This window comes from Pholis gunnellus (assembly GCF_910591455.1).
Source record: "Pholis gunnellus genome assembly, chromosome: 19".
In the NCBI taxonomy this organism is placed as follows: domain Eukaryota; kingdom Metazoa; phylum Chordata; class Actinopteri; order Perciformes; family Pholidae; genus Pholis; species Pholis gunnellus.
In genome coordinates, this window is record NC_136546.1 from 7,599,179 (window position 1) to 7,743,357 (window position 144,179).

Sequence of the window (144,179 nt, forward strand, 5' to 3'; positions counted from 1 at the left end):
CGTAATGTTTAGGTGTCCACATACTTCTACATATGGTGCATTTAACTCATTTACATACTATTTATGCATTATTTTCTTGCATTTTTGTGATACAACCACACTGGTGATGTTGTTTTCTAACAGAGGACATCGTGAAATAAGCTGAATTTGCATTTGTGTATTTAGTGTCTGAGATTTCCTTTTGGCTCTGTCGTCAGTGTCAGTGGTGTATTTCATCACCCCCCCATCACTCTTTCAGTGAGGTGGATTTACGTTTGTGCTGAGTGAGCGCTTCCCCGTCCACGCCCCACAAAATCAAATGTCACACCATCTCCTGGGGTATTAATCAAACTCAGACACACACACACAAACACACACACACACACACACACACACATTCAGGCTCAGCGGCCATCAGAAAAGGAGAGGAAAGGTCACTTGATGGGTTTGTTTTTCTGGAAAAAATATAATTGTGAACATGCACTCAAGCTCTTACTCACACAGCCGGTTTAAGTCTTCATATATGTTGTGACTTGCCCTTTACAGAGTACCTGTGTGTGTGAGAGAGTCTTGAGTGCACGTTTGCAATTATATACAAATGAAGCTCAAGCAGCAAGTTCAGTCAGGAAGACACTCACTCATAATCTCTATCTCTCCTCTCCTTGTAATTACTATATCAGCTGATTGGGGGGCGTGCACTTTTAAGTAACCAACCAGATTCTGCACACAGTTTCCTTAAGCCAATCATATCGTTGCTGTCAAACTTTAAAGAGTGTTCCCCTCTCTGCTGCTGTCAGTTGTCATTTCAGCGTTAAGCAGATGCGACCCTCCTCCACCCCAGTCACCTCCAGTCAGCATCACAGTCAGGCTCCTGATTCATCATCAGATTGCAGCAACTCCCTTCACCACCACCACCAGTGTCTGGACTCCAGGGGGGATTAGGCCTGTAGCGTATCCCTCCGAATGATGGTTTGACACTTAACTGATGATTGTGTAATTTATTGATTAATCAAACAAACAACAAACAACAAACAACCAACAACGTAAGAGCTTGTGCCTCTTCGGGGGGGTACTCATCCCGTACCGTTAATATCCATTTCCAACCGTCTTTCTCTCCGTCCGTTACTCTCTGTCCCACCGTCTTTCTCTCCGTCCGTTACTCTCCGTCCGTTACTCTCTCTCCAACCGTCTTTCTCTCCGTCCGTTACTCTCTGTCCGTTACTCTCTCTCCCACCGTCTTTCTCTCCGTCCGTTACTCTCTGTCCGTTACTCTCTCTCCTACCGTCTTTCTCTCCGTCCGTTATTCTCTGTCCGTTACTCTCTCTCCTACCGTCTTTCTCTCCGTCCGTTATTCTCTGTCCGTTACTCTCTCTCCCACCGTCTTTCTCTCCGTCCGTTACTCTCTGAGGTGCTTTCAAAATAAAAGCATTTCGTTTTAACAACAATAAAGACATAAACTCAGAAAAACAGGCAAAACATGCAACGAAAAACAACAGATTGCTTGCCACACATGAATTTGGTTATTTACAAGGCCTATTGGACCTCAGTACCCCTACCCTCGGTGATAGTACTTCAGGATGGAGTCCAATCGCCAAAGATTTTGCACTTTTCATATTTGATGCATGTATAATAAATCATTGTTAAATTATAAAACAAGTCTCTCCTGATTGAAATCATATAATTGTCTTTTTTCTTTGTTTCTCACTGATTCACCACCAACATCGAATTTGGGGTAAATGTGTGTAAAATGGTTTTCCGAATGATTCAGAACATTTCCAGTTGATCGGCTGGTGCAGCACTAAGTAACCTGGATTCTGGGGTTTTAGTATTTTGTTCAGTGTAGACATCATACAGCTTCAATCACGAGCTGAACAAGCTGTTCATAAGCAGTATAGGATGAAGACACTAGGGAACAACCTATAAGCTACTTAAGATTAACGTTTTGCTTTCATTAGCTCGTAAATAGTGATGAGTGACAGGAAGATCTCAGAGCTGGGTGTAAACCTGGTCACATGAATGCCTCACAATATCTTGAAATACCAATCTCTTCCACTTTGTTTTCTTAAAACTGGTGTAGCTAAAGTGTCACTGTGTAATAAGGAGTGCACCTTTTTGAATGATGCCACAAAGTTTGATTACATTTTTGAATTGTGCTTTTCATTACTACAACTGCTGTCTTTGGAGTCAATATGAGTAATATGTTTTCTTTTTTTATTATTATGACCTTTTAATTTTAATGGTCCTAGATCTTTCACAGCGGTCTCTGAGGCTTCTTCAGTAAAAAAATAAATGTTGCAGTGGAACACTGCATGTGTATGAGAGGCATGATGCTGGAACTGTAAAAGCAGAAAGATGACACAAGTGAGAGGATTGAGTTGCCAAAGCAGCACTTTTATTTCCACCAACCATGCTGTAGCATTGCCATGAAAATATGTTTCAGTAATAGACAACCTTTTACTGTATGTGATGCAAATGTGGAGGGGAGTTGATGCCTAGAATACACATTAAAAGGAGGCCAACATAACAAATAAACGAAATGGGGCAATATATAAAATGAAAGTTGCAGGACCACTTGTATTTAAGACATTCACAAGTTACAGTTGTTAGCCGCAGCCAGTTAAAACAGGATTAATCACATTAACCAGTATATGTATCAAAAACAAAACCGCATCAAAATCCAGAGAAATTAGAGGATTTTCTGTAACTCTGTTCAATATTCACTTTAGATAAACAATGCATTGTTTATGGTTTTCAGTCAGAAATACAAGGACAGATATTTCAAAGAGAGATTAAACCAAAAGCAAGATTTTACAATGACTTTCAGTCAGCTTACGTGTGTGACCGAGAAGTTGGACGTTTGTATTCGACACATAGAAATGCTTAAATGGAAATACAGCTATTCAGTTTTCCTATTAACAAGTGTAATCACTTAGTAGAGCGCCCTGTAGTAGACACATGATCTACTATATTTACAACCTTGTTTATTATTGATTATTACATATTTTCAGTTGATTTGATTTTATTAGACAAATTATCACATGTCCACAATTAATAAAGTTTTTCATGAGGTTTGACTTGGTTTAATTGGCAAGTGTCATCCATATACATAACTCACACTTCATTAATCAACCTGATATTTTGTTAATTAAGTGCTATTTTTAAAATGCTACAAGGGAACTTATGGGTTCCAGCAATAGATATTTTTTTCCTATTTTTCTTTATTAAATAAATCATGTTGAGAGTCTACCATGCTAGCAGCTCCTGGTGACTATACTTAGGCACCAGTGGCGCTTTGAGCTTAAGGCTACCGCTATCATGAAAACATGCTCACAATGAAAAAGTTAACAAGCTGACGTTTAGCGATTATAATGTTTTACCATATTCAGTACCTTGTCTGGTGTGTTAGCATGCTAACATGTGCTAATAGGCCCTTTTCACTGCAGCCGTTTTGTCACGTCATAGCAGGGTAAACACAGGTGTTATTGATGAAGCTAATTATGGTCCCGTTATATTTAGTGTGTCACAGTCATCCTGTGAGCCAGAATGCAAAATAACAGGGTCCTTACCTAAATGGAACAGGGCCTTAATTAAAGTTATTAATACACATACGTTTACCCTGCAATTACATGTCAAAACGACTGAAAAGGGTCTATTAGCACTTAACAGCACTGACGTGCAGCTGAGGCTGTGCTTAGTTTTGGAGGTATTTGGTCATAGAAAGCGTCGGACAAATTACATTTTTGACTTGATGGTGCTAGATGAAAAATCTACGTCTGTATCAAATTTCATGGCCATCAATAGTTGTTGAAACACTTCACTCAAACCCGCTAATGTCAACCTCATGGTGGTGCTAGAGAAAAAGTAGGTGGATCAACAAATTCAGCAGGATTCATCCTCTAGCGATCATGATTGTCTGTTCAAAGTTCCATTACAATACATCCTGTAACCGTTGGGATACTTCGGTCTTGGCCAAAGTAGTTTAACCAACGTAATTAAAAATATTTCATGATACACTGACTGAGTGCAAACGCACTATAGAGAAAGATAGAAGGAGACTAATAGACAGCAGGGCTCAGAAAAAGACGCTCAGACAAAAACGAATCTCATCCATCTGCACAGCTCAGATTTCACACAGGAAATGGGTTTCTTTCTCTCTTCATTGATTCTTCTTTCTCTTTCACCTTCTCTTGTTATTTCCATCACTCCCACCTTTCTCCCTCCTTCACATGGACAAATCAATGGATGGGAAATGAAAAAGGAAGCCGCATTTCATTTCCAGCTATGAAGGAAAACACTCTGCAGAGTAGCAAAGAGTACAAATAAAATATTTGTTAGCAGCTGTTTTTTTTCTCGTTGGACTGAAAAATGCTGGTGACATCAGATATGTTTATAAAATGCCAGAGTTTGATTGAAAATAAAACGTATAGTTTCGACTGTGAGCGGAAAAAATCATTAATATCCTGCTTGATTTCCTGTGAATTCCCGTGCATATTACCTGGTGGTCCACATCACCACCACTAAAGGAAAACCGACAATAACAATCTACTATTTCACTAGTTTGGCGCACGGCTACACCCTGAAGATAGAGTCATTTGGCATTCTCACCAGAGCAGATGTCATTGAGTTCATTGATTTCTTCTTGAACTCTGAGTAGGAGGAGGTCCTGCCAGATTTCCTGCTGCTGCTCCTCAGCCTCCAACCCGAGCAGCTCCAGGTGATGATCCTTTAATCTCAGCAATGCGCGGCCTCGGGAGAGAGGGGTGTGCATGAGTGTGAATATTTTACAAATTCTAAATCTAAAAAGGTTGATTTGAGTTGAATTTGATGCGTGAGTTGTACCTGATATGGCGTGCTTAATTATGGCTTTCTGGAGCATGCCCATGTAGGTTGGGTGCTGGTCCTGCACCCACTCCAACACTTCTTCCACCGACCACGACGACACTCGCTTGGACAGTCCCATCGCTCTGCAACCACATCAGCCGCTACACACTGAGAAGACAAAAGCAGGAAAGTTACACATAATATATTTTAGAAGCAGTTAATCAGTCGATTGATTTTTTCAGTTGATCGAAAACGTATCTGAAAAAAAAAGCGGGAAAAAAAAACCCCATCTGAATTAAAAAAAACAAGGTGTAGTCTGCTTGTTTTCACCCGGCAACAGTTCAGAATCCAAATATATTCAATTTACATGATATAACATATAGCAAAGCAGGAAAGCTTAAACAATTATTTGTTTATCAAAGTTATTTTGCGATTTTCTGTCAAGATTTGCCAGAAGAAAAAACCTGAATTTCAAAACCTTATTTCACTGATGATTATGAACGGGAAAAGTGTTGCCGTGACCATTAATGTTCACCCGAGCAGGATCTGAGCAGAGTATTTCAGCCGCCATCACTGTGAACATGCGCGCCTCCCTCCCTCAGGACAACGTTGTCTGTGGAAGACCCCCAAATATGAGGAAATGTCATTTTCTCTTGATATTTGGCGCTTAGGATTAAATTTCCTTCTCATATGCCCTGTCACCTATACTTGCTCAGAATAAGCCTGTTTTCCAGTGATTCATTCAACAACCCCCGGAACATGATGACAAATAGCTGGTTAACAGCAAGGTGAAAACTCCAACACCTTTAAGGTCAAAAAAAGTTCTGCTGTTCTCAAAAGAAAAAGTTTCTCCTTCGCCTCGGGTTCTTTTGGCTTCCCTCCCAGCCATATATCCTCCTGGGCTGCACTGCCATAGGGCGAAAACTGCTAAACTGTTGTTGTGACCTTTTCAGCGGGCCGGTCTAGTTATTGGGGTATAAATATAGGAATGTAATTTCCTGTGTTAATTAAAGGGGGCGCGCGATTGGCCGGGGCAGTAACGAGGTCCCATCGGAGTAATTGACATACAGAGAGTTAAGACCTTTGCACTGGAAGAGTGGAAAAATCTCACTGCTGTCTATAACGTTGGTTTTATGACTATAAGACTCCAGAACTGAGCTCCGAAGGGTCTATATCTGCAGGGGAATAAAGTGACCGTATATCCAGCTTGTCTTATTTGCTCTGAACCATTGCATTCACGTCCACACTGCCCACTTACAACTGAACCAGGATTTGTGAAAAAAAAGCAATTTACAGCAACAGGCAGGGTGGGAAATTGCCTTTTCTGTACCAACTGAAACCGACAAACTATATATATTATTACATATATAGAAATGTTTAAGCACATTCAAGAGCTGGACCGAAGTGCTTCAGCTGGTATTAATCACATTCTCACTTCACGTACTATCTGTTTCGGCCTCTATAGTCTGACAGTTTTATTAAGCTTCAGGGTAGCCAAAGTTGATGTGAATGTGTGGGCAGTTATGTTGGTTTTACTTGGCAACTTGATTTAATATACAACAGCGGGAACTGTGTTGTAAGTGCAACGCAGAGGAGTGGTCACAGAACGAAAGAAACAAGAGATGTGTGCCTGAACAGAAAGCAGTGCATCATTATCACTGTGGGAGCTACAAAAAGGCTTCCCCCCCTCTGTGCGTGAATGTTTTATATCCCACCTGGGGACAAAGGGGGAATCATAGCCTTCATCGTGGCATTCCCCTTCATTTCTCTTGTGCAGAAATGAAGGGTACTGATAGCAAAAAGAGTACCTTCTCTGATACCTTGGGTGAGGAATTCAAACGTTTGTCTCTACCTGTCCATCAAAAAGAAAGATGCCAAACTTCTCCAATGTTACCTGTTGTCGAATCACAAGCCGCCACGCAACGTAGCTGACATAAAACAAAGAAATTAAGATTAAACTTCTGAACAGAGACAAAGTGAAGGACCACCAGAGTTCATGTGAGATTATTCTCACGCGGTGCAATGAACAAAACAAGACCAAATCTTCTAATAGGACACATATTCAAGTAGCAGGTTGAGGTCATCCTTCTTACACACCAAGGTGTGATCCTACCATCTTGTGGTGCCTTGCAGAATTACTTCATCTCTTGAACTATAGCCTGAGAATTGTCCAGAAGGAGCTGTTAAATGGTCCAACTTTCGCAAGACCTGGTTTCAGCTCTCTAATCTACAGCCTTTTTCCACTTGTCATGATGCAATCTGGCCTCGATGCGTTCTTTCTGCAGTGGTAGGAGGCTTAGATACATTTTCTGTTCGTCAATCTTATGCCTTTAGCAAATGGCAAAACGTGCCTTACAGTCACACTCTGCAATACCGTGTTAATTAAACTGTGATGTAAAAACTCAGCCAGAAACTAAGTGGTTATAAATGTTGAGATTTAGACTAAATAAGGCATGTTTTTCTAAGCAGAAGTGCCGAATTGAAGCCGCGCCTCTCAAACGTCTTTTCTGCAGGTATGTACCAGTTCCGGTATATTAACCATATTAACAATATCAAAAATATGAATGGAATTTGGTGTACAACAGCTGCTTGTAAATAACACCAAACATCCATAACAGACTTTAGGTCAGACAAAACACTGACTTATTACCAATGTATGACAGTTTTTGGTGAGTATAAGTTATATTTACCTACGGTCCTGTACCTGTTGAGAAATGTTACACGTACCATTTCCTGGCCCCGCCCACGGGCGCGCGCTCGACACCTCCTTCTTCTGCACTCACATGCAAAGTTACTCGTGATCCCTTCAAGTGCTGTCAGAAATATCGCAATCTGTATGATATGTACTTATTAGCTTAACAGATTGAATCAATTGATTCACGAGATAATTGTTGGTCATTCTTATCATGTAATCATAGGACAAAAAACGACATATAGTTTTGCAAGAGAGCTATGCTACACGTTTTATCTTTAGGTCATGAGCACCTTTACGACTGTTACTCACTACTGTAATATATTTAAATTGTCCTATTTTTTTGTCATTTGTTTTTGGCCTGTATACCGGAAAAGCAGTATTGATACTGAGTGGATTGTATTGTCATATGCACAACAATTGCATTGAAAATCTTGAATGAATGCTCAAACTTATTTTCAAAAAGAAAAAACGCAAGTAAAAATGTGAACCTCAGACATTAGATAGTGCAGAAGTTAAAATCAAGCGATTCAATATAAGATTTGTAAAATATAAAATGAAAAAAGAAAAAAGAAAAACAAATTAAATATGGTAGACAGGTGTACAGTAATTGCAAAGTGCATGATTTGTATGTATATAAATGTGTGCGCGTGTTTGTGTGGGTGTGTGTGTGTGTGTGTGCGTGCGTGTTTGTGTCTGAAATATGGACTTATTTATAACGTCTTGACTGAGTGGATGAGCTAATGAGGGTTTCATGACGGCATCATCAAATTAAGTGTACAGTATAAGTATGTACACTTTTTTCTTTGTTTATTTTGAATCAAAATCAATCCTATCGCTTTTCTCTGTTTCTGAGTCAGTGGCTTTAAAACACTATCAGATGTTTCAGTCCCGTAATGTACCATCCACGGCCAACAGAGGGAGCGCGCGTACAGCAGGGCGCGCAACCTTTCTTCACCTCTCTCCTCTCCACCAGCTGCTCGGCACGCAGAGCAAACTTCAGCTGGAGTTTTGTGATGGTCACATGACGATGTTGTGTGTATATTACTCCAAATGTCTCCGCTTGTTCGCGTCTATAGAGCTCTGCGGCACTGACAGAGACTGAGTGAGTGGTGCGTTTCATTCCGTTTATTTAATGCCATCCTAAGGACTCTCTGACAGCTGAGAAAAAGCCTGGAGTTACAGCGTCAGGAAGCAACTTCTTCAGGGGAATTATGAGAAACGTGGAGCTGTGATTTTTTTATTTCCAATTGACAGCTGAAAAGGTGAGATAAAAGCCTGTTTGCTACTTACTTTATCTCCGTTTGGTGTTTTAATGTCTTGCAGATTTAACATAATCTGACACACTTTTTTAGCCTATGCATGAACCCTACGGTGACTGCACCTGTTTGAAACTCCAGCTGACTGTGTGTCACCTGTCATTCCTTTTTTTTTTTTAAGATATTGTGTAAAATGTGCTCAATTAACATGTTACACAGGAACTTGCCCTTTTATGTTGAGTTGACAGGTTTGTTCAGCACAAAGGCGATAACCTAACATCACCACATGATCTCTTGCGCTTTGACCTTTTTTAAGTTGGCAAACTGGTTGACATCTGTTAAATATTCATTGCAACAGTTAAAAGGCTGATTTACATGTAATCTATTCGAGTGGTATGCCGCAAGGACAGGAAATGCACGTTTAATGGAACTCATCCGCAGAAAGTTGTTGCTTTGTGTTTCAGCGGTCATGGGTGAAGTATCTCTGCCTTTAATTAACCGAGAGAAATGGGTTAATGTTGCACATGGATGACTGAGCAATGATATGGCAGGGTTGCATATGTACAAGTGGGAGTTTGTGCTCCAACTCAGCTCCCCACTTCTAATAGATTAAGTCATAAAAATCAACTTGCTAGTGGGAAATAATTACATAATTAAATGTGGTATGATCATTTGTAGCAAACACAACCGCATCAGAAATGCACTGACTTTGAAAATTGTTTTTAAATTCAGTAAACTATGTTCTAGCTACTTGCTCCGTTAAATCATTATAATGTCCAGATAAGTTTGCAATAGCTGTTCTGCCTGAGACCACATGCTGGCCTCTGATATATAGTTATTTATATATATGTGTGTGTTTATGTGTATGTGTGTGTGTGTGTGTGTGTGTGTGTGTGTGTGTGTGTGTGTGTGTGTGTGTGTGTGTGTGTGTGTGTGTGTGTGTGTGTGTGTGTGTGTGTGTGTGTGTATCAGAGCTTTGTTTTTTCTCCCTTCCTCTCAGATTACTACTCTCAGGACCTCTCAGATTTATCTGATGTCCCTTCCCGGGGGCCTGACCCCTTGGTTGGGAACCGCTGGACTGAACTATCTACCTGTATATAAAGATGTTAAACCTAGCTCCTCTTCACCTTGACTTGATACAACAATAAGATGCAACTCAAACAGGATGCATCATTATAAACAACCCAATGTTGTAATTTTACTGCGGAACAATCCTCAACAAAGTGAAAATGCTGATCTCTTCCAGGACACACAAGTGGACAAATTAATACTAACGCCTGTCAATATCTGAGCGTCATACTGTTAATCAGATGCGAAGGGCCCACCGCCATTTCGTGCAGCATTGCTCCTTCTCCTTCTTGGCTAGTTATCGTGCTGCATCTTGAACAGCTTGTTGGGATTGGATGGAGCTCCAAGAAGGAAAGCCTCCAGTCATTTGAGGGATGAATAAAGTGAATATCCACGTCTTCAGCCACATGAAATCACCAGATTTCCCTCAGCACTTCAACACGGTGATGAACAGCTCATATTGAGCATTAAAGGCTCTTGGTGTCTAATCAGACGCAAACCTGGAAGGAGGAAAAAGACTGAAACAGTCGTCACTGTCAAAAGTGTTCCCTTCGTACACCAAGTTGTGCATGTGAATGTTTCTGGCTTGGATTTACTGTAAGCAGTACAGTAAATCTCTAAGTTATGGCCAGTGTTGCTGCTCCAGAAGGATGCTCTGGAACTGTGCAGGTATAGAGTTCACATGTTTTGGGCGGTGTGGCCCTTCCAATCTGACACATAGTTTGCATATTCAGCCGTGTAACAAACGTTCTTGAATTGAATGGGTCGTTTCTGTTATTTTGTCCACAGTTGCACAGATAGAGATGACTTTGCTTTCCCACCATCGTCTGTTGGCACTGACTAACAGAGACCAACTGAGTGTCTGATAAACTGTTTTATCCCACTAAACTCAATGTAATTAGAAGATAACTCACACACACACACACACACAAACACGTATGCAGGGGTACGGAGAGTTTAGTGGGATCTCCTAGCAGCCCTAATGGTTCCTGCCCAGCTTCAATCTAAATGTCAACCTGACCCCTCCATCCCGTCTGTAATGAGAAAGTCCAGACTGAGCGCTTTTTAACGACTTTGTCAAACACTCACAGATCTGCCGTCGGGGGCTTGTGGGAGTTTAACACCCAGCGAGTCCAGACTGCAGCAGATTTAATTTTACTCCTCAGAGATGTCTATGTCTGAAGCAACCTTTTATCTATTTGCTCTGTGGTCCCTTTCACGTTATTCATATGCCCGCCGTATTTGGTTTGCATCATGTGTAGCGTGGGAAACTCTACCCAAACCAGAAGAGCAAATGTGCTCAGCTCAGAGCAAATAGTCCGGTGTATGGCTGCGACTGATTGCGATTCATCATCAGTTAAAGTCTTTGACAAATAAAATGTGAAATTCAATGTGCTTTAAATTAAAAATAGAGTTATACCACCATAGAGTGTGTGCCAGAAACTGTAGCTCATCAATGACTGCACCTGCTGGATGTAACTGTCAACTGTGTGTTAAAGATGGAATTACTTGTTATGGTGATAAGTGTCTTCTGAGACACGTTCCTCTCCCGATGTTTTCATTAGGTTTTTCATATTGTTTTAGGTTTTGAAAGGAGGACGTGTTGGAATTCTGCCACAACCATATCTGTCAAAGCCGTCTTAATTGTTCACCTCTTCTAATTCATATGGGGTTAAATACTTGAGAGAGTTATGGCTCTGGAGCTACTTTTTTGTTTTTAAGTCAATTGTAAGCGTAAGGTGACTTAACCCAAATCCAATGGATATAGTGTTATATTGTCAATGCACAGTATTTTTAACCCTGACCAACTCAATTACACAACTGTCTTGAGTTGTTTGACAATGTCACAATCACAAGTTGTGCTATCTATCAGCTCTATAGTTCTTGAGTAACCAATTCCATTCAAACACACAACAAAGAAATGGCAGAGCAGTTGCAATCAGAAATTGTCCCTTTAACATTGTTTGACTGAGCTAGTAACAAAGGGTTCTTGCCCCCGTGACCAACCTTTCCACAATGTTTTTTGCGCATTTATTCACAGTCGTCTTTTTAAATATCCTGCTAAAAGGCAAACGGACATAAAAGAAACAACCGCTGTCCACGGAAAGACCAACCAAGGAGGAAACAAATCATACAGCGCTGCTCTAGAGTCAGCCACAATCCTCACACCACAAGCATTTCCCTCTGTTTGTGTAGCGCTGTGTGTGTGTCTGTTTGTTTGTCTATATTGTAGCTTGAAAAGCTAAAAAGACGGTCAAAGCTCTCTCAATGGTTCACCTGATTCGCAGCACTAGAGGACGCCAATAGGAAACAAACAAACACATTTGAACTTCTACACCTGTAAGGACCCTCACTTATAACCTTAACCCAAAACCTCAATACATTGCCGACCAAAATCCATAGCTTGGCCCGGATGAGACTATTCCCATCATGTTTTATTACAGGATTAAGGTGAGAATTTTTTTGACATTGCATGTCATCATTAGGATGAATGTTGGTTCGTTTCTGAAGCAAAAAGATGTTTCATGAATACGTTTCATATCAGCCTTGCATCACACTTGCAGAAACGCACAATGTCACTGGGTTAACACTGTGAAACGATTGATTAGGTTTAGGCAACAAAACTACTTGCTTGAGGTTAGAAAAAAGATCATGGTTTTGGTTAAAATGGTAACGTAACAATGCAACGTAACATAATAATAATGTCACTTAACAACTGTAACAACATAGCAAGCCTAAATGAATAGCAATCACTCTTTGTAAGTGTAACAGCATTACCTAAAAAGCGCAGAGTCAATGTTTACTTTTAGTTTTACACTGGACACTGAACAGCGGTCTTCTGTGTGAAAGTCCTGTGTCACTTGTTATACTCGTTATTATACCACGTTATTTTTCAATAACGGTCACTCAATATACCACGTCACACGCTCTGACCCAACGTAAAAACGTTCACATTCAACATTTCCGTGGTTTGCAGAAACAACATGTTTTCCTGCAAAGAATTGTCTTCAACCGGTTTCTCCACTTATTTCTTTTGTCTTTTTCTTTTGTCATCTGTACCTTTTGTGAAGGCAAGCTATAAAAGGTTTGGGTTGGTTGAGGAGAGATGTCAGTTTTTTGTAACGTAGAACGATTTCAGTGGATCATACTGTGTGTATCTTCTCTCTTCAGTCAGGAGGAGATGGAGAACAAGGCCATGTATCTGAGCACATATGAAGAGAGAGAGAGCGGCTCCATGTATGAAGAGGCCTACGATGGACAAAACCTGTCCAAACTTAACCTGTGTGATGAAGGTAAGGAGGGCAGTTGACACCAAAAACATAGGAGCAGATTAGTTTAAACTGATTTTCACATCTGCATGGATTGAAAATACTGTACGTCCTTCTGCAGGGAAACTCCACGGTAGTTAAAGGTTTAATAGAAACAGAGAAAAACTACAAAAAGGAAGCGCTGATTCGTAAAGATAACAAACGTTCAACTACAGATTTGCTGCAATCAAATTCTACATTTCTCAAACTGATTGATTTGTTTTCATTTAACCTTTATCAATTCTTTAAATCCCCAGATTATTCAATATATATATATATATATATATATAAAAAATGTGAACTTTATGTATGTGTTGTGTGTGTGTGTGTAGGCACAGAAGCCTGATATAACAAATTATTTAATTGATTTTCAGAAAGGGACTTTCTACACAGTAATACACACACACACACACGCACACACACACACACACACGCACACACACACACACACACACACACACACACACTAATAAAAAATGCAGACACACAAGACTTGATGCTGTCATCGCATGGCATCCACTCTACTCTCACTATGGTCATCTGTGAAAAATGTTGGTGTGTGTGTGTGTGTAGAGATGCAGCTGTAACAAATCCACAGTTGACGTTGTGTTCTCAGGTTTCGACCCAAAGCTCTGCGAGTTTGGTGGGAAAGTCTTAGTGAACGTTAACTGGAGAATTTGTTGACATTTTGATGGAAAGCGGTCAATGGGCGCACACATCAGGAAGACTGTCCTCAAGCAACTTCTCAAATCATAGAACATTTTCACACCTCGTTCAGAAGGTATTCCCAACCAAGGGGCAGTTGGTTTCATTGGGGTGATGTGGAAAAGAACAAAACAAGAGTGCCATTCACACACATTATGAGGTAAATGTATTGTGAATTATGGGTAAAAAACAAGGGGCAAATGTGGTCTAAATGTTGTGAACTCCGGTATGAGGAGTTATCGAGTGACTCCATCATGGTGCACATTACAATTAATTTGACAATGATATGTTAACACCTGAATTAGCGTATTTAAAGCATGTTCTGCTTTTGTTTAAGAAACATCTGTGCTCCCACACGTCATGTCACCATCACCGGCCAATTACAGAGACAGGGCCTGACTATTGTGGAATCTGTGGCACTTGCTAAGCACCAACTGTATTTGATTTGGAAAGTAAAAGAAACAAAGCCCTGTCCTTGTTCATGTACTTCACCAAAAACAGTCAAACACACAGACGGTGCCAGAAACTGACTCACAATGGCCTTGCTGGAATTAAAAGGTTTATAAACAGACGTGTCAGAAATTGGTTAAAATGTATTGTCGCATCTCCAAGTTTACGAGTAAAATTAGTCTCCAAATTTGCTAATCCCTGCCTAATCTGTTTATTAAATTCCTTTCTCTTTGTCTAAACAGTAAAGTATGTTGACAACACCATCACCAGACAGAGGGAACGTTCAGCAGTGCAGTTATGTCATTTCTGAACTTGTTTACAATTGATGAAGGAAAGAATATTGAGTCTTCTGTCAATTGGAAAAGCTGCACTGAGCATTTTTACAGTGTACATTTTCAGTAATGCTAAAAAACAAAATTGTTCAAGGAATTGTCAAATTCTAGGAATTGTCAAAAAATAAGCATATTCACTTTCTTTCCAACAGTTATATGAGAACAATGATACCACTTTCCTGTCTGCACATTTAGTATGAAGCTGGAGCTTAGCATTAAGACTGGAAGCAGGGGAAACAGCTGGCATGGCATAAGTGTCCTGTCATCCAATCCACGCTGACTCCTTCCGTAAACGTCTCTGCCCGTCTGTCAGCAGCAGCTCGTGAGAAGCTGAGTGGACATCGGCACGCTAACCGGCCTTCACCAGGCGGACTAACAGCAGATATTTACTGAACCGAAATTGTTTTCATGTTGGTTCCATGGGAAGAAATGAACAGTGTTTTTATGCATTGATTCATTGGTTTTATATCCCCACCTACTGTAGCAAGTTAGCGGAATCCGCCTTTAGTGAAACAGGCGAGCTCACGGACAGACTGGAAGCCTTCATCAGTCAATGTAGATTGAGATTACACTTAACCAAACGTGACAAAAATAGCGTAAAGAAACTCCGATCAGATCAAAAATCCTTCTAAAAATGCTTCCGTTGGAGATTGGCCATTACAAGTCACAATGTTCGCTTCAAGTGATAAACATGCTAAGCTAATCACTTGGCCCTAGCTCTATATTTAAAGGACCAGACATTAGAGTGGCATCAAAACAATCTTCTTATCCAACTCTTGAAACAACATCAAACAAGAGAATTTAAAGTCATAAAGCCTTGCGTCTTCGTGGCTGGAGAAAGAAACATCAGAAGACGGTAGCATGCGATAATTTCGCCCTTCAAGGCCAGACTGGTTTAATTTTGCCTGTTTTTCTTATGAAGGTGTTTGTGTGATGTGTAGTTGTTTTTTTCTCAGTTCAGCATGAGTTTAACGCCAGAGGCAGACTAGCCTTGAGTGCAATTTCTGTTCCTATACATTCCAGCCATGTGACACATCTGAGCCAGCTGTGTTTGTCTTATGCTTGAGGAGCTTGTGGTCTTCATCATAGAGGGGAAGTGTCTCTGTGTCTCTGTGTGTGTGTGTGTGTGTGTGTGTGTGTGTGTGTGTGTGTGTGTGTGTGTGTGTGTGTGTGTGTGTGTGTGTGTGTGTGTGTGGGTGTGTGTGTGTGTGTGTATGTGTGTGTGTGTGTGTGCGTGTGGTTGTGCGTCAGCAACAATCCACCAGTGTCCACTGACAGATTGTCATGGTCCAAATGAAAGCATGCTGTTGGGAGGCCATGCTGCAAAATCAATGTTTATATTCAAAACTCAGACTCAAGCCTACATCATGGCTGTTCACAAGAATATAGAATCTCATTATAACCTCATAATATCCCAGCGGGTGAAATATTTTTCTTAATGTACATGTCACATGGCCACAGTGATTTCCCAGAGGCAACTGTTCACGTCGTTTCCTGGGCTGGTTCTTAATTTAAGATGTTTAATTTTACTCCAGTTTTCTTCTCCATCCAGGTCATCTCAACGCAAACAGTCTTGAGTAGTAGCTAAAATCCTTAAATGTGTACATTTAAGGATTGCTACATCAAACCATTGACGTTAACTAAACCCCTCCCACAATTCAGTTTTACTGTAGTTTACCAACTGTAACTAGGTATTAGGCATCTGTCAAGCTTTGAATTCCTCTCAACATACAGCAGAGGTTAGCATTAGCAAATATCTGCTTACCAAAGAGTTTTGAAGGTAATGTCTTTTTTCACCTATTCTGAACCAAAAACACAAGCCTAAAGTGTGTTTGTCTGTGTAGTGTAACGTTAACGTTAAGATAAGCACACTTCAGGACTCTCACATCCAGTGCACGGCAGCTAATCTCAAATGCTAACCTTATGTAGCACTGTAGCCGCTTGGTCCTGTTATTTAATGGATTTAATGGACATTTACCCTTAATACATTTGCTAAACTCCTTAGTTAGTACTCATCCTCAAACGTATAGGCTTTGTTAAAGTGGACATATTATTTGAACATGCTAAGAATATAACGTCAGCATGAATCTCACTTGTATGTGCACATGCTATCTTGTAATAGCTATATGATAACAATGCTGCTTTATATCTCTGTATTATACATGCGTCATGGTTAGCATATATATGTAGCCATTATAAACATATATGTAAGTCCCTTTTGCAGGGCTCTTTTCAGGCCAACCAGCTGTAAACATTAACACGTTTACAGAGAGTGTACAACTTATTTCTTGAAATTAATCGTGATTTGCTAGCTAGCAGCAGCTGATAAAATCTGCCAAAACACAGCCTTCAAAACTGCCTAAAACTGAGATGCCTGCCTTTTTCTGCTTCTATCTAAACTCAAGGACTTCTTGTTCCACAAACTGTGACGAAATACACGTTCATTTCTTTAACAATGTTGATGGTATTTACTCACAAACACAATATGCTCATGCGCCGAAAACATTTAACAACGAATACCGCATTCCTCTTCCAATGACGATGGATAATGGATGTGAATCCAGAAAAACAACCTTTAAAAATCTCTTCATCCTCTTGACCTCAAGGGAATGTTCCCTCAACATCAACAGCCTGATCCCTGCCTCCTGCCAAGCTAACACACACACACACACACCACATGGAAAAAACACTTCCATCACAGTGCTGTGTCAGTTTTATCAAGAGTAATCCTCTAACATCTGTTTGACCCTGAGGGGAGTGTTAAGTGGCGACATGAATTGCTGTAACAGCTCCTTGTTGAGTTTGTGTATTTTTGTGTATTCTGTTATCCGAATGTATTTGTGCAATCGTGCAATTAAGACTATTTAAAACCAATAAACCGAGAATGTGTTTGATATTGCTGCTTGCTTATTTGTCATTAAGTGTACGTCCTCTTCAGTATACTATGACTTAAAAACAACAACAACAACTTGATTGTGTGCACCGCAGTCATTAAGTGCTTGGTGATCTCACTTCATGAACACACAGTACGTCATCCTTCCAGTAAATGTCACGCTTTTATTTAAAAGGCATTGGAATGATTTGCTTTAGCTTCGACCACCAGTCCAGTCATGGACTTCTAATATGTTTGCATCAAGACTTAGGCAGCAACCGGAAAACATTAGCGTTGTTGTTGTAAACACCCTCTTTTCTTACAGTGTGCCAGCCACTAATTAACAAGCTACCAGAGAAATGTCTTCGTTTAGCAAACAAATCTAAAAAATGTTTATTCTAAAAGCCAATTCACTTTTGCTGTTTTATTCATTAGAGAAGCTGGCATATTACATTATTATTCTATTTGGACTTTTGTATTGTTTCGGATCATCATTTTGTGTTGTCCTGGTCAGGTTCTGGTAAGCGTCGCAGGAAGCAGGATCAGTGCTGCGCTCACATGAACTCCCTCTCAGCCATCAAGTACGCCATCGTCTCCCTCTACATCCTGGTTTTTCTCACCATCTTCGGACTCTGCCTGGCAGGTAGGGCGTAACTTTATCTTCCATTAGCTGTATGTCTCTGACATGTGTGCAATACTTTTATGATTTTGGTAGTTGGGGAGCAAATTCATTTATTACTTTTGGATGCTTTTAGGGGCCAAAACAACATTTTAACAATGGACAGCTGTTTATACGTTAGCCCACAAACAGTGTAAATTAGGCTCAGAACTTAAGATACAAGTTAAGATACATTTATTTTGTTTATAGCTGCTACATTTTGAAATCTCAAATCATTTTCCGTTTATTTTAAAACACCAAAAGCCAGTATTAGATCATTTGGAAATTCTGCAGTCATATTGGTTGATGATGATCTTGACCTTCCACATATTGCTCTCTGTCCAATGCTTGCTGATAGTGAAGATTATGAAAAGTATAAATGACAGTCTACTATGTACTTGTGTACAAAATAACAACATAATATTATACTGAGACAAAGAAAAAATAATGAAAATATACTTCATAAAATGATATGAGGAGATATCGGAAAGACAATAAATAAGAGTGACAGAATATATATACAAAGCAGTGTTTCCCGCACACAGACTTTATATGGGTGGGCCACCCAGGTATATTAACTGTCTCCAAAGTATATTTGGCAAAGCATTTTAGTATTTCTTTCTTATATCCGTCCAAGGGAATGATGCTATCAGCGATCAACTAACGATTGGAAGACCTCCCCTTGGGGAGAAGACTTGAATAGAGTCAACTTAAATCTCATAAGTTAGTCTTTCTATTTTCTTGAGACCCAACTCTTCAAAAAAGTTATTTGCAACCATGTAAGAAGCCTAGTTGCTAAGTTTAGCTATACATTTTTATTTGAATACAGCTGGGTTGTATGGACCCCATAGACTATGACTCCCTGGCGCTGTATTCAAGCTCTTTCAGCTCTTCCACATTACTTTCCTTCATCACTAGTTTGTCCAGCCTCATTCAGAGAGAAAAAGCAAGAAGGAGTAAAATAAAGAAATACAGAAAGGTGGAGAGAGAGGAGAGACAAGTACTATACACATTTAGAAGGAGAGCACATTGTCCATGTTTTGTTCTCAGAGCTCAATTATGCAGATGACATCAGCCATTCCTCAAGGTTGAATTGTGATTAAGGACACACACATGCACATATACACACATGACCCACAAAACCCCACTTATTTAGTCTAAGGTAACACTGTGGGGACGTGGTCTGAAACCTTACCCCTCTCTTAAACCGTCTGTTCTAGTTTAGCATTGAGAACACACACACACACACACACACACACAATATATATAAACAATCATTTGAAGCATAACCTAAACCTTGGTCATGTAAAAGTGATTTTATTGACTTTATTCACTTGAGAATTGAACTGCCATAGCTGTTGAAAGTTTGTAATAAATTTAAATGCCAGAAGTAGCACAGTCTAATGCAGCTTCACTTTGTCCTTGGAGGTTTTTCTAATGAGTTTTCCAAGTGTGTTGTGCAACTGACCTGAGTGTTTTCTGCTGCTAACGCATAGCTCTGTGCATGGCTGACCGGTTTGAACTTGATTCCCACATGTGATGTCACGTATGTCACAACATTTTTGAAGCAAGGCAAGGTTGACTTTTTAGACCACAACAGAGAAGAGATAAAGCATGATGGTGTCTGATTCCTTTGTCCTGCGTGGTTTCTATTCCCCCCTTGTGCACGGCTGTGGGAGTACCAGGTTTCGATCTGCGTGGGGGGTCCACTATAGAGGCTGCTTTCCAGGAGGGCTTCCCGGGGTGACGGCAAAAACAGCATCACCTTTAGCCTGATTTATGGGTTGGCATCGCAATTGTGAGCCGGTCGCAGGGCTCTGTGCCGCCATCTACTGTAATGTTGGGGTTCCGGTGTAGCAAGCGGACATCAGGATAACAGATATCCAGGCAATTGTTATTGTTATTGTCAACAGTCCGATTAGCAACTTGAGATACGAGAATGGAGTTGCAGTACAGACATGGCGTGCACGACCGGATTGTTTAACAAGTAGCCAGTTTACAGCTTATTTTAAAACAGTAAAAAATGAAATCATCAAAGATAGGCGGTGGCTTCCCAGATTGCATTTCGGCCAATGCATCCCACCTCTTTTGCTCTCCACTCAGACTGTTTACCTGCATTCAACCAAAGCCTGCTCAAACACCATTACTTAATATTACTCGGACAACAAAGAGAAACCAGAACGCACTCAAGGCCAAATTGTGTCCCATTGCCTACAGATTCTACATTCATATGCATCTGTTTATAGCAATTGAAGGTCCAGTGCTTTGCTCAGAGACCCTCACTTCTCTAGCTATAAAAAAATAATAATGTATTTCAAACACCAAATGTCTTTGTGATTGGCAAAAAAATAAGTGAAACTGTAATGTGGAAATTTGGACTTGTGACTTGGAAACAACTAGCATTAGCTGTTATTTCATATCAGGCAGTGGTTAAAACAGTGCTGTAATGAATTCCAGCATCTTCAGAGCCTACACCGATGCAGTGCCTCCTCCTGCTCCTGGCCAATCCACTCGTGTGTGTGTGTGTGTGTGTGTGTGTGTGTGTGTGTGTGTGTGTGTGTGTGAACAAGATCAGCTTTGAAAGTGTGTCCAGGTTTAAGTCTGTTACCTTCTGCAGACCCGGCTGTGGCCTCCTTGTAAAATGCCAGCTCTTTTATTAGAGTAGAGGAAGACAAAGAGCGGCTGATAGAGATAGAGAGAGAAGGAAAGAAGTTGAAAGAGTAGAACAATTAAGGAGGATGGAATTAGAAAGATAAGTGACAGACCCAGGAACAGGTTTAAGAGCTGCCTGGCTTCAGACCAGCAGGGTCCTGGAGGAATTGACTGCTCTAATCCTAATTTCATTTCAAGACTCTCCTCCCCCCGAGCCATCCACTCACAGTGTAACCACACGGCTGATGCCAGTGTTCCCAGGCACAGAGATGTAGTCAAGAGTTTGGAACGGCTTCAATGTCGTCACAGAGGTATTTGGTTATTTAAGGCCTTGAGATGAGGTTGTTTTAGAAAAGCAATCAAACCGGGCTTTTCAACCGGCCTCTCTTAAATTAAATGCCGGCCATCCAAAAGCTAAGTGGCTCCAGCATAACTGCACGGGAGGCCCATTCGCCACACACACACACACACACTCGCAGCGGCTGCCAGTTTTCCGACGTGCACACGGATTCAACTCTGTGTTATCCACATTTGCTTTTTTGTTTGAATTCTCACTTGACTTTGACTTTTTTTTCTTTTCCAGCCCTTACGTTGCCTCCTTTGGCTTTTCTCCCAACTTCATGGCTCGGCCAGCGTCTCCCGTGAATTCAAACACATCCATATGTCATAGCTATCAGGATCACGTCTCATCTCGGGTTGAAAACATCTGTAGTCATGGCCAGATTATGTACAATATAGTATTTTCTGTGTCAGCACATCTGATCCTAAATCTTAGTTTTGGACAAGTGAAGTGGGGAGAGTGATGAATATAATATAAAGAGAGACCAAAATGACAGAGGATGAAAAAGCCAGAGGAGTTCTGCTCCATTAATCATGAGGTTAAGAGCTGCCTTATCAGCCCATTATTCCTACACGGTTATCTCCATGCAGATAGGACGGGGCTTTAACAGCTCTGATCAAGAGGCTCCGTGGCAGCAGAGAGATTGGTCCACAGTTGAAAGGTCACATGTTCAACTCCCATGATAGCCAGAACCCAGACTTTTATCATCTCAGAGGCGCCTGCTGGAGAGGCTTTTGTCTTTGTAGTCACTTGTTTTGGCTGACACAGCTCAAGAGGGGGACCATTACTTAATAGACATGTTTGGTCTCTTCAGCATTAAAGCTGCACTAGACAACTGTGCATGCTGGCTGGTCCAAAAGGTTGGCATGATGTAACTCTTAAAGACTTAACGTCCCAGAAACCCAGTGGTCTGAGAACCTGAGGGAACCTGAGGGAGAACAGTTTTACTCCTTTCTCCTTGTTTACACGTACAGACTCAGAGCAGCAGACTTTCCCATGACCTGTCACAAGCCTGAAGCTTGCGTCGAGCACACGGTTTACACGCTGAGGCCTGAGTGTTACTACTGCTGTCGATGCATAGTGTGTTTTTATGCATCGTTTTCCTTCTTCAAGACCTGTTAGCTTGTTAGAGTTCCATCAAATTGAATGGTAAAGCTGTTGACTGCGATTCGTTTTAGTTTTATATTTTTTTTAACTTTTTTTTTGTTTTAAGTTGAGCATTTCATCTTGGGACACTGGGCGATTTAAGCGTCTTGAATCGCTATTTAGAGGTTCAAAGCACAGTAAAAGTCAGGTTAGGTTCAAATTGAAATAAAAAAAGAATAGCACCCAGAATATATGAGTAAGGAAAAATTATGTTTGACCATTTTTGGCCTGTATAAACTACAAATCTTCACACTCCTCCTTGCTTGCAAAGGGGAACAACATCCGTTTTCACATCTTTTCAATGTTAATGCTCTATCACTGTTAACAGTCTCTGAAGCCAAAAAGCTGAGACAGAAACTTGTCTTGTAATTGTTGTAATTCTAGTTGCTTAGGTTCTAGGATTAAAAGTAGGAAGCTGATGTCATTGTCTCTCAGCGCGTTCAATCTTTAATGCTCAAATTATCTTTATTCTACTGTATCTGGAAACCTCTTCTTGGTTGCAATTGATTGGTCCAAATCACACGTAATTTTTAAGAGATTAACCTTTCTCAACTTTTTAAAAAAGAAACCAGATGCAAAGTTTTGTCTAAAACTGCCGCTTTTCTGTTGTCTCTCCAGTAACACAAATGTCAAAAGAATCAGCGGCAGAATACAGTCCAAACTCCTTTTTAGAAAGGTCCTAAGCGCTTTCAGATGTTTGTTTCTTTCTGTGAGTACATCCAAAGTATTACAATAGATCAGTTTGCAGATAAGACACTGTAACCCACTACTGCATATAAAAAGGAGTAGCTGCAAAAGATGTTGGACTGAACTATGTTATATAAATAATAAGTGTTTACACATGTGGATATATGTGTTAAAATTAAGTAACAATCCAGAGAATGTTTTGTTGTATTGATTAAATTGTGCAGTACATCAGTAATGTTAGTCCTGCACCCACATATGCAAAGGTAAATCCACTTCAAATAATCCAGCAGGTTTAATAAAAAGTAGAGTACATGCTTGCTGCAGTGACAATTCATTACCACAATTGTATACACAATTACAAAATTTGATTCATGCAAAAGGTGCATTCCCTCTATAAACAAAACAGTTTGTTGGTTCTTTTCTCTTTTAGCAGAGCAAAAACAGTTCTGTAGCATTGTGCTTATATGGTGCATTCAAAGATAACTCTAGAGTCTAGAACTCTCTTCTCTCTGCGAAGGGCTGGGATTTTCTTCAGTTTTTTGGCCAGAGATTGCTACAAATACCTTGTGCTGCTTCTGGAGCCAGTTCTTAGAATAACAGGTTGTGTAAAACACCCAACAAACACATCGAATAGCCAGTGATTGGCCCATATATGGCCTTGCAGACAGAGCTTGGGCTGATAACTGTTTCCATATTCAGGAAGGTGGGTTAACCAGGATTTACACATTTTATATCTGTGTTGATGAGCTCGATAAAGATCTAGTGGTCTATTACTACCTTTAATCATATTGTAGGCCGGGTCACGTCAAATATGGAGCAATGGAATCATTTTGTTCTTGTGTGTGAAATTATTTCAGTGATCTACGTACATCTTCCATGTAAGGATTCAAGGATCATTTATTGTCATTTTGCAACACAGGGTTGCACAACAAAATGCAGTTGTAGGCCATTTGCTACACAAAAAGCACGGCAAACAAAACAAAAGAGGAACGTAAACAGCAGCAACAAAACACTTCTATGGAAAGTTGATATGGCCGGCATCTTAAAATTAAGAATTCGACATCAGGGAAATTGTCTGTTAACTTTAACTATGTTTGAGCACCGAGCATCGTTGATGTAAACACGGAGTCCACCTCCTCTCATCCCACTTGATTCCTACGCTCTCCTGCGATCCGCCCGTCAAGTGCAGCTTGATCCGGGATTCCACGATGGAACCAGATCTCTGTGACTGCAGTGGAATAGCTTAATTAAAGTCCTAGCTGGGTTAGCTTAGCATCCATCCCGGCTCTCCTCCGTCTCCTCTTTGGGCAGTCAACTCTGATTTTGGTGGCGTTTGGTCTGGCTGGGCTGTGATCCTCTCAAGGTCCGCTCCCCATAAATTAATCCGATCCCCACTCTTCCTTCTCTGATGATGATGAGTGTATCTCTGTCATATGCCATTAGCGCTCCAGTAATAGAGACAGAAAGACAACAAATTAAGACAAAAATGTAGTGAAATTCATACATGTTGCCATAATCCACAAAATAAAGTCTCGATTTTTACAGTGACGGTTGAGGAAATTGGCCAGTTATATGTTTACATGGTTATTTTCCTCTTACATGCTGCAGGTCTTGAAGCGCTGCCTACATGCCTCCCTTCAACTCATACTGTACTGTAGGTGCAACTGAGTCATGTTTTCCAGCAAACATGCTGTTCACAGGTTTGGCACGGTTGTGTTTTTTTCCTCAGCCAGTTAACTGCTGGAAAACATGATGGGTGGGTTTGTTATGATTCTTTAAAGCCATGAAATCTATGAGCTTGAGTTTGTGTTTTTTAATGATAGGCAACAGAAATGTTATTGCCAAGCAGAAATAGGCAGTTGGCACTGGGCCCTGAAACAACTTGGGGTTATTTTGGTCTCAGGCCTTTGTAGTAACTGGGTAGCTGCATGTGTTAGCGTAATTACGTTTATGTTTTACATCAATTTTTCCTACTACAATGCTCTGTCCCTAGCCGTTGGTTTAAGTTAAATATTCAGTTTCTACAGCAAGTGTTCCATGGAGAGCTGTAGTCATGAGGTCACGTCCCAGCTAGCCTCTGTTCCACTAGCCCTCGTGACAATCGGAGGAAAAATCTGGTCTGGGACCCTGGTCGTTACCGTTGTTCGGCCTAGTTTATCTGTTAATGTGCTTTTACAAATCCAGACTCATTAGGGCCGCTCTGATTAATTAAGAATATTCCACATTTAGGAGTTAAAATCTGGATGATTACTTCAGTACCTTCCGCGTGGGATCACAATAGAGTGGTGCAGGGATGTTGTGTTTCTTTAGGCCGACCCAGGAAGTTAGCATTGCAATGGTTCCTTCAACAAAAATCCAATTTTGGATAATTGCAGATACCTGTTTATGATACTACATATCTTATTCCGCAAAATAATCTTCACACATGAACACGCCTTCATTTTTGAAGCGTCAATGCAATCGTCATGAAGTAAAAAGCCACGGTAGACAATAAACCAACTACACCACGGTTGCATGAGCAAGCCTCTACATAACGAGGCTGTAAAGGTGGACTAGTCGGCGTAATGACGTTTTGTAGTCTCATTTAGCCACTTGTTTGCAAACTACATTTGAAGACATGTAAAAGCCTTACAATTCACTAGAAAGTTGTTTACATATGTATTTTATATTGTTGAACAAAATGTTAAAATCGTTTACGCTTGTGTTAACCACAGAACTCAATGTAGGCACCTTATCAAAGAAACATTCAAAAAAACAATTGAGTTTCTGGGTTTTAGAACTCATTCCTAAACCGCTCTATAGCAATGAGAGAGATAAGTCAGGGCAGCTGACGGTGTTGCCATGCAATGGCAAACACCCTAGCCCTTGAGGCTAACGTTAGCTAGCTACTGTTGACAGATAAAAACTGACCCAGCTCTCACTTCCAGTTTTTGCTAAGAATAGCAACCCGTGTGGACCGCCTCTCCCCAACCATTTCTCATCCACACTCGTTTAACCTTTAGCGTTTTGTTTTTTTCTTTCAGGGACGTGCTGTCTTTAACCTTTTTCATTGAATTCTGTTTACATATTTTTGGTACAGCCCTGGAAGATATTTTTTGCTGAAGGGGATACTTACTCTGCCATTAAAAAAACTTCCACTATATTGGGGTCTGTGGGTCACTGGCGGGGCAGAGGACATCGACATACTTGACCATCAGAAAAACATTGCAGGCTAATTTTACCAAAACCACAACCTTTAGATTACTTTGAGGTTACTCAAGAAAGCGCACACACTCTTTCACAACACGTCTTTAATGTACACCAGATGTGTTTTGGCTAAGTTTGTCCTTCGGAGGGTAAATCTGACACCACGAAGTGCCACTCCTATCGGCTTTAAAGAGGAACTTTAAAGGTCTTAAACCACACCTCTGTGAAAATGATGAACGTTTTTGCCGCTGAAGACGAGGTGTTTCTGATCTCGGCCTGTTCGTGTTCGTCACGGGTGAGAAATTCCTCCCAAACTTTGCCTGCAAGAGAGTAAATCCTCCATCACAGACCGAGAGCATGTGCCAGAAGAGACGCCTATACTTTTTCATGTCTATATACATGCAGAGACACATAAACCCCCATACATGTGTTGAGAAGTGCAAGCATGAGCGCACATAAAAACACACATGCACACAAAAAGCATAAAAACACAAACACACAATGATTTGTGCATAAAACACAAAACATTTGATTATACCCACAATCGTCGAAAACCTGGACACGAACAGTCTATCTGCATACTGACACGATCACAACACAAAAAACATAAAAAGACACACACAAGAGCACATGCACTTTTATATATTCACACAGACGCACAAATACTCAGAGATGTGCACAACCACATACCACATTCATCAGTGGCACAGCACACACACACACACACACACACACACACACACGTACTGTACCGTCCCAGGGCCCCTAAATTGACTCTAAGAACATAAAGCCTTTTCTAATGAGTTTCTGTACTGTGGTCGTCATCCTTTCTGGAGAAAAGAGTCTGGAGAGGATCCAGCATTCCCAGTAGGTGTCCCATCATAAGAGGAATGCACACACACACACACACATGCACACAGAAACATACAGAGAAGTCAGTCCTTCATTGTTCAACAAGAGGGTTCCTAAAAAGTCAGGGGACAGCCTCATTGAAGCAGTCAAAGTCAAGCGCATGCCATTAGCCTGTCAAGACTAATTGGACCTCTCTCTCTCTCTCTCTCTCTCTCTCTCTCTCTCTCTCTCTCTCTCTCTCTCTCTCTCTCTCTCTTTCTGGTGCCTGTCTCTGTGTCTTCTCAGTGCAGGGAAGTGCTAGCATAGCATTAGACTCCTACTCATGTTATACACTGTAGATGTAATACTATATCATATAAATGTATAAGATATAGTATGTTTAAGTCTATGTATTTTGCTTAAATATATGTTTTGTTTGATTGCCTGTATGTTTGGGTGCTTTAGTCATTCCTTGGGTACGCAGCACTTTAAAGAGGTTGTTATTGTAAACCCTGAGATTTGGCATCCAGCCTCATTTACTATAAGAAGCTCCAGTCCTGCTTATGTAAACTGAATTTCTAAAAATAAAAAGGAACAAAGACTTTTTGAACTGACATGCTGATATGGGTCACAGGTAATGTTGGTACTTAGTTCTACTTGATTTTCATATGTATCCCCATAGCTTGATTTCTTGCAGTTTGCACTTGACCACTGTTCTCCTTTGTAATAAAGATCTACTCTAATGCAACACCTTATCATACCCAGCTGACACCCTTGCTTTGAAAAGTTGTAAACATGCAGAACACACATTCAGCTCAGCTTCAAGCCAAATAAGTTCATGAGGTGAATAAAGTGGAACACTGCAGTGTGTAAATAACTCAAATAAAAGCAGCAAGCCTCAGTGATGCAGCTCTCCATTAAAAAGCTACAGTGATTTCTTTTTAATCTGGTGGAGAGGGGGGTTTTAAGCTTCAGGGATTTCAAGAGCATGATAGCAGGCGCCTAAATTATTATTTTTTTTTTTACCAGACTAATAAATTAACAACAGATTCCAAAGACTGAGCTCACGTCTGTTAAACACACACGTCTAGTGCTGTCCAACTGTGTTTGGTGGGGCGACAACTTGAAACAGAGGAATTGAACAGTTGATAGAAATGCGAGGAAAACAATGACGATTCAATGTTTGTATAGTCATAACCTGCTACGTTTCATGCTGTTCAGTGTAGCCGATACAGTATGACGAAATAGTGATCACGGTACCTTTTTAAATGTAAAATTAAAAATCTTGTTTTTAGTTACTGTTGATTTTTAACTACCTATACATTTGTATTTTGCATGTTAAGACGAGAGTATTTTAACCGTTTCTTGTGTCACCATGTCAAATAAACCCTCAACTGCTTTGTTTGCATACATGTTACAGTTATATGCACTTTGTGGTGGCTGTAAAGCAGTTTAGTTAGGTGATAAGATTCTGCCGCAGACGATCTAGTGCTTCTCTGAGTAGGAAAGTAAACAAGTCAGGGAGGGAGACCATAAGTAAAGCATTCTGTAAGTCAGAAGACCTAAACTTTAATTGCAGGTATTTTCTCATACAGTTTATTATTTGGGGATATTTACGGTTAGGTAAGCATCTTGTGTTTACTAAGATTACTGATGTCAACAAATCTCTCACAGCATAGATAACCTTAATAACTTAATATGTATTACTTGCAGTGTCTGTACAGGTTTTGAAAGACCATCGAGTCAATCAATTAAGGAAGCTGGTTCAAATCCTGGGTTTTCATTTCTGGTGTCGGATCTTTGTTTTAGTAAATTGTACTTTGAAATCAATCGGTATAAAAAATAAAATTAAGAGATTATCTTGATAAAATGCAGTAGATAGTATGCGTTTATAGCATGTATTAATCTAAATGCAGGTAAGAGGGACTTAGAACTTTGGTTTGAAAGATGAAAGTCATTTGACCCATTCATTTAAATCCCTGCAACCTCACTCCAGGAAACACACAGACACCCCAAAAGAGGCAGAAAACAGGTTCTATTGTATACACACACACGCACACGCACACACACACACACACACACACACACACACACACACACACACACACACACACACTTCATTCAGCCTCTCACAGCAAGAGCCTCACTTTGATGTCTGCCACATCAGACAGAGTCCACGCTTAGAAATCAAACAAAAGCCCCACCGCCGCCACCGCTGTCACTTCATTTGGACATTCCTGCAGCTGAGTTACACACACATCCTCTCCCAGAGATACTCTTCAAGGTGACTGCAGTAGTGTAGAGACGTTATTGTTTAACCCTCCATAAAATGACTAAATAAACAAAAAGATTACACTTCTTCCTCCACAACATCTGCCTCATTGAATTTGCAGTTTAAACATTTCAGCCAGTTTTTACAAACTCAAATTCAACAGCTCTGTTTGGAAATCCTATTTATATTACATCTATTGTATTTCTGTGGTTCAACGGTGATGTTTACTGTATGCAGCCACGGCTGCAGAACCGGGCGATGTCTAAGCATTAACCCATGACAGCAGTTATGGGTTGCATGCAGCGGTGTGAGCCTGGCTTCATGAACCCTGTGCCAAACATGTGGTCTGTGTGATAATGGCACCAGTCCCAGAGAATCACAACGAAATGGCTTTAATCAGTTTTCTTCAGATGGAGCCATATTGCAGAGAATAACTTCAAACATAAATGCATCACTGTCAAATGAACTGTAATACGTGTTTATATTAGCTGAAAAACCAAAGAGATCATATTCGCAATGACAGATTGTATGCGACACCAGTGGTTTAGCATGGCCACATTTCCCATAAAACCTGTCTTCGCCCTCCTCCTCTTCGGTGCCTTCTTCTTGACTGAAGAGGTTAGCAAGTTACTTTTTCACTGGGCTTCTGCTTATTCCACCATCTACAGAACCGATAGCTCAAACTCAAAAGGTCAGGAGAGTGCAGGTTAGACAAAATATTTAGCTTTTCCCTTATTAATAAATGTAGAATAGCAGCAAATATCTGGTGCATATAGTGGAGCTTTTATCAGCCAATAAGCGAGATGTTTTTCTTTAGAAGTTGGTGGGTACCAGAGCAAACAGAGCTAAAAGAGGGAGAATATTATTTACATTCATCAGAAAAGAAACACAACTCCAATGCTAATATTGCTCCATGTCTGGCAGATGTCAAAATTGGAATCTGTTTTATAACATGATCACCGTATCTACTTAAATATGTCAGTGTTGACTTTACAACCCCTAGGTGGCCGAACAAATTTTGTATCACTTACAATGTTTTGTATGCAAATGATGTGCAATAACGTCACGCATGCAAATCAGCCGATGACGTTAACGATCCACTTAATAACAACTATTCCAGCAGCCTTAATTTTCATTGAAAATAATATATATAATAACCAACACTGGTTATCCTGCATCGACTTTTAGTGGAATCATGATGATTCATGATTCCTAGCTAAATGTAATTAAAAACTAACTAAATTAGTCATTTAGGTTTTTGTGATCGATTTGAGCCATAGACCCCATTCTTTATTTTTCTTATTTCTGTTCTTTCTTTGCTGTATCACAGTCTTATTTACTGCAGTGTTAATCCAATTCAATCCTCATCTCACACACATTTGGTCTTTAGACCAGTTGATGGAAATTGAGCTGAACTCGGGATATGAATCTAGCCGTTTGCAGCCATCCATTTGAAATGGCATAATAGCTGCATGCCTTTTGATGTGATCTCAAGGAAAGCAGGTTGTTGCCTGTCTGATTTCAAAGACCCTGTAATGTCATTCTCATTCACTGCTGGAGGACTTTCAGGTCTGCAGTTCACAAAAAGACTCTTTCTTCTTTATTTCCTTCCCTCCTTGCCGCTGGCATCCCCTCAAAGTGAAGTGGGATGTTGGTCGGATTCTGTCTGGTTGAAGGTGACGGATATCGCTGTGTGTCACTCACTTACACATGAAAACACATGAAAACACTGACAGATGTGGTGTCCATGTCTGACTTTCTTATTTATTATCATTATTAGAGGGGTATTAAACATGGTATTGGTAGCAGACACATATGGTAAATTGGCTATTTTTAACTGAGTACCAGCTGTTTTAATATTTCTCCAGGTTGCTATTTTTCTCATCCTCCTTCCAGGTAAGATCACATTCAGCTCTGGCTGGTTCGTTATGAAACCTGCACTAAATTGGATTTGTATTTTAGAGTTACATCACATAGTCTGCGAATGTTGAAGTCATTTCAGCTATTTTACAGCGACAAGTAAAGTTGTTCAAGCCCAGGTGTAACATTCATGGACGAATATGCAATCCACAACACCTGTTCTGTGCCAACGAACAAGTCGTTTATGCAGCAAAGCTAAAAGTAGGGGTGTAACCTTGCTGCGCCCAACTCATGTCCACGCTAGCAATAACATGTGACATGTCCAAATTGCATTTCAGATACAACCGAGCACAATTTGCCAGCCCCTAAGCTCCTAACTTCCTGCTTTGTTCAGAAGGGTCATTCCAGGTACTAGAATGTTTGCTCTGGCTTTTTCAATGTTTCTGTGTTTGGATTGGATAACTGGAAGATCACGGTATGTTTGCAGAAGCTTTATTCCAGCAAGATGTTCTGGTTAAGGTCAAGTCAAAAACTCTATTTATCTTGCTTATCCTTTAAGATAAATGTCTGTCTGGAGGTCAATAGCAAAGGAAGAGGAGGCCGGTAGAGGCTCTGAAGGTGTCTCACAAATCTATTAGCCAAGTCTGACTCTTTCATGGAGGTCCACTGATGAAAGACCTGTGTGTAAGTAATGGGTTTTGCTCATTTATGCTTCTCCAATGTGGTGTTTTCAGGGGTTTAACCACAAATTGTACAGCGTAGGGGTTAATTTATAGTTGAGCTTTCTAGATGATGGATAAACGGACACATATAATCAAAGTAATCATGTGTACGTTCTTTCATTCATTTTGTGAGCCACAGCTGTGGTGAGGTCAAGGTTTGCACTGAAAACATTTCTAGATCACAAAATACAAAAGAAGAAGAATAGCAATTTTTCAAACATGTCATCTTCTCTTCTATGTTGTCAAACACTACCACACGAAGACGCTCTAACTGAACAGTCAAAGTTAGTGTGGTCTCTAAAAAGCACTGACATTTTTCAGGAGGTCCTCGAAAAGTCTGATTTGTGTCCGATTCCACAATGCAACAATCGAGCCCCACGTGTTTTGTCATTCAAGAGATTTCTTCTTTCCTAACGGTACAATGAACTCTGAAACAAAGAAACAACATTTACATACTTGGCCATGCTGCTTGTGCAGAGTATGCATTGACAGCCTGTTTGAGGAGGGTGCAAACATGAGTAGAGACAATTCAGTCTGTTTTTAATGGTCATTTTCAGCCAGAAAGAAAATGGGCTCTGTATACTGAAACTTAATAAAACAAAGTTATGCAAATAAAAGTAATCGTTCAATTTACAAATCTATTTTTTTTTTTTGTTCTGTTCAAAAAAATGTTTTTACAGTCATAATATTACATGGACATGTTCCAGACATGTGCAGTCCTAGACCCTCACAGACATGAGTAGATGCTTCAGTTTAAGTCATCCAAACGCAGCCCTTGCAGCTATTTGAACTGTACCCCTCCAGTTTTCTGTGGAGGGATTCTTCTTGTAGTTTGGGATATATTTGCAATCATTGCTGATTGTTGCGTCTCAACTGTCATGTTACAGTCTATGATATCAGTCTAGACAAAAAAAACCTGACTTGACACTTCTGTTTGTAATGGCCAGCTCCCTTTTAAAGCCAAATGATGCCGCTTTCTGTACTTGGCAACACACACGCAGGTAAACACATGCTTCTATTAGGTAGCTTTATTAAAAAGCCTGTGAGAGCTGAAAAGGGAGATTAGTAACCATGGGTGCAGGGCCTGGCGGCAGAGAACTGTAGGACATTTGACTTGTACAACATTTTTTAAATGACACAGGGATCACGAAAGACTTGTAATTTAAAGGGACAGACCGGGTTAAGAGTGTAGTCATTTACACACACACAAACAATCCTTACACATCTCCTGTTCTTCCTGAAACTAATAAGGAACCAGTGAGAATGTGTGTAAATTGAAACATGTACAGATCCCAACAACATTCATACCGATGATGAATGACCTGGTAATCATACTAGCTTAGAAGAAACCTTGATGATCCCATCAAAGAAACACAGGATGAATATAAAGCATATGGAGTTTATGAGGCATAACACAATAGGAAATTAACACAAGAGAATGTCAACTTAAAGACATACCGTCAACAAAGAAATATGAGCTTGTAAAGTAACAAAGGCATTGCTTAATGTTAGCGCACCAGACTTGCAGGAAAATTGTCCTTGCCTTTCTTTTAGAGAACTTTAAAGTGAACATAGATGTATTGTATGATATGTGTGTGTATTGTGTTTGACATCAAAGAAATGTAGATTCCGGGGAGAGGAAATATTTCATGGATAGTCTTTTATCTGCTGCCTGATAAATGAAGGCACCATGTTGTCTTTGGCTATGCCCACAGAGGAATGCAGCTCTGATAGACTTCCCTCTGTCTACTCTGTCTGCCCTTACCATGACACTGTCCAGCCTTTTCTGTTTGAGTGTGTGTGTGTGTGTGTGTGTGTGTGTGTGTGTGTGTGTGTGTGTGTGTGTGTGGGCATGTTTTACATATGTTGTGGGGACATTGATCTGTTTACACCAGGGGTGTCAAACATACGGCCCGCGGGCCGGATCCGGCCCGCCACGTCATTTTATGTGGCCCGCGAATCCGCCAGCAAAAAAAAAAAATGTAAAAGTCGGACAATTTACAAATATCCATTGTATCGCGCACGGCGGAGCTCCTCCCCGATCCGCACGCGCCGCGCACACCTCCACCAGCGTATGTGGCAGCAGCAGCAGCAGCAGCCCCCCTCCCCGCCGACGAAGAAGGAGCAGCACCCCCCCGACAACCGGCCCTTTGGGGGCAACCATGATGCTGATGTGGCCCCAGAGCGACAATGAGTTTGACACCCCTGGTTTACACAGTCACATTGCGCGGGCTCGCCTTCCTTATGGGGACAAAATGCACATTCCCCTAGTTTAACAAGTATTACATTTTAGGATGAAGACTTGGTTTAAGGTGAGGGCAAGATTAGGTTCAAGTTAAGGTTGGATTAAGGGTTAAGATTAGGCTGGTAACAGTTATGGTTAGAGTGAGTCGCCAAGAAATGAATGTATGTCAATGTAATGTCCCGAAAAGTCATCAAAAACATGATCGTGTGTGTGTGTGACTTTGCAGGGACCATGACTCGGAATTATGTTGTGGGGACCAAAATGTGCCAGAATCTTAGTTATTTGTTTGGGGGTTAGACTTGTAAATGCACTATAAAGAAGAACTAAGTCTAGGGAAAGTCCTCACGAGTATAGCAAGATAAGTGTTATGTATGTGTGAAAGAAAGAGCTACAGAGAGAACATCCAACAGAAAGAGTCTTTGTGCAATAAATAGACAGCCATCCAGATCCCATCTTTCTAAGGTTGCATGAACTGCACATGAAAATATAAACAAGAAACAGAGCAACATTTACGCCATGATCTTTTGTCTAACTTTAACCAAGTCATTTTTTTGCCTAAACATAACTTATTGTTTCACAATCTGGAAGTGTGATAAAGATATTTATGAAACGTATTTTCGTGACTGTATCATTATGAGAATGTGAAAGAGTCGATTAAACGTCCTCACTAGAACACTAAACCTCCTCCAGCTTAGTGGAGGAGACGTGAAGTCACGTATTTTCGGTTCAGAATCCGCAGCACTCAACACTTCTCGTGGTTTGCAGAAAAGTTCAATGCCAACATTTTGCTCACAGTTTGGCATTTACGTACTTTAGTATGAGTTCACTGCAGTATAGCGGTCATTTAAAATGATTCATAGCTATCAAGTAAGTGATTACCCTTTTGGCCATCTTTTGCACTTTAGGTAATGTTTTGATTGTTTACTGAAAGTGCTAATCATGTTGAATGCAGATAAAACTCTGCAAATAATATGAATCCACTGCTAGCATAGAAGACCATGTGAGGACTGAACAAACAGTTCTGAATTCATTTCAATACACACTGAAGTCCAGCTGTCGTGCTGGACCGCTCTCCGAACATTTGATTCATGAATGTCCTCGACTCCACAGACGAATCCAAAGACCATGAAGCTGTGAATTTGGAACTAATCTGTTTTGAGTATTGCTGCCATCCACACCCACCCGTGTGTGTGTGAAATAAAGAGGAAAGAATAGGAGGTCAATGGAAAAAACAATGACTTGAGATGACTTTCCCATCCTACAGAGCTGAGCTGAGAGGTTTGAAATGGATTTGTCAGACATGTATATCTTTAAGTCAATTTCTCACCATCTTCGCCTGAAGTAACACCCGCTCATCTCTCCTGTTGTAACTCAATAGCAGTCTGGCATTATGAGAGTTGATGACTGATAGAGAAGTACAATTACAGCTATCTGGGTTATATGTCTTTTCCCTACAGTTCTTTTATATATAAATTCATGTACGTTTGTTTTTACTAGTGATTTCAAGAGGTATTCTGGATAAAACGATACATTTTAACCCACTGCAGTTTGATTTACAGTTCAAGACACTTGCCTGCTTCTCTAAACATTTATATTTAATAAATGTCCACTTTGATCATTTAAACTTTGTTGAATGGCTAAAAATATCCTTACATGACAATTGCTCCGTATCATTATTACTGCTTTAGGAATAATAGTGTGAATAGAAAAGCCTTAAATCTCCATTCTGTTCCCTGACAGTGACCTCTGTGGTCTGGTTGATTGTATATGCAGAGCTCTCCATGTTAACAAAGCTGCAGTTCAACAGACATCAATTAGTGGAGAGTGATTTCTAATGCTGATTGATAATTCCTTTAGGCGGTGTAACCAGGGGAAACAAAATGAGACATGCGGAGGAAAATCTGTTCAAATGCGTTCTGGCAACCAAGTATGATAATAAGTTTACATGTCTTCACTCTAATACCCCACAGTTGTCCTGAACTGTGAGAACCCACAACCCCCAAGCTGTTAAGAAATGTAATTCTGCACCTTCAATTAGAAAAACCACATTGTTCAGTTCCCCTGACAGATTTCAGCAAATTTGGAAACCATTCTTGGATTACGTTAACACTAAGCTCTGTGCCGCTGCTCCACCTGTAACTTTTAAAGTATCCTAACAAGATTATCAAACGGAAATGTATCCACGTATGTTTTGTCGCTTTTCGGGAAAATTGTTTTCCAAAGTGTCAACATTTCATAAACTAGGTTAAAAAAAAACGGATTTTATGCTGACCACGGTAGATGTTTTATACATTAAGAAAGAGTTTCAGAAACCCAAAAAGATGCTGTCGCCATCATCTTCTCCTCATCCTCGTCCTTCTCGTTTTCATCCTTCTTCTTCTTTCTGACCTTCTCATGCCGGGCTCAAACAACACAATATTCGGTCACAGTGTCAGATTAGACGATTGGAGAATCAGAAATTCTTGGTGTGACTCGGAAAGACATGACAACGTTTAGGAAGTGCAAGAAACTGACTTCTAGGAACAAGAATTAAACATCAATTGCAGTGCGTATGATGCTGGCTGTCTACTGTTCAGAAAAAAAGAAAAGAAAAGATATTTCCTCTAGCAAATTCCTCCTCACAGCATCAACAACATAATTCCCTTTTGGCTCCGCCATGTTTGCGATTGTACCAGGAAGAGCGCTCTGTGCTCCTATTGGTCAAAGTCGTGGACATGAGGGAACACTTCGCAAAAAAAGGAACATGCTGGTCTTTCTGTCGGGACATTTTGTGGTGTCCCAGGTGTACAGTGTACTACACGGGAAACACACAATCGAATGTCGTCATGATGCCCATTGTTGTACCTGATCCGGTTGAGACACCCTATGTCTGCAGGTTGGGCTATACAATTGTGCTGATACACACTTGCAGTAATTGTGAGTAGTCAAGTGCCTGCTTGTACGATGTATTTTAGGTAACTGCCGCAGTGCCCAAGTGAACCTTTAGGACTGCAAGCATGAGTAGGTTTATTGTGCTTGGTTAACGAGGCCCTGCAAATATATAACGTAATCAAGCTCAGATGGTTTGACAGTTTTACTCAATTTCCACAAAAGGAACGAAAAAGTAGAATCAACCATAGAGCTCTACGTTCTCAATCAAGTGACTGTTAAACATGTACATTCAGTAGCTGAGAGGAGTGAAACAATAAAATAAGCATTTAAAAAGTTATTTAGACTGAGATTGGTCTACTATATGTTCTTCTTTTCGTCTTCATTCTGAAGCACCAGTACTGCTGAGAAACTCCATACCAGGTTCTGGTTCATCTATAATTTGTGTGTGTTCACCAATGCTGACAGACCATAATTTAGCAATTAAGCGCTCTGTGTAGTGGAGAGATTTGGGCTTGTTTAGTTTTTCAGGTCATTAGGAATAGAACTAACACACGTAATGAGCGGGAATTTAGATGGTTTGTTTGCAGCACTGTGGCTTTGCAGCAATTGTCTTTGCTCTGAGGTCATGCACACGTTTCTTGGTCTTGATGCTAGCGCATAAAGCCACACACAAACACGTTCGGAGACTTTGTGATATGGGACTGTTCGGGGCATAACCGTGTCGAAGAGCATGTAGCATGTGTGAAGGGAATTCTCTGCTTCCCCTCATTTCCCAAGTTATTCCCTTTTTTCACCGTTGGAGGAATTTTGCACATATTGGTCCCTGCTATCCCGCAGAGAGAATGTCGTCATGGCGTAACGCTAAGGATCTGGTTTCAAAATATCTCCCAGCTCTATCGAGCAGTTACCATGCAACTTGCTCTCAACATAACATGAAACCGAGGAGCTTTTTCTCATTAGGCACGGTGGAGAACAGAGGAAAAACAAAAGAAGAAGTGGCCTTTATGCAACAGCCAAAAACAAGACAAGAAAGCTTCATCAGTTATATGTTGACTGTTGGCAAATGTGATGTAACAGCTAAACACACACGTGTGTAATTCAGATGATGTTGTCCCCAAACTGTTGTCCCTCTTGCTTCACAATTCTGTTTCTTTCAGATTTGTGTGTTTATAATTTGTTGTCAAAAAGTTCCTCTAATTGAATGTATATTTATGGTTAAATTATGTTATTACACGTTATAACAAATAGATGATGAGACAAAAAACAAAATGCAATTTGTTGTCATTTTAGTGGATAGGCAGGCTCAACAAAGGCATTAGTACTCAGACCCTTTACTTAAGTAAAAGTAGCAGCACTACAATGTAAAACTACTCCAGTACAAGTAAAAGTTTGTATTGGTTGGGCCTCCTCCGAAGGGGTCAAAAGATACATTTTTTATGCTTTAATCCTCACTTTTTTAAAATAATAAACAATATTTAATCTTCAACAATGTGTTGTATTTAACAAGCTCATCATATCTTGTCTAAAGCGACTGGCTGAGTGGAGAGCAGGGCCGTCTTTCAATCAGAGGGTTGGTGGTTCAAACTGGCTCTGGCGCCGGCACCACTAGTTGCAAGTCGATGTGTCCTTGAGCAAGACACTTAACCCCGAAAATTGCTCCCGTAGCTGTGCCTACGGTATGATAGCATCTGAAATGTAAGTCGCTTTGGATAAAAGCGTCAGCTAAATGACTGTAAAGTAACTAGGAAGTATAGTTGTCAGTAGAGTAAAATGTACAATATTTCCCTATGGAGTAGGTATGAACTGATGTAAAAGTACCTCAAAATTGTACTTAAGTAGTTCTCGAGTAAAATGCGCTTATCGTAGTTACTTTCCATCATTAGGAATCTATACGTCATATCTTTAAAAAACACTCTGGGCTAATGCTCTCCCTCCTGCAAGTATTGGACGAACATTAACATGAAGAGGCCAACTTAAACATCAGTCAAAATGAAGACAGAATTTCCACAATATGCCGTTAGTAAACACAGAGAACCTCACAGTGAGCCAAGTCTGGAAACTACTTTTGAAGTCATCAAATTATTGAGGCCATAATTTAACAAAACAATACATTTAGCAAGAATAGACAATCAAAATTAGAGCAAGCGACTTAGTCAACATCTGCTCTGCATTTAAGTGCTGGCTGGGTCTGAGCTGACAGTAGTGATTAATAGTAAATGATACTCGATTTTGGGACTGAGGGATCATTGAATCAACACCAAAAACAAATCTCTCACTCTCTTTTCTTTCTCTTTCTCTCCCCAGTCTCTCGTTCCCAGGTGTCTTCTAAGCGGCAGGAGGTGCTGATGGAGAACGTGACCCGGATGTCTGAGCGCTCTCGGCTCCTCCAGCCGACCCTGGGCGAGGCGTCCACTCAGGCCGACCTGCTGGAGAACATCTGGAAACTGGAGAATCTCTTCCAGAACCACAGTGACTGGCTGCAGAGGCTGGAGATCCTCATCAAGGTACGACAGAAGACTGGAAAAAAGCAAAACAAGAGCTTCTACAAAGCAGGGTTTTAGACCTGGGAAGTGTTCCGGGACATGAATATAGTTTGTTGATGACTATGATGAGTATTCAGTGACAGTAAAGGAGATACGTATAGAGTTTTAGATTAATACTCAACAATCAGTGTTTTTCACTGGGATTTCCAAGTGCTTATAAGAGACACTTTTGATGAATTACTTTAGTTTAATAGTTTTAAGTTATTTCACCCACAGAGCCTGGAGGTGGAGCTGAGGAGCAGCCAGGCTCACTCCCTTGAGTCAGAGGGCTACCTGGTGCAGCTGGACGACAGGTTGTCCTCCCTAAGCAGCTCCACCGGCAGGAACCTGACGGGCTTGAGTGCGGAGGTGTCCCGAGCCTCCACCTGGCTCCAGGACCAGGACCTCCTGTTCAGGTACACATTTATTGTACAGTCTTAATCCTCATTTTCAAAGCATGGAAGTGTAATTCCATCACAGAGACTGATATAATAAATTTAATTAGAGGAATAAAGTTCTTTTGCTGTTTTATCTGTCAGGGAAACCTCAGGACAGGTGAGCAGGCTGAGAGAGAAACTGGACGAAGTCAATTGGACGGTGGGAGCTGTCAATCACACCTTCAGCAACGACATCAGTATTCACCACCTGAAGATACAAGACTTGCAGGTTCATCACAGTTTTCTCAAAAATGTCCTATAAATTTAATGTGACGACATTTTGAAAGCTCAAAGTCAACGTTTATAAAATACATGACTGACATAATACGTATCTAACTAGGAAATCTGACTGCAGCAAAGTGTCGAACTACTGCAGCCGTTAACACTGTTAACACTCCCTCTGCCTGTACTCCTGCTGCTCAGATCCAGATCAGCAACATAACAGAGGACACCAGCAGTTTGTGGGTGACCCACGTCCACACGGAGGCTCAGCTGAGGAACGAGATGGAAATCCTCAACACAATCACAGAGGACCTCCGCCTGAAGGACTGGGAGCACTCCCTGACCCTGAAGAACCTCACCATATTTGAAGGTCAGCAAAGAAACATTTTCAGATTGCAAAAGAGCCCCTTTTTAAAACTTGTGTTGAACCAAGAAAGGGGACCAAAGGGGACAATTCAATTCTTCATTTTGGCCCAAGAGTGACACCAGAAAGGCACTTGAGAAGTCCAAGGGCCCCTGTCATTGGCCCAAATGTTCCCTCTAAGTGCATTTGTGGTTAGCTTTAGTACTCCTGTCCAGTAAGCTCTAATTATATGATGTGCAGGTCAAAAGGTGTCAAAATATCCAAGTTTGACCTGGGCTAAATTGATTTGAGAAAAGAAGTCTGATCATGACAAAAAAGAGACTTCATGGATAACATGCATGTGTGCAAAATACCAACATTAAGGACAAAGAATCTTTCTTTTAATTTAGTGAAATATACAAAACAAGACATCTACACAGTTTTGTTTGCAACCTTACAAGAGTAGGAATACATGAGAACTTGAGAATGTAAAACTCTTAGTGTTATGAATCCCTCTAGAACTTTGTGCTCCAAAAAGATCATTTACACCAGTGGGTCTGAGCCAATGGATGTTTGCATCCTGATTAGATGCAAATGACCGTAGCATGCTAACATGATTTTACACCGTGGGATTACCACCCCAGGGTATTGAGCAACTCTGAATGTTCTTCCTCAAATCTCTCCAGATGTGATTAGTCCCGACGTGGTACGACTCTAGCTGCCAGGGCACAAAATGACTTCCCCGGTTTGTTAAAATCAGAATACGTATGCTATGACGTAATGCTGGCAGGGGACGCGGCCCGAGCTGATTGATGGCAACTCAAACCGAACAAGACCCCTGAACTCGCGTCTGCTTCACATGTGGGTGGGATGCCGTTTCTCAACAAACAAGCCTGGAAACAATTGTGGGATAAATTTAGACTCGACTACGTCCAGATTGAAAACTCAACCACTCAGCTCTGTCATTAGTTTTAGCTCAGCAGCCCATTTGTTTGTTGTTAGCTTGCAGGTTCCTTAGCCAAGAAATGTTTTACATTTCAATGTTTATACTCCTCTGTTGTGTTATCGTGCCTCCTTTTCTCCGTCCTCTTCTCCCTTTTCTTCTTATTCAGTTCATCTGCCTTTAATTCCTCTGTAACTCACGCAGGGATGTTCTTGCCACACATGTTGTATTAATGATAAAGACACACGAGAAGCTGTTTTAAAATGTTGCCTGGAGTCTTTTACCTCTCCAGGTGGTAAATGATTGTACAACATGGTATTATTTACAGTAACATGCGCCCACTAAGAGAAAATGTATCAGGCGATTTTGATTACAACTTAAATATCGTATTGTATCATATTATATTGTATGAGGTTATCCTCAATTAGTGTCTTATCAGTGACTTAACATTTGGATTTTCAAAGGTCAATGCCAGTATTTGGGGGATTTGTGTATAGCTTAACGGTCAGACAGTCTTTACTTCTCAAAACAGGTTTTGGGAGATCTGTCAGAATATCAGGCAAACAATTCAGGCAAGGATGAGGCAAAAACGAAGTTAAGAAAAACTGGCAGAGATCACAAAAAAACAGGAACACGAACACAAGGAAATCGCTGGAACGCTTGCCACAGAGGACGATGACGGCACAGAGAAAGGGGAACACAGGGATTAAATACACTGGGGAGGCCTGCGTGGGTAATTAGAAGCAGGTGGATACAACCGGGGGCATATAAACATGGTTGTAAACAATGTTGCATTCAAACTACTTAAAAAGAAATTGCAACTGCATTTAACACATTTGTTAGACCTCAAGGGTACACACAGTACATCTTGATGAGTAACAATAAGAAAACCTCACGGGGTACCTTTTAAGGACAGCAAACTCGGCTGAGGGAGGTCGTGTGATATAGTTGAAAGCCCCAGAACAGTTACTGAATGCCAAGGTCAAGAATGGACTTTCCATTCTCAAGAAAGTCAGAAAAAAAAGAAGTTTTTACGTTTACATGGTCAAACTCTCTGCTGAGGTAAATCATGTGATATGATTGAAAGCTCCAGAAGTCCAACTAAATGGATCTTGTGTGAGATTGTTATGTCTGAGTCCATGTCTACACCAAGACTTGTGACCCTTAACATTAGCGACTGAAGCTGAGTACTGACTATTGTTCTTTGGCTCCAAAAAACATCATTTGAGTTTGATCTTGATTAATTGAAGAAAATGTTGAGAAATCCAATCATAGATTTGTTCATTGCACACTCAGTGCTTGAATGGAACCATAGTCCCAGGTTATATAAATCTGTGTCTCCTCTGCATAATAATAAGGATATTTTGTATAATATATATAATATAGGTGTTGGCCCGAGAATGGAGCCTTGGTGAACTCTGTGTTGTTTTTGTACCCTCAGACGTGTAATTACCAATAGACACAAAGTGGTCCCAGTCCTTCAAATAGGAGTTAAACCAGTCTAGCACTGGGCCAAAAAGTCCCACCTAGTTTTTCAGTGATATGTTGTGATTGACAGTGGCTCTTTCATTACTCTTTTTCGCCACTCTAAGCAGAGTGTTTAATTGGCATGAAGCAAACGCCTTCTACTTGGATTTCAGAACTATCTTTAAATTTGACAGCAGTATATATATATGTGTGTGTGTGTGTGTGTGTGTGTGTGTGTGTGTGTGTGTGTGTGTGTGTGTGTGTGTGTGTGTGTGTGTGTGCACGTGTGTGTGTTAGACAGAGAGTGGGAGACATTGTGTATTCACATGCATTTGAGTTCCGTCTATTTGTGTTTGGAGATATTTGCTGACGTTTATGAATAGGCCCACACGCTGTTATATAAAGGCACCAACAAGAAATAGGTCCTTTGTAAGTGCCTTTTTGATCTTTTGCTCCTATGGTGAGGATACAACTCTTGCATTGCCAACAGTAACTAAGAAAACACCATCTTTTGGACTACAGTGCGTTCGCTAGAGTTAATCAAAACAGTAAAAGACAGATAAACAAATGTGAATGAAACTTGCAATGAAGCTCAGTAAAACCGAGGGGAGCTCAATTCTCTGTAGGTTCGTTACTATAACGTATACGTTCCACATTGAAACTATAACAACACACTATTATAATGAAAAATATCTATTTAAGTTTATTGTTATGGTGACCTATATTTGAGACTACTCAGAGTTACGTAATTCCTGGATGGGTCTTTTCTCTCAAGCTAATTCACAGTTGTTTCTCCAAGTTTTGCCATAAGATGACACAACTTCATACATAAGTGTTATTGAAATCCAGATTACAATGCCACAGGGTTTTCCCACAGCAGTGGTGACATGTACACATTTGGATGGATGCTGAGTTAGTCATATGTTATGACTCGCTTCGAGTGGAGCTGAGGTCTGGAAACCATTATGACCATTAATGAACATTTTGAGTGGCACGCTTTCTTTACTAGTGAAGAGTTACTTCGCGCAGTTGAGGCTGGCCTGCACAAACTCACATTCAACTCACATTATTATTATTTATTTTTTTGTTGCTTTTTATTTGTAACAATTGTAATGTATGTTACCAAAAAACTGGGCAAAACCGCTTTAGTAGTTTGCAGTGAAGGTGATTAATTTCACATATTTTCTGGAAAAGGCTTTCCTTTATTCCTCGAGGCAATCTCAGTTTTCTAACACATACATACGTATATATATCTTACCATGTCCATCCATTGCACAGACTGGGAGGTTCCTTCTTCTACAGGTTTTTAGTATTTGGGTTTTATTTGAAGGCAACCAGGAGAAGTTCTAATCCAAGACACAATATCTTACTATCCTCGGAAAATCTGTACGGTCAATACAGTATCTGTAAAGCCAAGGCACTTTGTGGACTAAATCGCTCAGAACAAATCACTGTCAAACACAACCCAGTTCTCTCAGATTAGGGACATACATTGAACATTTTAGCCTCATTTTGATCACAGTTCTGTCCATCTGTTCTTTGTTAAAATGACTGTATCCTCAACGGAAACCCTAATAATGCCATGGGTCATTCGTCACCGTGAGGGATTTCTCAACACGCTCCTTATCTCCCCTTACATTTAACATACATATTGTCCCATCACAGCTTTTTGTGGTCTCTGCTGAGACCTTCTGTCTCCAACAAAGACAAGCTCACTGCTCTGTTGCTCTATCCTGCAATAGATGTATAGCACAGACTGGATGTTGGATGGAGGCGCCTGATCTCCACACTTGTGTTGTATTCTTGGACTCAGCGCTGTCAGATGTTTTCATGCTGATCCTGAAGGGGCCGCTGAGCTTGTTATTGTAGCAACACTGGCAACTGAACGAACACACTCTGAGAGCCAGGAGATTAATAATGTGAAGCTCTACTAAAACAAACTATTAACAAGGACATCATTTCCACACGACCACCAGGGTGAACTGTACCAAAGTTTAGGCATACAGACACAAACTTGAAAAAGCTCAGTGAGTTCAGCTTTATCTCTCTGCTGTTGAACAGAAACGTTAAGATTTGATCTATGTATTCCTGTGACAACAGATTATTTTGCAACAGTGTCCAGATACCCAACATCACAATAAAAACTCCTTAAATAGAGAAAAGGGAACATTTCAGTATCTTTATCAGTGGAAAAATGGAACCAGGCATCTTCATGGCCCCCCCAAAAATGTATAGCGGATGTCTGACCTGACCAGATCTCATTCAAACTCTCAACACTTATTGGATGGATTGCCATCACATTTTGTTCACAGCCCACAGAAGATGAATCCTACTGACTTTTGTGAACTCTTGACTCTTCATATAGCTGCCCCCGCAAGTTTATTATTATCCGTTATCCAGTGAAATATCTATTAGATGACTAAAACATCATTTTGTACAAATATTCACCTTCCCGTATGATGAAATCTGTGTATAGAATGGCCTATATAGTGAAATTCATTGGTGTTGGCTAAACCCAATAAAGATAATTAAATAAAAACAATAGCCAGAAAGGCTGACTCCTGCCCAAAATAATTACAAACACTCAGTACAAACACTCACACGATTAAGCCCTTTTCTACCCAGTCATTTGCTACATTTTGACCGACGCAACTGACTAAAACTGCAACATCTGTTGTTTGTGTTATATTGTTGACTGCTGACCATTCATGGGTCCGTGGGGTACTGTGAAAGTGAAGTCCAAGATCTGTAGCAGATTAAGTCTTCCCAAACCTGACAAGTTTTGGGAAGACTTGTCAGAAACTGCGAAGGTCAACTCAGGTCAGATCAGTTCTTCAGGTCAAATCTGCACAAAGGATTTCTATAGGAAGATGGTCCCTATAAGAAACTCTACAGAAGTGTTGTTAAAAAAAAAAAAAAGCAGAAACAATGGAAGGGGAATGTTTGCCTTTTTTTTTTTTAAATCAACTTTTTAAATCAACAATTAATCGAAATAGCCAATTGTTTTCTCTGTTGATACAGAATATCCATACAAGGATAGAAATGAGAGAACACACACATGCACATAGTATGTTTCTAGACACCCAGCGTCACCTCTTAATGTGACCTTTTAGCAGGCTCCTGACCTGCGGTCACCAGTTAAGTGTGTCCAGTTGTGAAGCTGCTCGAGGCAGCAGCAGGCAGATCTGTATCTCAAAACCGGTCAGCAGTTTATCGGCATCAGCAACTTGCAAATGAAGAACATTAGAGGCTCTGAAGGATCAGAACCCCTGGACAATAACAAGCCCTGAATGTTTAAGCATTCCCACAAGCTGTGTTGTGGTCCACATTGTTGAACATGTGGCTCCCATTGTGGCCAGGCCTCTCTCTCTCTCTCTCTCTCTCTCTCGCTCTCTCTCTCTCGCTCTCTCTATATATATATATATCTTTCTCTCTGTATGTGTGTATTTCTCTTGCCCTCTTCCAATCACTATTTGGCTTTTTTTTCACTCACTTTCTCCAAGTAAAACAACATTTTTGGATTGAATCCTTAAAACAGTTGTAAGACCCAGTTTGGACTTCATTTTGGCTGCTCTGTGTGTGTGTGTGTGTGTGTGTGTGTGTGTGTGTGCGTGTGCGATGAATGAGGAATAGGACTGAGGTTTCCTGACATTGATAAAATCATTATATGGACTCATGTTTTCCCTTTTCAAGTGACAATCTACACGATTCCTTCCTGCCTTGATTTTGGCAACACCTTTGATGATAAGCGATCCAACATGCAGTTCATAAGTGTTATTGAGAGTCTCTTGTATTTCTACCTTTTTTAACAACCCCTGTTGCAGCTTGTATTTCTCTTCAGGAGAAGTACAGTAAAGATATGTTTATGGACATGTTGTGAGCTATTAGTTCAAGTAAATTGATTAAAAACATATATGTTGTTCAAACCTAAATAAAACTGTTCACTGCTGTAGCTTAAACTTGACTTTCACTTAATCCTCGTTCACTTTAAAACTATCGATGACACATTTTGTGTTAGTATTTGCATTGTTTGCGTGGTATTACCAACTCATAGTGTAATCACTTGTGAGCATAATTGTGTTTCTTTTTGCAGGACCTCCGGGGCCGACGGGAGAGAAGGGTGATACTGGACCACTGGGGCCCCCTGGGGCTCCTGGGTTGACAGGTCTACGAGGTGGGTACAACCAGACAACCATTCCTCAGTTTTTTAATTGCATACAAATGGCCGAAGACCTATTCAAGGAATAGTTTGAGATTTTTGGAAATACTTTGTTTCTAGCAGAGTTAGATGAGACGATCGATACCACTCACATATTTATCCGTTAAATATGAAGACGGTGGGAGGTCCTGATGGCCCGAACAAATAAGGCACATACTACATAACGAAAGACCACATGACTACATGTCTCTCCCCTCGTTTCCTGTTTGCCTCAATACTAAATTGAAATACCATTGCTTCAAACTTCAATGCCAACCACTGCAAACATATCCTCAACCTGTGGGAAATGCTGTGGAATTGCGGTTTGGAAGTATTACACACATCTTTGTCATACCTGTAAGAAAGGAAAGATCAGGAATTGTGAATAGTGTGAAGCACAGTGTCAATAATGGACTGTCGTGGTTTTTAGATTACTTTTACAAGAACATAGGTCATACAATGCACTTGCCCTATACATTTCCAATGTAAACACCACATTTTGAGTTACAAGCCTTTTTTTAAACGTAAAAGGATTTAGCTGGAGTTATGACCTCTGCTTTTGTGATTAAACTCAGTTGTATTAATAATGCAGTGAGCACAGAGAATAAAAAAGGTCATATGAATCCCCTTAAGAAAACAAAGCCCCAGACTTTGGATGGGGATTTATTTTCAGACAGGGTGTGGACGCGGCCTGTGGGACGGGTCATCTATCTTCGTCTCGTAGGTAATTCCACCAAAAACCACAACATGAACCCTCATCCAGACAGAACTGGCACCTCAGACCTGTGGAATGGCTATTTTTCATAGATACTGTAAGATGAAAACAACAACAATGTGAATCCAGATGTTTTTGGGACCCTTTCCAGCTTGGTACCTCTTGAATCATCAACCCAGCTCCTCCCCTGTCATCATCTTATCCACATTTCCTGGCCGATGAACTGCAGCTCTCACGTTTCCAAGAAGCATTATCTTCCTGCTGAGAGCAAAACCCCCCACCACGGCCATATAGTTCCAGGAAATAGTGAAAAAAAAGAAATGCTAACTGTAGGGAAGGAGGAAATGGGCGAGAGCAGTCATCTTCTAGCGAAGGGGAGTTTTAATCAAAAGTCTCAATGGTGATGGCCCATCTCTGCAGGGTTCAGTAATTATGGGCTACAAGTAAACGCATTTTCTGGACATGGTCAGAGCTGTTTTTCTATGAATTTGTCCGATATTTGTAAAACTATTTTGGGGAAGCTTAAAAACAAAAACATATTTTTCTTCTGTGATAATTGTGATGCATGCGATCAGAACCGATGATGAGTCCTATCGGATTTCCTGGTATATTAGACCAGCCATTCTTTCTGGTTGCAAAAAATAAGTCCAATTATATAGTGGTGAATAAGAAAAAGAACCTACTTCTCATTTGATTTATTCCCTCAGTAAACATTGTAAACATTGTATTGTCCCAATTGCTAGTTTCAAGTCTTTATCAAAATAGCATGATGTTCATTTAGTAAATGGTGCCATTTAGAGTAAAATAGATAATAAAGCAGGGTATGCTTTAGGACGTGGCTACCCTGCGATGGTCAGGTCACTACCATGTTGTTGTCCGGTCTTGGAGTTCTCCAGGTTTTCATCCCACGACTTTAAACCTTTCACAGTGGGTTTTCAGTTTATGAAAGTAAATTGTAACATTTTGATCGCCTAAGATGTCTTACTCAGTGTTGTACTTAGCTCCACCACCATGGTTTCAGAAGAACAACATGGCGACGGCTAAAAATTCAAAACTCCAGGCTTCAAAACTCAAGTCCACCAAATAATGGGTGACGTCTCGGTGACAACCTCCACTTCTACTCCAGTCTTATAGACTACCTGACCCAATTAGACTTCATATAACATTGACGTGCCAGGGGGTTCTCTGGTATAATCAATCGAGTGGACCTTTTATATAATTACTTGTTGACCTTATCAATCAAACGGCAAATGATGCATCGTATTGGAACCGAACAACACTAACTAGTCAGTGTTATAATATACTATACAAGGCCAGTAAGGCTCCATATATTGTTCTCAGCCTGGACAAAGTTGCAGGTTAATTTTAGGTGGTAGTTTTATTGTTTATCCAAATATATTGCATTAAGAGCTAACAGGCGTACATAATCTGTATCTGCAGCCCTTCTGTTACTTGTTGAATGATCTTGTTGGACATTTCTGCAGAACACTTTGCACTCCTTCCAGAGAATGATGGATCGCATTTTCACAGTGGGTTTTTTGAGGAGGGAGACATGACCTCATCCATCATCAGTTTATTTTGTGTCTCTGTCTCTAATGCATTCAGTGTAATTATGTCATTCAGATTGCTGAGTAGTCACAACAATGTAATCAGAGCATATCGGGGTAGAGCGACAAGATTTAGCTTCATGCTTCAACGGTTCAATCAATAACTCATTACCACATTGATTTCCAGTCATTTCAGTGTGCTTACTGTCAACAGGAGTTCTCATTGTGTGCCACAGTTTAGGACTCTGCAGAAAATCTGAATTGGATTGTTTTATGCAACAAAAGAGCGTCGGCACGCATTCAGAGATTTGAGGCGTTGGCAGATGGTGGAAGAAGTGTCAGGGCAGGGAGGGGGGAAAGGAAGCAGTGAGGCTTATTGGAATTGTATCATAAAGTCCTAATGTTATTGCTATTTTTCAAATTGCCATGGTATACAGTGGGATTTGCAATGATTTGTACATAAAACTTAACTTGAATACGTTATTAATGAAGACAAAGTCCTTGCTAAAGTAATTTCTAATTTTGCACCACAGCAGCACCTTTAATTCATGGATTAGATTTGGTTGGATGCTTTCATCTTTAAATGCCAATTAGAAGGACTTGACGTTAACTTTGAACTTGAATTTCATAAATTCAAATCTGATCATCTCTGCACTAAACAAAAATGTATTAAATTCTCTTTACATGATTTACTTTAACGCAGGTAAAGGCCACGATAGTTAAGGAACTTTGAATCGTGTCATAGCTGATGTTGAGTCTGATGAAGGATGTTGCAGTATGTTATGTATATACACAGTTTTCCTATTTGATGATTATCAATCACCTGTTTGTGTTTCAGGGTTTACAGGAGAAAAAGGGATCCAGGGCAACCAGGGAATTAAAGGGTCTGTCGGGGTCAGCGGTTTACAGGGAGAAAAAGGAGACTTTGGACCTGCTGGTCCCAGAGGTATGTCTTTTATTTCTCATACTAATCAATACATGTTACACTCCTTAATTATAGCGTATACTCTATATAATACCAGTTGATTTTTGTTAATTTCTGTCTTGATACATTGAAGTCAAGGCCACGAATGTTCATCTAGAAAACATATTGAAGCACAAGAACATACAGCATAGATTAAACATTATAATACAATATAACAATCGCAATGCTGTGTGCTTTATGGGGTAACAGTAGTAGTCACATTAAAGTCACTCACTCACCCAACAGTTCGTCATCCACATGTCAGTAGAAAAAGCCTGTTGCACCCTGCAGTCTAGTACAGCAGCTTAATCTTGTCAACGCGTTCACGGCTCAAATCATTTTAGACTTTTCAGATGGCTGCTTGAGTTGACTTTTTTTCTGCCAGAGTAGAAAATTCCTCAGCAGGAAGTCTTTCACACATCGTCCATCACTAACAGGTGGCACTTTTTTTGTTTTGCCATGGAAGTTATAATAGCTGAACTATCCATATTTATTTATTCCACAGAAACAGGTGTCTGTGCATCAAATCAGCTGTTTCAAATGAGTCACTGCAAGGAAATATTTTAACATATAGAATTATTACAAAATCAACTTTAAAAAGGTTCATATATTTTTCTGAGCATCATAAACATTGAAAATGACTTATGGGGAGAAAAAAGGGATTTTAGCACGCTGATTGACTTAATTTGGCACAAATGTTTCAACACTAGTGTCTTCATCAAACATAATGTAAACACATACAGTATATAAATAGCTATATTGGAATTGATATGATACCTATAGACAAGTGTCAAGTAACAGGCCTTAAATTTGTTAAAATCACACCAAAGACTTATAAACCAGTTAGAAGATAAGGAGTCAAATGGAAAGTTCATTTTTATTTTCCTGACAGTTATTCAGGGACCCATATGGTTTTCTAGAAAGCCCACTGCCTCTTTAGGAGTTTAAGTAAGCCAATAATTCTTATATATGATACAAATTCCATAAGGAGCATTTAATAGCCGAGCAAAACAGCTGAATATACTATTATGCATTGTGAGAGAAAATCAGGAAATTATTCACCATTCTGTATATCCAGTAGTTTTCCATTGCATCCGATAAATATATATTTCTTTGACATGAGCGTTCAAATTTTCTAAGTAGACATGAGTACAAGATGCCAACTTTTGGAATTGGAAATATTTTGAACAGACCATAACTCAATGACCTCATGCTGCAATTTCTGTTTCTCTCTCTTCCCTTTTCTTCCATCCACTGATCCATCTATTTATCCACACCAGTCTATATCTACATAAACCCCCAGGGTGTCAATGTTTCCACTCCAGCATCACCAGCTGGACAGAGCCAACAATGACAAAAACACATTCGGAAACATACAGTGCTGTTGGGGAAAAAACAGCCATGACAAATATGATAAGGCACTGTAATCTTTTTTGTGTCATCATGGCATTGTGTATGTATGTATATATATGTATATACACACACATATATATATATATATATATATATATATATATATATATATATATATATATGTGGTTGTGTGTTTGCCAACAGCTGTTGCTGATCAGAGAGTTGGATTTGGCTGAAACGTCCAGTGTTTGAGTTCCACTCTCCCTATTCTGCCCAGCAGCACTCAAAACCTTGGACCAGGCTGATCTGTTGTCTTTTGTGTGAGCACGTGGCTCAACACTCTGCACCAGACTCACATGTGCCTTTGTTCTGCCCGTACTATGTGTGTAGGTGCACAGCTATGCAGTGGGCTTTCAATGAATGTTGAAGACAAGCACTTGGCCTTTAAATTCTTAACTGGAAGAAATTATGAAACAGCATTGGACATGCAGTGAAATGGAAACTGGATTCAATGAAATATAGACTAGCTGTCCCTTATGCAAGGAAAAAATAAAGTATGACAAAAAAAACATAATGGCTTCGTCACACAACCAGTGTTTATTTAGCTTTTTACTGGAAAAAAATGTATCATCATACAGATTTCATGTATACATCAGGGGCTTGTTTCAGCAAGTGATTGTCACTTGTGTATGGTGTTTGTGAAATGAAAAAAATAAGCAAGAAGAAATGTTCTTCTGTTGTAAATCATAGCTTGCATGTTTAAATTTGGTGTAACAGGCCTCTGATTTGTTTGGAGTGGAAAGATTAGCTCAGACTGCAAAAGCCACCATGGCTGAGCAAACATGAATAGAGTAGCACCCTTAGAAAGCTCTGGTGCTGGAGACATTGTTTGGTTGACAAGTCAATTATGTAAAGATTTGAAAACACCACACAAATTAGTATGTTTCAAGAATAATGGAGAGAAAATGAAGAAAACAAGGTTCTTTGGGGATGTTTGGACATCTACACTCTGGCAGTTTACAACAATGTCTGTCTGTGCTTCCACCCATCTGGGATCAGGTTGGGTTTAACAAACCAGCGAAGGGTGAAGAGTTTGTAGACTCTCTGGTGTGAACGGGGCCTCAGCGGAAGGCAGTTGCTCAGCTGTGGATACTGAAAGCTTGTTAAAGCAGCACTGGGAAGCTTCGTGGTTTCTTTTTTGTAGATGAATGGTGGATAGACTGAGCAGAGAGTGCATTAGGTGTTGGCTTTTTCTTTGGTTCAAAAGCACCACAGATCAGCTGAAGTGAACAAGTCTGCCAAACTATTGTCCGTCATTTCTTGACGTTTAAAGCTGGATTGATCATTCTTTTGGCCCGTGGGAAAGTAAAACTCCACACCGAGCTGGCAGACACACAGCCCAGAAATATTTGTATCAAGGTGTTTGGAGTTAACTCTGTTTTGGTCTCCACCAACTTCTCAGAAACAGTGAGATTATTGATCATTTTCACTGTAAACAGCGGCCTGCTACAGCTGAAAAGTGAATTTGTGTGCTGAGACTAAACAATAAAGTTATTTTGCCAGCTGCAAAACCAAAACAGTCTTTTTATTTATTGTTAATACAAACAAGACAAAGAGCCTACAGCCATGCTAGCACCAATGACAATACTAAAGTACTAATGTGTAGCTTGTTAACATGCCAGCATTTGCTAATTACAATGCATCCAATAGTTGTTGAGATAAATTGGTGAAACAGACTAACTTCTCCATCCATACAGCTGCTAATATGGCTAAAATTGTTATTTAGTGAGGCTTTAAGAGCTTAAACATCACACATTTACTCATAACTGCCATTTATTACCACCAGCATGCAACTTTACGACTGCAGTTTGAAGTCAAATGCCTCTGTTGTCTCTTTTGGCTTAGCAGTAGATTACCAGTGTGTTTGGTTTTTCCTGTTATTTAGTTGTTAAGGATGTGGTCAAGATGGAGGTGACACTAAAAGCTGAGGCCCGTTACAGGCAGGGTGTGGTGTAGATACACTACTCAGACATGGACACACACATACAGTAACACACGGGACAGAGCGCCACCTCGCCTGGCAGCTGCCCCTGTGGTCTGGGATGTGAAATAAAGATTCAATTTAAGGGTGGGATAAATGGTGGGATAAATGCCGACTTGAAGCTGATCCTCTTATAGCTTCATGGCAAAAACAGACTTGTGGTTTCAAACCTCATGGCTGAAAATTAGCAACGAATGGCACTGAAACAGACTCTCTCTCTCTCTCCTGCTTTGCAGGTTATTCCCCAAGTTTGAAATAGAATCATATTTTGAAACGAAAACAAATGAGAAACAGACGTATCCAAGATGATGATTGGAGGGAGGTGTCGTGCTTGAACATACTGTCATTTTGCAGAAACCACAAATGAGAGGATTTTCTCCTCACATTGATTGAGCTGTTTTTCAACATTCAAACATCTACACTGTAAAGACACTCCAAGAAGTGACCTTGAAACTGGTACCTTTATTTCAGTTCTACTTCTGTCCACTCTTTTTCTGCTTCCTCTATTTCGACCTCATTCACCTCACATAAAAACAACATGTAACCACAACTTTTAGAGGTAAATTAAGAACCGGACGCAGGGCTGGTGTCCTCTAATTTTTCACATTTTATGCCCATATCACAAGGCCAGATTACAGGGCAGAATTTCTTTTTGAGGCTTTTGCAAAAAAAATATACAAAGGAGAGGAAATGGGTATGAGGTGGAGGAAAGGTTTTTAAATCTAAACCTGTCGACGGTTAAGCTGTTTCTGTCTTATTTCACATCTCTGCCCCCATGTGTGCTATGTTGTGGTTGCCACTGTCTGCAGAAGGTACACATCATGGGTTTTGGTTATGAGTGTCGGGTTCAACAGATGAATAGGTCGACCATTGTTGGTATTCTTTCATGAAAGGTCCAATGTGTGAGATCTGGCCAGAATTTTTGTTTAAAACATAAAAAATGTACTAACATTATCAACAGAATTGTAGTCGTGATAGTGTTGACGTTACGTCATAGAAGTCTATGGATTTGTGTTTCAGAGAAATCTAATGAAATGAGCATGCTAACCAACTAGCCCTGGCACGTCCTGTCTTGTAAGACCATTTGTACCTGGAGAGGTGATAGTGAGTCACTGTGTGTGAGTTGTGTGTTGTACGATATAATATGTTTATTGGAATAAAGCCAAAGTGGCAGAAACTAGAAAACGGCTCACACCTTTCCCTTGTCCTCACTACCGCCCAGAAGCTGAATGCAGCAGCTCCTGGAGACGTACCCCCAGTTAGCAGTTAGCTCAAATTCAGCCAGTGTAAACCCCAGAACCGAGGTTCTGAACCTGGGGGACTGCCCCGACTCCACGCAGGACGAGCAAACTTTCTGTTGCTGCCGTTACACAGTGCCCCACCAGCCCACTGTGCCTCTATGCGCTGGGGTTTGTGCTGGGTGAATTTGAGTTGCTTCAGCTGCTGACTGGGTGTCTGTCTCCCAGAGCTTCTTAGTGCTCACCGCTCTCCTCTGGCGGGGTGGTCTCCTGATCGGGGGAAGGACTGTCACGGGACGAAGGTGCGGGTCGTTTTCTCGTTTCTGCCACTTGGAAATTAATCCAATAAACAAACTATCCAAGTACACACTGACCATACAGCCCCGGTTAGTGGCACAAACACACAGATGGCTAACGGAACGATACGCTGACGCTATACTTTAAGATTATAAAATAGCAGTGTTACTCTGACCTCTGACCAAACTCTGACCAGTTTGGTTGAATGTTGTATGTTCTTGCCCTGCTGTTAGTTAGTAGTCACTGATGTAGTCACTGATGAACTGATTGTAGAAGAGGTGAAATGCTGCCCCCTATTTCTTTGGAGCATGTAGCTATATACACATTAACCCTTTAAAAACGGGATATTATTAATAAAATCCCTAAAACTGTATTACTGCTATTACGTTTTTATAAGTGTGTTGTTAAGAGTGGTTATTTGATTTGATTTGTCATAAATAACCTAAATTTAACACAATTCATGATTCAAAATGAACAACACAACCAACAAAAAAAGACAGATTCAATGCAATATAGTCCCTGAACATACAACGACAGAAAAATATAGGATTAGGTCTAAATAAAACAAAAAACTTTAAATAAACCGCAAACAAGGTGTTATACATGAAACTAAAGCATGACACAAGAACATTTGCTCTCACTAGTCCAATTAGATTTGCTCTAGAAACAGTCGGCATCTACAAAGTAAAGGTCAAGTTTAACGTTTGTCTAAGATTGAGAGTTCTATTTTACCAGCTCAGATTTTATTCCTTGTCCTGTAAAGTGTGTATGATTTCCGGTTTGTTTTTCTGCTTGTCCTCAGGTGACAGAGGAGAAAGAGGTTCGAAGGGGGAGAAAGGGGATCGAGGAGCGAAAACGGGTAAGAGCTGATATGTGGGTTAACAGTGTAAAGGTGTGAAAAAAGAAGTGACAAACAGCTAATGGATGTTTTCTGTTCTTGTACCGATATCGGCAGGACAACATATTTGTCTGTGCCCTCCAAAATGTGTATGATGACTGCAGTTAAACCTATATATTAAGCAATTAATATAACTCTGCTTTGGTAATTGAATTTACTTGGTTTAAGAAACACTTTAAAGGAACAGTCGCCCATGTCCAAATCACAAGTTTTGCTGACCTAACCTCCTCCCGATGATGTTTTGCGACGATATAACGTCACGTCTCTTAACTTCCTGCCTTTTAGAGAGACAGTCTGAATTTGCACAGCCCGAGAGGTCCTTCTCAGGCAAACATAAGGTTGTTTTAACACATTTGAAGACTGGACCAATGCTGTTTGTTTTAGGGTGAAGACAGTGCTTGTTCCTCCCCAGTCTGTCCTGGTTAATAATATATTTCTTACATTAAATGGCAGCAGGATTCTGGCAATGTCATGAGATCATTGCGAGGTCAGGTTGAAATTATTCCACCTGTTTGAACAAATGAAATAGAGTAACTGCTCAAACTAATATATGAACATCACTTTTGAGTAACTTATCAACCATTCACCTGGGTTTGGGATCTTCCAGGGTCCCCAGCATAAATGAGAAATAGTTTGATACTTTGATACAATTCTAATCCAAGGTAAAACATGTTGTCATTGTAAAACACGGGGTTGCACAATCAAATGTTAGTTGTAGCTTCTTCATGCTACAAACACATAGAACGTATATACAAATATTTAAATTAGAATAGGAGGAAGTAAAAAGTTAATTTCGCTCTCACTACTGTTAGATTCAAAAGTGTGTTTACCTCTGTGACCACCAGCAGCCATCCTCAGTCTCCAGGTCTTTAGGTCGCAAGTGAAGCGCAGACAACAATGGGCTGAAGGAACCTTTTACTTCCTTGAGCTTTTTTTTATCCAGATGGTTAAAAGAGTCTTTGGTATATCTTGGTTTTCCCAAAACATTTTGACTAAGGATTTTATTGGAAAACTGGATGCTGAATCTCTTTGACTGAAATGTACAGTAGTGGCAATACATGAGAGGCACAAACATGAGAGAAGCTAGCTACATTTACAGACAATGTTAACTGACTGCATTTAAAATATGTTCATTTAACAAGAGATTCAAAATTTTAGGATGGAGATTTAAATATTTTTGAAACGATGATTTTACAAAAAATGTCTGGAAAAGATAAAACACAAGAATAATCAAATAAACACTGTTGATAAATGATATAAATATTCTACCCTTAACGGCCACGCAGTAATGAAACACTGCTGTAATACAAGCACATATATCAGTGCACATAATCCAAAATTGGCAAAAGAAGTTCAGAAATTTACGAGCTGATGACTTTATGGGCCTCATAGAGCTCTGCCACACCTGATATCCTTTGCGAAGAGCTGTGGGAAGTTTGAAGGATCTGCTTTTCTTTTCATCGTAATCTCACGGATTCCGACACTCGATGAAGAACCACATGCCTTAGTGTACATCAAAAGGACTTGAAAACCATTATACACATAAACGTACGTCCTGTGAGGGTAAGCTGAAACCTCTTACAAAACCACCAACCTGGTAGAAAGAAAAAAAACATTAATGACCCGCAAAACCATTTCTTTTTTTTTTGCCACATATGTTGTTCTACCTTCTACATCAGTATGTTTTTTTCTCCACGCGATGAGCGATGTGGTGGAGTTCCCGTCAAACGACCATCTGAATACACTTTTTCTGCCCGTTAAAGACACGTCAAAGATCAATTCTTTCCTCACTTCATTTACAAGACACCAGTCGTTGAGGTTTCAGAGAAAGAAAGGCAGACTGAGACCACATGCTTCTGGCTGTCAGAAATATCGAATCACAGCCTGTTCTTGTCACAAACCTCATGTGGCTGACTTAACGTTTGATGCATGACTCAGATCTTTTTACGCTTCAAAGCATGCGCACTGCATACGATCACTACAACGAGCACCAGAATGAGTGACCCAAAACCACTGAAGGTTCATCTGTGGGACAAAGGACGTTCATCCACACATGTTGGGTGTTGACACAATATGAACCTGCCCTAGAGGACGTTATGTCACCGAAAGGATCATAATCTTGTGAAAACCTCGACAGCAAGAAATGCAGTTTACAGTTTACATGACATACAAACTGTTATGTTACACATTGGTCTTCTAACCAGTAACAATTGATGGTGGTGTAAAAAGACGTGTTATACTGAACTCTCTGCATTCAACTCAAATCAACTCAAATCTTTTGAATTGTAACTGTCCTTGGTGTTTCACATTTTGAGAGTATGTGCTGGGTCTCAAGAAGCATGCGATAAATCTAGTGAAGAGCAGGACATTAGCGTAATAAAGTATCAACAAAGTGAGGAAACCTGTACCCCCTCAAACTAATATACCTACGGTGGCCTGGATGTACCACTGTAGGTGTAAGCTACTTAGCTGGACTTGCTAACGATGGTGGCTTATGTTAGTGCAGATATACACACTTGAATCCATTCGCAAAGTTGTGAATCTTTCAATGGTTCCCTGCAGAAAGGGATAAGAGTGTCATGAACTGTTCTGTCTCACTTAGTTTACATTTTTAGGGTATGGCATGAAATACGTCTGACATTAGTTGAGGCTAACGTCCAACAATTTCCCTATTATAATTCCTCAAAGACGTTTTCCTATGTGTATGTAACTTGTAACAGAACACCACATTTTTCATTTTTGGGGCATTTTGTGTAATTTTCTCTTGACAGTTGACGTATTACAAGAGTAGTTGGAAGTGATGCTTACACACACAACCACACACGCATACACAGCTCTTACCTTCAGCTTGCAGTTTGATCTCGAGGGTCCAACAGTTAACAGGCTGTTTTTACAATGGACCTGTGCAGCTACAGGGATCCAAATATAAATGGTTTCTGCTTGGGACACGGTGTTATTATTTTTATTTGAAGTCAAGCTAAAAGCTCTCCTTAGTGTCAACATCAGTACTGAGGACCATTATCAGAGATTAGTCAATACACATTTATCTTCTACTCTTCAGGTCTGCCGTATTATTATGTTGTTTTTATTTTCTGCATTCAATTATCTGTTTACGGGAACGGAACGACCCGGCTCCCCCACAGTGTAGTTTAATCCAATTTTATTAATTTCTCATTTGCAACCACAGGTAAGCAAACACACATGCAGAAATACTGATGCTGGGAACACTTTAAAACAGTGAGGTCAGTCTTTAATTTGTCATTTTTAATTGTATCTGCAGAATCAGATCCAGTTTGACCCTTTCATCTACGGCTGTGTTTAAAACATTCAAATCGATATTCATTTGAATGATCCAATGATCTTTAAACCTGTTGGTCCTGCTCGGTGAGCTTCTGGTTCTGGTTACTGCAGCGAGATCTGGCACTATCTGGCACTATAGCGAATAGTGCCAGATCTCCAGAATAGTGCACTATTATCGTTTCAATCTTTAAACCTGTTGGTCCTGCTCGGCGAGCTTCTGGTTCTGGTTACTGCAGCGAGATCTGGCACTATAGCGAACCTCAGTTGCTACAGTTGCTGCGGGAGTCACTGCCAAGCTTAAAGGCAAATGTCTGGTTGCAATTTATATTTAAAAAACTGTGAAGACAGAGAAGAGCTGGACAAAAGATGTGCCAAATTGAAGTGAAATATTGTGGAAATACCACAACTCAACAATAAAATAATCGTATTGTAACTGAAATACCCATAATTGAATCGATACTTAATAGAATTGGGAAATCTGTGGCGATACCCAGCCCCACTTTCATCGTCTTCTACATGATCTTAATTTTAGTGAGCTTTAGTAATGTTTTCAGGCTGCTTTTGTCACCATGGGATAGAGCCAGGCTAACTCTTAGTCTTTATGCTAAGCTAAGCTAACGGTTTCTGGCTGAAGCCTTATATTTACCAAACAGATTTGAGAGTGGTATCAATCTTTTCATCTAATTCTCAGCAAGAAGGTAAAGCATTTTTCTCAAATCGTCAAACCATTCCTTTAACCATCTCATTGACAAACACTATTATAGTCATCGCTTCTTTTAAAAGTCATGCTGCATCAAGTATCAGAAACTCAGAGATTTTGAAGTACTTTTAAATATATTATAACCTTTCACTTGGCTGAAAAGTAAAAAACGACAAACTAATACTTAGAATGTAAAACAAAGACCACATGAGAGGCACACACTGTTTTTTTAAAATGTGCGTGTATGGTACGCTAAATTGTTGATAGTGCAAGACTGGCCAAGAAAATCAAATTAGAAGCACACAAATGGTGCTAAACAGGAAGAGGAGTCAAAAGAAGGAAACATAAAAGACACTAGAAGAGCTGACATTGTGAAAGACAACAATGGGAAGGACATATTCTGAACAGCTGTAGCTGGTATGTTGTCCTGAAGCCATTCAGTCCTGCTCAGTGCAGACCCTTCCTGCCTGCCAGATAAACATTAGTATTAGGCGATCACTCCCTGTTCTGGCCTTCTTCAGGTATCGACAGTCTGGTGCCTCTGAGGCTTGAACCACTTGGACGACCCTCAACACTTGGAGCTGGCTGGTCTGATTTTCCCTGGTCTTTATATCTCATGCACAGGAACAACAGGCTTGTTGTCCAAATTAGTGAGTTTATGGTGAACCCCTTTGTTGGCTGTCTAAAGTGAACATGAGAGCTGTCAGACTTGCAGGGCAAGTTAGTCACCAGGGTTCTTGATTCTTTTTATGCATTAATACTTGAAGTATTTGTTTGGATTGCTACTTCACTCTCCCGCGCGTTATTGTGCACAAGCTCAGTAAAAGTCATTAACTACATAAACTTAAGGTCTTAGTTGTAAGTTAAAGTCTTATTATTTTAATCCAAAAATGTAATTTGTGGTTTTGACATGTTGATTTCTTTAATGATATTTAAAGACATCTTGGAAACAAGTTTGAATGACACCAGAAAATGTTTTCACCAAACAATGAGCTGCCCTTAGCTACTGATGCTAGGCCTGTTCAACTTTCTGCTCTTGTATAACCAATGTGTCTTAAAGTCATAAGACTTGCAACGTTTCTAGCCTGTCCCCGTTGATTCTACTGAATTCGCGACTGTTGCTGTCAGACTTCATTCGCTAAAGCTAGCTATAGCTAATCAAGGCAACGTTAGCTTCATGAGGTAGTTTGAAGTTTAGTTTTAACTCCGGTTGATGTTTTGATATTTCCAACTGATTCAGTTTAAAGATTCCTGCGCCAGTACTCACCGGTACACACAATTGGCACTTCTACATTTTGCTCTTTGGCGCACTGCGACTTTTTTTTGCACAAGGGCACATCTGACAAGATGCCGGCCCTCTCTATATCAGGTTCTCTTGGCCACATGGGTGCAGTTACCGATACAATGGTCACATCCTCTTTGTAAAATCATTAGAAACAATTATGGTTTGTATACATCCTATAATACAATGTAGAGTGATACTATAGACTACAAACAACACTTATTTTCCTTTTCAAGCACTGAGTATTATGCTAACAGCCTGAAGCTAAAATTGCATGTTGATCCATGTAAAGTAAAAATAAAGAAACAACATTGTTTTTGTGGAGCTACTTAGCTTTAGTATAGAGTTATAGCCCTGTATGATGAGGAAAACGTATGATTATGTGGTTTGAAAATCATCCTTGTTTGGGTGCATAGCTTACGCAAATATACCATACAAGCAAAAGAGGTTACATTTACACTTGATTGTAAAGAAGAAAAGGCTTTGAGGATGAAGGGTTAATCAGTTGTGTTTGGAAAACATAACTCTCTTGGTTAACAATGTGCTGTGTCCACTCAGAACCTTTCCTCTTGTTCCTCTTCCTCCTCATCTTCTTCCCAGACTCTCTCATTTGCACAGTTTACGGGGAGGAGGAATGAGAGAGCAAAAGATGAGTAGAGTAAGTCAGGGAAAATGGTATTGTTGATTTCTGATCTTTAAGAGACCCCCTACCTTCTAAAGAAATGTCAAAAATGTGCTGCAATCTAATCAAATCCAATATTAACACTAATTGTCTGTATCCCATTCCTCCTGAACCAAAAAAAGATAAAAGCAGCTAATTTAAGTTTGTTTCTCAGTGACTAGAAGACTAGAATTGAGGGTAAATCTACACCACCAAAGCTATAAATTACCGTTATCAAAGAAATATGCATCACATGTGTGGAAAAAGTGTTTTTTCTGTTGCCATTGGAGGAGATTTTGGTCTGGTGGTTGATTCAATGACATTTAAAAGTAAAGTATCCTGTTCAAAAGAGTAGTTAACCATCATAAAACGTATTAATAACTGTGACACTTCTTCATCTTCATCTTCATGCCAGTGAAGAGTCTTCCAGGTTTTACCCAACTTAATAGGAATTTATAAAAGAGGGACTGTTTTGTGTTTGACGAGTGAACAAATAGTTTCAACATCTGTTTCAGGTAATTGAGTACTCAATTACTCATTCTTTGTTGAAAACAAAGTATGTGATATTCTAGCACTCGTTGCTTTCCGCTCTTTCAGTCACTTTAGGTTTGTCGAGAAAAAAAGAGCAACAGGAGGTTGAAAGTACACCTAATTTCTGGTTTCAATTTGCTGGTTTTCTGCAAGAATGTGATACAAATATGCGCGGCAGATATGATTGTGTGATGTTATGGTAGGTATTACATTATGATGGGCTAGTGAGTGCAAACTACTTGACTGTCTAATCAGAGTTAAATGGTACACAGTTAGAATTTATGATGGTCTGATGAGACTAATATCCTGTCCAGATAATGTGTCTGGATTTATTCTCCAGCACTTTGTCAACAGTCTCGGTCAGCGAGCATGTCTTAACACAGAGGATAGTGTGTGTGTGTGTGTGTGTGTGTGTGTGTGTGTGTGTGTGTGTGTGTGTGTGTGTGTGTGTGTGTGTGTGTGTGTATGTTTACCTTTCTTTCTCATTTTCTCTCTGCGCTCTCAAAGGCGATAAATCAAGTCAATTATACGGCATAGTTTTAGGAATACGAGATGTACATTGGATCAATAAAGCCCCAGCTAACACAAACACACTCACTCACTCACTCGTACACACACACACACACACTTCAATGTGCTTATAATGTTATATGTTCCTCTATGCAAGTTGTTGAGCAAGGCACTCCAACCCTGAATCCAGCGAACTGGCTCTTTATTTGTTTTTTGAATACCCTGATATATATTGTGTTAAAAATCTGGTATTTGTAGAAGGTGTATGACATAACATTACAGTCATTTAGCAGACACTTTTATACAAAGCATCTTACAATCAAGATTCTATCTCATACACCGTAGGCACAGCTACGGGAGCAATTTTGGGGTTAAGAGTCTTGCTCAAGGACACATCGACATGCGACTAGCAGAGCCGGGGATCGAATCACCGATCCTCTGATTGAAGGACGGTCCTGCTCTCCACTCTGCCACAACTGATATTAGCAAAATGTTACCAGGTGTTGTAAATCAAACTGCTTTATGTCTCACAATGAAAACAGAGGAGCGAAACAAGGTTTTTACCTGTTTTTATTGATTCTGGAAATGTGGTGGCACTTTATAGATTAATTCACAAAGATCAAGTCGTCTTTCAGAGTTTATTTATTGCAATAAACAGGGTTCACATTTGCAAATTCGGATCTCCCAGCTTGCTAGGCTAGAAGGAGGTTGAGAAAGAAGTTCAGATGAAGGTGCTTGTGCATCTAGGCGTGTGTCACAAACATCCCTTATTCTCACTCTTAGCAGGTGTCTTTTAATAGACACGCAGTATTTCAACTGTACCTTCACAACCCTATGTCTAGATAGTCTCTTTCTGCCTCTGTCTGCTGTGAATCCATAATACATACCATAATACAAGAAATTAGCAAATGTCTTAACAGTGACTTGCGGCGCAATTTTAGTATTACATTTTTTATTAGCTTTACGTCCTTATACTTTCACTTTATTTCTGGTTATTTGTGTCTCAATACACACAATACTTGCTATTTGGTGTATATTGTACATTTCATGGTTTTTGACACGTTTTATAGTGTAGGCCTTTATATTGGATTTTCATAATGTATTTACTAATCTACTTATTTAGAGAAATAGTTCTACAATGTGGGAAATAAGCTTATTAATGTTCTTACAGAGAGTGAGATGAGAAGATTAATGTCACTCTTGTGTTTGCTTAGTAAATATGGAGCTACAGCTTCACCAAAAACATGTAATATCTTCTTTAAAACAAAAAGTGGAGAAAAAAAAAACAAGTTCTGCATCTACGACTATTTCGTAACTGGGACTAGTGACTTGCTGGAGTTTTGTTTACTTTGTTTGTTTCCAGATGAATGAAGTTTCAAAGATCGAACTTTTTTGCTAGTGATTATTGCCAGACTATAGATCATTATGTTCAGCTGATGGTCAGCAATCGCAGAAAAATTACTTTTGGGCGGAACGTCCAGTTTACAAGGGGGTTTACATAACAGGAAGAAAGCAAAAAGTGACTTCACATGGGAAACATTTTATTTATTTTACTTTGTGAATCAAAGACTATTTTTGTGGTTTCTGTTGCAGCATGTTGGAAACAACCTTCATCTCCGCTTGTTGTCATATTGGTTTGATTTACAAGGCTTCATTCAACTCATAAACACTCACAATGAAAATAATCTGCTCATTGTGAGTTCAAAGTCATGCCAACAAGTGCCGGCTAAAAGGAGTCATGTGCTCTTTGAATATAGTTGTGTTGGAATAAATAATGAAGACTTCATTTTCTGCACACTAAGGAGCATGATGCTGTTTGCTACAAAGCTTTTATCGCTTGGAGGATCCAACACACTGCCTGCACAAACACATTCGATTGTAGAAGCAAATGTGTATTTAAATGCCAGTTCATGTGTATTTGCATCCATATAGCAAAACTTCACATTTCATACAGATCCTCATGTTAATGTCGGCTTGTGTGTGTTGCAGTGGAGGAGATTCTGGTGCGGCTGGTGAACGGGTCAGGCCCTCACGAAGGACGTGTGGAGGTTTTCCATGAACGGCACTGGGGGACGGTGTGTGACGACGTCTGGGACAAAAAAGATGGGGACGTGGTGTGCTCGATGCTGGGATACCAAGGAGTCGCTGAGGTCCATAAGACCGGACGCTTCGGACAAGGTATGAGATGGCCGACACTCAAACATAAACAAGCTGTTGTTTTCCTGCCGTCGAGTGTATAATTGAACCACCTTAGAAAGGAATCTAGTTTATTCTATTCAACTAACTCACAAAGCTAACATTAGCTTAGTTAGCTGTCCAGCAACAGCTGATCACATCTGCAGTTGTCCAGTATACTGAATATAGTCTATTTACCATTCAGCCTCATCATCCAAGATGTGATTCATTCATGCAGAGTCCAAACTCAAACCCTCAAGATAAACAGTATGCAAGCACGGGCATTGAATAGACATAATGTAACGATATCAAACTGTATTTATATAGTATTTTTCATGCACAAAATGCAACTCAAAGTGAGGGTAGTGATTGTCTGCTCTTTCTTTTCGTTCGTTTTCAGTTTAAACAACATCACAATTATGTTAATTTTGTTAATTCTTTTAGTTAAAGGTAGCTGTTTGGTCTGTGTTTCTCAGTTGTGTAAATACGTTTTCCAAAAGTTACAAGTGGGAAAACAACTGCCCCTTCTCACATTTGCATTAAGGCATTACATGTCCGCATAGTCCATGAAGAGTCCATGAAACATACATTTTATACTGCTCATGTCTGCAAAGATGTCTGTGATGCACTGCCCAAACTTTATGACCTCAAGACTGTGCATGCCTACAAGAAAAAGATGTTATCTGTAAACATCTATCTCAGGGAAGGTTCTCTGGATGTTAAGTAATTAATCAAAAAACACAGATTTAGTGAACGCATCAGCTGTAAAAGTAAACACCAGTATTAACTACAGTAAAGTAAGAATAGAGGATATTTTGATTATTAGTTTGAAGGTACACTCCCTTTAAGCTCATTCTTTATGAGTCAGTCATCATTTTATCTCAATCAAGACAGGAAATAAGTCAAAATGAAATTGCCCACAGCACATATCCATGATGAAGTTTACTGATGGCAGTAGTTCTGGTTTTTCCGAACTCAGCATTTATTTTATTTTGCTGTTGCCTGGTTTTACCTGCAGTAACAATGCCCTAAAATGCTGCAGGGATTAATATTAAGGTTTTATGGGGAAAGTTTTGCGAGCCAGATGTCGTCAAGAAAGAGTCTCAGGGGTCATATCCATCTCTCTCGCTTTCTCTGTCTGTCTCTCTCTCTCTCCTTCTCCATTGGATTTCATTCACCAAGTCGGCCTTACATCATTCCGAGTCTCTGCTGAGTTGTTACCAATAAGTCTGGAAAATTGGGGCAACACATGCGTTTGATCCAGGGGACAACCTCCACAGCAGTGACTGACATCACGGCTGGATCCAATTTAAAACTATTTGCAATTCTTTCAATTTTCAAATGAGACAATCACCTTTAACTTTTTATAATCAGAGCATCTTTTACGGCTTTCACGTTATTTCTTAGACACAGATTGGCCTCTAACTGTTTATTTGTATATGCCATGGCTGCATTTGACAGACACATTGGTCAAAAGCAACTTTGGAAGCAATTTGGGGTTTAAGACACCAACATTGCTATTAATGGCAGAGCTGCTGTACAAACTGAGCTCCAGTCGCCCCATGAGGCAAATAAAAAGAATCAGGATTGCAATAATAAATACCCAAACTAAATAATAAAAACATTTCAAATTATTGCAATGAATATAAGATCCCTCACCAGTCCACCAGGACACCAGAGATGCAAGAGAGAGTGTATTTATAATCTCACTTATAGCCAAAAGAAACCAAAAAAGCACCAGAGCAGAAGCTTAAAAATGTTTTGCAAGCACAAACAAGCACACATTGTTCTTCTTGTGTTTTAAGTACTGCATTTGTGAGAAAGCCAAACCATATAACGATGCCTCAGATATCTGGTAATCCTGTCTGTGCTTTTTAATAATATATGAAGCATGACATTTAAACATACGGGATCATCTATGTGGAAAGTGGTCACTTTTAAAGGTCTGTTTAGTAGCTTCTTTGGAGCTTTTTGACTGTATCAGTCATGTGTATGTATTTGTTTATTTAATTAGCCACAGTATCACAAATCACAAATTTGCTTTATGGGGTTTTACGATCTGTAGTTTGCAACACCTCTGTCCTTTGACCCTTGATTAACGCAAGAAAACAAAACACACAAAAATGTTATCGTAAAAACGGAAAGAAATCAGAAACCAATACAAACCAATAGATTGTGTGTGTACAGAATAAACCAACATAGTACAATTACAACATACACAATCAAGATGACACAATGATGGATAGACTGTAAACATGTATGAAGAATAGTTGCTTTCTTTGCATATATAGGTGAACAGTGGTTTCTAGCTCCCATGACGAGAAACAGAAGATCAGTTGCTTGTTTGACCTTATAATCAGTGAGAAGACACAGACATCAGCAATCAAGCAGAGTGACTTACCGAGGTTAGAAAAAGTGCTCTGAAACAAAATCCAGGACTTCTCGGGTTGTTTTCTTTTTGTTAGCACATTTAGTCAAACAGCCTTTCCAATCATTGTAAAATTGAGTGGCTCTCTTATGAATCATGCCTGGGTGTTCCTTTAAAATCCCAAACAGATGGATGTTTTTGGAGGATTCAACACTTATTTGTGAGATGTGTCATAAGTTTGGTGCGAGTGGCCTGACCCCCCGGCCTGCAGACAGTGCAGTAAAAGTGTGTTGAGATCCAGAATAAACAGTTTAAAGGTCCGTGTCCATTAAAGCAAACCCTGAGAAGGCACAGCAGCTGAACAGCTGGGGCTCATGTTCTCCCCGGTGCGTACCTCATTTCCATCCTGTGCACGCCTGCATGGAGACACGTGCGCCTGCTGCTTCCTGGTGCTTTGAAGATGTCAAATCTGCAGCCAGCTTCTCTTCTGTTCTGTTTAGTTGTGAAGCAAAGCAGGAATGCTGGAGGAATATGGGTCGACTGAGATGTCGATTTCTGCTGTTTATTTGCAGATATGAGCCTTTAAATGCAACATTTTGATCAGATTTTACAGAAATTGTTTGTGTACAAAAGAAATAATGTACATCTCCTTGTCCTGGAAGAGCTTTTATACCCAACTGAAGTTTTATTTCATTTTTGTTTATTTTTTTCTTAATTAAATCGAGGGTCTAAGGATAGAGAGTGCCATGTGTTGTACATATTGTAAATCCCTTCAAAGCACATTTTAGATTGGGGATTTTGGTCTGTGTAAATAGAATTGACTCGATTCAACTTACATTCTGTTAGTCTTGGTTTCAGCAGGCAGATTATGTGTCCAAGTTTTCTTCTTTCTTTGAACTCTAATGTGGTTAAAAGCACAAACAGGACAAGTTAAAACTGGCAGAACTGGAAATATATCGGTTCCTTACTAGTTAGCATCTGTAGGGAACATATACAGTCAGTCTTTCAAACACAATAACACACATGTAATCAAGTATCAGCTCAATGTGGCACCAGAGCTGACAGTGTTTTTGCAACTAAGACTTTAGTGTAACAAAGACTTACTGTAACAACACAATTTAAGTGGAAGGACGAGCTGTCTCAACAGTCAAAACATTTCTCTTTGTGCATGAAACATCTCTGATATGTCTGCGTGGGGTCAATGTCATATGTGCTGCAGAAGGAAATACAGTTTGACTTATTAGTGCAGTGAATTATCTTTTGAACTATGTTATGAGTCTTTCACCACAGACACTCGAGCTTGTCGAGACAATTTTCGGATTGATTTATCTTCCAGGCTTTTCAAACAACATATGGAGCAGGGTTTTGTAGTGATATGATTTCCATTCATTTGAATTGCAGTGATACTGGCCATGTAATGAACAAAAACACATTTACACCTCAAAGTTAAAGCCAACAGAGATTTATTTTCTTTGCTAATGTGTTGATAGTTTATGTGTTGGATTTTATATTTTCATGTTCTTGATCTTTTCATGAGACCTGTACACAAGAATAAACACTGTATATAAATACAAACCTAAAAAACGCACAGTTTACACATGAAATAGGTATTAATTCTGCATTGAAGAAATAAAGAAATTGTTTGTTCACTTTTAATATGTGGTACAGCTTAACTTAAAGACATATTATGATTGCTATCAGCTAATGTAGATAAATGATGTACAGTGCAACTCCACCTTTGACATATAAAATACATGTATCACCTGTGGTACACAGTATGAGTGTACAGTTAACATGAGAAAGCAGAAACACTTAGTTTGGGGTTCTTTTGCCATCAGTATTAACTGATGAATTTTGCGACCTCTTGGTCTGTGTTTTGTTTTTCGCAGTTAAATAATAAAGTCAGACATAAGACAAAAGAATTTAGAAAATTGGCTCAGTTTACTGTTCCACATTAACAGTAATCATTTTTCAGCTGGCCCTTAATGGGTCATAATTCATATTACTCTTAAGTTGTCTTGATCTTGACAGTGCCTTGAACCTTTTGCCAGTTATAGGAGGCAATGATGGAAGTGGAAGACTAATAGGTTTGAATTATTCAAGTTCATGAACCAGATTGCCTGAAGCTGAACTAGTGCTTTTAATTATACTTATTTGTTATTATTCATTATGTGAATTTTGATTGTGTGCCTTTTATCTTCCTCGTCCGTGACTTAGCCAGCATCGTGTTTGTTAAATTGTTTGTTTCACTTCTCTATCTCGTTTTTTCTGAGTGCTACGATTTGTTTGAATCCCTCACTGAGAGCTCAGTACAGCCCGAGTGATAAACGCTTGTGACATAGAGCAGAGCAGCAGAGATGACGGTTACAAGACTCCAGATGTTGCTTTCAGGGCATTACTGATGAGTCGGCCTCTCTTCTCACCTACAGCACATATACAGTCATGTGTCCTCAAACTGCATTATCAGCACTCTTATTCCCTCACAGCTGAGCACCGTCTCCTCCGAGCCTCGAAAAACGTTTTGCAAAACTGAAGGGACTTTCCTTAAACCCTCCACTGAGTTCCAGTTTTACAAACAGGAACCAACATTTTATAGGGAAACAATACGGCCAAAAGCTCTGCTCACCAGCTGGAACTGTGTATTTTATTGCCGGATACAATATTATCTGATCAACAATTCTGTGAGGAGTACTTGCTGTCTCGATCCGAAGACCTGTATAAACACAATGATGACGACTGTTTCTGAGATATGTCTCTGCATCTAATAACACTTGCCTTTAAAACCTTTAAACTTCTTATAACCTCTTATAACCGTTAAACCTTTTGGCAAATAGCAGAGCAACAACTGAAGAATCATTTGTCTGTCTGAGAAATGACTGCACAAAGGTCACCAAACCCAAGAATCTACAACGAGCTCTTAAAATGTGAGAAGAGAAGAAGAACACGAGCTGAGTATAGATGCTAAAATGCAGCTTTTTTACTGTGGTAACAACGTGGGAAACTCCTGCTTTCTGCATACCACAACCAGAAATACACTGTCAGAACCATTCACTGGGTTCAGGGTGTGTTTATGTTGAGTTTAAATAGGATTTCTAACAGATAGAGTAGAGTAGATATGATTTCTTATGAACGAAACATTGTGTGGCACTCTCAATCGTCAGCTGTTGGCTGCTGGAGCTGCTTGTGATTAACCAGCAGCTCCAGCAGCCAACATGTTCCCTCTCCTTGGCTGCAGTTGCATCATATTTGCATGAATGAGCCATCGCAGACGTCACTGAACTTGGACCGCTGATGTCGAAGTCCAGATGCGATTTTTATGTTCCGGTATGTTTTCGGGTTGTCCGTGTGTCTTTTCCTGATACAATAAAAAGTATGTATTATATGTTAGCAAATGTGAATTTATGTTAACTTCTGCCAAGTAGATTTTCACATAGAAGGAAGGAAAGTGTCACGATTAGGCTTTGCCTCTGGGTTCTGTGTGTCTTTGTGTTTCTCCACTCTACCTGTCAGCCACTCCCTCAGCCTAATTCCCTTCACCTGCCTCTGATCATTAATCAAGCACTTCCCCCTCATCAGCACAACTCTTCTCACCTGTTCTTCCCTCTTCTATAAACTCCTGCCCCTCAGTCACTCCTTGCCAGATCCTTGTAATGTCTACCCGCCCGTTCGGCTTGTCCCGTTCCCGGTTTGCCAGTCTGCCTTCCCTGTCTCATTCCTGCTGGATTTTCCCCCCTCGTCTCTTGTCTGTTCTGTGGATCCCCTGCCGATTCCTGTATGGTCTGCTGTTGGATTATTGTTCATTAAATTACCTTCTTCACGCTACTCTGCCTGGTCTGCGTTTGAGTCCTCCATCATGCCCTGTGACAGAAAGAAGCTTAACGATTACAATAAACATAGTTGTAGATAAAAGAAAAAAACAAGTCCTGCAATAGCCAAGGTTAGATAATATGTAAATGTCTCTGCTATAAAATGAAAAGAGCTGTGCCGTGTTTAAAACGAAGATGAAGATACCAACATTGGTCAAGGTTGTTGGGGCTTCCTGAAAGGAAAACCCTGCAGACAACAGAGTTCTTCTCCGTTCTTTATCCCCCACATCTGAAACCCAAATTACACCCTTGGGATTTGTGGATGTTTTTAATATATATTTATTGGATTTTTTTTACTTTACAAAAGGCAGAGTTTGAACAAAGCAGGAAAGCCAGACAGGAAAAAACAAAGCAAATCAGATGGAAAGAAATCAAAAGAATAAACAAAAATAAGTCAAAAGGCTCAGCATAATCGAGTGAAGCCTCCAAACCCGTACGGGCAGTCAACATGAGCTGCACTGTTACATTCACATGAGATGTGCCGGATTCTATGCAGCACTACGAACACGCTTTTTCAATTTCTGTGGTTAATATAAGGTTAATGTGAGAAATGCCCCGCTCTCCTTGTCACCACCACCCACCCCAACATCCACCTTAAGTCTCTGCAACGTTTCACTGTGAGTTAAACAAATTGTCCATTTCGTGCACTACAATGTATAAATTCTTTCCTCCTTTCTGTGCAGGTACTGGTCTGATCTGGATGGATGACGTGGCGTGTGAGGGCACCGAAGACACCATCCACCAGTGTAAGTTTTCTGGCTGGGGCAAAACCAACTGTGGCCACGTGGAGGATGCTGGTGTGACGTGCGTCGTCTAAAACCCTCACGATCCCGACACCGCTGCAGCGGCCACGCGTCTCCTCAAACAGTGCCTTCAACTTTCAAGCAGCTACAAGGCGCACACCGTCCTCCCATCGGCATGGGTGTCACATTAGCAGTATGTTGTTTTTTACCTGCAAGAAAAGTGACACACTTCCGTGTTTGGGCATTAATCTGCAGCTTTCTTAGAAGTTCATGATTTAACATTTGATTGTTTTAGCTACAAAGACTGAATCATGGGAGCAAGGAAAATGTTAACATTTTTGAGCATCTTTGAGCGACCACATGATCTGGGGATGACGGCGCGACGGGACTCTTCATCAGACTGAATTACGGAGCTCACCTGTCTTCAGTGAAGGCCGAAGGTCAGCTTGCAAAGGCTCCATCTGCCCTCAGAGGCTCGTCTGGGTGCAGGTTTGCTGTTTTGACCTCCGGTGTGGATTAGAAGCTAATCCAACATCTTCACCCTCCCAGAGTCTTCGTTCGTCTTTCAAGTTTCTGAAACGGCACATAAAGAAACTGACTCAGACATTGACAAACTGATTCTTCATTTACAGGCAGCTGCCCTTCAGTATTATGTAGTATTGGCTTTTGAGTGATGATACACATACACAGTGTTGCCTTAATATACATCATATAGCATTACCTAGGAAGCAATCATTTGATGATTAGCAGGTCAAAAACTGGACTAAAATTGGGCTAAAACTTCACCTTTTTTAGCTACTTTTTAAGGTGGCCTGTGGAGTTTTATGTACACAAACAAAAGTTCTGTTTACATTCAGTGTTACTCACCCAAACACATTGTGTGTATCCTTGAGGTCTAACAAATGCGGAGTACATTTCCTTCCTTGTAAAACCTTTGCAAAGCCAATTTTTTTGTAATATTTTCAATCACGCATTGTTTACATCCATGTTTGCTAGCTAGCAGTCTTCTTCTTCCTTGGCTTTGTTGGCAACGTGCTTCGTTTCTATGTGCATTACTACCGTAGCGCCGTTTTTTTGGTTGTTTTTTTAAACTCTCCTCTAATCAGTATTTTTACATTTTATAACCAGAGAATTATTACTAACAGTAAATCTGTACAGAGTTCATTGCTTTGTTGTTTTCCAGCTCGCAAATTGCGCTCTCATCAGTCTTATCTCCAGCCACAACAGTCAGTCAGGTATTTTCCATCAAGAAAAGCTCTGACATATCTGCTTTATGTTTCCTGCATAGCAGCAAAGGACAGGCAGTAGTTGCTGGATACCAAAACAAACCTAAAGGGAGAGTGAATATCGGAGTTCAATCTATCAGGTGGACAGAAACACGACTCCAATGTTGTTCTGTGTCTGCTGGATGTGTAGATTGGCAAATATTTGCTCGCACAACAACAAGATAATATATTTCAGGGCTGCCACCAAGCAGTGTAAGAATCAATCATTGCAGGTCTTTAGCTCAATTTTGACCTCAAAATCAAGACATCTTTTAACCTGCAAATCATCAAATCAGTGTTTATTGTGTGCTGTATTTTTACAAAGTTTGAAAGTGTTGTCGGTGCAGTCGACAAATGAAGTGATTATGAAGAATAGAGAGCAGATGAGGATAAACAGATGTACTCTTGGACGCCTTTGTCAGTATTCACTGCCAAAGGTTGTGTTGTTTCAGCATTAATGCTTATATGTATGCATACACCAAACCAACCATAACAGACAAGCTTTTTCTTCACAGTGTGATGCCTCTCTCAGTGGGGTTTCATCTCTTTACAGCTGCTCTTGAATCCAAAAAGGGCGGTACCTCCCAAGTGTCCTAGCAGGAAACGTGTCTCTTTACCCAGTCATGTTTTATATTTAAAGAGGAGAAACATTTATTGGTCAACCTCAAAATTTGGCAAACTGTTGAATTCCCTCTGCTCCCATATTTTAGAGCAAAATGTGTCTCTGTAAGCTCTCCTACTTCAAACAAGTCAAGAATTGTCTGGCCCACTATATCTTTAAGAAAATGATTCAACGCACATGATGTTCATTCAACAGTTTGTGTCTATGTGAGGGAGGGAAAAGTGTTTTTTTTTAGCCAGAAATAATTGTCTCTACTTCATGTTCAAGTGCCTTGGTGTTTGTTGAGGGTTTCTGTTTTAAACCACAGAAGAAGACACATTAAAGAGGGAGATTGGGGGAAAGGCAGTCTGGGAAAAGGGAAATGAGGTGAGAAACCAGCTCAATAGACTGATGTGTCTCAGAAGACGCTACAGCAACTCAAAAGGGAATTGTGGACTTGTGTACTTAACAAAAAACAGGTATAATTTGTATGAAGTCTTTTGATGAAGTCACTTCCGGAACAGAAAGCTGTGACCATTGTCTACATCAGCATTACCACAAACCTTTCTTTGGCTCACCAAAGCTAGTTGGTTATCTTTTACATTTTCATTTGCTGAGAATTTTTCACTTTGTTCACAATGTTTGGAAACAGTTTTATAAAAGCACTAATACTGCTAAGTGTTTAATTCTGTGACTATTAGGACTAAATGACACCAACTCCCCAGTATGTGGCTAATATATCCCAGTTCATATAATTATTGTTATAAAGCACGTTAGAGACGATTTTATCAGTTAGCAGATCAATTTAGTCTCGTTGAGTAATTATTTGAGTATTTTTTTAAACAAAAACACGAAACATTCTCTGGCTTCTCAAATGTGAGTATTTGCTGGTTTTATGTTTTATGTCATTTTTAATTGAATATCTGATGTTGTTGTTTGGACAAAACAAGACATTTGCATGATGGACATTTTCAATATTTTTTGCACAATTTATAAACCAAATTAATCTATTAATCAAAAAATGTATGCATGTACTCAGCATATATCAAAGTATCTTATAATGGAGACACGGTCAGAGACGTTAATGTAAAAAATACATCTGCATGAATCCAAAAGTGTCACTTTAAAGCTGAAATGCAGCAGATTCCCCTCAGACATCAGGCAGGAGGAATTGTTTTTCCCACACAGGAAAGTGGGAAATACAGCAGCTGATGGTTACAGAACCTCTTCTGACATCACTTTGAAGGATTTCTGGGTAGTCAAGTCCTTCAAATTCCTAAAAAATGGTTAAACTATAGATGACAGATCCTTCACTGCAACGTGGGGCTGCCAAAGTATAGTGAGTGTGACAAACATCATCAAGGGACCTATCATACAATCCTACATAAAACAGTCAATATACATTTAATTTACAGTATTACATATTTAGAATGAATAGCTACACTTTTATGTCCAGTCGTTTATTTTGTCTGTACTCCACAAGGTGGTTTATACTGAAAAGGAGTGAATAGAACAAATGACATATGTGCTAGGTTATAGAGTTGAATACTTACCAACTAATGTTTGCATGATTGAGTGTCATACTGTAAAACACACTCACACACATACACACACACAGACACACAATAGCTGCTCTGTTTTTCTATGCTGCACCGAAGTGTAGCTGACAGTACGACTGAGTGGCAGCCAGGTCTTTATGTCTCGTCCTGATGAGGCGTCACAGTCAGCACTTTGGCCGTGGAGGAGTTATGACTTTAGAGCTCTGCCTTTATGAAGCAACTGCCAAAGATAACACCCAGAGCTCCTTCAGGTTATTTTCACGCATTGGCTTATTTGTCATCTCCTCTTTTAACCAGAGAAGCAAAAACAATGTCATTGGTTGAAAATATGTTTGAGTATGTTTTATTCCACAGTATTGATACCAGCAGGCTTTTGCTAATGTTAATGTTGAACAATGACGTATTTTTATGGAAGCAGGAACTATCATCTTTAGTAGTGGTTGCTCTCCTCGTCATGATAAGTGCCAGCAGATCGGACTTCCATAAACGCTCTTAGAGGCAGAGTCACAGTTATACCTCAGTGGGCGGAGTCAAGTATTTACAGCAAACTTTATTGACAAAATAGTATTAAGAAAGATTTATATATCAGGAGCTTTTCACATCCATGACCATGACATTTATGATTTTGAATAGTCAGCCTAACAACAACAGGATATGTACAACATATTATGGCTAGATTGAGCACTAAAAGTCAGTTTAGGCCATTTAGTTACAGATAAATTAGGAGATTATCAGTTGGAGATGGGTGCCATTTCCACTGACTCTGATTTTTTTTATTCTACGATCAAACACCTCTACGTATGTGTAACATTGCTGCTTTTGGAGGGAGGTGCAGTAACAGTGGATGCTGCATTTTGTATGCAGGGAATATTCATGTAGGATTAACTGTACAGTGGGTTATAGTTTATGTTTTAAAAAGTAAAAACACAGTTGCTTTGTCCAGTTTTTAGATTAAAATACGGAAGGAATATGTTTTCTTAAAGATAAATCTAATTCAAACTAACAATTTGCTGGTTGATATGGATTGTGAAGAATTCAACATGTGAAACTTTTGCAGAGCAATCACATATCAAAACCATATGGGCACAATTCAAACCAGAAACAATATGCAACCATGTCTCCTCCAGTTGACCCTCTTCTCACAGCTAAATGTATTTTGACTGGTGTTCCTTCCCGGTAAAGTTGCAGCCTATCAGATATCAACAGGATAACATTGTTGTGATGTGATTTCCTGATTAGTTACGGGCCCTGCTGACCTCAGATCAGTGCTTCGGTCTCATGCAGTCAAATAACCAGAATACTTTGATTGTATAGAAGAAAAGCAGCATAATGCCGTACCCTCTGAAAGTGAGAACACATTCCAAAGTGCACTTAACCACTTAAATGTGTCATTTTTTAAAATGTATACATGGTTGTACAAAGACCTTACTATGCTTTACTTTGGCATTATGGCTCTAAGCACATATGCGTATACACGTGTCTTTTTTTTTATTACATTGTGCTGGTCATAGCACATATAAGGGCTATGGAGTTAACAACAGGCACAAATAAATGCCTAAATCAAACACGATTATGTCAAGAAGATACCTGATACATAGCTTCACTTTACTTTAAAAAATACACTTTTTTACTTTGTGTTTGGTTGATTTGTACCACTAAATTGCTGAATATGCACTGCTGAAGTAATAAAATGTAGATGTGTTTAAACAGGTGAACTTTGTTTCTGTTTTGATTGTTTTTTTAATTGGAAAGAGGCACTTTCAAGAAGTCCACAGGTGAAGAGAGAGTGGGGACGTGATCAGTGGTAGAATGTAAGTAAATACATTTATTACTATAGCCTACTTAAAATACAAATTTGAAGTACTTTTACTTTCCCTGAGTATTTCTATTTTATGCAGCTTTATATTTCTACTCCACTACATCTCAGAGGAAATAATTTAGTTTTTACATTTTTGCACTTTTTACACTTAAAGCACATTTTTCTGTTAATACTTACTTCACTAAATTAAGGTTTGAATGCAGGACTTTTACTTGTAATGCAGTATTTTTACAGTGTGGAATTAGTATTTCTACTTCAGTAAATAATCGGAATACTCCGTCCATCACTTTGTGTGTTTAAGTTACACACATCCCAAGCGCTGAAGCACGTGGGTCTGGACACCATGTCTGTGCCTCGATTGACAGCTCTGAACAGTAATTACAAGTATGAATGTTTCCACATGTGAAGCGGATGTAGAAATGATTGGATGAAAAATCACCTGATGTCCGACACACATGGCCGACAGTCAGAGCAAAGACTGTGAAGCCGGTTTGACTCAGGTCAACGTGGTTTCACTTATTCTCCAGGAAGGTAAGACTTTATATTAGTTTTTATTTGATAAAGTAAAATATATGATGTAGGTTTGCAAGTGGAACCAATTTTACACATATGTAGATGGATGATTTAGATGGATAGATATACATAGATATATGGATAGATAGATAGATAGATAGATAGATAGATAGATAGATAGATAGATAGATAGATAGATAGATAGATAGATAGATAGATAGATAGATAGATAGATAGATAGATGCTTATTTAACTGATGCAGAGAAGCATTTGTAATGGAATAAAATGGGATGTCCATGTTTTGCTTGGTAAGTCCTCTCCTCATGTTCACCAGCTAGTCTTTGACTGTGTCTGTCTGTTGTTTGGTGTTGAGCAGGTAGTGTAGATTATGTTCAAACAGCTCATTATTATCTGTGCATTCGTTTCTACGAGCGACCCCTTTCACATAAACCTATTATTAACATAAACATATTCATTACAGCTGCTTTACAATTGTGATAAAATCTTTGAGTGTGTCCAAAATTCTTCTTTAGTTGCTCCTTAGTGCGCTATAAATTCCTTCTATCATTTTATTTGAGTGTGAATACAAAGTGTAACATTCATCACACTACTTTCAGGTAAGTATACGAGAAATGCACAATGCAAGAGTCCAATTTAATACTCACTATAGTGTAAGCTGTTGTGTATTTATTTTGTAATAAGTAGTTTAACACGGGCCCACCTGGGACACCCTCCAGAACCCTTGCGTGTCTTACAATAGCACTAATAGCAGCATCTGTATCCGCTCATGTGAGTATGTGTTGCTACACATTACTTATTTTTCCCGATTGTAAACGTGTTACACAATAAAATGTTTTCTACAGGCCCCGGAGAACAACATCCAGAGATGAGAGGCATGAAATTAGCCAAACCACTGGTCCGATTTCTACAATGACCGCAACAAAGAAAGAAGAGAAAGACAACAGATGGTGAAAATTCTCCTCAGCATCAGCTCCCTATGAGGGGGTCCGCCTTCCCTCCCTCCTCTTCATCCCATCGTTTGGCAATTAGAGTCGCTGGTTAGACTTTGGTGGCTTTTTCTGCTTTATATGACCGAAAAGAAAGACACATTCTCACCAGTATAAAACACAACCAGGGAGAGAAAGAAAAGAGTCTTGACACATGAATCCTGGGTGGTCCTTTACATGAAGTGTTGTTGTATCCATTATCTTAAAAAGTCTGAAATTTCTAGTCTAGTCTATTTTCCTGAATTTCATTAAGTTAAATTAAGTATTCGCAGAAGAGGCTGTTGTATCCACAACCCGAAAGTCATGACTCCTATGAGTTTTGTTTTTTTACATACAACTGTGATTAATAAATGTCCTTTTTATGTGTTTTTTTGTTTATACGGCCATTTTGAAGACATGTTCTGTCTCATATGTGAACAAAAAATCTGGTTGTGTCAGCATAAACTTTAGACAAGAGGCAGCATTCATTTAACAAAAACGTGTTTGCATCTAAATTAAGGGACACATATTGCTTAACTGCCAATTTAATTATGTTTTTTGTACTGTACATGTGCCGTTTCAGATATGTCACACTGGATGTTCCTTTTTTCTTTTTAATAAATTGGTCCCTTAATTGAAAACCTTTCTACTAAAAAAGATGTTAAACTGAGGATCAAAGTTCATTTTAGACATTGAAAACAGCAGTTGAGAAAACCACAAGGCCCATTTAGCTGTTCGTGGGGCTTTCAATCATCACCTGTTGAGATTGTTATCTCCATTTTATTTTTTTTAAATAAAATTTTTGCTTTCTTTAAACTGTAGTGATTCTGATTATTTGAGAGAAAGCACACGAGTTATTGAGTGCTGAGAGGAAAACATGTCGTATTTATACAATGTAAGCGTGTTATTTAACAATTTGCAAGCATACAGCATATGACACATAGAAGTCTTTTCCCAAAGTTTCCAAAAAAGTAAGTACAACATTCTAATAAATAGACATAATAAATAGACATACAATACAATTCACAGTGTCATAGTAAGAAGATTTAATATTCGGAAACCCAAATAGTTTTTGTGCATATTCGTGAAAGTCCTGGATTCCGTTCAGTTGAATATTTTACACGTGAATGTATTTCAAACCCATTCTGAAAATATAATGTTGAGTTTTGTTGTTGTTTATATCTGATTGTATCTTATCTGGTTGTATTATTGCAATTTCTTAATAGAGCATTAATCTTCTTCAAGTTGCGTGAATGATCCATGGAAATGAGAAAAGTTGACACACTCCTCTAATTTTGTATCTGAATCATTACATTAGGGTATGTAATTGTTCTTAATTGGATCGTGACATTAATTATCATCCTCTCTTTCTTTCTGACTGTTTCTCTGTGGTCTGACCAGAGAGGAACCCATCCTTATTCTATTAAATGCACCACAACATGTGGCAGCATGAGCCCACAAACATGAGCTCATGTCCCCTCAGGAGAACGAGAGATGGGGAGAAACAGAGAAAGAAAGCAATAGTTCCAGAGTTCCCATCCATGTCCAGTTGTCATCGGACCACATTCCTGCTGCTCTTGCTCATAATGAAACGGTTATCCCTCCATACAATGAGAGGACCGAGCTGGGAACATCTGCCGTGTATGTGAAGGAGATGAAACAATAACGGGATCATGAGAGTCGAGGTCAGGGTCAACTTCATCGTTTGAGTGAGTGAAAGTCTTTCAGACAAGTCCCTGACATTAAAGAGAGAACAGACACATGCTGTGATGAAGATCAAACAAATAAAGTACTGTCATATAGTTCTCGAGAACTCAAAAATCCCTAAATCCCTAAATAGTGAATCCCAAAACGTACCTGGCACACTTCATTTTCTTTAATAAAAGCAAAAAACAAGGAAACAACATCCTCTAAGTCAGGGAACAGTGTTGATATGTTGATTATTGAAATAGTGGATCTATCTATCTATCTATCTATCTATCTATCTATCTATCTATCTATCTATCTATCTATGTATGTATCTATGTATATATCTGGCTATCTATCTATGTGTACAATTGGTTCCACTTGCAAACCTACAATATATATTATAATATAAAGCCTATAAAATCGATCCATCTATTTTTTGCAGACTTGCAAACCAACTTGCAACCTCCCACCATAATATACCATCATTTTATAACGTCACTGACCTCAGCTGCTGAAATGCTGTATTACAACTGTAACTGATTGAAATGATGTTCAAATATAATAAACAATATTTCCTGTTTATAATCACAGTAGAACATGTGTACTCAGTACAGCCTTTCAAACAAATACACCAGGTGTGCAGTTTAGCTATACTCTGCTGTTTATCATTTCCAGCCGCAACCGACATTCGTTCAGTTTGTCCCTCTGCGGCCTCCACTCCGTACAGCCTGGTGAGACGGAAGTAACCTTTTGAACGGCGCGGTTTAATTTCAGAATTAGCAGTTTGGAAGTGACAGTGAAAGAAAACGCAGGTAACGTCAGATTTGTTGACTAAATTATTCAGTTATTTGACTCAAAACACTATGAAAACAACGTCAATCTGACTGTCGCCATTATATCATGTGTAACGCGTCAGAAGAATTAACATTACGTTATTTGTTTTCTTAGACAGAATGGCCTCCCCTGCCACATTCATCGACGAAGGCGCTTTCAAGACCCCTAAAAACGCCCGAGTGAAGAGCGTTGTAAGCAGCGGAGGAACCCCAGTCACCATCCCGGCCTCGCCGTTCATGAAGAAGCTGGGCTGTGGGACTGGAGTCAACGTTTACCTCATGAACAGGTTTGAGGTTTTCTCTATTTACAAAAATAATTAATAAATAGCTTTACTCCTCACCTACCATATATCTCCTCACCCTACACTTGCCTTATACAATATAACAATAAAGCTTTAGATATCTAAAACGATGGGTTGCAGTTTTATCGTGTTGATAATTGACCTTAAATGATTCATGTTCAAATGCATCTTCAGTATAAATTGAGAATAACATTGTTTAATTGTGCTGTTCCCCAAGCCGACTACATTGGGTCATTTTCACGTGTGTATATAAATAATATGTATGTACTGTTGATCAAATGAATCCTAGAATGGGAAAGTTGAATGGGTCTCCCTGGGCTGTCAAGAAGATCAACACCAAGTGTGCAACCAAACAGCTGGCGGTTTACCAGAAGCGCCTGAACGAGGAGGCGGAGGTCCTGAAGGGAATTGATCATCCAAACATTGTTGGTAAGACATGGCAGCCGTGCAGTACACCTACTGTGTTACAAGCGGACACATTCCTATACTATATCAGCTTTTTCATGGCTTGTTAGCTGAGTTTACATCTTTATTTTGTTCGGCCATATTGTGTTAGTTTCTCTGCTTTGTTCATTTTGTTTCCTTATCCCAACATCAAAGGGTTTCGTGCCTTCACCACGGCCAAAGATGGATCAAAGTGTCTGGCGATGGAGTACGGAGGAGAGCAGTCCCTCAACGACCTGATCGAGAAGAGGAAGGAGGACGGCCTGAAAGCTTTCCCTGCTGCCAACATAGAAAAAGTAGCGCTGCATGTTGCTCGTGGCCTTCAGGTAAATCACACATTGTCTTCTACCTGGCGTTACTTAACATGAATCATCTCTGGATTCACTTCACACCTGTGTCCCTGTATACTACAGCTACTACTGTAGCTGATACCTCCTCCTGCTTGTTAATATTCCTCCAGGATCCTTCTCCGGTTTCTTTGACAGAGAAAAGACTAAAAGGTGGATGCTATATGTAGAATATTTCACCACTTTACCTTGCCATCAGAGAGCAGGGAACTGAAGCCGTTATCTGTGCTCTCTTCAGAGCCACAGATCACGGAGGTTCCAAACTAACGTGGCGTGAACAGCAGTACATTGCTTGACTTCCGTGCAGCAGGTACTCCCGTCTGCTTCTCCAAACTGGGAGCATGCTGACCGAAATCTAAGTTACTGTGTAATATACTGACTGTAAGGATGCATATTTACTGTATATGTAGCATCGACATGCAGAAATCTACATCAGGTCACGTGGGTAAAACTTTTTAGCGACGCTTTGGAAAATATAATTTTGATACAAAACGTACACCAAAATGTGAATGTTCATATTAATTATTGATGCTTTAGTGCAGGGGTGGCCAACCCGCGGCTCGCGAGCCGCATGCGGATCTTTGCCCGGTTTCATGCGGCTCTTACGTTCATATCGAAGTTTGTATTTGTGTTTTTTTAATGTTCGTGTTCGCTTCGCTTGAGTTAAATACGGTATTTTCGTCAAACGCGCATGTGCGGCCACAGATTACGTTCCTCGTCGACCCATTTAACGCCGAGACGGACTGTTTGAAAGCCCCGCTTTAAGTAAAAATGTAAAAGTCGGACAATTTACAAATATCCGTTGTATCGCGCAAGGCGGAATTTAACCATGGGACCTAAAGTTGTCCTCAAGTACAGTCCTTTAGTTAATGTACTTACCGGTAGTTAATAACCACCACTGCCTACCTGCCACTCATGAACTCATGTGTAAATGTTAATGTGTGTGTAGTTGGGAGTGGTTCGTTCTTACCCAAATCACATTTGTCTCGTCTGAACATCAGCCGTCTTTAACATTTCATTTCAGAAATGAGCGGTGTTTAACAAAACTAAACGCAGGAGTGTGTTTCTCCCCGCAGTATCTCCACAGTGAGAAGAAGCTGCTGCACGGCGACATGAAGTCTTGTAACGTTGTCATCATGGGCGACTTTGAGACCGTCAAGATCTGCGATGTCGGTGTGTCTCTGCAGCTGGACGAGAACATGAGAGGTAACGATGTCATTCTAAATAACAATCAGCCGTGTGTGTGTGTGTGTGTGTGTGTGTGTGTGTGTGTGTGTGTGTGTGTGTGTGTGTGTGTGTGTGTGTGTGTGTGTGTGTGTGTGTGTGTGTGTGTGTGTGTGTGTGTGTGTGTGTGTGTGTGTGTGTGTGTGTGTGTGTGTGTGTGTGTGTGTTTTACAAGTGGGAATAATCATGGATAAAAGCACAGAATTTTTGATTTGGAAGGAACTGGAAACAACGGTTTATAGCAGCTGATTCTGTAATCTCTCATGCAGATTGTGAAGCCCTCTGAGGCTAATTTTTGATTTGTGAAATTGAGCTATCCAAATAAAACGTAATTGAATCAAATCGACTTTGTTTTTGTGAAAACTAATTGCAAACTTCTGGATCTTTGCTTTGTTGTTGCAATTGTAAAGAAAACCCTGAAGAACATAAACTCTTTGTTTTAAAAAAATAAGATATTGGCCATTTTAGAAACAGACAAATTGAACGAATGTATTGTTTTGTAATTAGATTGTTATTCAGTCCAATTTAGGTTTCATTACTTCCGCCAAGAGGATTATGTTTTCGTTTGTGTTTGTCAGCAGAATTCTGGACACACTACTGGTCACATTTTCATGAAGCTCAGTGACAGGATGTAGCATGAGCAAGGAAGAAGCCGTTACATTTAGGAGTGGCTCCAGATCACGGGGCGTGATGATATTTCACTTACAGAACGAGCATGGCGGAGGTCTGCGCTCTGAGTGCTCGTCTAGTTCTCCGTTTCTTCTCTCTGCCCTCAGTGTCGGACCCAAAGGCAGAGTACATCGGCACAGAGCCATGGAAACCCAAGGAAGCGCTGGAAGAGGAAGGAGAAATCACTGACAAGGCGGACATCTTTGCCTACGGTCTGACTCTGTGGGAGATGATGACCCTGGCCATGCCTCATCTGGAGATGCTGGATGATGACGATGATGAGGATGACGACGACGAGGAGGTTGAAGGTGAGACGCTCCGTGGATACAGGAAGCCCTGAAGTTTGCACTCTTGAGTTTTTCAATTACATTTGATTAAATATAGTGCTGACTCTTTTCAATGACGTTTGTATTGCATGCTATACTATTACTGACAAAGCATACCATGACCTTTCATGCCAAATAAATGTCATGAAAAGTGATTGTATTGCATGCAAACATAAACGTTAATGTCATGAAGTCCTATTCTTTTATCAAATAGTCTGATAGTCACTATAGTGTGAAATTAAATAGTCACAGTAGTAGTATTTAAGGACAATTTACTGTCATTATGCAAATCAGGGTTGCACAACGAATAGCAGTTGTAGTCCATTTGCTATTCTTGTAGTGAATCTTTTTTAATTTACCGCAGGAGGAACGTAAACAGCAGCAAACATTTCAGTTTGCAGATAATATGGCCAGCGTCTTTACTTATAAAAATCAACATTAGCGAAACATTGTCCATGAACTTTGATTATGTTTGCGTACCGAGCATCATGATGTAAACAGAGAGTCCTCTTCATGTCCCACCCGAGTCCTGCGCTCTGTCCCTTTGTCACCCAAGTGTTGCTTGATGCCACGATGAAGCCACGTCTCTGATTCAGGAGCAACAGTCAACGAAATACGGTTGCGTGGTTAGCCTGAAGTCTTATTTCATTTTCTTTTGACTGAACATCAGCCAGGAGCAGACTGGGTAGTGGAAAGCCGAACTATGTTAGCTTTATAAGGAAGTCATCGATTAGAGTGAAGAAAAAAAGTCAGTTCAAATAAAGTCATAGAATAGCGTGTCGAACATCATTAAAAAAAAAGATATAGTACAGAATATGAAAGTAATGATATAGCATAAAAAAGTCATAGTATACCAAGTAAAAAAAGTAATACAAGTCATCGTAGAATGTCGTAATAAAAACATACGGTATGTCGAAAAAAGTCTGTAAAAAAAAACATAGCATGGTGAAAGATGTCACTCATAATATAGCATCTTAAAAAAAGTTAAACTTGAAAGTCATAGAATGGTATTGTAGAAAATGTATAATATGTGTTAAAATAAGTCAATATAAATAAAGGTTAATAAAAAGCCCTAATCATCAGGTTTGATTCTCTCATGCAGCAGCTCATTAAAGTCGTGCTGTGGAGTCTTTATTGGACTGGATGCAGCTCTATTAGCAGGTAGAGGATCTAATATAAGATTCCTAACCTGGTGTCAGATCCCCCAAAACAATTAAAGGGACAAAGGAGAAATCCTCCCAAATTGTACTCCCTTTTACTTCAATACTTTCACCTCTTCCAATGAAACAATCTGAGAACGAAGAATTACCTTTTGGTTGAAAAAGATCACAAATCCTGCTCGTGATAATGTTTAGGAACTGCAGTTGAAAAGTGAAGTGCGTTTTAAAATGTTGCGTTTGTATTTCAGACGACTCGATGGAGGAGGGTTTTGACGAGGACGCCTACTACCAGAAGCTGGGAACGAGACCGGTGCTGGACTTCGACGCTCTGGGCAGCTCGTACCAGAGGACGGTGGAGCTCTTCTATCTCTGCACCAACGAGGACCCCAAGATGAGGCCCTCAGCCGCCCAGGTTGTCCAGGCTTTGGAGAGCAACGCCCTGCTGGATAAATCGTCCAGCGAGGTGATCGTCATCGACTGACGTCATCGTATAAGCACTAGTTTATTCAGGGGGGGGGGGTTGTATTCATTTAGAAGCTCAAGCAAATGCATTCGACGTGAAGCTCATCGTCATCTCTACTGTACATCTTTATGTTGACTCTCAATAGCACATTATTTTATTTGTATGTCTTTGTTATAAAGTTTTTTTTTCCCATGTAAATGTTTTTACTTTCTCATTTGTTTCTGCACTTCTGTAAACTTTGATATTTCTTGATAAAACTTTTGAGCTCTATGTTTTTATTTTATATCCTAACGTATCGGTGTGTGTGTGTGGTGATCAACTGCGCTGCAGCTCTGGTTAACAGGAAGGTCTTTTATGCATACCAATTGATTTTAAATATTAAAAACTTGTGGGTATTATTTGTTGCCGGGTTAGATGAGAAGATTGATACCATGTCTGTAAATATGAAGTTATCTTCGCTTTGGTAAATGGAAAGCAGCTTTGTTTCCAGTGTTCATGCCAAGCCATCTGGCTGCTGACCCTACTGTCACACCGTATGTATCAATCTACTCATCCCACTCTTGGCAAGAAGCAGAGCTACAAAAGCGTTGAGCTACTTTGATCTCCATTTGCAGATACACAGATGATCATCCCTGCTCTTAAGTGAACTGTTCGGGTACAATCTGAAACATGTTTAGTTTCATAAAACAAAAGTCAATGTTTATTAAAGTGTATTTACAAAGTAGAATGCCCCTAAACGATAAAGGCTTCACTCTTCAGGTTTATAAACATATTTTCCTGTCTAGAAAAAAAGAACAATATGAACATCTGAATGAATATATCAAAAAAGACTTGGTATCTTTGCAAAAATGGGACATTTTCAGTCACTGCAGTTCCAAACTCATTAGGCAGAATATAAACATCTGAATAGAAAGCTCTGCCAATAAACAACATTCAACAGTAAATTAGAGTATAAATACTGAGTGGAAACGGGTGCATCATGAACCTTTAAAACTCGACTTAATCCTGAACACAATGTATTACAGCTATACAGCTGGAGCGTACACAAAACACTTCAATACAACCTAAAGCCGAATCAACATAAACCTGAACACTTATTGCTTTGCATATGAAAGACAATTCAACAATTTCCGGAAGATCTGTTAATATGCAGTACCTCTAATTCGACGAGCCGGTTAAAACAGTAATGCACCCGTAATCCATGTATCTACTTCACGCAACGAAGTTGTAAACCATGAAGGTCGGTGTGTTGGTGTACTTGGTTGCAAACTGTTTGCCGTCAGGCGTCGGGTCAGAGAAGGCGATCTCTTCCCTGGTTAGATGGCTGCCGTACATGAAGGTGCTCCTAAAAAAACACAAGGAAGAAGGGAATATTGTGAAGAAAGGGAAACATTACACCGGCTCTAACACTACAATGTTTTACATGTTTTTTTAAAATCTGGTTGGGTTTTAGCAAATTTAGATACGGTCAGCAACCCCATCATCAAATGTTTTCCACAAGAGTGAGATGCGTGTCGTACCTGACGGTGTCCAGCATGCGCGTCGCGATGCCCTGTCGTCTGGCCAGACTGAAGACCCAGATGCGACTGATCCCACACAGAGCTTGTTCTGGGACGGTGGAGCAGCACCAGGCCCGGTGTCGCTCCATGAAGTCGTCCCTCGTCATGTCTTTGTGTTGGTCCGGCTGCTCGAGGACTCTGTAGGCCTGCGGGGACAAGTGGATGATCATCAACATCAATGAGGCACCGAAATGTATTTGCAACAGTTATGCAGGGAACGACAAAAAAACATCATTTTCTGAGGTTTTTTTGTTTGTCTTTCGGCTTCTTCACCCAAATAACTGGTAAGTAGAGGTGGTAAGTGCTGTCACCCATGCAGACTCCAATATATTATTACCTATATGGTTTTCTGGTCTAATAAGACCATAAAGGCAGTGATTCCTAACCAGGGAGTCTCTTGAGATAGCAAACCAAAAGACATTTTCGGTAACAAACTAATAATCATGTTTTTACTCCATGTCAACAATTGGAGAACTTTTTAGTTGTCACAACCTGGTGGACATGTGCCAAAAACATTTTGGGAACCGCTGTACAAAGGTCTTCATGGACAAATAACAAGAGAGATGGAACAAACACACACACACACACACACACACATTTCTCCAGCCATACCTGATGTATGAATTCAGCGACGAGGCAGCCCACCACCATGCGCTCGGTGTTGATGAAGAGGTAGGTTTTGGCCTTTGTGGGTCTGCTCAGGGTCACCTGCTGGAAACCCAGCTCGCTGTCCGCTACATGGCGCACTTCCTCAGCCTGAAAACAAACGTTGCGAGGAAGAAGGTGTGAAAATCAAACCGGGGAAAACAAGTTTGTACACTTGTAAAAACAAAAAAAAGAAGCAAAAAGACATTCACGCTGCCTAAACAGTGTGTCACGTCTCTCAAACCACAGATGCAGCATATATACGCTGTGGGAAACCAGCTAAAAGTGCAAACCCCGCACCTTTTTAATGGCGTATTTGGGATCATCTGGCATGACCAGGAGGATTTTTCCATCCCAGAACTCGGCCACCACTCGCTCCTTCTTCCAGCCCTGGAAACACAACAGAGAGACGGCGCTGCAGTTACACGCCAACAACTCCGAACAAACCCACCTCCCCATGACACAAACTCATGCCAGCAGCCTTGGCAGAAGATCTCTGCATAAATACTAAACTATGAATAAAAACAAGTCACTTTATCGCTGAGGTTGCAAAAAAAAGGAAAGATACTGAAGGGACTGCAACTAGTACACGCTCGATAAGGAAGTAGCACAACTAACAAATACATTACAGCGCTGTTTAATTAGGATTAGTATATTGGAATGTAAAGAATTACTTGCACTGCATATGGTTTCAAACAGGGAACCCTGCAACAGTTCTACTTTTCCAGTCCCAATAATCGATCCCAGTGTTTAGTTAAAAGCTGTGTGCCTCACTGTGTGGAACTGAATGGGATTCGTTTATGTGTAAAGTAACATCAAGCTTGAATTAAACATTGCTTTACTGTAAAAATACAACAAATAAATACACATGTACTGAATTGTTATTTAAAAAACAACAACAACTGCTACAGTGTTCAGTTCAGAGAGATTGAAGGAAAGAAGATTTACCACAAATTTGATGGAGTCGAGGAAGCGCTGGTGGAACTGGGTGTGTTGGAAATGGTCCTCTGGGTTGTCTGCGCTGTAAACCATTCCACATGAGCTGCAGGTCGTCGCTCCAAACTGCTTCTGACCCGCGTCCTGATCGGGAAAATACAGAGAAAGATGCAGTCAACACACAAACACAGAGGAAGACTAAAGGTCCAATAAAAGAGGGGAAATAGACGCACGTAAAAGCAACAAAAACACACACCTGGTATGCCAAATAACTTCTGACCGTTTCTCCCGCCAACCTACCTTTAGCATATATATTATAGCATTAAATCACAGAACACTGGCACAAAAAATGTACCCTTCAGTCTGGCCAATCATATTGAAGCATCGTCCGACAACGTTTCAGATTTTCTTCATTTTCCGGCTGGTTTGGTGGATTTGGAGCTAGTCGTGTTTTAACGTTGTGTAATAGCGACACTAGTCAACCAGAGAGGTTGGAAGGAGATATTCGTTTCTAAAATGTTACATTTCTAAGGTTCAATTAACCAGCTTCTATACAAACCATCTGCACCAGCCTTCAATTGTGTTTTGGGCTCAAATATGTACCAACATCTAGTGATCCGCCTGGCACAGCTGAGAAAATAAATATTAACGTACGATAATAAGCTGGTCGTCATCCTGCTTCTCTTTCCTCCTGCGAACGGGTCGCTCTTTGAGTGAAGAAGTAGTCTGTAGGGGCGTTATCGGGCCAGAGGGGGCGCTGCAAGACACCGCGGCATTCTTTAATCTACAAGACAGCAGAACAGAGAACACACTGGAGTGTTAGTGGGTCAATGCAAAATACATGGCATCAAAGGACTTTGAAGAACTGCAATTAGACACTAAAGCTGACACCAGCTCCTTAACTTATGCCCAAGTCCATGAAAAAGTAGACGGGTCACTTCTATCTTTAGAGCTTCTGTTTCTAACGTTTCATTGCTCTTGCTTTCCATCGCACTGTTTACGTCTTTACTGAAGAGCGTAGACATGTCGGAACAAATGTTTCCATCTTCCTTTGTCAGAACCTCAAAGCTTTACCCGGTTATATTCTGGAAGTACAGCGCCAAACTTCCTGTTTTTCGTTTCATACACGAAACCTCTCGTTGTGCCGTGTCAACGGTCGATGACTAAACAAACCGTCTCACCTCTTGGAGGCGGAGCCAAAGATGGGATACATCGCTGCAGATTCTGTGGAGGAAATTAAAAAAAAAAAAAAAAAATGCATATTTAAAATAAAGCTTTCATAGAACAAGAGCGATATTTGAAGCTGAAAAGCTCATCTGAAACATGCAAACAAAGTGAGTGGACTGGCTGAAGCTACGGAAGTCTCTGTGGTTCTATGTGAGCCAGTCAGTGTTTCAGTGGAGTGAAATCAGCTTCAGATGTTGAACTGGGGTAATGGAAGTGTGAACAACAGTGTATGTTTTGTGCACCTTTGGGTGTGCTGGAGGCAGCACTGGCGGGACTCGTCTCACTTAGGTCACACACGAGTTCAAAGCCACCATCCTGGAAGGAGTAGAGAGAAGATGAAGGTTTGCCAGCGAGCTCAACATGCTCGGGGTATCTTTTTGTGATCTGGCTTCACTTAACAAAAGCCTGGTTTGTTGGTTGGTTGGTGGATCTCAAATGAGAGAAGAACGCTAGATGCAAACATTGTGCAAAATTGTGAGACAGCCTCATAAAAGGGGGAGGCGGCAATTGTAAGCCACCCGCAAGGCCAAGACCACTGTAGTGTTGTCACAGCATCCTCCGCACACACAGTCACGTATGCTGTGCGTTCAATTACCAATACTACCGTACTATTTATTATGCCAGAAGATTTGGTATGTCTCAATACGTAGTATTTCAAATGCAGTATGCCAAAAATACCAGGATGTACTACTGCATCTGGCCTTTTTTTTGCAGTATGCAAGCTATTCTGACCCACAATCCTCTGCGCAGCGGATATATAAAGGGAAGAGGGTCAACATTAAAAAGGTGCAATGTTCAGATGAAGTAGTATGTCCTAGTTGAATACAGACTACATGCACCATGCTACCAACACAGTAGGATCCATGAACATTGTGCGTATACTTGTGCTGTACCGGAGGACTGAGAGATACGGTCGTGGATGCAGGACTTGCTGTCGGGGTCCTTGTCAACACAATCGTCAGCTCCTTGGTAATCCCGTATTTCAACATTTTAGGAGACCTGCAGGAGAAAGATGAAGGTTATTGATGATCTGAAACGATGCGTTTCCCAGTACAGTAGCAAAAAAAAACCTTCACAACATTCAGATTGTTCTGTCCGTTTGCACGATTTCTTCTCAATTTGGGAAGAAATTGAAATTTTGGGGGCAGCCAAGATAATATACAGCAAAGCACCTGAATTTTTGCGGAGTTTCGGGCAGTTCGTTAATTGGCTCCATCCAGTCTGACGGATCAAACTCTGTTCTCTGCTTGGTGCTCGGCTGGTTCTCTTCGGTCTCCATCGGCTGGACATCGGTCTGTAGGCGACAACCAGGACAACGTAACATCAGCGTGACAAAAAATCTGAAGAACAACCACTGCAAGAGCTGCGGTGAGGGACTGTCTGATTGCAATTTGCATCCTAACTTGTACATGCCTCAGATCAAGCATTAATGTTAGTCATTGTCACATCACAGTGAGGACCCTTTAAACTCTCTTACCTGCAGATCGGAAACACACATAACGGCTTCCCTCACCTCTTTCGGTTGTTTCTGTTGGGTCGTCAACGGAGCGGGTGGCGTTGATTTATCACTTTTTGCCTGCAGCTGGAACGTTTTGCTTTTTGGGCCTGAAGCTATCCTGGCAGCAGATTTTTGTATATATTTCTGTATAGATCTCTTGTACATAGATGACGGTTTCTTTCCGGTACAGAAGAAAGCAGCTCCCACAAAGATCTTTGGTTTGGGCTTCAGGCTGCTGAAAGAGATGGTGATCGTTTTCCTGGACTCGGCCGGTTCATTGCTGCAGGGGGAAGCAGCGGTCGTACTGGACTCAGCCGGTTCATTGCTGCAGGGGGAAGCAGCGATCGTACTGGACTCGGCCGGTTTAGCAGCGACACTGTTGAAATAAACAATGCAATGATTACTATGCTTATGTTGGAAATTAGAGACACCTATGACGTCCAACAAACTACAAAACGGTGTCAAACGGCTGCAGGAGCACCAAAAACAAAGCAGCCACGACTGTGACTTATATGGGAACAAACCTGCTTTTAAGTTTGGGCAGTTTGATCGTCTTTGAAGAGGTCGCCTTGCCTCTGGTACCCGTCTTCCCCACATTACTGGAGGCTGCAGCCACCTTTTTCTGCTTGCTGCCTCCTTTAACGTTCCTCTTGTTCTTCTTTTTCTCCTGGGAAGGAGGGGAAGGAAGGAGACGAGGAGGAGGAGGAGGAGACGGCAGAGAGTCCCTCAGTGCCTTCCTCTCTAGTGGAGTGAGATAGACGTCTTTCCTCTGGCCATAGAAGGAACGTGTAACCATGGATGGTTTGAAAGGAGATTTACGAGGAGATTTGGCTGGAGAGCCTGGTAAACAAACATAAAGATTAGATGTGTTTGAGAGAACGTGTGTGGAAAAGGTGAAGAAGAGTCATATTGTTACATGTCCTAACTCTGCTATTCGAATGCATTACAAAATGACTACCTCAAGCATTCCTTTCACTAGTCCACCCTACCTGCTGCTCTACGTGGGGATTTCTGAGGCGAGGTACAGTTGTCCTTGTTCGGGCGCCCAACTGGCTTCTTCCTGGCGGGAGACTGTGGGGGCTTCCTGGGGGAGCTCCTCTTCGTGGGGGACGACTCCTCCCTCACCCTGTTCTTGGCCGGGTGGCTGGAGTTAAAGCAACAACAGATCAGTCACAGTGAGAGACGAGAAACAGCAAAGATCCAAAACAGCTTTCACTCGGTTTCTCCGAATTAAAATATCTCTCGCAAAAAGATCTGAATAAATTCCCATGTAGTATATAATACAATTATAAAAAAACAACAGAAATACAGCAAAGTTCTATGGATGGTGACACAAATATTTCAAATGAAAATATAAATCTAGGAAAATTATAGAATTCCTGAATAATTAAGGAAAATAACCTGCTAAAAATACATATGTATTGCGCACAGAACATCATATACAGTATAACTACAACCTGTCTACTGTTACTGGGGTTGAGAATTGTTAGTAGTAGTGTGGATATGACATCAGAGTTTGGGTCCCAATACCAAAGTGATGTTTCATTTAACAAAAGAATCCGCACACAAGGACAGCCAGCTGTAGAAATGTTTACCTAAAGTTGGATAAGAGTATAAATCTGGTAAACTTTTTGACTTAAATCAGGAACTTTCTGATCAAAGTAAACTAATTAATCAAACCAGCTTTGGTAATTGATACCTAGCCCATATTGCTGTTGCATATGAATGCGTCAGTGCAACTCACCTGTCAGGGTCCAGCGAGGAGAGCTTCCTCTTCCTGGTAGCAGTGGGAATCATGTTCCTCCTACAAGCAAAGTAACATTAGCAGGTCTACTGGAACTTATGATCAATACCAATCGGCCTGTTACCAAGTGTAAATAAACAAAAAGGTAAGAAAGTTTGCACCTACAAGGAATTTGTCATGGTAACATTAACTTACTTTTTGATAAAGAAAAGCAATAACAGTGCAACAAATTATTACTATTAGTAGTAGGATAATGTCACAGACTGCAATGCATCTTTAGGTAATTGTTTGTTTGACCTTAAAGTGACATATTCTCAACATAAGCTAAAGGTAGAGGGACCTATGGAGGCCACACTGGTTATTGGGTAACTAACGTTACTGGCTAGATTTGGATATTGATCTGTGTTCTCAGTTCAACGTTACACCATATTTCATCATGTTTGTGCACACATGTGAGCTTCTCTCCACATGAAAGTCAGTGTTACATGTTACGTCAGCTAATAAAGCGCTTATTTAACAGCTAAAGTGGAGACGAGTGGATAATTGGCGGGATGATTAGCGTATACAAAAGATACTAACTAACTAATTAACTAACTAACTATCGATATTGAGCACATTTCACTTGTTTGTTTCCACGTTTGTCTATGTTTTAAACCAATAGATAACATTACATTTAAACATCATACATTTGTTTAACGGGTAGTTAGCTTAAACGCTTGTTAAAGGTTCGCTTCCTTGTAACGATAGTAAATACACCATTTATGAGAGAAGCAAAGAACGCATCAAACACCACAAACATATCAATAAAACACGTATAATATATCTTACCGAACACGTTTCTGTTGTGCTGTACGAACAAAAATGTCGCTATAAAGTTTGAGCCCGCGTTTCTTCACACTGTTTTGAATGCGTTTGAACAGCGCGCGCCAGTCTCTTAAAAAAGAAACCGGAAACGGAAACACGGAAAATCTATTCGTAATCGAGTTACAACAGTAAAAGCGCGAATGGACTTCTGGTCCTTGACTTCAAAATAAAAGGTTGTCGTTTACTCAATGACAATCACGCATGTAACATAACGTGTGTGCAGTTATTGCTTATTTCATTCAAATATATGGTAAATAGTAAATGGACTGTATTTGTAAAGCGCTTTTCTAGTCTTTCCGACCACTCAAAGCGCTTTCACACTACTTGTCATCATTCACCCATTCACACACTGATGGCAGGGCTATTGATTGAAAACTTCTGACAAAAACATTTATTTTGTGAAAGTATTGTTTGTTGTTAACTTCCAGGGAGAGTGGTGAATTGTTGGAATGTTAAGCTTTTATTTTGTAAATATAAATGTGGGTACATCCGGACCGGTAGCTGCTAACGCTCGGAAGCTTAGCGCAGCTAGCTAACAACTTCCCAGGTCATCTTGTACACGCGAAAAGTGACAACAGCAACGATCAGGCGCAACTGATTATATTTATTTGTGTTGATAATTAGCTGCATTAGCTTTAAAACTGTATAAACTTAATATTTATATTTTAGTGGCGAGTTCAATTCACGTAAAATGGTGTTGTACTTCACAAGTGCCGGTGAGTAACGTTAACGATACAGCATAGTTAGCATTAGCTAGTAGCCTGGTTAGCCAATACTTTTTTAATTTCTCATTTAATGTGACTGTGTTTGTTGTGTTTCGTGCCAGCTTTTATTGCTGCTTCATCCAGTAAGTAACGATGTGTTGTTTCCCTCTCAGTGGTGAACCCTCACTACACAATCTACATGGGAAAAGACAAATATGAAAGTAAGTTCGTTATTACACACACACACACACTTGATGCCATGTATTTGACTTTAGTCTGGTGCTGTCACTCTGATTATGGATTGTTTAACTTCTAGTTGTAATGTGCCACATCACCTCTAACTTGAGATTGTTTTTGCAGATGAGGATCTGATAAAGTACGGATGGCCTGAAGACATCTGGTGAGACTTTAGTGTCAATTTAACAGATGTCACTTAATATCTTGTAATGAATAGTTTGTAACCACAATTAAGAGGAACATCAATATGAATAACACAAGTTAATCTCTTTTTTTTCCTCGTCCAGGTTCCATGTGGACAAACTGTCTTCGGCTCACGTTTATCTGAGACTGCCAAAGGTAAAGAGTCATCACGATGAACCCGAAATCCTGAATGTGAAGTACCGAGTCCAGAGTCCTGATGATACAGTGTTACGTTCAGGGTTTGAAACAAGCAGCAGTCAAAGATGCACGTGGCTGCTAGGTTTGCTTCACTCACTAGCCAACAAAACGATAGTTATCTGTTGAGCGGCTGGTCGATTTTGGAATACACAGACCCACTTACACTAAAATGTACATTTCTATGTGCACTGGGAATCTGCGATTTAGAATCAAATGGTATGAAACCCTTAAAGCTGGGGTGTGTTTGAAACAACCTAGTGTGTGCGATGTGCCGTTGGACTAGTCTACGGATACAAGTGTTTACATCTGTTTTTACTGGCAGAGAGTGGTGAGATACAATGAATCCTACAAATGGGGATAATGTCCAGGTTGTCAGATTGAAGTTTAGGTAACATTGTCGGGTGGGTCCGGGGTTTCAGACACTGATCAACAATCCATCAAACTTAGTTTGGAGGACGCTCAAAGGCACTGCTGATGGCTCTGTGTGTTTTCTAGGGTCAGACCATAGACGACATTCCCCTTGAGGTGCTGATAGACTGTGCACAGCTGGTGAAAAACAACAGCATCCAAGGTAAAGATCTGCTTCCTGACAACGTCTTGTCTTTGGATGATCGGCATCAGGTTTCAGCCACAACCAATGGGTTTCAGAATAAGAGCCTTGACTAGCTGATCAGAGGGCATGACTCATGATGTATTAAACAAAACAGTTCTTCCTTAAAGCTGCATGATGACAACGACCCTGAAAAATCATCCTGTCAAAGCCGCCTTCTGCTGTTTTTATATGTATATTTCTATGTATGTTCAATGAAACTGTGTTGTATGCTGTCAGGCTGTAAGATGAACAACATCAAAGTGGTTTACACACCTTGGGCCAACCTGAAGAAGACCGGAGACATGGACGTAGGACAGATCGGCTTCTTTCGACACAAAGAGGTCAGTAGACCAGCACTGAAATGAGAACACTCTGACTCTGGAAAAATGTGTCCAGAACAAAGATTCTGCACAGATTCATGTTCACTGTGATGCAATACGGTGACGATGATGCATGAGACGTTGTTTTCTTCTTCTATTCTACATCATGAGTCTGTTATCCCCACGGACTTAGCACTTAGTTAAATGTGTGTCATGCTCGCTCTGTGTTTCCCAGGTGAAGATTGTGGCCGTGGATAAGAAGGTCAACGAGATCGTAAACCGTCTGGAGAAAACCAAAGATGAACGCTTCCCCGACCTGGCGGCAGAGAAGGAGTCGAGAGACCAAGAGGAGAGGAACGAGAAGAAAGCTCAGCTCCAAGACCTGAAGAAGCAAGAGAAGGAGGAACAGAAGAGGAAAAGGGAGATGGAGGAACTCAAGTAATTTATTTGTTGTTGTTTCTTATCCTATGACATTGTTCTAGTAAGTAGTTCTACTGTCAAATACTTTACTAAAGCAACAGTTTAAAACTGTTTTTATTAAATCCTTTGTACATGTATCAATGTCTTATGTTTCTCTCTCTCCAGGTGCTACACTTCACTGATGAAGAGTGAAAATATGACGACCAATGAGGTGAGGACACATCTAAGTTTTCTTTAGGAATAGACGGAAAAGAAAGCTTCTGCTCCACGTTTAGTGGAATTATTTTCAATATCGGGGATATTCACCAAAAATGAGATGTACCAGGATTTATTTTCCTACTGTGATAAATGACGGTATCGGTGTCCTAATGAAAAGAGTCACAAAGAACACGGTTATTTAGATTTACAGCCTGAATGAAGCAGACAAGTAAACGATATGTTTAGGTCATGGATGAGATTATACAGAGAAGTCACTCCACCACTTCATCAAGCAAAATAAGAGTACCTGAGACCAGCTCTGGTTTTGTTCACCACATTAACTTTGAGCTTCGCTACCTTTCGTCTGCAGGATGGTAACGATTCAGACGACTTCATGTGAGAGGTGAACTCCTGACATTCGGCAGACAGAAGCGCCTCCATCACTCAGACCTGCCGTCGGGATGCTGCTCTGCTGCTTTTGCTTGCTGTAACTCTGCACTGACATCGAAAGGAAAAACAAAGACGAACGGATTCCTTTTTGCTTCTGGACACTCGGAGCAGAGCCTGAGTCAACGAGGGACAGCGCCGGGGGATTTACTCCACATGCTGATTGGTTCAGACGCTGCTTTAAGTAAGCTGAACGGCCTCTTCATCACGGGATGGCACTGAAGAAGAAACACAGGACAACAGGAATGCTGAGCATAAATTTGGGGGGGGAAAAACACTCAAAGAGCAGAACTGTGTTTTCACTGATGATGAGTTATGATAAAACTAGTGGATGGTTGTTCACTTTCTTTATGTGTTCCTTTCTCTGCATGTCAGATTTTATTCAATACAATTCAATGTATTAAACTAACAGTTATAGTTATCCAGCTGCAGAACCTTCATGTCCGGAGCCACTGACGTCCTGAACGGTTACACGTTTAGGGCTGCTTCTAAAATGTCCTTATAAACAACGCTTGTCTCAAGTCTCACGCTTATTCTGTCCAACGACCTGTCTAAACCCAAATACATTACAGTAAGTTCACAATATAATCGTAAAGCAGAAATTCCAGAACCATCCTGTGTTTTGCATTTTTACTAGAACCAAAACTAAAGATTAATAAATTATAAAATATAATTTCCCAGACTTTAAGAGCCCTGTGAAAGTTCATTATTTTCCTTTTAAAACAGTAATTTTGCGAGCGTTTCACAACGCTTTAGAACACCTCTCATGATCAAATAGAAGTTTAGTTAAAAGCAAGTAAGTGGACCTTGAGTAAATGTTATTTTTTGTCAAATAGTACGTTCACATGTTCAACACTTGACCTGCAGTAGAAGTTCTACTTTCGTCACCAACAGATGAGAAATGTAACGGCAGCATCACGTTAGACCTGCAGATTAATGCTTGTGCTGATTCATGTGTGCTGTCTGCAGACGGAGGAAGACACATGACGCTAACCTCCTCTTCCCAGTACCTTTCTTTGTCTTTTAAAACTACAAAGAAAACCTGCAGTTTTCCTGCAGGTTTTGAAATTACAGCAGCATTGTTTCCCTCCTGTAGGTGGCAATATCAACACATTACACCACAGACTGAGAATGTGAAGGTCTGATATGCTGATGTGGTTTCTCCCCTTTCTCTAAAGGCACAGGTGTGTTTGACAATGACGCAACAGTTCTCCTCATGGAGGACCTGCTGAATGAGGAGAGACTTTTGTAAGGTTACAAGCCAGTTTCATGTGGAGCAATGCATGTGCAGAAATGTAATAAAATGTTAAAGTCGTCTTACTAACTTTTTAGTTCATTTCTGTAATTTGTTTTGTTTACTTCAATTGCCAAGATGTTATGTTTCTGCCATCCAATGTTTAAAATCGGAATTATAGCACCAAGTTGATTGTTTTATATATATATTATATTGTTTATATTTATAATAAATCAACAATCCTGAAAAGGGTACCAGCAATTGTAACCGCTAAAACTATATTAGTAAGCGTAGATGTTGTGAATCAGTGATTCATATTTTATTACGGATCTGATAATTAGATAGCATGACTACATGTGCTGCCATTTGGAATTAAAAACCACACTTTCCCCTTTAATCTTTACAACCTAAAACTGTCCTCCAATGAAAAGTAATCTTTAGTAATACATGGTTGGACGCAGATGAAGGTTTATAGCATATTATTATATTTGGAGTACATAAACATCCGTCATTATATATAACAGTGTTTGTCTTTTGTGAGAAAGAATAACAAACTGGAGGATGCGGGCATCGATCCCGCTACTTCTCGCATGCTAAGCGAGCGCTCTACCATCTGAGCTAATCCCCCACGATGGCCTCATAACAGACAGATAGACAGACAGAGAGAGAGACAGAACGAGAAAGAGCGGGAGACAGACAGACAGAGAGAGACAGAGACATAGAGAGACGACCTCTGGGTCCAGCATTGACACAAAAGTTGGCAGAAAAAATAATTTTACAATATCAAACTGATTTAAAATCTTGGAGGATGCGGGCATCGATCCCGCTACTTCTCGCATGCTAAGCGAGCGCTCTACCATCTGAGCTAATCCCCCACGATGACCCCATTGTAGAGAGAGACAGATAGAACGAGAGAGAGAGAGACAGACAGAGGCAGAGAGACAGAAAGAGAGAGAGAGAGAGAGACAGACAGAGAGACAGAAAGAGAGAGAGAGAGACCTCTGCATTCAGCATTGACAAAAAGATTGGTAGAAAAAATCATTTTACAATATCAAACTGATTTAAAATCTTGGAGGATGCGGGCATCGATCCCGCTACTTCTCGCATGCTAAGCGAGCGCTCTACCATCTGAGCTAATCCCCCACGATGACCCCATTGTAGACAGAGACAGATAGACAGAGAGAGAAAGAGAGAACGCGAGAGAGACAGACAGAGAGACAGACAGACAGAGGCAGAGAGACAGAAAGAGAGAGAGAGACAGACAGAGAGACAGAAAGAGAGAGAGAGACCTCTGCATTCAGCATTGACAAAAACATTGGTAGAAAAAATAGGCAGAGAGACAGAAAGAGAGAGAGAGACAGACAGAGAGACAGAAAGAGAGAGAGAGACCTCTGCATTCAGCATTGACAAAAACATTGGTAGAAAAAATAGGCAGAGAGACAGAAAGAGAGAGAGAGACAGACAGAGAGACAGAAAGAGAGAGAGAGACCTCTGCATTCAGCATTGACAAAAAAATTGGTAGAAGCATTTTTTTTACAATATGAAGCTGATTTAAAAACTTGGAGGATGCGGGCATCGATCCCGCTACTTCTCGCATGCTAAGCGAGCGCTCTACCATCTGAGCTAATCCCCCACGATATCCTCACTAGTGTCAAAAGACATTAAGAAAGATAGAGTGTGCGGTGTTGTGTTCAATTGCCATTGTTTCAAAGTATCTCTTCGTCAATGTGACCTTAGCATCGACATTCAACATTGATAAATACTTTCAGGTATATTCTGAGATACACCTAAGCCGGTAAATAACGTTAGTTGTTTAAGATCAACCCATAACAAAACGTTACCTGGACCCTGACGTAACATATACAAATATCAGTAAAAAGCAGACCACATATGCAGACTCTAGTGTCTCGTGATGCAGAGCAACAGGTCTTTATGGAGTACCGTTTTGCTTTAGCGATCTTGCAACTTATACATTTCTTTAATTTCGTCGGTGGCTGTGGTCTGGTGCGCTGTTATAAATATTCACCGTAGTAGATTGAAAATCACGAGTAATATGTTACACGGTGGACTGTTGAAACATCTGCAGCCTGTGAGAAGAGCGAGGCGTGCACTGTTTATCCACATGATCACACGAAAACACCAGCTAAAGTAGCATGTCATGTTTTATCCTGGAAACACGATAGAGATAACAAAGATAAACCAACCAATGGGGTTGAAGTCTTTATTAGAAATCATTTACATTACAAAGTAAGACATTAGTCATCGCAATATCCATCATTACATCCTGTTTACAAATACGGGTTAGTGAATCAGCTGATCAGAAATGTTTACCCTCCCCAGATGAGGGTTTATTCTTCATTCTCTGGGGTAGAGGAGGACGTTGGCACGGGGTTAAGTTAATCATCCTATTATTGAGAGTGAGCTTGTTGATCCACACAGAATATCATCAGCCTTCAAGAATGAAAACACCACCGCTTTTTATGGCTCAGGTTTTGAGCTACTGAAAACTCCAGAGAAACGGCAGACAAGATGACAAAGCAGCAAAGATGAGACGGGGAGGTAATGCAGGACAGGCAGACAAGACAGCAGCTAGATTTCTTCTTCTTCATCATCATCTGGATCATTTAGACAGATGTGACACACACAAACATACTGCATCTGATCTGACTTCAGAGTGAGCTGGACCGAGCGTGTGAGATGAAGAGGCCCTCTGACGAGGTCTTCAGTGGCTTGGAAAAGTCTGGAATATCTTGTTTTTGGTCTTTTCCCTGCCCTTTACCAAGTTTTCACATAACACTTTTTTTTTTTTTTTTAACATATATATATATATATCATTAAATAAAAATGTTATATAAATCATCTACAAACCTACATTTTCTATAAATTACACAATCTGTTTAACCCAAAGGTTAAAGCAACAGCTGAAATTCGCAGTAGAAAACTCAAGAGAGCGAGAGAGAGACAGAGAGGGAGAGACAAAGAGAGAGACAGTGAGACAGAGAGAGAGAGAGAGACAAAGAGAGAGACAGAGAGACAGAGACAGAGAGGGAGACAGAGTGAAAGAGAGACAGAGAAAGAGGACCTCTGCGTCCAGCATTGACAAAAAGATTGGTAGAAAAAAAAAAAACATTTTACAATATCAAACTGATTTAAAAATGTAACCAAAATCAGAGATCGATGGGTCCTTTTGAGTGAGAGTTTGTTTGTTTGTCTGACCCCACAGTGTCCAATCATGGCACGAGAGCCAGCGTACTGAAAGGCAGCCTCAGACTGTGTGTGTGTGTGTGTGTGTGTGTGTGTGTGTGTGTGTGTGTGTGTGTGTGTGTGTGTGTGTGTGTGTGTGTGTGTGTGTGTGTGTGTGTGTGTGTGTGTGTGTGTGTGTGTGTGTGTGTGTGTGTGTGTGTGTGTATATATATAACTTCATGCGTGTGTATTGCATGTGTAAATTAGTCAGCATCTGTGTCATCATCACGCCCGTGTCAGCAGCTCCTGGGCCCACGTCTTAATGGCCGACGTTGTGTGTTGGAGCAGCTGCCACGTTGTGTTGGTGAAGGACACGGCGTGGCCCTGCAGACACGAGACGGACACCTCACCACTGCAGGCGGGAAAAAGAGCAAGACATAGTTTGAGAATTTGTTCTTAAACTTAAAAAAACGTTAATGCAGCTTTTTGATTTGGATACCAGGGTCGGGATGCACCAGCTATTCATAAATCCATCGACTGCTGCCCTCGTTTCAAAATAGTGATTCACTGAAATGGGTTGCATCATCTTGAGAAATGTCTTAGCTCGTAAAAACTGATTTTAATAAGGGTTATGCAGACTTTAAATGTTGATTGTGCTGTGAATTGAATTATGTGACTGTACTGTGATAAAACACATCAATGCTTTTGTCCATCAAATTTATAAAAAACAAAATCTGCCTCTGATGGGTTGATAAGGGCTGAAAAGGCCATCTACTGTAAAAAAAAAAAGATACAAAGCACATGTTAAAAGGACGCCTCAAAGTACTGACTTGCAGGAGTCCTGTAGGTTGGTCCACGCTCGTTGTAGCAGTTCAGATATAAACGCCAGCGCTGGCAAGATGTAGTTCTGATGGAGGGAGAGGAGCAGCTCCTTTAAATACGCCAACACCTGGAATACACTGTCGGGGGTGTTGGTGTTCACCTGTGCAAAGACACACAGAGGAAATACGCTGGTCAATGACGTGAAATACAACGGTTTCTATTGGTTAACTCTTTGATTCAAGAGGAATTGCATTCAATCTTTGTCTTGAAAAGTTAACTGGAGGTAAATGGGAGTGAGGTGAACATCAGCGTCTTGCAGCCTCACCCATTCTATGGCCTGCGGTGTCTTTTCTTTGACCCAGAGAATAAACTGCGTGGTGTTTTCAGAGATGAAGATGGCCGCTGTTTTAGTCTTTTCCAAACCTTTTTCCATTAGTGGCCCCAAAACCCGTGCACACTCGGAGTAATAATGAGGCATGTTCGTCTCCAACCAGCTGCAGAGGATGACAAAACGAAAGTTTAATTATTAAATTGCATATACAGCAAATAATCATCCAGATGTGTTCCCATAGGTCACTGAATTAAGTCTTCGTAAACTAGCAGTGTACCATTTAAAAATGTATTTTAATGTTTTAACTACATCGTTTGCACCCAGTGACCACTTCATTGGGTGCAGCTGTACATCGAATGGAATCTAATACAACATTCAATTACATGTTTATTATTGAGGTCCGAGTTAAAGATGGTTTTTGTTCTGGACTACATTATATTGCGAGGCCATTCTAATATTCAGTCATCCCTATTTACATACATGAGGGGTCAGAATATTAGAAACACCTCTGATTATAATGCAGTGCAGTGTTACACTACTACTGTGACCTCAGTGCTGAAACATAATTGAATTAATTAACCCTTCTATGACAGCATCAACCTCAATATTATAGGCCTCATAAAAGCAGAATTGATGGAGCAGTTGTACTGGATTGCATTAGATGATACAGGTGTACTTAATAAAATGGTCACTGAGTGCATTATATAAGTCAGTGAAGTGAATCCGGAGCGTGCGTGAGATATGTTCACGCTCTGGCTCGACTGGCCTCTGGTCCAACCGTGGACAGAAGTCTAGAGAGCAGTCAGAGACGATTTCTGAGGCCGTACCTGAAGCCCTGTTTGGAGTAGACCTTTACTTTGCTCCAGGCCTGCTGCGATACGGCTGTGACCCCCGAGTTGCGTAGATACAGGGCTGTGGTGGAATCTGAAACGCACAACGCACTTCGTAAGACCTCAAAAACAGAGAAGAAGAAGTCAATTGAAAAAAAAAAAAAGCCTTGCACGTTGCGATATAAAAACAATAAAGGGTAGAGAGGACTCGGACAGACCTGCGAAGGAGCCATGAGATCTGATGTCATGAGCAATGAAGCCGGCGACAAACACGAGCAAAACCATGAGCAGTTTGGACCACGGGAACCCACGGCCGCGCATCTTCACCTGCAGATTCTGGACACGGAAGAGGAAACACTGACTCCTACTTCTGTGTTTGACAATCTAATTGTTAGGTACGTTCATAGCGTAGATTCTAGAAGGTTGGTCTCACCTGACACAGGCTGTTGCAGTCCTGAAGCTCCGGAGATTCCACGGTGTCTTTCATCTCCTCATTGGTCACTCTGAAAGACTGCACCGTTTCTTCAAGGTTTTTCCGGAGCTTCAGATGGAAAATGAAGCACAGCACTTAAACACGAGACTTTGTATTTATCTGTTTATTAATGAAGCTGTTGCTCTCGGTGTGTAAACATGGACGAAGTATACTATGTAGAAGCTGAGTTTGGTTTATGAACCGTCAGCCCTCAGGGCAGCAGTCGTACCTTTGGTGGGAGGATATTCCAGGACTTCAATAAATGCTTCAACAGCAGACTGGAGAAGAAAAGAGCGAGCAACAGTTAGCTCCATCCATCAGTTACAATATATCATTTTTATATACACAAGTGCCTTTCACTTCAGTGAAAATGCATTTGGGACGTATGCGCCTCGCTGTTTCCTTTCTACTGTTCACAATTGAAAAGAAAGAAGCAGCACATAACCCACCTGGACTGCGGTAGGTGTTTGGTGTAGAGCTGCCTCCACACTCCTAGACTCTGGACATCCACACACAGACACTCCGTCATACTGCTGAGCAGCTGCAAAAATACACATGAGAGAGGAAGAAAGACTTGAGTTATGCTGCTGCACGGAGCTAAACTACACTGAGACGGACTGAAGCAGCAGTATCATGTAGAAAAGATCTGTTTAAATTGTGTGTGTGTGTGTTTCTTACCTCTCTCTTCATGTCATCCGGACAGTGCGGTGTGGCTCTGGACAGAAATGATGGCAGGTATGTGTGTAACGTGCTCTCGGGTTTGGCTCCAAATGCAAGGACCTTCAGCCGAGGGTACAGACGCCTCAGCTGCTCCTGAAGACTGAACACAAACAAAAGGTCTTCTTTGAGTACTTTTTATAAAGCAAAGAGTCAATGTAAAAAGAATACTGCACTAAGCTGTCGTCTATGTGTTCAAACATGCACGCAAGAGATTAATGAAAACAGTCAATGTGACAGCAATATATCATTTACTAAATCTAATTTTTCATTCTTTTATGAAGATGCCAGCTGTTTCCAATTTGTTACAGAGGACTGGCAACTTTTTTTCCTACAACCAAAACTCCTCTTATTAAAAATGTCCCAGTACTAAAAAAGAGGCATTCCCAATAATCTTCTTAAATGAATTTAGTTCATAATCAACCACAATAATCAACCACAGTCACTTATTTTGATTGTTTGAAGTGTAATCTGGGTTTAAACATTCACAGCCATCCATGCTCTACACCCACTTCTTTCTCCTCTGTGTATTCATGCTGTGTACTGGGGATATTCATTAAGGAACACAATGAGTTGGGGTTTTCAGTGTTTGCATTATGCTCCATTTACCTTGATGACAGGGCGTTCTTGGGCATGAAAGCAAAATCTAATAAAGGAAAGAACTCTTTAGGACCCATGATGCCAAATCCCTTTGTCAGGTTTGCATGAAGTCTGGGAAAAGAAGAACACCAACAGAGTCAGAATAAAGCTGAATTTTGTCCAACATTTTTAAAAAATAAATTCACACATTTGTTAGGAGGACTTACAGGAGAAGTCTCTCCAGATATGCAATGGCATATGAAGACAAGGCCTTCACTCCCAGCACAGGCAGCATGATACCCAGCCACACTGAAACACAAATACAGACCTTCATTAACATGATAGGAACTTGTAGTTCTGACATTAAGTGTGTCAACAGTCGGCCTTTTCAGCTTTCAATTTAACAAAAAAAAAAGCCCAGAGCAACAGCAGAAGCAAAACATGACTTTTATTCTTAATACGTATTTAAGTGACACGGTGAAACAAAAACACAATAGTTGAGCTTGAATGCTTCGATGCACTCAGATGTCATTTTGTTCTCGTGACAGTCGCTGTACATTCAATAACCTTATTTTGCAGGTTCTTATGCAATCTTTGAAGAATATTCATCCTCTGCTGCCCACATACGAACATCCACCTCACAGCCTCAACAATTAGCAGGCAGCAGACAGCGTGTTTAAGCTCACAGATGGCCGTCACTGGACGTGTTGCGGCTCTACTGTGCACTGTTGCCTCATTAACCCTCAACCCAGAATGTGTGTCAGCACATTTTCTTGGGAAAGGGGGAGAAAGGGGAGACAGACTGGAACTAACAAAGTGCAGAGGATGATAAAAAAAAAATCTGTGTGTACATATTCTAAGTAATGTGTCGTGAGTGAATGCGTACCTCTTAGTCCCTGGCTGAGGTCATAAAATCCAGCTTGGCCAAGAGCCCACATGATGGTCAAACACTTCACTGGACGATTCTGAACGGATCGCAGTAACTCCAGATACTAGAGGAGACGAACGGGAGGAAGGGAATTACAACAATGTTGTAGCAAGGTTATTGCAAAAGACAAATCCCCAGTACGTCGGACGAATATTTGGAAAAGAAAGCTATTACATAACTAGTATTGTTACACATTTTAAGTACATTTGGAGCAGACAAGGGCCGTGATCTGCAGGACTTAAGGAAAAACACACACACACTCTCACACACACACACACTCACTTCTGGCAGGTTTTGGGTGGCTATCCTGGGTTTGTCCTGCAGGATTGCCTGGATGCAAACTCTGTAGCCATGCAGAGGTTCTCCTGGAGATGGTGAGAAAGAGGCAGTTTGTGTCTGTCCTTTAAATTTAACCCTGGTCATCCACATTTATTCTGACCCAAAAATACACACAATATTAACACTCGCGTCAATGCACAGAAAAGCAGACCCCCTCTCTGTGTCCCATGTAGACTCATTAGAATAAACCGCGTATCTCCACCCCTGGCTTGAGAACTACCTGAAAATACGGTGCGCCATATTTACCCGACTGTCTGTCCATCTCCCTGAGCATAGTGTAAACACAGTGGTCGAAGAAATCTGGCAGAACATCACTGCAGCGTCCGATGAGGCCTTTGATCACTCCCTTCAGCTCTTTCCCTGAAAGGCAGTATGGGTAGTCTGGGGACAAAACGACAGAAAAAGAACATGAAAATAAGTCCGTGCCCTGCAGACACTTTTAATACCAGACAGCTTGTTTCCTTCATACAAATAAAAAGATATTTGTCTGAGTCGGAGTTTGACCGACCGTGAGCATAGCTGCTGAGTGTGGGCTCGGTCTCTGGTGCAGTCAGATTGAGATTGAGGTATCCTGCCAGGTCTTTGACCCACACCGACGGGTTTTCTGGGAACAGGGTCTGACTGCGAGCCAGCTGCTGCTTCAGGTCCCCGACATCCAACTAAAAAAAAAAGGGAACAAGACAGAAAGAGGATGTACGATCAGAAACAACACGTCCATTGTGTGAAGAGGAGACCTTGGTTTCAGCATGTGATAAGTTTGCTTGGAAGACGCCACAAAGCAGCATTGTTTCTGAAGATATTTAAAAGATCTTAGAGGTTTTGCAAAGCCCATTGCATTTATTTTTTTCTTTCTAGTCACTGACCAAGATGAGCCAAATGATCGCACCACTATTGCCTGATAAGAAGAGAGCAAACAGAGCGGTGTATGTGCAACACTCACAGTTTTGAAGGCTTCCTCGAGGGTCTTTTGAGTTGCGGGGGGGACCGTGCTGCTGGAGTGTGATTTCTTGGATGGTTTACTTGATGGCGGCTTCTTGTTTTCGGACTCGGCCGGCGGTGGAACCTGCTCCTTGTTCTGTTTCTTTCCCATCTTCTCAAAGTTGTCGTACAGAGTCTCCGACATCACCAGGGGTGCTGAAAGGAAACAAGGCAGCGGTGTGTTTAGATAAGAGCGTCTTTACTTTTCAAACTTCTTTGGTCTCCTACAACACTTTCTTATATCAACCCCGCGTTGCAACTGGACGAGCTAATCCATGAAACCATGGCATTCCCCTCCCCCCACAGTCAGTGCTTCCTCCCGCCCTCGATGACTTGCATAATAGGCTCGGTTATTATCCAAGAAAATGTTCATGCAACACTCATTACCCTCCACAGAGAAGAGAGTTAAGCAGCGGCAGCATTTCAAGTATTACTGTGTTACACGTTCAGACCCAATTTGTAACGAAACTGTGTCCACTCTAACTGAGTTCATATTAAACCAGTTGACCAGTTTTCAGGGTCAGTACACCTCGTACACTGAGGTAGCAACACCCAGATATTTTAGGCTTGTTTACTGCTACAAAACACCAAAATAATCCTGCTTAAGTATCCGGTATTCCCCAGAACTTTTATTCCCAGCATGTAAAAGCCTCTGACTTCCCTTCCCTGTTTATAGCCCCCAGACCAAAGCTCATTCTTTCCTAAATCTTAAAAAAAATTATAATTTCAGACAGCATCATACATCATGGCTGTAGCATAATTCTATTGTTGGTTTTGGCCCTTTAAAAAGTATGTTTTCAAAATAAGACTCAATCAATGAAACTCACGCTGTTATTATGAAAACTATTTCAGAATAATCAGTCACAAAAAGGCTCCAAGCTTACCTAATGCAGCGAAGACATCTTCAGTATTTAACGCAATACGACTGTTAGACCCCGCCCACAAACTTGAGTCTTTGTTGACAAGAGGTCACCAGTTGTTCACTAATCATTCAGTCATACATGTTGCTGACGAACCTCAGTCTATATCCGGTCAGCGAGTGTGTGAGTGTGAGTGTGAGTGTGAGTGTGAGTGTGAGTGTGAGTGTGTGTGTGTGTGTGTGTGTGTGTGTGTGTGTGTGTGTGTGTGTGTGTGTGTAAGTACAAGGCTGTGACGCCAAGAGAGGACTCGTTCCATCACATACTGGATTCATTTCCCTTTTGAAATGTTGGTCAATCAGAATGATTCTTCACTTCTCTGAACACTGAACACTGAAGGCAGTCGTCTTCTCTGTGAAGCTTAGTCAGCATTACCAGAGCTGAACAGCGACGAAAGTACCGATAGACTGACAAATGATGTAATCTGACCAGGTGTTCGCGTCTATAAATACTAAACAAATATCCATACGTGTCGGGAAGTCGGTCACTTCCAGCAGCAACATGAGGACACATCTGCTGCGTGCAGTAATAGGGCACCAACAAGTGAGGCCACTCGAGTGATGGCGAAAGGAACGGTTGAAATATGCAAATGGAAGCTTTAGACTAATGTGCTATGACACAAGTTTACAACGTATGAACCGACACTTGTTCGATGAGGACTAGAGATGGCACAAACCATCATACTGAATACCATAGTATTCATTCTCTTTCCTTTAAATTCAGACACTGCGCAGTGTTTTGGTTTTACAAGGCACTTTTAAAGGCCTCGGTGGTTTGGCTCCACGATTGCGGTACAACAACAGCGGTTAACGAAGGTTTTGAGCTTGAGCTCGTAAAACCAATATGTTGACAATTTCCATGAAAGTATACCGATGAGCATGATGCAAAATCAGATAAGGTTTCCAGTTTTTACATGCTCTGGTCCACAGTGAGTAATCTGTACTAAATTCTCCACTCCACCTCAAGCATACTTTGGGAAAAAAAAGAGGACCCGTGTCGAGCACTCGACACCGTCACTTGTTTACCGCTGTACTCTTATTAAAAGAAGAAACCGATGGTACTACTCCTGCCGTAATTAAACAGGACAACAAGAGCCAAGAAGGCAAGCATGCAGGAGGGGGAGTTTAGAAATAAACAAAAAAATAATAGAAAGCAATATGGAGGAGTGAAAACCTAACCAATTTGCTCCCACTGAATGGACACGTTCCGGAAGCGGCTAAATGATTGAGATTGAATTCTAATGCGTCTCTATTCTGTTTGGGATCTTCTTCGTACTCTGTAATTAAACATTTCACTTCACTGTTGATTATCCATTCACGGGAAACATGTCAACTTTGTTCCTGTTGAGGTGGCTGCTAGCAGGCAGATGTTACACTTTGTGAATATTAATTTAGACAATATGGGTCCTGTGTCCTTGTGGAGGTTGCAACGCATATTCTTCCCTACCTACTGTCTCAGTGAAAACCTTTAACACACAGTATACCTACAAGTATTACTACTTGAGTCACAAAGTGTAATGAACACCTACATAGTCTCCACACTACATTGTACAACAAATATTTTATGAACACCTACTGAAAGGAAGTTGTCATAGAGGAGTGTAGTCCTCTACTGGATCAGGGAACCGTTCAGGTCTACTATATAGTGAGTAGTGAACGAGTGACTTCGAACTCAGCCCTGGTGTCTGTCAGCAGAGGGTCGTGGTGGTTTTGGTAACATGAGCAGTAGCACCCAACGTGGCCCTCCTATAGGGTGGCTGGACTGGGAATGGATTGTCACACCAGCAGAAGAATATCTGACAGGATGCTTCACATGTATGGAGCAAACCATTCTCAGTCCACTAACACACAACAGCAAGGCATGTCTTGCTTATCCAGTCACATTTCTTTCTCCACGTATGCGGTCATAACAGAGCCACTCCCAACTTTTATCTGCCTTTATTAAGACATGAATTGTGTCTTAAAAAGATTATGCTGGTATTTACTTTAAGTAGAGATACTGATATCTAATGTCAATACAGATATCAACTTGTTCTATCAGATTTGAGTTTGCAATTTGTGGAGACCATAAAATAAACTAAGTGGATAAGTTTGAGGTATCCTGAAGATATCTGGCATCTAAATCAGTCCAATAACATGTTGGACTTGACATGTTCTCTTCTGTTAAAAGAAGAGAACATGTCATTTGAAACAAGCTCAATAAATATAAATATATATATATATCTCATATCAACTGTCTTAATTAAATGTGACCGTCTATAGATGAAGATGTCTGTAACATGCAATCACACATGAAGCTATTTAAGAAGAAATATCTTGGCTCAATGACAAATAATAAGTCTAGTAAGATCAGGTAATATATTTCTAAAATGTTTCTTTTAATGTGTTTTCTTGTGAAGAATAATAAGTCAAGTAAGATCAGGTAATCTATTTCTAAAACGTTATTTTCAATGCGTTTTCTTGTGACGATACCACCCACTAAAGATTTGGGAACCTGTGACAGATACACAATAGACACAAAAGCCTCAAGCCGTCCAGAATTATTAGCTTGGTAAAGCCAGAGCCCCGCCCCCACACACAGAAACAAATTGATCTGGAATCAATAAGGGAATCGATTATAGAATTGGTATCAATAAAATGTTAGTAAATCTGATACCCATTTATTTTTGGAAAAAAACCTTGACACAGTCACGGTCGCTGTGACCAGACAGACTTTGGACCGGCTGGCTCGCTGATAAAACCGGTGCAGAAACTAAATGCGGTGGCAGAGTGAGATCTGAAGTTTCTGTTGAGAGGGTGCGGTAGATCAGGGTAGTTGTTGTTGTTGTTAGGTTTACTGAATGTAGAGTATGATTAACATAAAAACAAACAATCCATCAAATGTTTGTAGTAATGTTCTACTGCATTGGGTCCATGAGGAATCCTCACAGCAAACTGTCAAAGTTAATAAGGCTACTGCTCTGTTTGAACCTAGATTTTAGCACATAATCCAGTCTACAAGGTACAATACAGAAATAATCCACGACACACCTTTCAGCCTATCATCACACCTATCATCAGCTGATATCGTGCTTTGTTTGTTGTGGTAAATCGGCTTAATTTGATTTACACACAGTGAACCTGGGGCTTTTGGGACCCCTGGAGTTCTGGGACTACAGGCCAGTTGCCTACTTTAATCCAGCCCTGATCCCTGATCTAGACCCCTCAACAGGATGAGCAGATGTTCGTAGTTTCACTTTGATCTGCATACTGTATATCATTCTTTTTATAAAGGCTAAATAATCCTCTTGAACGGCAGGTGTCTAGATTTCTAACAAATGTTACTAAAACAGGAGCAAGTAGCACATCTGTTTATGGATTATTTTATTACACATATAGTGCAATAATCTTTAAGGGACCGGTAAATGTCCCATGGTCCATCATCATCATGAAGTAGCACGTCACCTAGTCCAACGGTGTGGCTCATTTATGCTTTTTAATAACATTGCGCCAGGCTGTGGTCACACAAACAACAAGCTACTTAAATCATAAGATGTTTTATTTGTTGACAACTAGAAACATATAGAATAATGCCAAAACGAGCACACAGCTGCTAGCACATGCTTCAGAGGTGCAGCTCCTCAGTGATGACGTTGCCTGTGTTGACACACTGCTTTAAAGCCTACTAGCCAGCTAACGCTAGCTTGTGCTAGCGGTTTATTGTAGTGGAGTATCTCTAGCAGGAGGGCCATTTAGCATTTATTTTTTAAATGAATATGCAGAGAGGCTAAATAATAGCCATTCTACACGAACTAGTAAAGCACGGGGCAGCCAAAATAAATGCCGTAAAACGTAACGTTAGCGTCACTGCGCGATGCTAGGCTACAGCGGATAGCTTGTCAAATCAGATGACAGCTACAACGCTAAGCCGTTCTCTCCGTTTCCAGTAAGTTACTGCCATAACCGTTAAGACCCTGAAAAGTATATATGTAAAGAGTGAGCTAAGCTCGTAGACATAGCCACACACGTAGCCCCATCCTCCTCCCTTTATTTAAACGTGTACAGTGAGGTAAATGGGTCACGGAGCAGGAGCCATGTTCACTCACGTCTGGCCGGCTGGTTAGATTCTCCCAGAGCTTTCCTTCCTCCGGGTTTCTTGTCAGACGAGGTCTTGCCTCCTCCTGCGCTGCTATTCTTCTTCCCTTTCTTCACTACCTCCCATTTACCTGCTGCGTTATTACTTGAGGCCATGTCTCTGGTCCAGATTGTTATATATATATATATATGTATGACTTCCTGCCTCCTGCTTCCCTGTTGAATGAAACGGGTCGACTCGACTCAATGGCTCTGAACGTTAAACCGTCCGCGTGCCACGTCTCTTTGTCGGCATGACGTCAGAGTGACGCGTTTGGACCGTAACATTCAAGTTCATACACGTCTACGTTTTTATTAACAGATAGCCCAAAGTAACCCTGAGTTCGTTAACAGTCAATACAAGCTTTTCATATGTCGATGTAAAACAAACGTACGTGCTTTAAAAAAAACACCGTTATGGAATAAGTCATTTTTATTTAATTAAAAGTTTCCTACTAATGCCAAAACTTGGGCTCTGTATGTAGTACAGTTTCAACACTTGAAGTACTCATTCTGCAGAAAGAAATATTCCCTGTCAGGGTGTTTTGGGGGTAATATTACTGCTGCATTAAAATGTATGTTGCATGTTACTGCTGTAGATGTTTATGGTTCTAATTATCAGAAATAATCAAATAAAAAATCACCAAATATGGAGATGCATGGTTTTCACTGGACATTAAGGGTATGACAAATTAATACCTCGAATACCCACTTAGGTTAAGTACAGTGCTTGAGTAAATGTACTTCATTATATTTCACCACTGGTGACAGGTGAAATATTAATCACAGTTCTGTCTAAACATTTCTTTACAAATGGTGTCTGCTTGCAAGTTTTAACCAGTATTCATCTGTAAACACTCACATATCTTCACAGACAAATCTATCTGATTTAATGTGCCTATAGCCGGCGGTGGAAAGTAACTTCTTTTTTTTCCCACTAGTTTTGAACCATAACTACACTAGGAATGTATCATCTCATCGCTGTCAGCTCTCTGTCGTTGGCTCCAGGCCCTGTGAGACCATTGGACCGGCTGCAGTCTTCTGTCTGGCTGCCGTCTGTGGAACAGACGGAGCATTTTGGCAGCAGTGTCTCTTAAAAGAGGCACTTAAGAGTCGCTCAAATGAGTCTTACTTAATGTTTGGCACAACCCTTCTGGATCTCTCTCAAGACCTCCACTCAGTATTAGTGGAAGCTTAATCACTAACCACAGTGGATGTCCTACTGGGTCAATATGGCGGTATTGTGTTTCCTTGGCAAAACACCCCTCTCCCTCTCTCTCTCTCTCTCTCTCCTTTTGTCCCAAAATCATTTCTCTGCAACATGATGGTAAGACTGAACATCAGTGTGCGTTTGCGATGTGTTTTAGAACACCGCTCCTGATAAATGAGAAACACAGAACACACCACAATACGGTTTGTTAGTTTTCTGGAACATCAGAGCTTTATTTCATTCAAGCATTAACTGCAAATGATGCAAGTTTATCACATGGCTGCTGTAGTAACAAATGGTGAGAGAGGGTTTGTTATGTTTGCTGGTTTAACTACTGGCTATCACTCACAAAAAACCCCAACACCAATAGTTCTTTTACAGCTAGTGAGGCGTTTTTTAACGCTTTGCAACAATGCTGAATTAAATACGGAAACAGAAGAATAAAGCTAAAATGTTGATCTCAATTAACACAGTAAAACATTGGTATTTAGTAGTGTCTGTCTGTAGTCTAACTGTAAAGTATTTGTTCATTCATCGTAGTTAAAGGCTGACATTTGTCTGATAAATAACTCTTACACCGACGCCTCTAACTCAGCCATTGAGGAGTTCAACGCCAATAAAAAAACAACTCTTTAAAACCAATCTAAAAAATATAAAAATCAAACCTTTCTGTATCTTCACTGCTTGTTGGCATTTTGCATCATTTCAGTCAGTTTGTTTAGCTACATTTGGTGCAAGACCTTCAATTTCCCCAAATCCAAAACCACTTAAAAAAGAAAAAAAAAAGATGAATAAATAAAAACATAAATACACCAGGCTGTCTCATAAACAGTCATGAGCAAACCCTCTCTGGTGGGACACACTTTGATGAATAAAATGCAGACTCTTGATGAGGATTTCTTTATGCATGTCAGCAGTTCAAAGTCTGTGATATGTCCGGCGGCTGAATGTACGTTCATGTGCGTCATCATATTCCATATGTTCAAAATATATGTGCAGGCCTCCCTCCTTAGAGGCGTAACACCATTTATAATCTTACCGTGTGAAATCTACAACCAAAACATCCTTCAAAACGGGTCACATTGTGTGGAAAACTTTTTGTGTGGTTTCATATATAAACTCTGCGGAGCACCCTGATGCATGCGTGTCTGTGTGTGGTCACCAATTAAAGTGCAAGGTGAGAGAAAGTGAACCTGCCTCTTGAGACAGACGGATCGATAGCACAGCACTGTCGGCTCCAGGATGGCAGTGCTGCAATCTCTTTGCTTTTTAACCTGAAACCACTCGAGCAGGCTGCAGCAGCCCTGCAGTGCAGCCGTCCCCTCTGGTTAACAGGTTAGAGTGAAGTCGAGTAAGCCGGGCCAGGCTGCTGGGCTCTGGTCCAGACCCGGTTCTGGGTGAAGTGTCCTTTGCTAGGTAGAGTTTGGGAAGCAAGGATGTGCAACAAAGTCGTCATGATATGGACAGCCGCAGACAAGATGAGAGGAGTGAGGGCAGATTGTAAAAAAATGTCAAATAAAAAAGGGGCAAAAAGAGGGGGACAATAATTAAAGTAGGTTAAAGGGTGAGAGTGGGGGGGGGGGAGGATGAAGAACGATTTAGAACTCTTCCTGGTCATCCTGTGCCCCTTCGTCAATTTCTTCATCCTCTGGTGGTGCAAATCCGTCCTGTGGAAGAAGGCGGAGGTCAGTGTACGTCAGGATGAGAAGCCTTAACATTGGGTTTTCTTTTTTTAAATCTCTGCTTGTTGGTGCTATTGATACATTTCCCTCCTTCTTGAGTTTGCATGTGTCCTTGTTATGTTTGAGACATTACATCATTCTGCAGTGCACGGGACCGATAAAGCAAGAAATGCAAGCGGTCACTACATGGGCTCCGTGTTCATCACCTTAACGGTTCACTTTTACTTTGGTGATAATCGGACCTCTTTAAGAGTCACAAACGCTGCAGATGTTTGATAAACATGTAAAAGTGTAATGTCATTTAAATGTATTTTTCTACACTGGCATAGGGTGAGGTCCACTTTGTAAATCAGTGTTTCATGTGCTGACCTCTTGGTTTGACTAAGCATCTCAGGACGTTTTTAGGTCCGTTGTTTTTATACCCCAAAATAAAATAAATTGATCAATCAATTAACAAACACAAAACCAGGTGTCAATAATCGGGGTAGAAAGCAGATTTCTTTACCATGTACACCCATAAGCAAGTTCCTAATTGTCATTTTGCATGTGCATGACAAAGACTTCAGTCAAGGGTTGTGTGTTGTCATGGTCGTGCTGCTGTGACGGCGGTGCAGAGGGACGCAAGGACAGATCGTTATACATAGAAAAGATGCATTTAATTCAAACTCAAAGTCTGAATGTAACTAACACTGACACAACGTAAAAGTAAGTTCCACTTCCAATCCTCCGTACTGACGCATGTGCTCTGTGTGTGACCCGACTGCATTTACCTCTGTAGCGTACAGTACATCTAGGATTTTGTTGAGGATGGGGCTTTCTTTGTCCTGGCAGAGGAGCTCGATGTCCCTCAGCTTCCCGAAGTAGAAGTCCCTCTCCTTCTCCAGGCCGTCTACGGTCAGCTTCAGGTCCAGCAGCTGCGAGCAGAGAGAGGCGGGTCAAATAGCTTGTGGGTATGAGACAAACAAAACAACTGTGTACTGTAATATAGAATGAATAACTATGGCCACTGATCAGACAACAGTAGCTACAAAGCGTCTATGGAAGGGTAAATGCTGTATTACATCATCAAATAAAGCTTTAAAAGCATAGAACTTATTATTTTTTGATAAGATACTTCACTTATTCTATCAACAGACTTTCAAGTAGTCTGTAACAATTAAAGAATGTGTTGAGTCGGTCCAGACAGATCGGATTAATGTCAAACGAGTGTCTTGCTGCAATTTTGAGACACTTTATGAACACTGAAGGGTACAATTATCCATGTAATTTAATGCGAGCCCTGCGCTGCTACCCCGGTGCGATGCCATGATAGGAAACAACAGGGTGTGTTTGTATTTTTAGAAATGGCCGGACAGATGAAAGCAGCTGGTACCTGCTGGTTGAGCTCTAGGAGCTCAGAGTCTCCTCCATTGCGGGTTATGGGAGCGGCCTTGCGGCCTCCTGCTAGGTTTATCTGCCTCTGGGGGGTGCAAACAGTCTTTGGTGTCGTGGGAGACGTTCTCAAGGGGCCTGGAAGAAAAAAAACACACACACACACAAACGTTGGTATAGCTACACTTGTCTGGATGAACGTGTTTGGGCTGTGTTGTTTTAAGTCGGCTGCGAGTTGTCGGTTCGAGATAACAGATTGAGATGCAGCCGTCGGCTCTGGCTCTGTAATACCTCAAGCTTTACTAGCATTACATGAGCATACATTTGACCAAACGCATCTTTTTATGCTTTAGGTCTCCCTTATTTTCTTTTACTCGTATATGCAAGTACATGATTGCATTTGGGCTGCAAGTTCTGTTAAACACAGTGAAGGCACTGACAAAACACGTAGAGCTATTGTTGATGTACTGCTGATCTACAGAGGAGAGATAACATCACCTTGACTCTTACCATAACCTTAACTGACTTCCAACTTTAAAACCCTAAAGCCAAGTCCTAACCGACAACAAGCCCGTCTTCAGGAGATGAGGGCGGGTCAAATTGTCCTCACTTTGCAAAGGTTTCCTCGGCTTCAAGGCCTTAAAAACAGTACTGTACAAAATAAAAAAACACAAGCACAGACACACAAAGATTCAACCTCAATAGGACGTCTTTGCAGTGTGCTTTGATTTTTATTAAGAACACCTGTAGCGTCAAAACATGTATACTGCCAATCACTGCTCGCAGTTTGAAATAAAGTGCAGCCATGAAATTTAATCCATCCCTTAATATAGAGCCTGGAGAGAGCACTTCTGCTTGAGACAGCTGATGATAACTTTTACACTTCCCTCTTCATTTAATCCTCTTTTGCCACTTATTTACATGCAATTACAAATTTTGATCGGCTGACTCTGATCGACTATTATTTAAACATAAATATTTTGTGAAGTGCACAGGGCTGCTTTTGGAGAGACAATGTCCAGAAAACTTGTGACATTGTGAAAAACTATTTAAAAAGATGTGTATTGTGCTTGTTGTGTAGCTGCGTACAACTACAGAGATACGGTCAGAGCCCCTAACACGGCCCACAACCAGCAAGAATACACAAATCCATAAACCAGGTAACTCACATTTTGAATGAAGGTAAAACACACTGCAAGCATTGACGAGCACACACCCCACGCACACACACACACACGCCCTATGCAGGGGATGTTACCTGAGCGAGAGGGTCTCTTAGGTTTGTGGCGAATGGGTTCATCTGTGTTAGAGGTTGGGATGTTTGCATGAAGAGGTGACAGCAATGAAATGAAGCCTTTGGGTTCACACACAGCCGATAGTGACGTACGTGTGTGTGTGTGTGTGTGTGTGTGTGTGTGTGTGTGTGTGTGTGTGTGTGTGTGTGTGTGTGTGTGTGTGTGTGTGTGTGTGTGTGTGTGTGTGTGTGTTTAGTGTACCTTGGTTGTTGGGTGGAGGCGGCGTTCCCTCTTGGCCCTGCCGTGTCATGAGAGGGTCGTATTCTTTCCCATCATAGTTGGCATCAAAAAACTTCTTAAACCACTGAAGGAACTCAAAGTTGTCCTGGAACTTCCCCTTCACCAGCCTCTCCACGGAGATGATCTGAGAGGAGGAGAGGAGCACAGAGAGGTGAAGCGTTGATAAAAATAAATATTTTGTAACTCCACAGCTACATTATGCAGCATATGTAGTCAGAGGTGTCTTTGATCGAAGATGTATCTTACGTCAACTTACAACTTACTCTGTTAACCCGGGGGGGCGATTCCTTTAATCAAATCTCGTCTGAATGTGTGCATGTTAATGAGTGTGTGTGTGTGTTCTCACCTTGTCCACATTCATTCTCTTGAATGAAGCCTGTAAGACCTTGAAGTTGTTGATGTATTCATGTTCCAGTTTCGCATTGAACTTAACTTTCTTCATTAATATGCACCCTGGAAACAGCATGTCCATGAACTGACAGTAAGCAGAACCTATGGAGGGAAAAAATGATTTACTTTTAGAGCTTGATGTACATTTTCAATTGAATTACAAACTCAACATTCAAAAAGAAAAAGTCTGTGTGTGTGTGTGTGTGTGTTTACCCGAACAGAGCTGCTCAATCTTTGTGTGTGTGAGCTGCAGAGAGTCGTTGACCCATGCCAACATGTCATGACGACTCAGGTTCTCTACAGTCATAGAGGTGGAATAAACATTCAACGCCATCCTCCTGATTCACAAAGACAAGCACACACATATCAACAGCTGAATGATTACATTACATTACAGTCATTTAGCTGACGCTCTTATCCAAAGCGACTTACATTTTAGATGCTATCATACCGTAGGCACAGCTACGGGAATGATAAACACGTATAGTCAACAGTTTGATTAACGTACGCAACTATATTCAGATTAAAAAAAAAAAAAAAATTACAACTTTATCTCAAGGGATGTCCAATCAGTGTTGATGGTAAATGCAGTCGATTGAAGCCCCAAATTGCTCAGTGCGTTCGAACCTGACGAGAGAGCTGCTAAATCGGTTCTTCTTCTTGCATTCTAGCTACATGTAGGCACTCCGCCAGCAGGAGATCTCAGCTATCCTGTCAAATATAGCACGGACTGAGGAATTTATTGCTTCATCGTCTACATCTACCCTCAAAACTGATGGGACATCCATGTAAACGGGGGTGATTCTTACAGCCATAATGGTCAAAACAAAATGCTTTTGATTCTTTGTTATTTGATCATTCTTTCCTATCTTTTGGCATATTAGTGCAGCATGTGTCCATCTTCAAGTTCTTGCACCTTTTGTATTTGTTCATGTTGAAAGTGAAGATTGGCCAGAGATGGCCGAGCGGTCTAAAGTCTCTATGTTCAGGTCACAGCCTCCCCTGGAGGAATGGGTTTTCATCCCACTTCTGACGATCATTTTTTTTCTCCATCTCGCTCTGTATCAGTAAAGGCTTATCTTAACTTTTCCTCCAGAGTGAGTGAAGGATACAATTCACAAAAAAACAAATGTTATTCCAGAATCCCGGCTGTAATGGGATGAGTAGAGCCGTCTCTTACAGAGCAGAATGAAGAATGACTGCATTGAAGGAAGGTTTCTAACGCTGTGCTGTAGCATTACTAAAGCTGTGGTCATAACGTGGCACAACTTCATTTCATGTTTTTATCTGACAATAAAAACAGGAACAAATAATATAAATAATTGGTAAAATGCAACAGGAGTTATTTTTTACAAAATAAACCTCTGATTCCAATAAATCTTTTATGTAAGATGGAAATATACTTAATTAAAGAATAGAATTTTTTCATTAAAATCATATCATCGTACAAACCATTTAATCGACTGCCAAATCCACAGCATTTCAGTCGATTTTATTTATGTATAATTTTGATATCGTCTGATTTTATTTGCCTCATTTGCAGTCCTGAAACGTTTTATTCCTGGTTCAACCTTTGCTTTAAAAGGTGCAGTAAAAATAAAGTTTATTATTATTATCATCATGACTAGGCGTCTTAGTAATATGTGAGATTTGATTGCTTGCTTGACTGCTTTATCGCCAGGCAATAAACAAATAAAAGAAAGCACACACACACACACACACACTTTACTCACCTACGCTGTGTGTGTGTTTGGTGTGAACTGTTCAAATCTGGTTGTGGTGGACCCCCTTACAGAAAGACCTGCGGACAGAAACACCTACCCTGTGAGATATCAGTGACTCTGTACCATTCAGACTGCACCAGGAAATCAATCATACTTTAAAAGTTATTTATTGAATCTGAAACTTGTCTTTGTATACCCCCTTTAAACCTCTGGGTCAACTGGTCAGAACCATAGCCTGTATGATCACACCGGTTTAGAGTCCTGCACAAGAGCTCCCCCGCATGGTCACAAAGAGAAACACCACAGATGAACGTGCAGCCAGTCACTAGTTCACTCACTACTAGGTCACTAATCTCTGCAACAGTTAATCCGTTTAGCCCAGGTCGAAAAAAATGCAGTAACCCACTGTGGTGCACGAAGGCAGCCGAGATCCCCAGCAGGAGGATCCAACAGGCATAAACATGTAACACAGCTACGATTCATCCCGCTGACAGCTCCAGACCAGGAACAATCCAACAATAACAAAGCATTTCCTCTGCATTCAAATCAACACTGTCCACCAGGCAAATGCTGGTGATGCATGTGCCGGTTAATGCCGCAGTGTCCTTTTAGCCCAGAAATCTACTTTGACCAATTTGTAGGTTTAAGATTCCACAATGGTTACAAAACGGTTTATTTCAGAGTTTATTTTGCTTCCACATATGAAGCTAACTGCACACACAGTAATACAAATAACTATCCAGTCAGTAAGACCTCTTTAGATATGTGGAAGACAAACATGCTATTAATAGCAAATTAACACAGAGCATCAGGTCCACCACAACCAAGAGCATCTAGCTGTTAACTTCATTTTCAAATTACATCAGTACGTAAAAACCTAAACCTGGACTTTCTCAACTTTCTCCAGATCTTCAACATATTTTGTTGCATTTTACTCTTTATTATAGTTAAGTTTGTGGTAATAATAACATAATTCCTAAAAGCTTTTTCTTTCCTCCTGTTGTTCACCCTACCAAATTAAGACACACAAATAGGATGGGCTATTATGCATTTGTTAAACCTGGCTTGAAATTGTCAGTGGTCATTATATTTATCAACACAAGTTCATTTTAAGAGATCTGTACTTTGTTTTAGATACTTTTGCAAGAGTGCAAATATGAATAAAGAGATATCAAATACACAAATGGCAAACAATACAAACAATATTTAGGTAAGTTGATCATATCTCAAGTTGCTTCTGAGTGAGTTGCATGTAGTTATAGGTATAGAATATAAAATCACAAGTAACATTAAGTGTATATGGTTGATTCAAAATGTTCAATGATTAGGATACGTCCATAATATTAGACATAATGTCCATAATATTAGACATAAGGTTAGAATGTTGTAATGATTGTATCAGCAGTTACAAAAACAGGTTTAATTCCTATTTCAGATTACAAAATGAGCATGTAGGATGAATATAATTATAATAAGTAAAAGTCATGCAGTAGTTTTTAAGTCAGCCTCATTTACTTGATTGTTTATCTTATTATCAAATAAAGGAAATCTGACCACCAGTTAATGTACCTCTTGTTGACAGTCATTGTACGTTGTATGACTTATATACCGTTATAAAAGTACGTCATAACTCAGGTAAACCCTCGTGCGTTCTAAGCCTAACGTCCAACGTCACAGCCCGGTTCAGATCGGAGCCAACGGTCCGTGTTTGTGACAGTTGACGTTACAGCCTCGGTAAGTGCGACAGTCACCGTGCGACGGTACGTTACTGTCACGTTAGCTCCTAGCTAACACCGCTAATGTTTACTGCGCGTGGATGGTTTCTGTTGAATTTAGAGAGTTCCCACCTAATTTAATTCCACCGCAGTGATGTTAGCGAACTAAATATATCCCATCGTGTAACTAAGACGAGACTTTTGTTTTCAGCCTCACGTTAAGGCCTTTTAGATAAGACACACGCACATTGGCAACGCAGAATAACTGTCAGCTACGGGAACGAGACAAGTATTTACGTGAGACGTAAATGAAACTAGCCGTTAAATAAACTGTTTTCATACGTACAGAAGCCCATTGTGAGTTAGGTTGAGTTAATATTACTCACTGAAGTGCGACAGTGTTCCTCTCTCGTCCCGTTGTGTCTGGTGATGGGCTTTACTGTTGCTATAAACCGACTGTTTCCTCGGCGAAGTTACGCGAGACTGCTCTCACACCTAAGCCGCTGAGGCAGTACGCATGCGCAGAGCAGTTGCAGGATTTTCACATTCATTTCATTGCAACTGGTGTTCCCATTGACGGCCATGATGGAGACAAAAAAAATACGTATTCAGATCCTTTAATTACCAAAGTATAACAATACTTTATTACAAGTAAAAGTCCTGATTTCAAAAAGTTGACTTAGGTAAGAGTACAAAAGTATTATTATTATCAAATGTAGGGTACTTAAAGTCAGTGGTGTAAAGTAACTGTACCCAAGTACTGTATTTAAGTAGAATGTTGAGGTACTTTTACTTACTTCAGAATCAAAATGTTCTGCTATTTTATACTTCTCATCAACCACATCTCAAGGGAAACTTGTTACACCTCTATATTTATCTGACAGCTGAAGTTACTACACAGATTAGGATTTTACAAAAGAACATATTATAAAAGATGATACTGTGCCATAGTTAAGCTCTGTAACAGTATATAGAGCAGTTAAAATGTTCTCCAATTCAGTAATAATAATAATATATGCTATATATAATAATTTAACTATCGCAATGTGTGCATTCTGCCTAAAGTGTAGTTTTACTTTGATACTTTAAGTATATTTTGCTTCTAACTTTTGTACTTTTACTTATGTGAAGTACAAGTGTTTAAAGAATGACTCCTTTCAAAGTGTTATATTATATTATATTAGCACAGTAGGGCACCACAGCAACATTTGTATTATTATCATTATTTTGTATCATTATTGTGATTATAATGATGATTATTATTATTGTATTTATTTTAGGTCATATCCATACAGATCTGCACTTTAGAAACATTTCTGCTGTTTTCCTGTCACACTTAATATTTATTTTATTGCAATCTGCAACAAAACACAGATACACCTTTTCATTGCTTTTAATTAAATTAAATTTGCAATATTGTCATTTATACCCTGCACTTTTCTGCATGTGTTTCAGCTGCGTCCTCATCTGTACTTTGTATATTATTTCATGATACTGTTTTTGTTTTGCCAATGTATGTCAGACATATTTTCCTTCAGTATGAATAGTTTGATATCGTCTTATTGTCCTTTTTCTAGTTCATTTCAATTACTGAATTCATCTTTTGCTAAATTGTATGTGTTTTTTTACACAATACATACAATATCTTTTGAGGCATTTCAGAAATAAAAAGGTGACACATAGCAACCAAGATGTTATTTTTTCCCACTTTATTCTTTTTTTGTTAATGGTGTGGTAAGAAACAAGCAGCCACTTACAGATTCAACAGGTTCACTGTCCAACACGACAAGAATCTACAAACACACACAGCCACCAACCAGTCACAGCGACAAATCCATCCAACATTAAAATAACGTTGTTGTAGGTAAAATAGTTACAAAAAACAGCACCATTTGTTGTGAGCTTGTGGAGAGATTTCACTCCTCTGTCTCCACGCGGTGCTCTTCATGCATGGGGGGGGGGGGGGGGGGGGGGGGGGGTTGCACGGGTGACTCTCGTATTGGCACATTTATTCTTTCAGCTAAAAAAACAAAACAAACAAAGATCCTAAATATATAGTTCACAGACAAGAAGACGTGATCATGTATAAATATAACACTGATAGCAGGAATGAGACATCATCAGGAGGTGAGAGGTTCAGTGGTTCCCTTCAGACTGTGCAGCTCAATCTTCCTGCTCTGCGGAGACCAACTGCTCTAACTAAATCCCTTTTTATTTCCTTATTAACAGGAAGTTTACTTTCAAAACACGGCCCACGACATGCTACTGAAACTCAACAACTTAACATAATTTCTTGCAGATACTTTCCATTTCTACGCACAATCTGAGGCCTCATTAATCAGCTGTGCAGGTGAGGCAGGATATCTCTGGGAAATGCGAGTGTTGTTTCAGTTAGAGGCAGTGAACATAAAAGGATGGAAAGATTCAAGTCTGACTCTATTTAGAGAGAGTAGCTGTAAAAATCACACAGTGTTTTGAAGCAGTTGGATTTCATCACCACACATTTCACAGTTCACCCATTGGAAATAAAAACACTGTCAGAGGAACCCACGGTGCAGCAGGAAGCCGAGCACAGTGGGTGTTTAATCACAAACAGAATCCACACACACGTCTTCATATGAGTGTAACGCTATGTTGTCTACAGTGCACTGGATGTGTGTGTGTGTGTGTGTGTGTGTGTGTGACAGGGGTATAATAGATATTTCACAGAATTCAGTTCCACTATTTTTAAATAATTCATTCGACATCACTTCAGTTCAAACCATAAAAACTGTACTGGTTTTGATCTTTCACAGTTTGTTTAATTTGCGTTGTCTTCGAGGGATACGAGCAGGGTGGTAATGAGCAGTATGATCAGCTTGAATTTAGCGAAACATTTTAAATTCATAGATAGCCCTTCCCTCTTGTGTGGTTATTCGGGTCAGTCACTCTAATTAAGACAAATTAGATTCGTAAAAGTCACTTTGGTAGATCACTGATCATCAGTTAGGTCTTCACCAATCACAGAAACATGCTTCAATTTATATTCCTCCCTTAACTTTAATCCTGTGACTAAGAAATCAGTGCAGTTTTCCTGGTTGCGTAGAATTATACAAAACAAGGAGACTCGGACGGGCGTAGCTCCGGCTGCAGCGATTACCAGATACCACTGGAGCGACCGCCGGGAGGGGCCAGGATCCGGGCCGAGGACCTCTTCGGGATGTGGTCATCGACCTGAGACCCTGAGAGAAGAACAGAACATAAAAATAAACAAAAACTACAGTTTTAAAGAGTATTACTAAACAACCACAGTGTTATAAACTTTATTCCAGGCTACCTGAGAGGCTAAAGGAGGACTCATGGAGGTCTCGGACTCCCTGGTGCCCGCGAGGACAGCCTTTGTTGGCCGCATCTTCTCCGTCTATTGGGCCCAAACCAAGCTCCTTCTTGATGGTGTTTGTCACCTTGGCCACATCACCAGAGTAGGCATCCCTGTCAACCCCTTTGTAAGCCTGAGTCTGAAGCAGAGAGGGAGGAGGTGAAAGGTCAAATGTAAATTCAGAACAAACGAAATACAGGCTTGGGATGGTGATTTTTAACCATTTTTAATGCTAGTCGTAGCACAAGTTTAACTGAAATTGGATCTAAAATTGAAATGTCCTCTTCATGAAGGCATGTGAACACACACTTTATCATCTGGTGTTAATGGCTAGAAAGGGTATTAAGTAATAGATACAATAATAACAATTATATTTATAACACTCTCATCATGGGTTGAAAATTGAGATGACAACATGTTTATTTGACCTGACAGTTATGGGTCTAATCTTGAAGAGCATCCTCAAGAGTAGAATAAAGCTCATGGTTTTTGGCTTTTACAGATTCTGAAAATATCCATATTTTTCAAAAGGAGCAGACTATAGCTTAAGCTGACCCAGATATTCTGTTCATGTGCTCACAAATGTGTCACATCTGTTGTGAAATACCCAGAGTTTACTTTAAACATGGCTACCAAACGGAGAGACAAATATATACTTCTGGGATATATAAATAACTTTACACATAGTATATATAATATGCAGAAAGCATAGAAAAGTAATTCCCATAAAAATTAGCAGTACAAACCATCAGTGTCGTTAAAACAGAACAGAAACGCTGCAGAGGCTTTTTTTGCCGACAGCAGCAGCAGAAAAACGGTGTCAGCGTACAGACAGAGCAGGAGCATTAAATCCTTTATATAGACTGCCAAACCAGCGCAGTTAGAAACAGTAGGATGGGTGTGTTCGCAGTAGGTTTGGCTGCCAGCTAACACAACAAAGCACACCATGAGCCCTGGTGTCAGAACTACTCAGTGTGACACACCTTTTCTCTCTGCACCATCTTCTTGTAGAGGTAGTCGGGGAAGGTGCGCTGAGGGTAGAACTTTCCGGATCCCTCGGCACACATGAACACTCCGTTCTCACACACCAGACGTCCGCGGCTGATGGTGACCAGCGGAACCCCGTGGCAGCGCATCCCCTCGTACAGGTTGAAGTCTCCGCCCTGCACCTGAGTGCTCACGGAGATCGTCCTGCGCAGACAGGACACTCAATGAATCAAGAAGCAATAGTGACGGGCTGTGAGCGGCCATCGTCGTGTTGGGAATATAACTGCGTATACCTTGCTGCGTCCGGGTCCCAGACCACCAAATCGGCATCAGCCCCGGGGATGATGCGACCCTTGCGTGGGTACAGGTTGTAGATCTTAGCAGCGTTAGAGCTCGTCACTGCCACAAAACGATTCTCATCCATTTTCCCTGTAACCTGCAGGCGTTCATGTATTGAAAACATGTGAGGCGAAATACAACTAATCTGTGAATTTGAGTTGACAAGGGTTCGTTGGAATATAATTTTGTTGTGCTTGGTTTGGATGTGTGTACTTTATTTCTTCAGGTTATTATTAAATGAATGCATTAAACATAGGCCAGTGCAAACACAAATTGACACTGAAGGCAACACTTAAAAAAATAAAGCACCAAATTCAAAGCTGAAGATGTCCATAGTCGTCTATGGTTGTAATGTGTATTACTTTCCAAAATCACAACCTACACATTTTTCTTCTTCAGAGTTTCCAAGGCTGTTTTAATATGAATAATATATCGTACAATATTTTACCTATAAGTAGCTAAACCTGCTATACTCTGCAACAAAACCTGAAGCGATGGACATGGATCCTTCCTGTTACTGTCACTACGATGCATGCTACATAATACACACAAGCTTGCTTGCAGGTTATGTGTGTGTGTGTGTGTGTGTGTGTGTGTGTGTGTGTGTGTGTGTGTGTGTGTGTGTGTGTGTGTGTGTGTGTGTACGTACCACTCCCCTCTCCCAAATGACACTCATCCTGTCCTGGACTCCAGCCACTCCATGAGGGATCTTTGTGAAGTCGTCCTTGCCCAAAGCTCTCTGCTTCATGCTAAATGGACGGTGCTCTGACGCCACGACACTCAGAGAGTCACTGGAAACAAGATGAATGTCATCAGTCTAAATGATCACGAGTCTCTGATTGTCAGTGCTGTATTTTAGCAGCTCGTTCCAGTCTGTAGTGAGCACATACTTGCCCAGCAGGCCCATGAGGTAGCTGGGCGTGTTGGGGTCGAGGCGGAGAGGAGGGACGACGACGTGGGCGGCGGCATGAACCCAGTCCTGATGGTAATACTGCATCCCGTTCAGCACAGCGTGACCTACTGTGGTCTCCGCGTGGACCACCTTACCTGCAGAGACAAACAAACAAAGAGAGAACAAAAAGCTGTTTGTTACAAAAAGATCAATCTATCATCACCACTGTCAAAATCTTCATGCTATAGTGTCTTTTAATTTGACTCACCTTGCATCTTAGCAGCAGCGATCATGTCCCCAGCAGACATACTGGACACATTCACAAGGTAGATCGGGCAGTGAGCCTGCAATCACAAGTGAATTCATTGATTTAATCAGTGACATGCAGACAGGCAGGATATTAAAATCAAGTTTTTTTGCATCTGTTTACCCTGTTGGCGATGGTGATGGCTCTGTGAGTAGCCTCAGACTCCAGCTGTAGACAATAAGACAGACAACTTTAATAAGTACTCAATAGAAATGTATATTTCAGGTCTTTGTCATGAACTTCTATTAAAAAACAATTCAATATGTGTGTGTTCGTGGTCAGCTTATTTCTCCTTATGGGATTTATAGATTTCTATGTAGACCTATTAGTAAGGAAAGTTGTGTCTGAGCATCTCCATCCAGCCACTTACTGTTTTAAATGCCTAAATTGAGTGGCAGAAGTTTTGTCAATATCAGGCTTCAAATCTCGATAATCTCGTTAATACCCTTAAATAGATTTTTATTATCATCATTTTAAGCATACAGAAAGAAAAAAGGAAATAGAAAAAAAAAGCATAGAATCCAAACTGTTTTATATTCAAGTAACTTTAGAAGGACGATATCTAAATGAAAATAAGTGATAAGGAATAACCTCTAATTTACCTCCTCTGGTCGACTTATCTCTATACCCTCCGGTCCATTGATGCCTAAATCCAGAGCCTCTTTGGCACCCTAACAACACACACACACACACACACACACACACACACACACACACACCAACGTAAGTTCAATTCATTCTGTAATTGTTTCTTCAATATTTATAAAATTCACACATACAGGTGATTAAAGAGTCTACTACTAAAATGTGCAAACTAGCTAATGTCCAGCATAAAAAATTCTGGAAAGAATTAACTTTCATGACAGAGAAAAACAGTATTTTCCTGTGCTGGACATCTCTCATCAAAAGGAAAACCCAGAGGAATGTGTTGGGGTTATGTGATGTGCACCTCTGCCACCAGCTCTCCGTTCTCGGCGTGGACACGAGCAATGGCCCCGATGTCTTTGCAGGTCTGCAGCGTCTGGTAGAGCTCCGAGTCCCTCAGCATCATCGTGTCTTTGTAGGCCATGAACATCTGGAAAGAGTTCACTCCGTGCTCCCTCACCAGGGTCTCCATCTCGCTACGCACCTGATCCCAGCACAGAGGTAAGGGGCCAAAGAGAGAGTTTTGGTTTTGTATTACTGGCAAAAGGCAGACAGTGAAATGTGGGCGTGGAGGGAATAAGAAACTGTGTTGGTGTGTGTTTGTTAGATGAGGCGTGAAATGAGCTTTTGGGTTGCAGCCCAGAATGAGATCACATTGCATTCACATTGGGGAATATCAGAAGTCCCACACAGATGATCACTACATAGAAAAATCGATATCACTCACTTATAAAGCAGTAAACAGAAACGTGCAGATAAAATAGTCAAACTACACTGCAGTGAAATCGGTCATCAAAATTCAGATTAAGGGTACTTTCCCTTGGAACCAACTAGGTGATGCAGATGATCACAAGGCACAAAATCAATGCTTCTATGTAAATAAGTTTCAGCTACTTGTTTATTGTAATTTCTTGTAGCACTTGTCAAAGTCATGATATAAATACATGTTTTTCTGAAAATAATGATTTAAGTCCATATACTTCCATAGCTGCAGTATTAATACTAAAGTAATAAAGTATTGTTAATGGAAGAATTAAGTCAATTTATAAGTGTGAGCTATTATAAACTGGTGAACTGGTAGTTCATTATAAAATATCAGTAACACATTGTAAACTCAATATATTTAGGTTTTGGTCGACATTTGAAAACATCATTTTGGGCTGAGGCAATTTTAAGAACATTTTCTAACCTTCACTACAGCAAATCATTGATCAGTTAATTGAGAATAACTACCAGATGAATTGACAGTGCCAATAGCACTTAGTCGCAGCCGTAGTTGCATTACATCACGGTATTACAAGGATGTTATTAACAGCTAGATTTTCTATCATTAGACATGGCGCGTGCACATGATTCAGCACAGATATTAAAGCCAAAGGCTGAATGAGGCACGTTGACTCATAGAATCTGCCTAACGTGCCCAGTGAGCATGTGCGGTGACCTAGTTCATGTAAGGTTTAATCTAGGTCGTTTCACACATAAATGAAAAATGCTATGGCTGCGTTATTAATCATTCGGAGAGAATAAAAGCTTGAGGAGCATAAGGGGAAAGAATGATGTCTGTTTGTCAAAGATATAAGTGTTTCCATGCTGTTCACATGTGGACCCCCCCCTCTCTGGGTCTTACCTTCGGCCCCCACCAAGTCACCCCGACATGCAGGGCGTAGTCGCAGCATGCCTTGGCGTCGGCCAGAGCTCGGCAATTCTCGTAGGCGTCCAGCAGGGAGCAGTGCTGTTCAGGCAGGACCAGGGCCATCACCATGGTGGTACCGCCCATCAGAGCCGCCTGGGTGAGGAGAGAGGGTGAGGAAGGAAGGATGGAACGGAAGGAGGGAGATAGAAAAATGGGAGGCAGAGGAAGTAAAAAAAAAAGAGAGAAATTGCTTAAAGGCGAGAACAATGATTCCACTGTAAAGCACAGAGTCACTGTTTGTCCTGGTGACAATGAGCAACAGTTCTCCCTCATGAACTGTTTTCTCATCGTCATGAAGTCTGCTTGCTACTAGTTGTGTACATTGTTCGGTTGTTTTTTAAACGTAGATGATGCACAAAGACGGATTTGTTGTACTGATGTTTGATGAATAGCATTGTCTTAAAATCTCATGTGGATTGAACCAAATGTTTGGCATAACAGAGACAAAAAAAACCTAATTAACTGCATTCAGTTCATGTTGTTCATTTGCCCCCTCCAGATAAACCTACACATACATTGCAAACTAAGAGGCTAGGAGAAGAAGATAAGTCTTATGAGTCAATCTTAAGTTTTGTGAATATGAGTCTTTAAGCAGATCGGAGGAGATGAACAGGAGACATGTAAAGGAACAGAAGAGGATGCGAAGCACCTGATGAAGACAGGGAAGAAGGAAGAGAAGAGAGATGGAAGACTGATGACGTGACGGGAGTTGGTCTGCAGTGACTCGTCTCAGTTGGCTGAATGGTAAATGCACTTTTGTGTCGCCATGACAACAGATACTGCTCAGCCATGCCTGTCGCATGTCCCCACCCTCCTCCTCCTCCTCCTCCTCCTCCTCCTCCTCTTCCTCAACCATTCAATATCCTGGAACAGAGTCGGATATTGCGCCGAGGAATTAAGGGAAAACAGGCAATAATCATCATAGTTGTGTATCTTTTCTACAACACCGCCTGCATGAAATGTAACTCAACGTGAACACGACCCTGGTTCATGTGTCGGCGTGGAGCCGTTCCACCGCGCTCCAGACACGTCTCAGACAGGGGCGGGGTCATCTGCTTTTGAGTGACAGCTCAACCAGCCAACTGACTATCAGGCTTCCCATTACCATAGTAACCAGTCCAAATCATCTGCAGCATCAGCATCGAAGGTCTCCGCATGTGTGTGTGCATTAAGATGATCATATATCACTGTCGGTGTGTGTGTGTGTGTGTGTGTGTGTGTGTGTGTGTGTGTGTGTGAGAGAGAGTGAGAAATCAGGGTACGTGGACACATCTGGGGATTGTGGGATTTATACTGTGTGTCTGCCCGGCCTGGATTAAAATTGACTGCCAGTACACTTCTCAAAAAGGAGGGATTTTGTGAGCAGAAAAAGAGCGAGAGAGGGTAAGAGAAGAGCTAAAAGAAGAAAAGTTGTCAGCGTGAGTGTTAGAGTAGCAGACTTGCAAACTGTCTGCAGGATGAAATGTCTTTCATTCTGTCCCGTTTCCTCTTTAAAGGCTGCATCTGTAACTACAGTCATCATCAGCTTCCAAATTTAGACTGTTCGACATTACAAATCTGCTAAAGAGATCAAAGAAGTACCAAAATACGAGTGCCCGCAGTTCATAATACATAAGCAGTCAGCGTTGTTCTGATGAAACCGTTCGTAACTGGTGTTGTTGAGCAAAATGAAGCCGTCATCCGACAGACCAGCGTAGAAACCAGCACGGACTAGAAGGCTGTTATTTTAACCTCAGTTGTTCTTTACACCCAAATCCATCCCCACAGGTTTGTTCTTACCAACAGATTTATTATTTTTAAATTCCAGACAAGATGAAATTCCAACATTTCTGAAAATACCAAATTTGGCAAAATTAGTATAATCATAACCATAAGAATCTTATGTCACAAGACATCTTGGATTTATCTTTACCTACTAATTAATATAAACCACATGTGTTAATATAAGCATTAACTGTGTGTTGTGATGAATGTTAACAGCCATAATAATGCTCTTTAATGATTTTCCCACGTTATTTCGCAGCTGCAGCGATGGCTATGTAAGCTGACAGAAACACAGATTCATCATTGTATTCACACGGACCATCACGTAAGTAAACACACACATTTGCATGTGGTGTGTAGATGATCCTGTTATGACACACTACATCATCATACATCTACTAGCTCTCTTTGGTTCCTTAAACGTGTTACAGCGTATAGCTAAAGTGGATGGTGACACATAAACCCCAAACAATGTTTCTATCATGAATCCCCCAGTCTAATAAAGACCCCCGACCCCCTACTGTGAAGATAATCCCCGGGAAAAGAAAGTGAAACTGACAGACAGAAGGGGGGGGGGGGGGGGACTGTGAGTGTGGGTGAGACATGGCTGATCTGAGAGGATGAGAAGATCTTTGTATGGACTGTGGGAGAGGCTATCAGTGTCAGACAGATTACCACTGCAGCTCTCTGATCAGCCTGTATCAGCACCGCTCACACTCCACATTACGGCTGAACACCTTTCATCCTCCTTATCCTCCTCCTCCTCCACCTCCTCGCCTCCCCTGCCCGCAGAGGCATTGAAGTGATATCTGCAGTGCATGCTGGGAGAGATACAGAGCTGGTGTGCCATTTTAGCTGAATATTTGGACCTTTACGGACAAATCAGATCTGATCCGGTGCAGTTGGGGGAAGATGCTGTCACCGGTGGCTTCTATTCATACGTTTGCATTGACGTTAGTTCCTCTGTCGAGTTAGTTGCAGTAGTTAGTTGCTAGCTGTGCAACATGGGGAACAAATCCGAAAACCGGCAATTTGTTCTGGTTCACTGAGTTTATTACTTCTTAAGTTACATTCTACTAGGTAGTAACGTACCACTGAACATATATCAAACTTGTTTATTTTAGCTTGATTACTGAAGGAAATAATACTTTAAAAATACTAAAACACTCATCTTCCTGTCAGGTAGGAGATCTGTTCCCCGTACTTGTATTCACAGGGCAAATACTGGCTTAAAATCAGCCTAAATTTAGTTAAAAAATGACCTTTATATTGAATAAAACCTGTACTTGAAAAATACTTGGGAAATGCTTTGTTAGTGTGTAAATCTGGGCTCTGTGTGATACAATACAGCTCAATACCTGTACATGTATGTACAGACAGGTCTACCTACACTGCAGTACTACTTCTACCAGTCTGTTGTATACATCACCCTCCTGCTGCAGGTCAGTGTGAGTCTGTACCGGAGGGGAGTAGAGGGGAGCCTGAGGGGGGTGAGGCAGAGGAAACAGTTTGAGGGGGAGGGAAGAGAGAAGGATGGAAGGAAAGCATGAGCGGTAGCACAGTGTTACAAAGGGTTAGGAGGGAGGGAAGCCGAGAGAAATAGTTTTGGGCAACGCAGTCACCATAGAGACCTCACAATACTGCCATGTTTAGGCATGCACACACACACACACACACATTTGCTCCCTCTGATTTCCTCACATAGAGCGGGGGGGGGGGGCTAGTTGCCATGGCAGCAGGGTCAGTGGGTAGGGGTTGCTGCATACGGACGATTCAATCCCCCAAATTCCTCTCACCCGACTTCAGTTGGCATTCCATCAGACTGAGATTCTGCACTGCAAACTCCCTGCAGGTCATATTGTTTACCACCAAATCTAGTCTAGCTGATGTTAATAACAACCGTGTACAAATTAAATCACAATAAAAAAAAAAAGAAAGTAACATCACAAGAGCTGCAATTCTTATTTTATGCTGCATTCGTGTGATGTCGGAATGATCTGAAAAATAAGATCCCAGCTGGGAAAATTCCCTTCAAAGCCTCCTCAATTCGGAAATGTTGATACATGACTTGCCAATTATTCCCGTATTGCAGATACATTTTTTGCTTACATGTAATTTGTAATATGGAATTAGCTTGTAACCGTTAGCTGTAGAGTGAATGTTTTAATTATAAAAGGTATTTATTAGCATTAACCCTGATAACAAGTCAGGTAAAGACATGTTTTAGTGCTCCTCGTTGTCAAATACAGGAACAGCTACCAATGCGTTGTTTAATACCTATGAGCAGCGTCCATGTTGTTTCCACATTACGACTCAAAGCTCATGAACACACCAAAGTTTTCCCAACTGGGTAAATGGGACCTTCTGAGGAGCACTGGAATACACACACAACAGACGTATACATGTGTAACAATGCAATCATGTATTGTCCCAGTTAAACAATGAATAAAAAAGAACAATAACAATAGTGTCTCAAAGCTGTATAAGGGGTACGAGGCAAGAGAAATATTTGGTGACAGTAGCTTTTAATGGTTGCAATGAACTGCCAAATGCGTATTTGTATTTAGCCAAAGTACAAGATAAATATACAGCCACTTTAGGCAAAACACAGAAGCTACAGTATGTAATATCTAACACAGAATGAGCAAAGCTCTCCATATAGAGTTAAATATTGTTGGTGGCTTACATTTCTCCATCTGACATATTGGAAAAAACAACTATGACATCAATAAACAACACATTTCTTTGTCATTATCTTTATGTAAGGAACCAAATATTCTGAGGCTTATGTTTGATCTTGTATTAAACTAACACCACAGCAGGCCTGGAGCTAAAACTTGTGGGAAATGAATGCCTTGCTTTGCCTACATATACAAATCTCAATATAGGATTACAATTATATTTCAAACGTGTTCAGTCGGTATTACAAAATTGAAGTCCAAGCACCATGCGGACACTTTTCATCCTCTCAAATAAAGTTAACTAAGTCGTCTTCTGGGTAGTAGTTCAACAAGATAATCACACGAGAAGCAACGTTGGTCGTGAATGCACAATTGCTGTTAATTTACTTTTTTAGACAAGGCTACAAAATGGACGTCTGTCAATATGTTAGATCTTTGCTCCCAGGTTACATTATGTACAGCGACTGCCACACACCGTCACACACCCAGTTCACACCCTTAACCCCCCCCCCCAGAGATAAACAACAGCAAAAACAGCCCACTGTATCCTCCAACACATAACGCCGCCGGCAACAATTCCCCTCCTCTCCAAGTCTCCTAATTATTGAATAATCCTCTCTGCTCTGTGTCTTAGTGGAAAACATGCCGAGCATCCTGCATGAAATGAACTAATAAACCCCGTATGAATTAAAGACCGAACAGCTGTGTGTGTAAAATGTGAAGCCTTTGCATTCAACTAGAAACGTGTGACAGCTGTTTGCTTCCTATAGGACCAGTGTGAGAACACATGTTGTCATTAGTCTGGATGAACGTTTGAAGCCGAATGCAGGGTGAGGATCTGCATGTAGACAAGAGAGAGAGAGAGAGAGAGAGAGAGAGAGAGAGAGAGAGAGTATGTCTGTGTGTGACAGCTGTCTCTGGTTTCTAAATGTGTTAAATCACAGGCATGCTGAAGAGCCTCGTCATAACAGTCCTGTGTGTGTGTGTGTGTGTGTGTGTAGGTGTGTGTGTGTGTGTGTGTGTGTACCTTGGTCCCACTGTAGAAGTCATCCTGAATGCTGGCGTTCATGAAAGTGTCCTGCAGATGCACGCTGGTGTCTATTCCGCCCGGCAACACAAGCTTTCCAGAGGCGTCAATCACCTTGGCCCCGCCCGGTATCATCAGCTCCTTTCCAACCTACCGCAGAGAACACGAGCAGACACATTTCACAACTTTATTACGATGCATTTTGTCCCCATGAGGTGCATCTGAACCACCGGACACATAAGGACTATTAAGGGCCATTAAGGATATTAGTGTTTGGGTTAATGTGCTTTTAATGTAGTCCATTAAAATGAGAACAGAGACTGAGTGGTCATATTAAAGAGGGCCAATCAATGGTTCTCTGGTTGAGATCATCAAACAAGTGTTTGATTCTGTTTATTAGATTTGGTCTCAACATTTACTGGGTAGATTGGCAAAAGGTTTGGTACAGACATGAATGACTCCCAGAGGATAAATCCTAATTACTTAGGTGATCCCCTGACTTTTACTCTAGCGCCAATACAAGGTTGATTTTTGTGGCTGTGAGTGAAAATCGTAGTCATGAAATCTGATACAAACATTAATCTCCTCAGGATGAATAGTCATAACTTTGGGGATCCCTTAACGTTTGTCTAACGCCAACATCTGGTCAAAATTGGAATTTGTCCGACACATTTAGGACCAAATACCTGCAAAACCAATGACTTTCAACCGTACTTTTTGTTTGGAGCAAGGAGCAAATGTTAGCATGCTAACATGCTAAACTAAGATGGTGAACGTTATGCTTGCTGCTTAGCATCAGCATGTTAGCATTGTCACACCGCTAAAAAGCGCATTAGTGGGATGACGTCTTTTCTAGCCTCATTTGGCCAACTGATCGCAACCGTCTTTTTTTAGAGACTTTAAATTTGATATCATAGAAAACCTCTTGAGTCAAGAGAGCCGGACGTGCAGAAATGCTGACTCATTTCCAGGTTTTAGGATTCTTGCAGCGCTCCATAAGCCTCAACAAAGTGTGTGAGAATGCGCTGCCATGCAGTGGAGTGTTGTAGTAGAAGTACAGGTTCCTGAGTCAAATGCATCCTCTTCACATGAACCGATGCTTATTTCCATGACAACATTCTGTGAGCTAATTTTAGCATTCACTATCATCATGTGGAGCCACGGTGCTCATTCTCTTCATACTGTATTATTGTGAAATGAGTCACACTAGTAACAGCTGGGGATAAACTGAAGAGAGAGAGAGAGTGTGTGTGTGTGTGTGTGTGTGTGTGTGTGTGTGTGTGTGTGTGTGTGTGTGTGTGTGTGTGTGTGTGTGTGTGTGTGCATGAAAGACACTAAACTGTCAAGACAAATAAAGGATGTACATAAGTGTAGATGTAAATGCATTTGTGAGTGAATGTGGTGTACCTGCTGAATGATGCCGTTCTCGATGTAGACGTCTGCTTCCTGGGTGAAGTCATCGTTGACCACCTTCCCTCCCTTGATGAGGATACGCATCGACCCCATGTTGGCAGCCATAGTCCTACCAAAAAAAAATGCATCAATGTTACACAGAGAAAATAACTGGAAACTACAAAACTGTTCAGCTCTGATTCAGAGAACGCATTTCATCATAAAGTAAATATTTTTGCATAATGCCAACCAGTGCATGCTCATTCCCTCCTTCGCTTCGTCTGACTTCGCGGGGAGTTGGACCCGATGACATTAAGATGAACTATTTAGAGAAAGTCAATATTGTCGCTGACGGTCTCTTTTGCTTATGTAGGTCATATAGAGTCATCTGTATTAAATACAGACTGATTGGATAAACAGGTAAAAGTTCCTTGTGGTAACTTTAATAAAAGAAAAATCTTCTTTCCTAATTCAAGGTTAAAAGCTTCTGATAGTGGACCTTCAGTGACATTTATTTGTCATCTCAATCTCAATGCTGTTTAAGAGGTTACAGCCATTGTAAGACATGTAAGAAAAGGTTTTCAATTAAAAATGGCAGCTGTTTCTAGCTGCCAGAGCACAAAACGGGACAATCGTCCGTGATTACACCAGTGTTTTCTGCTAAATTACAGTTTCTGACACACATGCTGTCATTTTGTCTCTGGAGACAGAAAGCGTCCTCCAAGCTTTTAGTGCGTCCGCTCGGTCTATGAAATATTAAGAGTCGAGCTGAGAATCTATAATTTACCAATCTAGTACAGTATCTGCTGGAATATGAAAGATCCTCAGAGTTCTGCGCTGACTGACGTAAAGTAGAGGCTTCTTAAAATATACACAGTACCTGAATACTTACTAACATGCCCACGTATGTTACCAGCTTCATGAACTGAATCAGACTGGAGGAAGAAAGCTGGTTTTAAATGAACAATATTTACGCTGCCTGGTAAAGACTGATGACAAGGAATTAAATATATAACTTTTGTTTTTAGTGGAGAGGTTAGACTTGCTATAATGGATGGATGGAAGTCAATTGGCAGAAACATCTAATTAAAAACAACATTTTGTGCATTGATTAATCCTTTAAGTCATTTTTCAAGCAAAGCTTTTTCACTATTTTCCTGACATTTCATCTAAAAAGTAATAAGCAGATTCATCAATAGTGAAATGATTTGCTGGTTGCAGCCACTCGCTCTACAGATATGTTAAGCAAGGTGCATGCTAATAGTCCTACAGGGCTTTTGGTTGAAAACATGGATCTAATTAACCTCATTCCAGACATTTCTACTGTACGTTAATGAATGCCTGCTGGTATTTGAGATCGCGTCCCCCCCCCCCCCCCCCCTTTACAACAGTTAATGATAACTTCTGGCAATGGTAATTTCATGTTAAGTTACAGTGCGCAGCGCTCAGCTTATGTGCTTCGGGACATTTTCATAGACAGGCTTCCGATGTTTTTCATTAGTAAAACACATTTTATAATTGAAGCAGTAAGAAGCTGAGTCTGGTGATTTGCAGCATTGTCTGCTCGATCAAAGCGCCTTGATGTAATGAAACGCATTTTACTTGCAAAGTTACCAATATTGAATTGCTAGTTTTTGTATGATCTTACATCCTCCAGAGTACACTGTGCATGAAACGTGTATTTAAATAACTATTGGTCCTTACGTGATACTTTCAGATGATTATTGAAAAAAGGGCTGCGTGAGGAAGTCTTAATGGGATCAACAAACTAAAGAGCTTCTTCTACAAACATCCCTCTGTGTGCAAGTGTGTATTCTGCATGGGTGAACGTATGCAATGTGTCTGACGGTCGGACACAATGGCCGCCCAGTCGCACAGAATCACCCTCAAAGAGATGGAGGAGAATAGAGAGAGGAAGGAGAGGAGGGAGAGGAGACGAACGGTGGACAGAATAATGAGGAGAGACATTTGTAAATGGAATGGGTCCAAAGAGGAGAAACAATTGGGCAGAAATTCTCTCTGAAAGGATTACATTAGGTTTTGGTTTTATGCCTAATAAAGTCCAGTCGATCAGAGAAAGGTGAGGGGCAAAGATGGGGTGAAAGAGAGATAGAGAGAGAGAGGCAGGAGTAATAAGGGTGGCAGTAGAAAGAAGAGAGTCCACTGATAGAGGAAGAGTAGAAGGGGATGGTCGTGTAGAGCTGAAGATAAAGTGATATTGGGGTAAACATGGTGATGGTGATGGGGGGGTGCGCGGTATGGAAACCAGTGCCCTAAAGGCCTGGCAGCAGAATAAAAGATTGGTTTCCCAGGAGATGGGAACTGGAGTGCTTTCAGCGGAAAAAAGCCTCGACGCAAACACACACACACACACACACACAATTGCATGTAATAGTATGGTGAAGCATACTAAAACACCACAAACGGCAGTTGAAGCATTTACAACCCGACTCTCTCTCACAATAAATATAGTCTGCAGATTGTATTGAATTCACTGCTTTGTTGGCATTATAGATCCTGATGCTACTGTCAGATAAAAACAGGAAATGACTGAAACCTGTTCCTGGAAAACACAAAATTACAACAAATGCTTTGAGTGTGTGTGTGTGTGTAAGGACTGTAAGCCGAAAGGTGTGTGTGTGTGTGTGTTCACTGTGTCATAGCAGGTACGACAGCCAGACAGCCAGAGAGAGAGACACACAGGCAAACAGTGACACACCGGGCAACATATCTCACTCACCCTGTGATCAGCTGCTTCAGCTCGCACACACACACACACACACACACACACACACACACACACACACACACACACACACACACACGCACACACACACAGACACAAGTCTTAATGGGGGTGTTGATTAATGATGAATGAGGAGCAGCAGGCAGATTTAGTCTCGACTCCCAAAGTCACATCGTCACATGTTTTCATAACAACGTTGTCGTACCAGAGACACGCAGCCACTTCACAGCTTCCTGTGAAAAACCTGCACGCTGCTCTTTAAGGTATGACCGGCCTGATAATCATGAACAATATTCAGAGTTTTTTATTGAAGGCAGTGTTACGATCATTAAGATAAACACGAAGGCCAACACCATATCTAGTATGGCCAAAAACAATATAGAAGAAAATACTAAAATGATCAATCATTTGGTGTCGCTTACCATTAATTGGCCAAGTTGCATAATTGAAGCTCAAAATGTGTGTCTTCTCATACCTTCACTCACATTTTGAGCTTCAATTGAATGCTTTCTTAAAAACCCTTAACAAATCTTTCACTCATACATCCTTACATGTAGTCATAGTTCAAATAAGAAAGGCAACAGCACCTTGAAAACGACGTACACTAATGTAAAAGCTAGACTACAACAAACAGAAATGAATTATGAGCGTGTTTCAATTGTTTTGGCAGAGGCAGAGCTGCAGTCAGACACTAAACGAAACGCAGGAGAAAGATTAAAACCTTCATCTTGTGATGAAGAGAAGTAAAATCTATTTTGGGACAAAGCCTGAATGTCTAGAAACAGTGTAAATGTGACATGGTGGGTGCTGACATCCTCTGAGCAAGTGCAGGCCCCATGTGTGGCATGTGTGTGTGTGTGTGTTGATGCATGTTGTAAGTGAGAAGAAAGGAGTAGACAGCTGCTGACTACTGCTTGATCGCCACAGGGAGGGTCGGCATACACGGTGTGTGCGTTTGAGTGTTCGAGTCACTTTGTGCGTGTGTGTGCCTTTATCTCGAAAATGCGTGACATTGTGTGTGTGTGTGTGTGTGTGTGAGAGAGAGAACAGTAGACCTATTTAAAAATCCAGAACAAAAGTACATCAGACAAGTCATACTGAACAAGCAATTTTATATAAGAATAGACATCAAACACACACACACACACACACACAGGATGAGGTTTAAAGAGTTGTGGGTGCTACTGGAGGTTCATGGATGAATAAGCCATTAGTGAATCACACACACAGATAAACAGACAATAACAACATCGGTCGCACAACTAACCAGGCCATCACTCAGAGGATTAGAAGTCTCTCTCTCTCTCTAAGTGCACTCTTTATCACGCTGTAATTATATACTAATGTAAAGATAGGCAGGTCTATCGTCTATTTATGAATCCATCTTTATCTCTTCCTACCCGTCACTCTCCTCAGTCTCAGGTGAAATTTGAAGGAGTAATCAAAGTAGAACTTCCGTCTGACCTTTGACCTCTCCTCCTGTGCCGCAAACGAGCCAAATATCAACTTCAGAGCGGAAACATAGTAATAATAAGTATTACTGTCTATTATGCACATCGATGCTCCTTGAGGATGCGCCCTTTTTATTTAGCATGACCCCAGAATGTTTTCTGTAGCATCTAACTGGTCAAACTACATGGAGTACAAACTCGTTGGTTTTTCGGGCCTGAAGACTTTTTGTCTTGTTCCCATCCGTCATCTTTAGTCACCACCGTGAAAAGACTTTGTGAATGTGATACAGCCAAACACAACATATGTCAATACAATACTACTTGTCATGTTTTTCTTGTATATGTTTTGTATATGGTATCTACATTTACTCAACTCCTGTACTGTCAGCACCATTTAAACATACTTGTTCTTGTACCTGAGTATTTTAATATTCTGCTATTTCATGCTTCTACTCCACAATATTTCAGAGGGATATATTATACTTTTTACTTAAGTTAGTTTCTAGTTACTTTTAACATTAAAAAAAGATATATTATATGCTGACATGATATGATGCAGTACTATACTTACATGAATTTGTCAGTAATAACACAGATTAATCTAATATTCCCTAATATTATAACATCTAGAAAGGAGCCATTCTGCGCAATGTGTATTTCTTTTGATACCTTAAGTACATTTTGTTGATAGTACTTCTCTACATTTACCTAAGCAACATTTTGAATTCAGGAATTTTACTTGTAATAGAGTATTTTTAGGCTTTTGGCAGAGAATCCTTTTAGAAAACGTCGGTCACAAAGAGCTATCGGTATTAAATTAAGACGGTTTCATAAGAATCAATTGATTGATTGTTTAAGTCATTTACCAAATGTCCGGCCCTCTTATCATTTGCAGGGTTGCAGCTAACACTGGGCTGGAGGTGGGCCACATCACCCATCTATCACATACAGACACCATTCACACCCACTATAGTCTCAACTACAGGAGTCTAATCTGTGTCTTTGGACTGTGGAAGGAAAGGGAAGCAGCCGGAGGAAACTAACGTCGCCATTATGGGGAGAACATGCAGAACTCCACTCTCCAGCTCACTTGATCAAGCTTTAATTAAATTATTTCTTATTACATCCTCTAAAACGTGAGGATTTGTTTTGTCGAATTCAGAGTGTAACAAGTTAACAAATCTGTCTGATATCAGGCAAGATGGGCATCAATAGTTGTCAACATTTACAGAGTAAAATGGACTGTGTGTCTGCAAACAGGTTACGTCATCTATTTAGGAGGCTGTCTAATATATGCTGTTCATTGTGCTGCATTGAGGACCCCTGGAGGCCCCTAAAGCACCCTCCAGTATCCTTAAACCAAATGATGGGAGGGCCTCAGTACGTCCTCATCCGCAAGACCAGAGGAGGTCTGCATGCAAAATAAATACCTTCTGATAAAGAGGAGGAGCGGAGATAGATCAAGTCACCTGTTCACATTATGTTCACTCACACACACACACACACACACACACACACACACACATCAGCAGGCTCGTTTGTATGCATGACGACACACCCTCCTCCTCCTCATCATCCT

The 144,179-nt window shown here is 40.5% G+C and overlaps 7 protein-coding genes and 1 pseudogene across 12 annotated transcripts; 3 read left to right on the plus strand and 5 right to left on the minus strand.

The window, feature by feature from the left end:
* Window positions 1-2,353: 2,353 nt before the first annotated feature.
* LOC306711034 (sterile alpha motif domain-containing protein 12-like) lies at window positions 2,354-7,547 on the minus strand. Of its 2 annotated transcripts, none has more exons than XM_079179804.1 (4): window positions 7,528-7,547; window positions 4,819-4,968; window positions 4,585-4,725; window positions 2,354-4,275 (listed from the first exon to the last, which is right to left on the minus strand). In XM_079179804.1, exons 2-4 carry the CDS (start codon window positions 4,937-4,939, stop codon window positions 4,259-4,261), a joined length of 279 nt encoding a protein of 92 aa, XP_079035930.1. In that variant the 5' UTR covers window positions 4,940-4,968; window positions 7,528-7,547; the 3' UTR covers window positions 2,354-4,258. The 2 variants fall into 2 exon arrangements, with proteins under 2 accessions (XP_079035930.1, XP_079035929.1); XM_079179803.1 differs by having other exon boundaries at window positions 7,491-7,544.
* A 1,109-nt stretch (window positions 7,548-8,656) lies between these two features.
* On the plus strand, window positions 8,657-72,465 carry scara5 (scavenger receptor class A, member 5 (putative)). The gene is made up of 12 exons (XM_079180680.1): window positions 8,657-8,757; window positions 12,991-13,112; window positions 18,001-18,129; window positions 39,261-39,460; window positions 39,716-39,894; window positions 40,018-40,144; window positions 40,339-40,507; window positions 46,984-47,064; window positions 50,189-50,296; window positions 56,046-56,102; window positions 65,115-65,303; window positions 72,218-72,465. The coding sequence occupies exons 2-12, from the start codon at window positions 13,001-13,003 to the stop codon at window positions 72,349-72,351; spliced, it is 1,485 nt and encodes a 494-aa protein (XP_079036806.1). The 5' UTR covers window positions 8,657-8,757; window positions 12,991-13,000; the 3' UTR covers window positions 72,352-72,465.
* An 8,970-nt stretch (window positions 72,466-81,435) lies between these two features.
* Window positions 81,436-87,049, plus strand: pbk (PDZ binding kinase). 2 transcript variants are annotated; one of them, XM_079180605.1, is made up of 7 exons: window positions 81,436-81,521; window positions 81,662-81,829; window positions 82,134-82,273; window positions 82,445-82,614; window positions 83,712-83,841; window positions 84,636-84,836; window positions 86,263-87,049. In XM_079180605.1, exons 2-7 carry the CDS (start codon window positions 81,663-81,665, stop codon window positions 86,493-86,495), a joined length of 1,041 nt encoding a protein of 346 aa, XP_079036731.1. In that variant the 5' UTR covers window positions 81,436-81,521; window position 81,662; the 3' UTR covers window positions 86,496-87,049. The 2 variants fall into 2 exon arrangements, with proteins under 2 accessions (XP_079036731.1, XP_079036730.1); XM_079180604.1 differs by having other exon boundaries at window positions 81,452-81,521; window positions 81,658-81,829.
* Window positions 87,050-87,155: 106 nt separating this feature from the next.
* esco2 (establishment of sister chromatid cohesion N-acetyltransferase 2) lies at window positions 87,156-94,993 on the minus strand. 2 transcript variants are annotated; one of them, XM_079180161.1, is made up of 15 exons: window positions 94,915-94,993; window positions 94,087-94,146; window positions 93,332-93,486; window positions 92,867-93,182; window positions 92,358-92,718; window positions 92,017-92,138; window positions 91,738-91,843; window positions 91,087-91,159; window positions 90,799-90,841; window positions 90,272-90,401; window positions 89,630-89,761; window positions 88,982-89,071; window positions 88,649-88,792; window positions 87,998-88,182; window positions 87,156-87,822 (listed from the first exon to the last, which is right to left on the minus strand). In XM_079180161.1, the coding sequence occupies exons 2-15, from the start codon at window positions 94,137-94,139 to the stop codon at window positions 87,690-87,692; spliced, it is 2,043 nt and encodes a 680-aa protein (XP_079036287.1). In that variant the 5' UTR covers window positions 94,140-94,146; window positions 94,915-94,993; the 3' UTR covers window positions 87,156-87,689. The 2 variants fall into 2 exon arrangements, with proteins under 2 accessions (XP_079036287.1, XP_079036286.1); XM_079180160.1 differs by having other exon boundaries at window positions 92,322-92,718.
* Window positions 94,994-95,506: 513 nt separating this feature from the next.
* Window positions 95,507-99,885, plus strand: ccdc25 (coiled-coil domain containing 25). The gene is made up of 9 exons (XM_079180526.1): window positions 95,507-95,666; window positions 95,828-95,875; window positions 96,015-96,054; window positions 96,179-96,230; window positions 96,768-96,843; window positions 97,102-97,205; window positions 97,420-97,622; window positions 97,770-97,815; window positions 98,173-99,885. The coding sequence occupies exons 1-9, from the start codon at window positions 95,642-95,644 to the stop codon at window positions 98,200-98,202; spliced, it is 624 nt and encodes a 207-aa protein (XP_079036652.1). The 5' UTR covers window positions 95,507-95,641; the 3' UTR covers window positions 98,203-99,885.
* Window positions 99,886-102,233: 2,348 nt separating this feature from the next.
* Window positions 102,234-113,871, minus strand: tmem214 (transmembrane protein 214). The gene is made up of 17 exons (XM_079180073.1): window positions 113,664-113,871; window positions 108,625-108,818; window positions 108,193-108,343; window positions 107,931-108,065; window positions 107,628-107,710; window positions 107,304-107,409; window positions 106,645-106,726; window positions 106,448-106,549; window positions 105,800-105,941; window positions 105,571-105,662; window positions 105,351-105,399; window positions 105,083-105,190; window positions 104,868-104,985; window positions 104,647-104,743; window positions 103,814-103,982; window positions 103,497-103,648; window positions 102,234-103,078 (listed from the first exon to the last, which is right to left on the minus strand). The coding sequence occupies exons 1-17, from the start codon at window positions 113,806-113,808 to the stop codon at window positions 102,952-102,954; spliced, it is 2,052 nt and encodes a 683-aa protein (XP_079036199.1). The 5' UTR covers window positions 113,809-113,871; the 3' UTR covers window positions 102,234-102,951.
* A 1,254-nt stretch (window positions 113,872-115,125) lies between these two features.
* LOC306711484 (microtubule-associated protein RP/EB family member 3-like) lies at window positions 115,126-123,784 on the minus strand. Of its 2 annotated transcripts, XM_079180451.1 has the most exons (8): window positions 123,705-123,744; window positions 121,613-121,680; window positions 120,093-120,217; window positions 119,836-119,981; window positions 119,451-119,613; window positions 117,956-118,092; window positions 117,354-117,497; window positions 115,126-116,568 (listed from the first exon to the last, which is right to left on the minus strand). In XM_079180451.1, exons 3-8 carry the CDS (start codon window positions 120,211-120,213, stop codon window positions 116,500-116,502), a joined length of 780 nt encoding a protein of 259 aa, XP_079036577.1. In that variant the 5' UTR covers window positions 120,214-120,217; window positions 121,613-121,680; window positions 123,705-123,744; the 3' UTR covers window positions 115,126-116,499. The 2 variants fall into 2 exon arrangements, with proteins under 2 accessions (XP_079036577.1, XP_079036578.1); XM_079180452.1 differs by lacking the exon at window positions 121,613-121,680 and having other exon boundaries at window positions 123,705-123,784.
* A 2,669-nt stretch (window positions 123,785-126,453) lies between these two features.
* Window positions 126,454-138,529, minus strand: LOC306711362 (dihydropyrimidinase-related protein 5-like; annotated as a pseudogene). Its single transcript has 12 exons — window positions 138,419-138,529; window positions 137,012-137,161; window positions 131,474-131,632; window positions 130,151-130,330; window positions 129,804-129,872; window positions 129,325-129,369; window positions 129,163-129,238; window positions 128,893-129,049; window positions 128,652-128,793; window positions 127,957-128,099; window positions 127,660-127,867; window positions 126,454-126,815 (listed from the first exon to the last, which is right to left on the minus strand). The product of its transcript is annotated as a dihydropyrimidinase-related protein 5-like (transcript).
* Between the last annotated feature and the right edge of the window lie 5,650 nt (window positions 138,530-144,179).

Coding starts and splice junctions, on each gene's coding strand:
- LOC306711484 (XM_079180452.1), bottom strand. CDS start 120,213: ATGGCGTTGAATGTTTATTCCACCTCTATGACTGTAGAGAACCTGAGT. Junction 119,982..120,092: donor GATTGAGCAGCTCTGTTCGG/GTAAACACACAC, acceptor TTCCCTCCATAG/GTTCTGCTTACTGTCAGTTC. Junction 117,498..117,955: donor TCCTAGAGCTCAACCAGCAG/GTACCAGCTGCT, acceptor CTCTGCTCGCAG/CTGCTGGACCTGAAGCTGAC.
- LOC306711034 (XM_079179804.1), bottom strand. CDS start 4,939: ATGGGACTGTCCAAGCGAGTGTCGTCGTGGTCGGTGGAAGAAGTGTTG. Junction 4,726..4,818: donor AATTAAGCACGCCATATCAG/GTACAACTCACG, acceptor CTCTCTCCCGAG/GCCGCGCATTGCTGAGATTA.
- esco2 (XM_079180160.1), bottom strand. CDS start 94,139: ATGATTCCCACTGCTACCAGGAAGAGGAAGCTCTCCTCGCTGGACCCT. Junction 93,183..93,331: donor ATCCCCACGTAGAGCAGCAG/GTAGGGTGGACT, acceptor TTTGTTTACCAG/GCTCTCCAGCCAAATCTCCT. Junction 91,844..92,016: donor GAAACTCCGCAAAAATTCAG/GTGCTTTGCTGT, acceptor TTTCTCCTGCAG/GTCTCCTAAAATGTTGAAAT.
- scara5 (XM_079180680.1), top strand. CDS start 13,001: ATGGAGAACAAGGCCATGTATCTGAGCACATATGAAGAGAGAGAGAGC. Junction 39,461..39,715: donor GGCTGGAGATCCTCATCAAG/GTACGACAGAAG, acceptor TTTCACCCACAG/AGCCTGGAGGTGGAGCTGAG. Junction 40,145..40,338: donor TGAAGATACAAGACTTGCAG/GTTCATCACAGT, acceptor CCTGCTGCTCAG/ATCCAGATCAGCAACATAAC.
- ccdc25 (XM_079180526.1), top strand. CDS start 95,642: ATGGTGTTGTACTTCACAAGTGCCG. Junction 97,206..97,419: donor GCTTCTTTCGACACAAAGAG/GTCAGTAGACCA, acceptor TGTGTTTCCCAG/GTGAAGATTGTGGCCGTGGA. Junction 97,623..97,769: donor AGGGAGATGGAGGAACTCAA/GTAATTTATTTG, acceptor CTCTCTCTCCAG/GTGCTACACTTCACTGATGA.
- tmem214 (XM_079180073.1), bottom strand. CDS start 113,808: ATGGCCTCAAGTAATAACGCAGCAGGTAAATGGGAGGTAGTGAAGAAA. Junction 107,410..107,627: donor CCACCCAAAACCTGCCAGAA/GTGAGTGTGTGT, acceptor CGTCTCCTCTAG/TATCTGGAGTTACTGCGATC. Junction 105,942..106,447: donor AAGAACGCCCTGTCATCAAG/GTAAATGGAGCA, acceptor GTTTGTGTTCAG/TCTTCAGGAGCAGCTGAGGC.
- pbk (XM_079180605.1), top strand. CDS start 81,663: ATGGCCTCCCCTGCCACATTCATCGACGAAGGCGCTTTCAAGACCCCT. Junction 81,830..82,133: donor AACGTTTACCTCATGAACAG/GTTTGAGGTTTT, acceptor AATGAATCCTAG/AATGGGAAAGTTGAATGGGT. Junction 84,837..86,262: donor CGACGACGAGGAGGTTGAAG/GTGAGACGCTCC, acceptor TTTGTATTTCAG/ACGACTCGATGGAGGAGGGT.